At 39.3% G+C, this 144179-nt stretch overlaps 2 protein-coding genes across 4 annotated transcripts; both read right to left on the bottom strand.

Annotated features, from left to right (window-relative positions):
* Nucleotides 1-35047: 35047 nt before the first annotated feature.
* On the bottom strand, nucleotides 35048-40833 carry panx3 (pannexin 3). 2 transcript variants are annotated; one of them, XM_053331455.1, is made up of 5 exons: nucleotides 40650-40833; nucleotides 37375-37517; nucleotides 36797-37011; nucleotides 35516-36267; nucleotides 35048-35106 (listed from the first exon to the last, which is right to left on the bottom strand). In XM_053331455.1, exons 1-5 carry the CDS (start codon nucleotides 40831-40833, stop codon nucleotides 35048-35050), a joined length of 1353 nt encoding a protein of 450 aa, XP_053187430.1. The 2 variants fall into 2 exon arrangements, with proteins under 2 accessions (XP_053187430.1, XP_053187429.1); XM_053331454.1 differs by lacking the exon at nucleotides 35048-35106 and having other exon boundaries at nucleotides 35424-36267.
* A 9974-nt stretch (nucleotides 40834-50807) lies between these two features.
* pknox2 (pbx/knotted 1 homeobox 2) lies at nucleotides 50808-124730 on the bottom strand. Of its 2 annotated transcripts, XM_053331453.1 has the most exons (13): nucleotides 124680-124730; nucleotides 120049-120129; nucleotides 88586-88695; nucleotides 85581-85717; nucleotides 83463-83474; nucleotides 65321-65492; nucleotides 61637-61822; nucleotides 61302-61437; nucleotides 58774-58871; nucleotides 53922-54041; nucleotides 53565-53641; nucleotides 51804-51982; nucleotides 50808-51070 (listed from the first exon to the last, which is right to left on the bottom strand). In XM_053331453.1, exons 3-13 carry the CDS (start codon nucleotides 88673-88675, stop codon nucleotides 50808-50810), a joined length of 1470 nt encoding a protein of 489 aa, XP_053187428.1. In that variant the 5' UTR covers nucleotides 88676-88695; nucleotides 120049-120129; nucleotides 124680-124730. The 2 variants fall into 2 exon arrangements, with proteins under 2 accessions (XP_053187428.1, XP_053187427.1); XM_053331452.1 differs by lacking the exons at nucleotides 83463-83474; nucleotides 88586-88695; nucleotides 120049-120129; nucleotides 124680-124730.
* Between the last annotated feature and the right edge of the window lie 19449 nt (nucleotides 124731-144179).

The following is a 144179-nucleotide window of genomic DNA, read 5'->3' as shown; positions in this document are numbered from 1 at the left end:
AGCAGCAGGATGGGTGACACTCCACACAGCCCTCTATATGAGGGCAATATATGGGCAATTCATCGAAAAATAATCGAAACCAACATTTAGAAACTCTAATCGACTTAATCTTGCTCATGTTAATTAACGGTGGTGTTCACTGTTGCCATGACAGTAAAGGTTGCATATCTTTAAGGAATTTGAAAACTTGTCTGCAGTGATCATTTTAACCCAAACCATGATCTTTACATAGTTCTAATCAAGTAAACTAGACATTAACCACAGCTTCACACCTTAAAACATCTTTATTTTCAATCCCTAAAGATCCTCATGTGTGAGGGCAGCAGTGGAAAATACTAAACTAAAGAAACTGTGAAAATACATCATTGTTCATCAAGGGCGGAGATAACCGTTCATTAATCCTAATCCAGGTTAAAAGTTCAATTAATCATGATTTTGATTTTGATGAGCCCTACTCTATAGTAAATCGGGAACGATATAGCGCTTTCCAATGTTTCCATGGCACCCATTCCATTGCCATCGGGAGCAATTTGTAGTATTCAGTATCTAGGTTCTTTCTAGGTTCAGTATCTTGCTTTAGGACACCTCAACATGCAGACTGAAGAAACCTAGGATCAAACCAAAGACCTCCTGATTGGGGCTGTACCTCCTGAGCCACAGTCACCCAAGGGTACATCAACACACCAAAAAACATACCACTGAAAAATGTGATAGCCCACAGGTGCATCAAATAAAAGGTAATCTAAACTGAGATATCAAAGTCCCACGCCTCGCTATCAGCAGTGGTTACAGTTCCGAATTAACACAGCAGCGCACTGACAAAACATGCTAATAAGATCTATTTGCTTTGAAGAGGGAAAATAATGACCAACCTAGCCCATCAGATAAATAAAAGCCTACAAACCCAATTAGAGCTGGCTTTTATGATGGATGAAAGGCACTCACTGTAATGGTTTGTTAATAGTAAAGCGTAACTGCCCTTTTTGCACAACAATGGTCTAATTAGGGGAGACTGTTGGGATGTGACCCATTTGTATAAAACATGTGCAGCCACTCACAATCAGCGTGATTCACTGGTGTTTGAAGCGTCCAAATTGTGACAGATGAGAGGAAATAATGGTAGGTAGAGAAGCAACCCTGTGACTGAGTGCTTGGCATTGTGGGTAGGCAGTCATGCGTGTGTTGTGGGCGGACAAAGTGCCAACATGCCAGAGGTACAATCAAGAGTATGGAGAGCTTTGTGACAAATAACCGAACTTTCCAGTGTCATCTGTCACAGTCTTATCAACACTAGTGTCTAATCAGTGGCAGTGTGGAATCACTGGCAATTATCTGTCAGATTGTGATGCATGGACTTAATGGACTGATAGCAGCAGTGCAAAGCTACATTATGGAACTTTTGTGCTATTTATGTTAGGAAAATATATCAGATCACATGCTTCAAAGTGTAGGGCAGGCCCTCAGTGTGTTGAGGTAGGCGAGATTTTAGATTGAAGGCTCCAAAACAGTGCAAAAGTAGGATTGTAGGGAACATTGCTACTAATTATTTCATTACATAAAAGAACAAGAATATGCACTGACCCTCCCTAAACTGGCCTCCCTGCTAAGTGGGGTTCTGCCAAAAGTTAAAAACTGACCAAATGGAGACTGATTAGACTTCTACGGGGCAAACGACAACCACAAAAAGAAAAACACAACGACATTAACTCCTAACAGAAAGGGTAGGTACCTGCTATGTGAATGTGTTTTCCTTTTTGTCGTTGTGTCTTATAGGCATTGATATTTTAGTATTAAGTAACTATTATTCATATTTTAATAGTTACATAAGGTAAGTCTCTTCCTTAATAACATGGATACATTTCAAACTGACCTCTTTGCCATGTGTGTGTCTGTCAGCAGGGCATCAGCTAAAACTTAAACACTGTGACGGAATGGAGATTAAAACAGGTTTACTGAGGACCTACTTTAGACCAATTGACTGAATTATGGTCTGAACTGAAAGCACTAATGATCTCTGGGGTCAGAGGATCAGTAACTCATCAGAAAACTCTCTTTTGGTTTTAGTTTACTTAGCGTTCCACGTTGCAATACGTTTGCCAGGAACTAACAGGTCAGAGGTCAGAGGATTGCCAATGTCAGTAGGATTCTTCAAAATTCCATGATAATCAATGATAGCTGTTGAAATATTTAAGTCTGAGTAAAAGTGGTGGACTGACTGGTCGACACTGCCATCCATTGAGCCATACTGTTATTTGGCAGCAGAAACTACCCAAGAAAAGCCGTCATTTACAGTATAAATCAAGTAAATGTACTGTAAATTCTTGACTATTGAGCGCACCTGAATATAAACTGCACCAACTAAATTTAAAAAGAAAAAAAAAAATTGTACATATATAGGCCGCACTTGTCTATAAGCTGCAGGTGTCCACGTTGTAACATGAGTGAACCTTACCTCTGAAAGCTTTTGTCGTCTTTTTGCATTGAGTCAGTTCTTCACGCTGCCGACTCCAAACGTCTCACCATCGATTCAATGATGCCAAGCTTACGTGCAGCAGCTCTATTTCCTTCTTCAACAGCCAGATCGATTGCCTTTAACTTAAAAGCTGCATCATATGTTATGATGATTATATACGTTTGTGTGTTTTCCATGATGAGGGTGTGTGCATGATGCGCAAAATGACTGTTCAAAACACAATCAAACTAGCGTCTTCCTCGGCGTATTACCTCTTCCACCTGTCTGTCTCGCTCTTGCGCTACCTGCTAGAGCGCCCCCCTGGAGGCCGTTACCCCGTAAAACTCTATAGATTAGCTGCATCATTGTTTAGGCTGCAGAGTTCAAAGTGTGTGAAAAAGTAGCGGTTTATAGTCCGGAATTTACGGTAATCAAAATCCTTTGTTCAACAGGGTAATGTCACTGATTTCTTCAATAAAATCAATCGTTTTACTTTACACACATGGTTATCAATAATAGATAACATTTTCACACATAAATTTTTTCAATGTTATTTTTGTAATTATGTGAACATTTACCTTAAGAGTAGTGTTAGTAGTAAGAGCATCCACAAGGCCACACACACACACACACACACACACACACACACACACACACACACACACACACACACACACACTTCCAAATACAAAAGTGGGTTGCAGCAAAGTTCCTCCACTCCCCTGTGCATATGCTGCTGCCATGTTCACTGATCCCGGTCTTTGAAACAGCTGCTAGTATTAACTACACAGGCAGATCACAAGGACATCTAAGTTTGCGTATCACACTGGTTGACGTACAGGTAATGAGGCCTTTACTTTGAATAACTCTCCTACACAAGGGTATGTACCTGGAAGTCACATTTGTTGCTCGAAACCAGTCTGAAGTGTTTTCGGTAGTCAGATTTGCCCTCAACAACCTTCACACTGCAAGTAAGCAGAGTAGATTGCATAGGCACAAACTTGACTGGCTATTCAAGGCTGATAATAAGGAATTTGAATGTGTTAATTAGCAGTTCTGTTCTCTAATACCCTGCTAGTTGAACTCTCTAAGAGGGTCCATCAAAAGTATACCACATTCTTTTTTTCCCCCAAAGGAAGAATCCTAATGACTCTAGTAATCGCCTGACTTTTACTTGGTGTTATTCATTGAAATATTGCAGCAACTATGAGCACTGAGCTCAAAGCACTGCTGTGGGAATGTTAACATCAATTCTAAACTTTAAAAACATCAAACACAGCGGATGTATAAGGCTACATACTGCATATTTCAATTAATTGTCCAAGCAATGAATGAGGAGCTTACCCAAGGTGAACATCAATATAGGAGTTAGGCTCACTACCAAAGTGATGCTGCAAAATGAATAAGCTTTAAGTGGATTAGGTTTTTCAGCAAGGACAAAGGTTCAACAACAAGGAGACTATTTCTGGCACATACCCCTCTTCTGACTTTACCATGTACACCATCTGTATTGTTCTCCTATCCAAGTGTTTTGAATTCAACATGCAATTTTGCTGTATGAAAATAATCTACTGTGGTCCACACTGCTATCTCTTATGCCATGCTAATGGGATATTGTGCTCAAAAAAACAGATTCACCTCGATAAGCTAAGGTTGGATGCATGAATAAATGAAAACCTTGGTTGGTCCCAAATGGAAAAGATGAATATGTTTTGTTTTTTTCTGACCTTTGTCTTTGTGAGATGAAATGCTTGCTGGGCAATACCTTACTTGAACTTTAATTATAATGTGCTTTGTTGCAGCTGAACATGAGTCACATAACACCTACATGATGCATCTCTGAGTATGTTCTGTTAGCTTTCAATATCAATAGAGTAATATGAATGTGAATTTATTAACTGTGCGTTAGAGAATAACTCATGATCGTTGGTGTTAGAGGTTACTACAGGTTCACATACAGTACATGTTGGTTGGGAAACAGGTTTTCTTACAGCAAAATGTAAAGAGTTGTTCAATGAGAAAATAAGACCTAACTTAAAGTGGAAAGGCAAACCCTAATTACAAACAGAACAGCGACAACAAATCATTTAAATCTAATCTTGAAGTTAAATTATTTAATTAGATATGCTGATATGAATATTGCATTTAGCAGATTTAATGATATGCTTGATAGGATCTTCGGAGCAGCAAATCATATTTCACATCTCCAGACTAATAAAGCATAACAGGGTAAGAGTATGAGAAGCTACTGTTCTAGGCCATGTAAGAATAAGTCTATAACTACATTATTTAGTGTCTTGGTAGGATGGTAATTGTGCTGGGATATAGCACTGAAATATTTTGAAGTAAATATTAAGGCTGGGTTTCATTTTAAAAAATGATGATACCAGTACAAATCCAAGTACCCTTAAAGTGATACTGATACCAACTGAATACTTCATTTGATACCCAATACACATTTTGTGCACTTGCCTGTATCCGGTACACACACTAACTCAAATTCACCACGACTTCACCACCACAGACAGGTTGTAGCTGCTGTGGCAGTGGGCCAATCACATGTCACATTAAATCGAAGAATGCTTGATTGGCTGTACATAATAGTCATATTTTCTAGCTCTGGGTGTGGATTGATTGCAGGTATTGTTTTAAGGGAGATGTTTCGATGCTACTTGGTATCCATTTATTGTGGTCGCTATCTTAAAGGTATTCAGCACTTGATACTAAGCCCTAGTCAATATTGAAGGAACTTTGGCTGTGTTGCCGAACTGCTATAAAAACTATAAAACTAAACACAGATATATTAAAAACTTCTCTTTGTCTTGACTAAATTTGATCTTCTCTCAATGTGAACCGCGTATCAAAGATTCTGCCATTGTGAATATTTGAAAATAGGTTTTTTATTGATGGAAAAACTTTTTTAAGGCTTGAATCTAGTCCAAGAAGATTGCCAAACACAGTATTTTTTACGAAAGCTTTCAAAGCAGATGAGAAGCCACCAATTAAACAGACAAAAGAAGACGTGAGTGCCACTTGTTTGGTTAGGATGTCTCTGCAAATCAAAGTGCCCAGTGTTCTCACACTTTCTGTCTACAACAGCACAAAGTCTGACAGAGAAAAGCTATAATTTGTTCTCTCTCCAAAGTTCCCAAATGACAAATCAGCATCGCTAATAGATTTCTCACCAGGCAGTTCAAGGCAACCTCCTGCTGGACCTAACGTAGCATGGTCAATAGTCCCTGCTGTCTGTCTGCCACGTTCCCTCCTCGGAGAAGCAAATCTCCTTCCACTGCATCACGCCGGTGTTTTCTGGAAGAAAGAGTCTCCTACTTTCTGTTCTTTTTATAATTAGGGGGTTTCATGCAGACATAAGTAGACTGTAATCCCTCTAAACAGACAAACAAGGTTGAACCAAATGATTCACGGCAGGGTTCTGGTTGCAGGGAGCCAGGAGATTGAAGAAGGAATTTGTGAGGAAAGTAGAGGTGTTGTCTTTACCTGCTGCGTGATAATAACATCATTAGCATCATCTACCACTTAATCATAGAAATAGATGTCCATATTGCTGCTCAGTTTGAAGGCATGCAGTAACAATTTAAGCTTTGAGCAGTAAAAATTAAATTGAAATTGCCATTAAATTGAAACATGTTTGAGGTGTGTTTGGTCCAGCATTGTTATTCTGAATGTCATCTTATAGATATCAGCCTCACTGCTTACTGTTCTCTCTCCTACAGGCCTTCCCAACCCTCATTCCCCAACATTACCCATTCCTGCTGATGTCATTGTGAACTCCTGAAACAGAGGTAAGGAATTTTCAGGTGTTTTTTGTTCTTTTTTTTGTCAATGGATCAGTTTAAAGTTCCTCCGTAAAGGTCAGCATTAAAGACTGTGTGAAGTGAATTCAGACATTTTCTTCTAAACACATTAAATAGATCATAAATGTATTTCTAAAAAAAGGTGTAAAAAGCATTTCAACCATTTAGATTTGAATTGTGGAGCTAGGCTTCACAAACTGTGTTTCAACATTTCTGTGTTCAGGATTTAGTGGGCGGGTCTGAAAATCACCACCGCGTTACCCGCCCCTGCTGCTGTAGAGGTATAAATACATTCAGCACAGACTACTACTACTACAGTCTACAGTTAGCCAGTTAGCTGAATTAGCCGCCGAGCTAGCAGTAGAAAGCTCTCAGACGTAGCGTCCATGTTTCTGGTAGAGGTGGTGACTTTGATTGACAGGTGACACTTGGTAGGGGGCGGGGTTTCAGCGGACTCAGTGGGCACTCCCACAGCGTTTGGTAGCAGAGAAAGAGGCTGAGTTTTACACAACTTTGAAGCCTAATTTCATATATTTGGCGATTTTTTTAATTATTCAAATTTGGGAGAGTGGTTAACAACACACTTTTCTGTGGTATGTCAAACTCAGAACACTTATTTATTCTTACTTTCACGGACTTTAATGTGTGCAGCATGAAATCAGCGTTGCCGTTATTAATGGCTGACTTTTTATTGAAATAATGTGAATTTGTTTGGCTGCACTGTAAACACACACACACAGCAGTTGCTCTTCTGTTGTATTTCTGATCATGTAGTTGTTCAACCAGTGTTTGCTGATGTATTTAACAATGCTTGCCGTTACACATGGTAAGCAAATCAACCAGGACTGAAAAACAAGTGATTTTTGTGCCTCAACCCTACAAAATCTTACCTATAGAGGCATCAGATCACAAAACAGGGTCTGGTGTCATTTTACACTTGTCTGTATAAGGTGATCTTAATTTTGCACTTAGTCTAACTTTCATTACAATAATCTATGTCACAAATATACAGCATAAGAGTCATCTTTCTATAGTTACAGTGACATACCCCATAATTTGGGTTTTGTAACAATTGTAGAGTGAGTAATGAGAAGGGAGTGCTTTATTTTAGAGATTGCAGTAACCTGTTGGAAATATATAGCAGTGAAGACACCAGCAGTCATTTGAATTATTAAAACTCTCCTAGTCCTGAGTGACAAGTTAGTAGAAGTACTGAGCCCTGCTGCACATAGGCAGTGCTAATAAGACGCTGAGGGAAACTAAACCAAATGACTTGGCTTGCTGTTATTTGGATGCAACAACTATTTTGGTGAGAGAGAGAGAGAGACTTTATTTATATAGCACATTTCATTCCAGTTGGAAGAACAACGTGCTTCACAGAGTGGGAGCTATCACAGAAGTTGCAGCCACAAAAACTATGTGGATAGTGTACAAGATAAAACATTACACATAAGTAAACACAATTAAAACAAACACATAAATAATTCATGTGAGTTAAAAACCATGAAGTAAGAATATGATAAAATGAAATAATTAAGAGCAGCAACCAACCAGTAAAAAATAATAGGACGTGAATTAAAACCATATAACAAATGTGAATGAGATAAAATAAAATAATAATTAAGCATAAAAGCTAAAAGCAGTTTCACCGACCTCAACACGTGTTATTTTGTCATATTACCTCTTCCTAGTTAAAATGCTAGCAGCTGCATTCAGTCTATCAAAATGCTTTTTAGGTATTACCTTAGAACAGAGTATCATTCAAAAATGTTCAATACCAATACAGTTTTTTTCAGTATCAATTTTATGAAATCTATTTTAACAAAAAGAAAATTACATTACACATTACGGTTCAAATCTTTACCTTTATTTTGCAGCTCCGTGGCATTTTTACACACTCAAAGCAGTTTCATAACATACAAAATATGAACCTATTTATACACTGGTATTTTTCCACTTAAACCAGTTTTACAACATACATACATCATATTTACCGTAACAGGAAGTTGTGTGGTAACATAATATCACATGGGTTGTGTTTGCTTAGCTTCTCAGTCAGGTGGATGAATACAGTTACTCTTTTGCCAATTATTCAGTTTTATCTCACCATTCTTTCACTGTATTTATCCTAAATGTGTCCAATTACACCTATACAATACACACTGTAGTCAACACTCAACTTGAGATTTTCCAATCATCATCATTATTAGATATTGCACGCTGCATGCTTATTGGCTCACTGACATTGATGTAATGTATTCCTTAGATATCTGAATTCAGTACTGAAGAACAAGGCATTTATTAAGTACGCTATAAGCAGGATTTCCCACTTTTCACTGATTAACTGTAAAAATGATACTAGACATGCAGTTATCATTTTCCTTGCTATGTTCTGAGGGGACATTAGGGGACAGGAAGTTGTGTATCATCAGCATAATTATGGAGACACACATTGTTTTCTTCCTAAGTTGGCCCTGAGGCAACAAGTACAAATGAAACAATAATGGGCCTAAAATTGACCCGTGGGAAATACCACAAGATCATTTTCTTCAGAGCTAAAGTTCCCAACACAAACCCAGACAGAGGAAGCCAGAGAGACGCTGAGCGCTCCGACTGTTTCCTGAGTATCTTTTGTCTGTCTGTGTATTTTGGTGCCAAACGTAGCATACATGGTACACAGGTGGGAGAAGAGGAACAAACAGATGGGGGGAGGTGGGAATATTCAGATGAAGCAGTGCAAAGTGTTGCTGGTGTTGTTGTGCTGAGAATAGATGTCTAACAATCATGTCTGTTTCTGAAGTAATGTTACTCTGCTGGTGCTTGAGTGGTTTTATAAACAAACTCAATTCTAGCAGTAAACGCATGAAAATCATAGTATAATGCCTGCCATCCATCCATCCATCCATCCATCCATCCATCCATCCATCCATCCATCCATTTTTGACTGCTTATCCTTACTGGATTGCGGTGGCATCAGACTGAGTAAGGAAACCCTATCCATCCCAGCTCCTCCTTGGGAATTCCAATGCGTCCCTAGGCCAAAGGAGATATGTAGTCCCTAAGCACAAGCAGCTCAGACCGAATCATGCTTAAAATATAAAGTATATTTAGTATATTTCCCAGAAAATTGATTTAAACTGTAAAGTTTAATGTGGTTAAAACAGTAAAGTAGTCTGCATTTATTGACAGTGTCTGTTGTCCACAGCTGCTGCTTTATACTGCATGAAAAGATTCTCCTTCAGCCATCTGAAGGCAGCAGGACACATTTATTAATCTGCAGCATCTACACTCTTCAGACTGGTCAGTTAGAACTCATCCTGCCTGTTGTGTTATGCCACAATAATGATCAACTTATCGTACAATAGCGTAACTATCAACATCATGGATACATGAACATGAACTTGATCATTATTTGACCTCAGTATTTCCACACTTCACATTAGCAGCTAAGAGGCTATTCATGTCACATTAGCTAAACAAGTAGTGTCCTCCATTCCTCACTGTGTACGTCCTGAGTGGAGACTGTAAAAGAATCTGTCCTCAACCATAATGAGCCACTCTCCAATCCCACCCCTCCCTCGCCCCCCCTTGCATTATTATTCTATTATATTATCATTAATGAGTGGTATAAAATGATCTTCAAATGACAATAATATCGTTTATCACAATTATTTCTGAGACGATATATCATCCAGCATAAGTAGTTATCATGACAGGACTAGCAAGCTGTCCCTGCATCATGAAACTTCTTTTCTGCTTTCTATGTTGTTTTATTAACGGTTTATGTTTTATTGTTGAAATGTCTCACAACGCCAATACTTTTGCATCACATTCTTTGATATGATGTGACAATGAAACAGAGGGGAATTAAGACTAAAAAAACATATAAATGGCTTCATCAAAGTATATTTTATTTAATTATTTCTTGAATGAATTGGTAAACCCACCCACCTATGTGAGCTGTGCTGAAGGCTGGCGCTGTAATAGTGTCCTTCTGTTGAATTCTTCCAAAAGAGAAACATTTTGTGCTGGAGTGAAGGGAGCTCAGTGGTAGGACAGTGTCTCTTTGTTTAATCATTCATTTACACAGAATTCAAGTTAAATTTGTCCTTCATAAAATCCTCAAGAACTAGACAGCTTTCTTGCAATGGGTGAATGTAGTCATGTATCTGAAGCCCATGTGCATCAGATCACATGTGCTCAAATGTGTCATTTTGGACAGCAAATGGTAACTGACCCATTTAGTCATTTTGGTTCAAGGACCTGCTGGGATTTGCAGTATGTGTTATATCTTTACTGGAGGGAAATCAGACGGCAAACATAAATTGATAGTTTTTATATGTCCCACAGGAGAAATGGTGGTTTGTGTGGAACATATATATAAAAAGGATAAAGCATAACTGTTGTCACCTTGGCCAAGTAGACAAAAAATTGAATGCCACCCACAAGAAACTCCTCAGAAAAAAAGACATTGATAAAGATGGATTTATCTTGTAAAAAAGGGACCATATCTGAGCCAAAAGCAAACACCTGCACTGCTGTCCCAAAGATAAAAACCTCTTCAAGTTGGGAAGGGATTCAGGTGGACAAATATAGCTGCTTTTACCCCTTCTGACATTTCACATTTCCACTCTATGTGTTAATACATACATTTTATAATTACTGTATAATGGACTTAATGTGTCTCGATTGTGGATTTTTTTATTATCTCATAAAACCCAAAAAGCATTAAATAAACTACCACTCTGCACAGGGGTACCTCGGAGAGAAACTCTCTAATGACGTCACGCCACAAAAGATTAATGATTTTGCATTCATTTGAATATGAATGAGTGCATGAGTCATATGTCACTGCTTCTGTTGCAGAACAGAAACAGTGAGCACAACAGAACAATATGGAATACTATACTAAAATGGATACATTTCATAAATGCAGCCTTACTGAGTGTTAGAGACAGATGTGGAATCACTTTAAAGACATTTTTCACCCTAATGTAGAATGTTTTCAGATTTAATTAGACGGAAATCAAAAATCTGTGTTTGTTTAATTGTTTGAAATTTTTATGACATCTCATCAAAATGATGGAACTATTAGATCACTTTTTTTCCCATTCTTAAACCCATTGAAACTCCTTGGTGAAATCTAAGCAAATGATCATCAAAACAAGGCATTATCAGGATTTCTGATATAGAGGTGTAGTGATGCATATATGCAGGTAAATGCTGCATACCTGCCAGCATCAGTGCACACTTTCCCACTATACAGTTCTAGCACTACTTGGCTCGACTCTACTCTACTTGATACTCCGTACCTGGTACCTGGTACCTGGTACTTTTTTAGTACCTGCTCTGCTGAGGTTCCAAGCGAGTCGAGCCGATACTAAATGTGAGGTCAACAGACTGCCGGCCACTGATTGGTCAGAGAGTCTTCATTGGAAGAGTCATGAGCCGTCCCATTCCGGGAGATTGTAGCTCATTTGCGGGCGTCAGGGAGCTAGAGGGAGTGTACAATGAGACCCAAATGAAGTTAATAACACAGCAGATACTGAAAGCAGCATTATTAAAAGACTCCATTACAAGTACAAGATGTGTATTGAAAATGTTGAAAAATCAAAGGCTACTTATTGTTTAGAAAATGGAATTTAAAATATATATATATATATAAAATGGGAGGGAAATCACAGTAAATGCCCACCTATCAGGAACAGCTACAGCCCCACATTAGTCTTTCAGTTTAACATATTCATATGCACAAAGCCACACAATCAATGACATCAAGTTCATAAAAGCCTCTGTCATTTCCCTGTCAGCTGCTGTGGATTTACAAAGACCACACAAAGGAAAACATAGTCAATTAGCTTTCTAGTGAATTAATATGTGCAATCATCCCGGCTTACACTGTGTTTACCTAACGTGATATGCCACTTACCATGCTATTTACAAGAAAAAAGAAAAAAGTGATTGTGTATGTGGACCAGAAGGATGATGACAGCAGAGTCTTTGTCTCTGGACTCTTTGAGTAGGCAGTCATCTTGGATGCATATTGAAATATTGACATGAGGAACAGCCTGAAAATGACAACGCAAGTGATTCTGCAATCTGTGATACTCACATTAGGAATGGAACTGCCTTCACCCGGCTGGAGATACAATACAATTACAATACAAATAACTTTATTTATCCCACTAGTGGCAATTTGTTTGGAGCAGCTTGTACACAAAACACAATCACAAACAAATAAATACCACAATATACAACACAATAGAAATATATAAAAACACCTGGGAGCTAAATTATGGAATAAAATCTATAAATCATATTGATGAATAAACCTACAGTATGGAGCATTTAGGTGTCACATTGCAGAGCAAATTAATGATTCAGATTAGTGATTAGTTTCACAAGTAAATAAACTTTTTTTTTTGCATCAAATTTTTCATTTACATTAAGTCCAACAGAAATGTATCAGGGGATACAATATTATCAGAATGGATTCTCAAAGAAAGACAGTTGGCCCAACGTGTCATGGGAAAGAACACAGTGAAAGTATTGACGATAATAATAGCAACAATAATAGTACTAATAACAAAATAAAAATAATAATAATAATAATAAATGATGATAATAATAATAAAATAAATAAATAATAATAAAATATAAGAGTAAAAATAAAATTACATACATAACCTACAAAAAATACATACATCCACACAGACATATATTGACAAGACAGAAGGGACCTGACAACTAGAAGCACTAGATGAGAGGAGAGAGAGCCACTGGGAAAATCAACTTACAGCATGTTTTTCAAAGAGTCAGCGGTGCTACACCAGAGGCCTGTACTACGAAGCTGGATTAACCTATCCAGGATCTCTCTCCGTTACCTGGGTTGACTTAACCAGATCTTCGCAGTCCAGGATAAGCGCTACTACGAAGCTGGATATCAACTCGGTAAATCAACCCAGGGTTTTCCAATCTGGATCTCTGCGCGTTCACATAAAGGGAGGTGTTTGCAGCGTCTGACCAATCACAAACATGCAGAAACCCTGCAGAGCAGCCTACTTTACCATGGAGGAGCAGACAATTATTATTCAACAATATGAAGAATTCAAACATCATCCAGGCCAAAAGCAACACTGTTGATGCAGCAAAAGCCAGGAAGGAATGCTGGCAGAAAATAGCCGACTCTGTTAATGTGTAAATTCATGACATTATAGCTATAATATTAATTTATCAGACAATATAAACGGACAGCACTCTGATCACACAATGCCACTTTATTACAGCACAGACGTTTGGGGCAGATCGCTTCCTCAGTGCCCTTCCTTTCATAAGAGACATTAAGTTAGTTTAATATTCAACATTCAAAATACAAACCTATTATGCTTCAACCATTTGAGTGAATGATGTCAAACCAACTGTATAACATACAGAATAATATCCCTCATGTGCCTCAATGCTTATTTTACAAATATATGTTTTCGTCAATTTTTTACAATTACAATAAATAAATACAGTTATTATGCTCCCTGATCCTTTGATCTCAGGATGTCAAACCTACAGAATAATATCCCCCACGTGCCTCAATGATTATTTTTTAAATATATATTTTGGCCAATTAAAAAATTGCCTCTATCCCTAAAAACTATTTCTCTCCTAAGCGCTCCTGTCACCAATGTTGACAGGATCTTATAAGAATGGGCAGGTCATTTTCTAAGAGATCTGATTGGTCAGGAGGTGGTGCATTTGTACTCATTGATCTCTTATCCAGAACATAACCTGCTCCGGAGCAGGTTAGCCGTTCAGCATAAGTTACCATGGTGATTTACCCCGGTAAGAAGTGAACCAGCTTCGTAGTACGGAAAACCCAGGGTTAACCCTGAAGTTACCTCGATAAGAGAAAATCCAGCTTCGTAGTACAGGCCTCAGGTGTTAAGGGTGCTTTCATTAGCACCGTTAATCCGAGCTGTTGAAACTTCCATGTACTGTATATGACGTCCAAAAGAGAGACAATCCAAGACTGAGTAGTCAGAGAATGAGGTGGCTTCCAGTGAGTTGCAATCATTTTCTTAGCTGCTGTCAGTCCAGCAAAGATGACTCACTTTTTGAGTTTAGAAATATTGAGGATTGACAGATTATTTAGAATCAACAGGTACTGTATTATCTATCAAATCAGATCATTTGGATGCAACATTGCCCCAAAATTGACTGACAGGGGAGCAGTCCCAGAACATGTGAATAAATGTGCCCTGGGTTTTCAATGAGCACAGATTACAACATGGCTCATTAATAATTTTCATGTGATGGAGTTTAAACAAGTAAATAAACATAAAGATGCCCTGATGGCAACAGAGACAATTCACTTGCAGGAACATAGTAGTCCAGGAGAAGCTAGAACTTGTTGCTTGCTGTAGGATTTGTTGCTTGCATAAAGAATTCAGAGTAGGAGAAAAACTCAACAGATACAAAAAGACTGATACAAATGACAGAGGATGGCGGGACTGACAGAGAAGGAGTTTAGTTTGTGGAGAAGGTGGATTCACTGTTGGCCCTGCTTCACAATAGTCCTAAAGACACAATAAAAACTATCTTACAGAGGTATATGGATAGCTGTGTGAATGGGTTGGTTTGATTTAAAAGCGGGTGAATACCAGTGAATCAGAGAGAGCATTCCTGGGTCTGATTCTGAACCTCGGAGAAGGTTGTTAGAATGTATTGTTGTCAGAAAATGTGACCAATTTGACATAATGTTGAGTCATGGTGAAAGGAAAGACTTGTGAATGTAGCAGAGTGTGAGATACAACCATTTACACAAACCCACTGCTCTCTGTCAGTCAAGAAGTTCAAGATCTATAATACGAGCCGCTGAGGTAAATTAAAGTCATTTACCCTTTCTATTAAAAGATGCATCGTATTGGATGCTGATGAAAAGTCCACAAACAAACACCTGTTGTTTAAATAAGTCACTGAGTATTAAAAGCTTTGCATCCTCCATACCTCCATGCCTGGTAAGCAAACTACGGCGGATTAAAATTTCAATCCACAGTTAAAAGAAGAAGGTTTTTGACAGTTTTCTTTATTAAAGATATGAAGGCGACTGGTCTAACGTCATTAGGTTGAATAGGATTGGTTTTATTTTGGGACAAGTATGACAGAAGATTTCCACATAGCAGGGATTTAGTTATGATCAAGTGACATGTGGAAGATATGGTGAAGGACACCACTGAGCTGGTTCAGCTTCCTGGTGTTTTAAAAGACCTCAAACACATGTGTGACTGAGAACACATACAGAAGAGAGAGACTCTAAGGAGACAGATATTTCCAGAAAAGTAATGGGAATAAAAGTTCTAAATATTTGGGAGTTGTGCATCATTTGTTCCTGCCACTGCCATTGTTTCTCTAAATGATTGAGGACATAGATTTGATTCCCCGCCAAGCTTTTAGTTCTTCAGTAACATATGGTTTGTTATTAGGGAAGAGTGTAATGTTTTCACAGTGAATGCTAGTGTCAACACAGGAAGAAACCGTTTGTGCCAGTTCATTTAAGTCAGTGCATGAGCTATAGAAGACATTCTAATCTGTACAATTAAAGCAAGCTGGTGAGCTGACAATGGGTTTTTTTTCATCCTGGATGTATCTGTTTTTACTGTTTGCTCTCATCGCTTACAGATGAACAGAAGTACACTAATGTGATAGGAAGCTCTAAAAAGTGACATCTGAAAGCACCAGAACTAGTAGTGGAGCTCTTCTTATTGGTGGATGTGATTAAAATCTCCTAAAAATTAGTAGCTGAAGAGAAGTTCTGATGCTGATGTAGCCTAAACAAGGGTGAAGAAGATCTGGGGAAACTCCTCCAGCAGGTAGAAGAGGTGAAGTGAGACAGATAGCAGCTCATGGTCGGAGGTACATATTCTCTCCTGGACCACTGCAGTGTTACAGTACCTCTCATTAATGTAGAAGCGTACGTACTCCGCCTTCGGTGGATTTGTTTGTTATGAAAGACGACTGCTCCATTTAAGCAGAATACCCAAAGCAGCTTATGTTCAGATATTGGCAAAGAGAGATTTGCATATTCTCCGGGTAGAAAGAAGCACATAAATTGTGTAAGTCATGCTTATAGACTATTGATTGAGATTAATGTCCAAGCTCAGGGGAATGAGCTCTAAACAATAACCCATTACATTGGGTAATTGATCATTTGAAAAATCTATAGCAATTCAGGCAAGAATTAATGTCTCGCAGGACAATAATTCATTAAACTACTCTGCCTTTTTTTTCCAAGCGCTAGAAGTTAAAATGCAAAAGGAGGAAAATCAGCTGCTGAACTGTTCCACAAAGTCATTGAACTTCTGTTTTACACTATCATGCTGAACGGCTGCTTTAGTCCCATGTAATAGACAATACTGTGTGGGTGAAAGGTTGCCCTGTTATACTCTAGGTCTAGTGTTCTTCAGTGTCAAGTCATGAATAGCAGATGCACTGCATATCATTTTAGTGATAGCCATATATTAGTATTATTCTTCCCAATTCAACTCTGCCGGAAATGCATTTCCAGACACTGTGACCCTTATTCAAAGGGTAATGTACCCTGTAATTAAAGTATGATGATGATGATGATGACATGCACAGTTTCAACCAAGTCTCAGTGGAAAAAATCTAAAATCACAGCTGGTCAACAGTCAGTTCAAACCATTTCATCATGAACTCTAGTGTGTAGCAAAAGAACAGAATAGAATAGAATAGAACAGAATAGGGTATATTAGGGTAGACTAGTGTAAAATAGAATAGGATATGATAGGACAGAATGGATTAAAATAGAATAGAATAGGAGAGCATAGATTAGGATAGAATAGATTAGGATATAATTGAATATATTATAATAGGACAGATTAGAATAGAATAGGTTAGAAAAGGAAAGAATATATTAGAATAGAATACGACAGGATAGAATACAATACAATACAATAATCAGAATAGAATAGAATAGGGAATATAATAGATTAGAATATAATAGAATAGGGAATATAATAGATCAGAATAGAATAGGATAGGGAATATAATAGATTAGAATATAATAGTGTATTGTCATTGTATAGGTGTATATATATAATGAGATTTCTGCTGCATTGTAGTACCTATGTGTCAACAACTACAAGACAGACAAACACTCCTACAACAGGGGAGGGAAAGGGGGAACAAAGGAAAAAACACAGGGATCCTGACACTATAGATGATGCTTCTATTGCACTTGTGTAGAAGTGGCACATGTATAGTAAAAAAATGGATGGATGGATGGATGGATGGATAGACTTCAATGTAACAACAGTAGTGCAGGTGAACATAACTGGCCCATCTTGTGTTTCTAGAGGCAGTGATCAAATTTCACATGTGGGGCACATCCTTCAAGGATGCTGCAAAACATCCTGATGGCCCAGAGAGTGATATTAAACTGCCATAAATAAATAAAAAAACCCAAACAACAAACAACTCAATCATGTCACACCTCATGTGTTGACAGAAGTTCGTGTTGTATGTTTTATTGCTCCTGATTTGTATTCTCACTCTTACAAAGGGGAGTCAAGGATAGGCAGGCAGTGTGAAGATGGCTGAGTTAAGTGGCCTGATTTGGCAGGAGTTGGCTGGGATTTCACAGACTTCTGCAGGCAACATCATCAGTACATCCAGGGTGTCAACACACACCGCAGGCACAAAGGCCTTTTTAAAATCCGCAAGCCAGCCAGACACTTTAATCATCAAAGGAGGGAGATAAACAAACACAGGCTCAATATCAAATATGGACACTAATAACTGGCTGTCAAAGGTTGGGTAAGAAAATATGATTGATAAATATGATTATAATTAACCCAAGATTCAAATTGCACATCATGGTTTGGCTGATGGATATTGTAAGCTGAGATGGGGGGGGAGTTATTGGATTGCAGAGAAGAAATTGCTGCTGTCGTGTGCTCGTGTGTGTCCGTGTGGGCAAGCAGGTTCTGTCAGTCTCCTTCTGAAGCAAAGAGCGAAGGGAGACTGACGTGAAGGATGGAGCAGACTGAGCAGCAGAGAAAAACTAGTCTTGCCAGTAGCACTTGACAGCAACACTAACACCATCACCATCATCACCACCAGACTGCAGAGCATTTAGGGAACCATGTGCTGGTACTTTATGTTGCGCCCAAGCAACTGTCATCCAAACTGATTTTCTGGCCCAAGTCTGAGGTACTGAATTGCAGATCATCTCAACTCAAGCAATCTTCTTTACAAGAGGAAATTATTTAGATGAGTTTGACCAGAACGAGGGAGCAGATGAGTCTAACTTTGAGTATACAACACTTCCCCTTCAAGTTTGGTTTCTATATTACAGTATGGTTGAAATTCATCATTCCTTTATGTTGATGTGGAAACTTTTTTTTTCTTATATTACTGTTATATTGCACATATCAAACCGTCTATCCTGTGTAATATCAGGGGTCAATTACAACTAAAACAATGGGACAGTTTTATAGACATGAAGACAATATGACAGATCACATTATATATGCTTTTATACATATTCCAACATATGTAGTATAACAATGAGACAATGATTACAGATAGAGTATTTGGACACTTGCAGGCTCTGTGCTCATTTTCAGCATATTCATTTTGAAATGAAGTTAAGGATACTACGTTAAAGTGCCAAGTACCAGCTTTCATTTCAGTAGGTTTACATCAATATAGAAACAAATTTTACCCAGATGTAATTGGACAGATAAGAATCATTTACAGTTAATGAATGTATCTTCTCTGGTGATGATGCTCTCCCAGCCCTTCACTGCAGACTCTTTGAGCTCTTCTCTATCATCTGGTCTTCAGTAAGACAAACACAGCTCAATCAGATTGAGATCAGATCAGATTGCCCACAAACAAATTACCAAGAAGCTATAATGTGGTCAGTGTAAAGTATCTATATTGTTTATGTTTCAAAAATTTAATTGAAGGTGTATTTGTGTCCTTAGGTGGGTTGTCACTGTGGCTGTCAGTATGGGTCTTTTGACCTTTGAATATTCTCTGGCTGTAGGTGTTTCTTGGTGTAAAGCAGCGACATGGATGATATTTTAAATTAAAGTAATGGGTTTGAAACATCTTCTTGAGCACTAACATTGACTGAAAATGGCCTCATTCAGTAATAACAGCAGATTATCTAAAGTGAATCCCAGTTGTCTCTGATGACAGTTCTAGTGTTTATATATTTATATAATGGGGGAGGTGATGGTAACCCCTCTACTTCAACTTCAACTTCAACTTCAACTTTATTTATAAAGCACTTTAAAACAACCACAGCTGAAACAAAGTGCTGTACATAAATAGATAAAACAACACAGGAACATAAAAAATAAAATACTAAAATAATTGTTTATTGTTTTTAAAACAAATTAAAAACAATAAAACAATAATTAAAAAACAAAACAAACCATAAAACAGTAAAACAGGAGCAGAGGCTCATGCACGGTTGAAAGCCAAGGAATAAAAATGGGTTTTAAGACGAGTTTTAAAAATGGACAGTGAGGAGGCTTGTCTAATATTTAAAGGAAGCTTGTTCCATAGTTTAGGAGCAGCAACAGAAAATGCTCTATCCCCTCTGAGCTTCCGCTTTGACCTCGGTACCTCCAGGAGCAGCAGATCAGCTGACCTGAGGCACCGAGCAGGAGCGTGGGGGTGAAGGAGCTCAGAGAGGTAGAGCGGGGCCAGACCATTTAAAGATTTAAAAACAAATGAAAGAATCTTAAAATGGATTCTAAAGTGTACAGGTAGCCAGTGGAGAGAGACCAGGATGGGAGTTATGTGATCCCTCTTACGTACTCCAGTTAAGAGGCGAGCGGCTGCATTTTACACCAACTGGAGACGTGCGATGGAGGACTGACTGACTCCAAAATAAAGTGCATTACAGTAATCCAGCCGGGATGTGATGAAGGCATGGATTACTGTTTCAAAGTGCTGTAGTGTGAGGAAAGGCTTCACCTTTGCCAGCTGTCTAATATGAAAAAAGCTGGACTTCACCACAGCACTAATTTGCCAATTTAAAATCCATCTTAAAACCCAAGTTTGAGACTGTTGGCTTAAAATAATCTGCCAAAGGACCCAAGTCAAAAGGAGGGGCTTCACAAGGGCCACTGGGACCAAACCCATCAACATCACTTCTGGGTTTTTTTTCCGTTGAAGTTAAGAAGCCATCCAGGCTTTGATGTCTTCAAGACATGCCAAAAGTGGTGTTAGGGAGAAAGCATTTTTCTTTTTCAGCGGCACATATATCTGACTGGTACCAGCATAAAAGTGGAAAGAGCCATTAAGCCATTATTTCAGGCCTGCCCAAAAACTCAGAACACAGAAATGGTGAATAACAGTTTAAAGCTCTAAATCCACAGTTCAGCACTACTGTACATAGTTAATAGTCTTTTCAAATGTTTTCAACAATTTTCTCACAAGTATAATGTGTTTAAAAAGAAATCTGTCCTGTCCTTTACATGGACTTTAAGATAACTGTCTCCTCACTGTAGCTCCAAAGTTCACATACAAATAAAAGAGAAGTATCCATCTTCTCATCAAACTCTTAGCAAAAAAGCACTAACAAGTCACAAGTGCAAGTTGCTTCTCATTTTAAAATTGAATTTGAGTTAATGGAAAATGCTGCACTCAGTTTCACTGCCATATACACTGTAGGCACCTTATCCTGGATCCTTATCCATAGTTTTGGCATTACTTTACAGCAGAAACTCATTAGTACAGGAGTGCATTCTCTTCATAGATTTGTATGGTACATCCACTATTTAGAGAAACACCAACACAGATTGTTGGTAGAAAAGACAGACGCTTGAAGGAAATATTCAAAGTCAAACGTGGCAAAGGATGACCCAGATGTGGACCTGTATCTACAGAAACAGAAGCTGCATTTGAGAAAGTGCCACATGGTGTCACTTTGAGGTTTCAGTCAAGGAAAAACACCAGGCCTGTTGTCAGCAGAGCCAGTCTTTTTCTGTTCAAAGTGACTTGATAAATAGCTGGATTGACTAGAGGCCAAGAGGCATGTTATCAACAGAGGAGAACATGCTAAAGAACACGACAGAGGCAATAAGCATCACCTATAACATATCCAAGTATGCTTAATTCCACAAACCTAAATGCTGCCTGATATGAAAAAGAAGACTACACCAGGGATTCTACACTAGCAGGATTTCTCCTGCTCGGCTGTTGTTGGCAGCAGCAGACTAAATCCCCCTGGCCTTGAATAATGTCACATAATCAGTAAAAGTCTGAGAACAGATGCACAAACTGGATGAGGCTCTTGGTTATTCGGAGAGGCGGTGTTACAGGGAGGGAAAACGCAGGTTCACCTTGAGCACCTAGAAATCGTGAAACCTTTTTATGTAGCTGATATATTCTTCTTAAAAGTAATCAGTTTGAAGTCAGTCATGCTTAGAAAAAAAAGCAGCTAGTGACATTTACTCAAATAAAAACTTGTGATTTAGATTCACCTTCTATTAAGTCGTACTGTACGTTCCAAAGTGTTCTTGAACATCTTTCACAGGCTCAACATGAAGCTTCACTGAAGCCTTTAATAGCCATTTATCCCATTGATGCACTATTATATGTGCTTTGAATACAAGGACATCAATCAGAGCACACAAAGGCATACTTCAGGCCAGCTGCCCATCCACCAACTTCCAGTATACACATATACACACCTACATGAGCACACAAACACACACACCTCTCTGGCATGTGATGCATGAGGACTGTTGACGGATAAAATAGATGCAGATGGGCCAACACTCACATTTATATCAGTCTTCCCTTCTCTCCCCTCTCTCCATTTCTCTTTCTTTTAAGCAAGTCATCAGTCAACGCATAGCTTTCACTCAGGTAGCCTGCCACGATATTTATTGTGAGGAGGAGACATGAAACCAGCACCATATCTTCCCCCCACCACAGTCAGCTCAGGAGCCAAACTGATTTCTGCAGCCGACTTCATTTAAGCCACAACAGCGGAACCCGGCGTGCCAATAAAATCCACACCACCTGCACCCGCTAGAGAAAATGAACAAGCCTGAGACGTTCCTCTTCAGAAGTAGAGGTAGAGAATGAAAAATAAACTGCAGAGCACATGAAAATCCAAACTGGTAGATGCCTGTATATTTGATTAAAAAAAAAGAAGAATCCCAGACTTTAGGCGTTCCTATTCTTGCAGTCATTTTCAGTCACAAAGAATACAATTTGAACTTCCAGCACAACAAAAAACCCATGAAGCTAAATATAGCAAGCACCATTTGGGCTTCTGTTATGTGCACATATGCCAATGGATTTTGCCATTGTGTGTTTGTGAAAGACAGAAAAGCGATGGGTGATCTGTAGGCAAGAGCCAGGAGAATTCTACGAAGTGGGAATTGGGAAACGGCAACACTTGCAGTAATGAGTGCAAATATTTATTAGTGGTGCAACCTGTTTCAAGAAGCGGTCTCCATCGGGGTTTTGAAACAATTAATAGAAAAAGCAGTCATAAGTTGCCTTAATGTCCACCAGAGTATTGAAATAAGAGTGGTGCAGAAAAAGAAGATTTGATCATGTAGCAGACTAATAGGAAGATGGATTGTGATAATGAGTTTATTTATCCAGTGTAACTATAGACAAAGAAGTCCCAGTGACAGAGACATTCAGAAACTCAACATGTCTTAAAGCCTTTACTCAGTAATCTGGTTAGAAGGATATAATGCAAGAGACTCAAGTCAAAAATAATAAGCAACAAAAGTAACTAGGAACTGAAAAACTGACTATTTACAATTGAAATATAGGCTGTGTCTTAAATTCACTAATACTGCCTCTCAAGCAGGGTTTCCAGATGCTTAGCAGTCTGCAGACAGCACAGAGGTCATATAGAGTGAACAGGTTGTTAACATAAGTCAGTCACGTTAGCCTTCAGTCGAACAATGTTTCTTGTCAGGGGCTAACCCCAAAAAATAAGAGGCTAAATTCTTTCAGAACTCTGACCTCAAGGCATAAAGGTGTCAAGGAAACACTGAGCAGAACTAAAAAGGGCACACTCCCACAAGAGGAAATGGACTGTTTTGAAATAAACAATTTTATGTTCTTCCAAATAAAAAAAAAGGATGCACCAAGCCTGGGTTCCTCTCCAATAGATGAGAGGATGGATTGTCTTCCCTTCTTATGCTTACTCACACTATATGTAGAGTTACACATTTATGACGGCGCCCCACATTCCTTTCTGAATCTGAAATGGTCAAAATTGTCTAGTAAGATATATAAACAGTGTATCTCAAAATCAGTTTATTAATTTGGAATTATAAGAAATTCAAAATCTGTTTCCAAATCTATGAATGTACATGGTACCACATTGCCACCTAGTGACCATTTTGGGAACAGCTTTTTTAAGATGATACAAGAACAGACCAGTTTTTATTTAGCATTAACCGTGTATTTTTAGCTAGGATCGTGTAGAGCTTTCTTAATAGTTCTATGCTACAGATTAGAAAATGAAGGTATTCTATAATGATCTGGTTAATCAGTATTTTATTTTCTAACCGTTTTCCCACTGGTTTTCATGATATGTTAACATTAACGACAGAAATGAGTGAGTAACCAACTGCAAATGTGCACAAGATAGGAATAAAAGTTCCACTTTTAAGTTGAAGGCCAGTTTCTTTTCTCCACACGAAGAAAATAATTAGTAATCAAGATCCTCCTTCAAAAGAGGATCCTCTTTCTTCCAAAACATGCCCACTGGAGTGTAAAAAAACGTACAATTCTTTGTCTGCTGCTTCTTCCTTTTTCTCTCAGCCTTGCCAGCCATTATGGCATAATTCTTTGCATTTTTGGCATCTTTTCCAAACTTTCCAGAAGGCTGAATGCCTCTAAAAGAGACTCTGAATTATGAGGAAAGACTTTAAGACACCTTAAACCACAAGCCATGGATCAGTTTAGCCTTTGCACACAGTTTGAATATCTATTATTTTTGTATTGTTAACCTTAGGAAAATAACCATCTATGGTGTGTTCTGTCTGAGATGTGATGCAAAAGAGCAACATTTTTTCTAGGCTTTAGTTAAAGTCTTGGCACCCTTTTGACTCTTTATGACAGCCCTCATCTCCATTCATTCTTTTAATCTATCAGTAATGTTTAATATTCTCTTTCATTCATTCTAGTTGTATATGTGTGTGTATATGCTTAGTTTCTTCATATTCATCCCTAATCTCTAGGTAGTTTCCTTCTCAATACAGATGGATGTCTCTGTATTCATATAAGACTTATTTAATGTATCTCTCTTCAAATTAAGACTGGTGGCCCTTATCGTTTTACGGGTACGTAGTGCCTACTCTTAATTTAAGTCTAGTACACTGTATGAGAACACTGTGTAGTCTACTGTCTGTACTGTTGTTCAATATAAGCTCAACCACCATAACTTCTCTATTCAAAAAGACAAGATGCATCAAGACAGCACTGTTTCTACTGGCTGACAGCTGTCAGTCAGTGAAGCTGAACAAGTGTGAACTATGACCTTCAAGTCTGAGACAGAGCCAGCTGGAATTCACTGAAACAGAAAATGTATTCAGGCTGCAATAGAAGCGAATGGGAGACAGAGACAGAGACTGATGCTAGTGTGGGGGAACCTTTATAATGCAGAATACATTATGAAATGGGTTTTATTGTATCAGTATGCACAGTAGGGCCACCACCATGGACAGAGCTTGTCTCATATGAGGTCCTCTTCATGATGAAGGCGCAGCCTGAGTGTCCTCCATTACGCCTTATAGACTTTGACACATGCTCCCCAGTGTCTGAGTGTTTTAAGGCTTGCTGGTTAATGTTTTCCAGCACTTTATGTATTTATCTTTCTGTTTATAAGTCCACAACCTTGAAGACTTTGGATAAGAGAATTAACAACAGTGTAGAACACTGTGAAGATAAAACAATGATGACCAAGGGTCCTCTTTTATACACCAATACAAGAAAAAGTAAAGTAAAACACACACACACACACACAGACACACACACACACACACACACACACACACAGATGTCTGTGTTTTCAGTGGGTTCTCTGATAAATTGGTAATGCTCTTTCCTACTGATACTACTGGACACCACAGCTAATTGAATTTGCAGCTACATGGCAGAGGTCAAACTGTTTCCAACTGTTCCACTCATGCTAATGAGTTTTGGCCTTTGAAAATCATATGTCATCCAACTGAACACATCTGACACATTCTCCTGCTCGTGAAGAGCTGCACAACCATGTACCTGATTCAGCACCAGCAGTGACACAAACTGAACTGAACTGCAGCATGTTCTGTTGTGTCTGTGATTGTGTGTGTGATTGTGTGTTTAAAGCTTTGCACATGCTGTCCAAATCAACACACACATAAAGAGTGTGTGTGTGTGTGTGTGTGTGTGTGTGTGTGTGTGTGTGTGTGTGTGTGTGTGTACAGAATTTCTGGTATGTTTTTGACTTCCCCGGAAGGGATTTGATTGCATTTTTTTATCTTCCAAAACCAACTTTGTACACAGACTTAGGAGTCCACACATACTGAAATATAACATATAGACACACACCGAAAGTAAGTTAAGGCAAGGTGGTGAGGAGGGGTGTTTACTGCTTTACTGTAGTAACTGCAGACTGACACAAAGGACTGAGCAGTGTTTGTGTGTGGTGTATGGAATGGGACTTGCTGCCATTTTTAAGTGTAGGGATCAAATTAAATGCATGACTGCCGCCTGCCAAGAAGGTTATGTTTTCAACCATCCGTTAATGTGTTGTTCCGTCTGTTTGGCAGGAAACAGTAAGCGCCGAAAAACAGACTTCCAATTAAATCTGGTGTACAGATTGGGCTGATTGATTTGATTTTGGTAGTCATCTGCATGTAGGATAACCACCATTTTAGACAATTACTGTCTTATCTGCATGATTATGAAACTAGCAGAAGTAAATCTAAAGAATATGTTTGTGGAGTCGCTCTTAACAAACACTAAGAATGCAAAGTAAATTACTAAATGCTTAAATAATAATAATGATGGTGTAGCATTCGCTCGGTTCTGTGCAGAAGTGGAGTGAAAGGCTATATCTCCACCTTTCAAGAGATTATCAGTGTCAGGAGTTGACAGCGCTGACTGAAATACAATGTCAGCCCTCCTTTTCTGTGTCATCCCACATCCTACCTGCTGACAGCTGTACTTGACTCTGACACCTGAGGTAAGCAGGTTGCCAGCGCGAGTCAGGAGTTAATGGTGGACTGAAGTCACACTGGAGGTCAAACATGGCCCACTGCTCTATAAACGCATTTTCAACTGAATAAAAGGTTGAGGTGAGCAAGTATTCTGCAGCTCTCTTATAAGAGTGCTTTGTTTGTAGTCTGTGTTGTACTTATTTCTTTGTAATACTGAATAGTATTATTTAGTGATATTACATTTCAATATGTACCAAACAGGGTGCAGGATAATGTCACTTGTATCATGATTAGTGTCACTTTAAAATAACAAATTCACAGATAGAAGAAAGCTGCAAAGTAGACAAACAAGCATACATATCATGAGAAGAAGACAGTATGATACAATACCATACATACAGTATATTACAATATACACCGATCATCAGCCATAACAAAACCACCTGCCTATTATAGTGTAGGTCCCCCTTGTGAGACAAGACCTCTTAAAGATCGTGAAGTGAATTCAGACATTAAATGTAAAGGTCATAAATGTAAAAAACGTAAAAATCATTTCAACTATTTAGATTTGAATTGTGGAGCTAGGCACACACCGTTTCAAGATTTCTGTGTTCAGGATTTTGTGGGCGGGTCTGAACGCAGCAGTGATTAGCATAAACCCGCCCCTGCTGCTGTAGAGGTATAAATACATTCAGTACACACTACTACTACTACAGTCTACAGTTAGCCGCCGAGCTAGCGGTAGAAAGCTCTCAGACGTAGCATCCATGTTTCTGGTAGAGGTGGTGACTTTGATTGACAGGTGACACTTGGTAGGGGGCGGGTTTTCAGCGGACTCGGTGGGCACTCCCACAGCGTTTGGTATCAGAGAAAGAGACTGATTTTTACACAACTTTGAAGCCTAATTTCATATATTTGGCGATTCTTTTAATCATTCAAATTTGGCAGGGTGGTTAACAACACACTTTTCGGTGGTATGTCAAACTCAGAACACATATTTATTCTTACTTTACAAGGACTTTAAGGTGTCCTCTAGTATCTGGTACCAATACTTTTAAGTCCTGTAAGCTGCGAGGTAGGGGCTCCAAGGATTGGACTTGTTTTTCCAGCACATTCCACAGATGCTCAATCACATTGAGAACTGGGGAATTTGGAGGCAAAGGCAACACCTTGAACTCCTTGTCTTTTTCCGTAAACCATTACTGAACAGTTTTTGCAGTGTGACAGGATGCATCATCCCAAGACTACTGCCATTAGAGAATACTGATGCCATGCAGGAGTGTACTTGGTCTGCAACAATGTTTAGGTCAAAGTAACATCCACACAAATGTCAGGACTCAAGGTTTCTCACACTACTCACACTGCCTCTGTCGGCTTGCTTTAGTGCATCCTGGTGCCATCTCTTCCCCAGGTAAACGATGCACATGCACCCAACCACCCACATGATGTAAAACAAAATGATTCAATCAATCAATCTTTATTTGTATAGCGCCAAATCACAACAAAGTTATCTCAAGGCACTTTACACATAGAGCAGGTTCTAAACCGAACTCTTCAGGTTTAACTTTAAAGAGACCCAACATTCCCACATGAGCAACAGTGGCGAGAAAAAACTCTCTTTTAACAGGAAGAAACCTCAGGCAGAACCAGACTCAGAAGTGGACGGCCATCTGCCTCGACCGGTTGGGGTTGAGAGGAGAGAAAGGAAGGACAGAGGAGAGACCAGGACACTTCTTCCATTGCTACATGGACGAGTTTTGATGCTCACATGTCCATTGTAGGTGCTTGCGGCGGTCAGCATGTGCACTCTGACCGACCTTGCAGTTACGCAGCCCTACACACTGTGTGTTCTGACACTTGTCTGTCATAGCCAGCATTAACTTTTTCAGCATTTAACGCTACAGTAGCTCTTCTGAGGGATCAGACCAGATGGGCTAGCTTTTGTTTCCCATGTGCATCAGTGAGCCTAGGGAGCCTATGACCCTATTGCAGGTTCATCAGTTGTCATTTCTTGGACCACTGTTGGCAGGCCCTGAACACTCCATACCAGGTAGACTCCAAAAGACCTGCTGTTGTGGAAGTTCTCTGACCCGGTCATAGCCATCACAATTTGTCCCTTGTCACAGTCACTCAGATCCTCACGCTTGCCAATTTTTCCTGCTTCCAGCACATCAACTTCAATCACAGACTGCTCACTTGCTGCCTAATATATCTCACTCCTTGCCATTTTAACGAGATAATCAGTGTAATTCACTTAACCTGTCAGTGGTTGAAATGTTTTGGATGATCAGTGTATAGTTAATAGTAAAGCGGCGTTGACTTTTGGTTGTCAGCAAGCAGAAAAACATCAAAACATCAAAACAAACACACAGGTAATATTTATTCTATATCATCGTTTTTCTCTCTATAATAAGGATGATAAGGTTCCAATAACAAGTACTAAAGTAGATACTCATTTATTTTATGGGTAGCGCACCCTGAATCATCTTTAGAAAGGCAGATGAAAGACAGTCTCAGGATTTCAGTTCTCAGTTATGAGGTTATGGCTGATATGTTAGAAAGCACATGCGTGGACCTCTTGCTCATTTATTCCTTGGTAATTATGCATTTATTTAGATTTAAAGATGATACAAAATGTTTTATGTTTATAGCCACATATTGGAAGGTGTATAAGGGGAACAAATAGTGATATATTACATATTTTTTATGTAAGTTTGGATACTTATTTGAGCTGTGTGCACATATTCTAATAGTCAGTTAGGACAGTATTTGACAGGTGTGTGTATCAGTGGTTGTTTGAATTGAGGACCAAAAGTGTCCTTTAGGGTCCAGAGATATATGAGCAGACATTCAGGTGACCAAGGAGTGTTCTTTTGACACACACCTGCTGCTGGTCCATCTGTCTGCTTATGAGTCCCTGTCCAACTACCGTGTCCTTTGTAGCCTAATGGATAAAGTTTATACTCGTGGGCAATTTATTTAATTTGTTCAGCCTCACTTGGTTTTAAAGGGAACAAGTCTCGTTTAATCCATTTCATTTTCCAATGTGGGTTTTACTAGCTTTTCTTTTCTAAAACAAACTCAGCCTTGTGGACATAGGCTGATAATAAAATCCTGGATTGTATCAGTGCTCACGCTACACGAGATTCATAAAGCACAGAGTAATCAAGTTTATTCATATTGTACTTTATGGGGTTGTGTTAATTTATTCAACCTTAGATGATTTCAGGTTATTACATTGTTGAGTATTTCTGCCTATGTTTTCATACAAGAGTACACATAGGTAATTCAAGCTATGACCAGTTCATCAAAGCCACACAATAGTCCTTTCAGTACCTTGATACAAATTCCCTCCAGTAGCAACAGTGTTTCATGTGTGAATAAGGCCAATCAATTCAACTTGATAAACAGAAAATCTCAGTAAGAAAAAAATAAAAATAAAAAGACACAGATTAGTCATAGTTACTGAGAGCAAACGAAGCCTGTGAGTCTAATGTAGAGTGAAAGTTTACACACTGCCCTTTGAAGATGAAGAGCTCTCGAAGCTGAGAGGGGTCAATGAGGACCGCTGCAGATGTGCTTCTACTGCGAGTTTATCTTATTAGCACCTACAGTAAGTCACTTCATTAGAAATATGAAAGCACTGAAGCAACAGCTGCTTAGATTGTTAAAGATGTCCAAATCTGCAAGAGAACAGGTTGGGATGTTTTTAAGGTAGATTTATCTTAAAAGACAGGTCCACAATGTTTAAAGTATACCTTAAAACAGCAGTCAGATGTCCAAATGGACAGGGAAAGAGGTTGTCCTCATTGTAATCATTCCTCTTGTTCATACTGACTATTAAAAGATCTCCTTCAAATGTGCTTTCAGTGTAAGTGATATTAGATCATATCAAGTGATATCTGACACATTTACAGTCTTTTTAGCATCTAATTCCCTCTTAGTGTTTCTCTGTTGAGCTGTGGTGGAAGTATAGTAACAAAAAGACTTTGGTACTAAAAACACTGAAATGCAGATATGGAACAAAAGAATTTAAAGCTTTTAAAAAAACGAAAAACATTCTGTAAGTGTGTTTAAGTATGTAAAGCTTGGAATATCAATAAACACATTGGTTCAAAAAAAAAAGAAAAAAACACTGAAACATATTAGATGAAGATTTGACTCATTTGGACAACTGAACCTTCATATTAGCTTCACATCAACTTTTAAATACATTGTTACACATCACTTCCATTGTAAGTGTATTATGAAGGGATGTTCTAATGGTCAGTATGAACAGGAGGAATTATTACAGCAAGAAAAAACTCTTTCAGTGTTCATGTGGACACCTGACTGTTGTTTGAAAAATTGTGAAGCGGTTCTTGATGTAATATCATATATCCCCTCTCTGATAAGTCTTCTCAAATCTCTACAGCAACTACACAAAACTGTGTGTGTGTGTGTGTGTGTGTGTGTGTGTGTGTGTGCGTGTGCGTGTGCGTGTGCGTGTGTGTGTGTGTGTGTGTGTGTGTGTGTGTGTGTGTGCGTGTGTTGCTTTTAAGCGTGGCCATCACCTTTAATTTAAGGCTTTGTCTTCATTACATGGCCATGAGCTACGGTGGATCAATTGTGTCGTGAACTGGAGGTCACCTCAGCTGTGCTTAACGGTTTACCATCAGCTCCTGTTTTGCATGCTGTCACCACTTTAGACTCACTTTAAATTCCTTCAGAATGTGATCTGTAGACATCTGACCTTGACTCCTTTCACAGCCGGCAATCTGAATGGTATAAAAGGCTGTTTGTAAAACATAACCCAATTTCCAGAATAGAATGTTGGACTTGTACATTTCTGCAAACCATGGATATGTTGAATGTCTACTTTTTGATGTTGAGCATTTTGCATGTCATTTAATGGCACATAACTGTCCATTATCAGTTGAATAATGATGTTTTATGGTGTAGCAATACTGTGGTTGAGGTCCTATTAGATTTAGGCACAAAAAACACTTTAGGGTTAGGGTTGAACTATGTCTTTTCCCCTATGCTACATTGCAATGTATTAAACATATTGAAGAGTAGAGATTCAATGTATACGTGATTTGTAGAAAATACATTACCCCAGCTGGGCTAGTGAAGCCACAGCATGGAAGAGGCTGTCTGTATTTGAGATAGCTATTACTGGACATGAACACAGCACAGAATCATCATTTTCCTTTTCACTCCTCTAAAAAAAGAAATCGGTCTTAATTAGTTGATGGTGTGGTCAGTCTCGAAACAACTCAATCCCATACACCCACAGTCCTCTCCTCTCAGCAGCCTCTAACACATAGATCATTGCCATACACAGTGGAAACAAACAGGATGAGTGCAAAGTAATTGGATGTTTCTATCTGTTCCCATCAGTAGATTTTTCACGCAGAGTTGGGGGAAAAGCTTAGGGCACCAGCAACTTGTCAAGCTGTATAACAGCACAAATTCAATCACTTGGATCCAGCACAGAGCCTGCTACTGTGCTGCAAGCTGCAGTAGAGTATTATGTAAACCTTGTGATGATATCGCCTAAACATAGTTGGGATGTAACAGACACATCACCATTATCCAGGCAGGCAGGAATGACAGTGTAAAGCAAACTAAGGACGCCTCTGATCTCTCATTTCATTCAATCAAATCCTGCTTTAAAGAGTGAGCATTATGCCCAACATTTTGGGAAACACTGAGCGCAAACAGTGGTCGTCTGCGTCCAGCCTGCTGACATAGCTGAAATCAATGAAGATTGCCAGCAATTTCTTGTTTCCAAAAAGGCACGGGTCCAAATCGCAGCAACGCCAGCCTGCTCACATACACTGACTCTGAGAAATTGGCTGCGGCACAGAAGCTTTTAACAGACTCTGGCAGAGGAGTCTGGACCTGGTGAACGCCTGATAAAGCTGATTTGAATGAGACTGCATTCTCTTTTGTTTTGATTACAGAAATTATAAATATCAGCAGTGACCCCACTTGTGATGCAGCCCTAAATTAATATATTGCAGCTTTCAAAACAATGTGGGTTGTCTGGCTTTAGCGTGACTCAATGATGCCCTCAAGTGGCCTGAACTGGTCATTTGCAGCCAATACAGAATAAAATACAGACAGCAGACAGTTATGCTTCTGCTGTTGTGTTAAGCGTTGTGTTAGGACTGCGCTTATTAAAAAATGTGCAATGATTCCTTTTTGCTGTTTGCCATACGGATGAATTAGGGCAGGTTGATGAAGAAAAATCATCAGCTATATATTTTTTAAGTTTGAGAGAAGACCAGCATGAAAGTATAAACATTAATTTATACCCAAGGGTGAAAATGCATTGATTATCAAATGTTCCATCGCTAGAGACTTCCTGTTTCAATAATAAAACACAACACAACGATGTTGCAGTGATGAAATTCTAAAAAACACATAACCATCCTTTGTAATTGGACTTCCAAAGCAGGCACTTGTTCATTATAAGTCTTGAATCTGCATTGTATTCCTCCTGTGGCTCCTATTACCCATCAAGCAACTTGCCTTGCCTTTGTGTCTTTGAGTACATCAAAATAATTGCAGGGTTTACTCTGTGGATAATTCAGTGTTGCAGCACAGCAGTAATTCTGGGCTCATTCAGCAGTAAAACATGGTGACACTAGCAGAGAAGTTTGCTATGTATATTTTTTGCCAGGGAAGCAGCGGGTATCTAATTTGTGTTCAGCGAGGCCTCCCTTCAGATGGCTTTTGGTCTCTGTGGAGTGCACACTTGGTGGTAGATGCCACATGTTTACTACCTAACTACATAACTTGTTTTCTACATAATCTGTGTTTTTAAACTGTTTAATATGAAAGCACTTTGACTGACCAGAAATAGCACATATTTGTGTCAAAATGTTGATATTTATACAATTGCTTTTTCCACAGACTCCGCGACTCCTTATGTGATAACTTAACCCTTACATACTGTTCAGGGTCAAATATGACCCATTTTTTTTAAATGAGAGCTGTAAAAACACCATATACACATTTCTTTTAGCTGGATTTTTCATAATGTGATCCACAGTAAACATCTGTATATGTAAATGCATAAAATAAAAAAAACACCATTCAAACATGTTGTATTCTTCATATTCTATAAAATGTCATAAAATAGGGATTGTGAATGTCTTTTTTTAAAATAAATAAATAATAAATAAATTGAATACACTCTCTGACAGCTTCATTATGATTAATTAAACATGCATTAATGACTGATGGGTAATACATAAATGTGAATTGGTGTACAGACTAATTATGAGTCAGAATAAGAACGGTATGTAAGGGTTAAAATGTTCATTATGTACATATAAAAGTCAAAAGCTGCATTAGTACCCCCAGGGGCCCCTGGGCAGTGAAGCTCATGTCCCCCAAACAACTTTTATTTTATTGTGGTTGGATAACGCTGCTGTCAAGTGGAAACCTTGTTATTCCATATTTTGTTTTGGACATACTAGGTTTTGGTCAGAGACTATATAATTATCAACATCAGGAGAATGGGTCAAGGCTTGTGTCATATTTCTGTAGAGCCCAATAAAAAAAAATTTAAAAAGATGGGGCCCCATGATTGAGGGCCCCTTTCTGCTCAAGGGCACTTGGATACTTGCCCAGATTGCCCGTATGGTAGATCCGGCATAAAGTATAAGCACAGTATAAGCAAGTGTCAACATTGTGTAGACAAGTATGTGACATTTGTGCATAGAGACAGCTAAGTCCTCCCATCTTTTAAATTACATGTACTAAAAATAAAAGCTGTATAAAGACAAGTAGCTCTCTGCTGTCCTAAACAGAAGGTTGAATTTGAATTTGTGATGCATTACTTCAGAAAACTGTTAGTCAAGAACACTGCTTTATATCATATAAACTTCTGGGATTTCATTTCATGATAGATGATTGAAGACAGTGATGAGGGGAACACAAGTAATTACACAAACTTTGTTTTATTAAGAATGACATAGAATACACTTTTCCATAATTCACAGAAGGATAAAACATGATCTGCTGATATGAAGTAAATAACAATAGAATGAGGCAAACAAGAAAGCAACAAAGTACAGCAATTAAAATATTCAATCAGCTTACCCTCATCTACATTACTGACCCTGGTGTCCATACTGTAGTTGCCACTGACTGTATTTTCTGTCTCTCCATTTACACACTTTCATATTTTCAGAACTCTTATTTTTCACAAATGCACAAGTCAAATCCATGTTCACTTGCTTTCCTGCGACTACTTTCCATCACCGACTTCTTCAAAAGGATACGGCACGAAGCCAAGAGACAGAAAGAAAGTCTGTGGCAAATACAGATGCACAGAGGCTGAAAACTGAACATCAAATCCATTGACATTTCCAGCCAGAACGATTTGCCCTGTAATTCTAAAAGAGGCTTTTTCTTTCTTTTTTTTCTTTTTTTTTGGGCATCAGACGACAGAAACCCTTGATTGGCCTCCACAGTCTTTGTGGATACAGTACTCTTGAAAAACTACTCTGCAGAGTCCCCTAACCCCCCACCCCATTGTTATCACATTGATTCAGTCCATAGGAGGCCTAGTAATGACTAAATGGTGCAGACTCCTTCAACTCATGGTACCCCTGGTGGTTTGGCTCTGTGAACAGACAGAGAGGGCAGTTAGGGCTGGGCAGTACCACAGATCCATCTCTTCTACATTTAGGTAAAGAGTTAAAAAAAGACTCTTTTAGAAATATAGGCAGTTCAGTTTTCATACAGAAATACAATACAATACAGTTATGAACAATACACAAAGCACATTTAGTAAACAATGTTATTTGGATTCATTGCAAATGTTACTCTACAAGCTGCTACCTTAAGTCCATTCAAATGTAACCTTATTCTGTGTTAACTGCTTCCTTATATTTAAAATGCTCCCTATTCACTTTAGAGCCTGTATCTGTAGTCTGGAGGTCACTTAATAATTTTCTGAACATCCCAAATGATGTAGATGAAAATAACCACAAGCAGAATGCGTTTGAGTGTGTAGATAAGTGTTACAGTACCGAGACTCATATTCTCCTCGACCAGAGGCCTCTGCTCGCTGCAGTTTACAACTCTTCCCTGTGCTGCTCCCAGAATAGTCATGATATCCACCAGGTTTAGCTTCCCCTCCTCTTTGGCTTCCTCCACCTCCTCTGCCAGCTCCATAGCAGCCTCCTCACGTTCTTCCATCTCCTCCTGGCTCAGCATTGCACCTAAGCCTTGCCCTGGCGTAGCGTTGCCAACCTGCGGAGGTGCCAGCGAGCACAATGCCCTCACCTTCCCGTAGGACTTCAGGTGGGCTACGTTGGCACGCAGGAAGAGCAGGAGGACGTTGAGATCATTCAGGGGGCATCCCAACCGACCGCGTTTGAGGAGATCCAGGGCTGGGAGAACCTCATAGATGGAGATAAAGGTGGTGTCCCACACAAAGAGTCGTATCAGGCTGAAGAGGACGATGGGCGCCAGCAGGACATAGATGGCGCCATTGGCAACGCTTATCACCTGAAAGACTAACTGGCCAATCATTTTACACTGGACCAGTTCAGGAACCCAGTTCTGATCACGCAGCATGCCTGTGCGGACAAAGCAGCTGAACTCATCCTGGAGGAAGGCAGAGAGGTGGAAGTAGGCGAGGTAGAGACAGGCAGCTGTCATGAAAGTCAGCAGGAGGAAGCCACGCAAGAAAAGCATGCTAACAAGGAAGTAGGAGTTTTGTTTGCACTTCATGTATCTCTCCAGTAGGGGGTACTCAAAGTAGCGCTTCTTCTTGGCCCTGCAATCGGACAAAGGAGAAGAAACTTGAGAACATGTTCCTCCTGCTTCATGTTCATACAGCTACACACAGTCCCAGTTGGGAGCCTCCCAGTGCAACCACTACACTTTGACTTTTAGCTATAGCTCACCACAACTACCACAACGGGCCTCCACTGAGACTGCTAGAGGTTAAGGCATTGCTTAAGGGTTTGTCAGTGGTAGCTGCTATGGGAGAGGAAAGCATTACTCTTTATACTCCCAGACCACTTTTCCAAGTTTATCAAGAGATTCACACTGATCTGGAAGCTCCAGGCAATATTTCTAACTGGCAGATCATCTTTATTTGTTGCTATATTGACACGATTTCTTTACGGGAATCATTAATTTTCATTTAATAAGGCTCATTCGGCTGTAGTTTGAGAGCAAAAGAGCACTTATAAGATCAGATTACTTAAAACATAAACATAAATACAGTAAACGCTTTTTAGACACATATATAAGGAGCGATGAATATTCATTTTAGTTGTCAACAGTCACTGGTTTCTTACCTCTGCAGCTCAGCTTGAAATGTGAGCGGGTTCTTAGTGAGTTGGCGCATATCCAGAATGCTCTGGGCCATTCGGATGGAGCGGTTGTACGAATTGTCTAGTTCGTCAATTATGAAGAGCAGATCGGAGCTCAGCGTGGGCATGACGAGCTGGCGCCAGATCAGCGCAGGCAGGTACATTAGCACCGCCATGGCCAGAAGCGAGTAAGGGAACATCTGGAAGGGCAAGGGGCAGAAAAGGGAGACGGGGGTTGGAGATTTAGATGGAGGGAAAGAAAGGAAAAAGTGGCAGGGAAGAATTGGGAGTAGCAGGTGAGTCACAGTGAAATGGTATCTCAATACAGTATTACAAATAAACACCCACAATGTCTGATTTAGGATTACTTCCCACCTGTACTGTAAATGTCAAACCCACTGGGTCCAAATTGTTTGCAAATGTTTTTTGAAGGAAAAATAGACACTTTGCTTCCTATTTAACACTGACATTGGCATTTTAACTGTTTTGCAAGTTACAGTGAGGTAAAAAAAGAAAGAAAAGGTTTTAGCATTTTTCTGCCAGCAGTTAGCCACTCAACTTACTTTGTGTACCCAGAGAGAGCGCTCCTCAAAGTTCCCATCGCTGTCAAACTCGTGATGCATGAGAGAGTCCCAGCAGTATGTGTCTACATAGCTGGCCTGCTTGATGGTGAAATTGCTGGGAGGGAAACAGCTGATCTGAGGCCCTGCAGAATAAACAAATGTTGATATTGTAACAATATCTGTTAATATGGGGAGTTGCTTTATCAATTCACTTCTAAGCAACACCCAGCCACTTGATATCACACACACACACACACATGCACTTGCACACATGGTGCTCAGTACTGGAGGTCCACCGCCACACTCATATACATGTAAACTTCCACATGCCCTTTTCCAGTCAGTGCTACACAGTTTCACTGGAGAAATCATATGTTTCCAAATGGCAACCTGGCATTTAAAAACCATGGGTGACTCCTTTCCAAAATTGGACTCCTCCACCTTATATTTAGTTCACCTTGATATAACCACATATAAAGTCCAACCACTTGAAACCGTGTTCCGCACCCATCCGTCATTTCCCAAGGGGTGCTCCACCCATAAACAGAGAGCTCGGGAGGGAACGCACCAAGGGTGTGCCCCACCCACTTCAGAGCTTACAAGAGAAACATGGAGCTTCTATTTTTACAAGCAGCCTCCGCATCTGCCGGGCCTTCTGTAAGTAGAAACATACTGCCACTAATTTACTGTCAGGATGTGATTTCTGCTGCCAGTCCACCTTATTACAGGCCTATACATACACATACACATACATTACATGCTCCAATTATATTATAGGTGTGTATGAGTGTGTGTAATTAATCAGACACATTATATCATATTAAAGTGACATCCCAGATATAATTATGGTAGCTGACTGTTATGATAGAGTATATTCAATTTAAAACAGACCTTATGTAGATTGTGTAGACAGAAGTTCCAGCATGTATTTATAGAGTGACACTGAACTCAAACTAAACATTTATTGTCTGTGTTAGATATTATCTTAAATGGTAAGGATGTTAATTTCATTTCAATTTAAAATATTCCCTCCAATCATGTCAAAACATAAAAATACACTGCTTGGACATATAATTTGTGACTAACATTGCCACAAAAAATATGATTAACTTTAATTGCTGGAAAGTCAGTTTTCTGTATAAGTGCACTGGAAGCTTTAATTTCCCACATCACACTTGTGTAAGTTTTATACTCGACCACAATTGGCTACAAACTAGCTGTGATGTCACAAATCATGCTCATAGGAACAAGTGTTAAACTGAGATTAAAGGTACGCACAGAAAACCTTGTTTCAGTAGATGAATATGATGACAGCAAACATATTTGAGTGGAGGCAGACTTTAAAAATGTACATACTTAACATAAAGCAGAATGGTATCAACACCTGCCACACCATCCTTCACATTTCACTACTCATGAATACACAAACAGGAAAGAGCTATTTAAAAAAAATATGTATTACAATGTTCTTTTTTATTTGAATGATGTATTAAAAACATAAATTAAAGTAGATTTTATTGGAGGCTGCGGTGGTGAAGCTAATGTTAAAGCATTTGGTATACAGAGTGGGCAAGCATTGTCAATCATTATAGGCAGTCGCTAATGCAGGAGTGTCACAGTATATGATTTCTAAAGCAGTTTGCCACCTTTTCTGCAACCGAAACTGTCACCTCACAAATCCCTAAAGGCATAATGGAGAAGCAATGAATATCATTTGCTGGAATAAAATTGTGCAAAAATGTAGATTAGCCAAATGAGCCAAGAGAAAAATAATGTTATTGAAGGAGATGCAGAGCGCTGGAGTTCCAATACCAGCTGACACCACTGTATGTTTTCATGCAGCTTACTGTGAGAATCTATTTTTCCAGTTTGCTAGCAGTGCATGTGTGGGTGCAGGCGTTTGACAAGTCACCCTAAATAAAAAACGACATTGCATGTCTTCTCCACTGAATCTGGTGAAAATGTTCTCCCCCTCAACTCCCCACCACTGTGAGCCATTTGGCAAAGAAAAAGGAGCCTAAATTTCTGTCACTTCTCCTATCTCCTACTCCCACTCCCCAATTAACACTGGCAGATCAGCACCACGTTTATGCTTCGTACAAGAATTCTTGGCTGAGAGTCCAGGTGTGAGTAAACCAAACTCCAGACAGCAGTGCAATCAAGCTCTTGTTGTGAAACTGACAAGTCGGCAGATAGGCAGCCAAGATCCATCAGTTGAGCCGCGTGCCCCGTCACCACGTCATGTTCTAAGCCCCCCCACACCCCAAACCCCCCACCCTCTCTGGTTAATCAACATATCCTCTCATTTGACTCAAATAGAGGAGAGCTGCCACAGAAGAACTTGGCTTGTAATTACATGGTGCCAGCGTTAGTGAACGCTGCTCTCAATCATCACAACCTCCCCCCACCCCCACCCCCTGTGGCAATTAGCATCAGGAGCATCAGGCTGATTGCAGACCAGCTCTGGAGAGACAACGCTTAGTTCAAAGTCAAGGGAGTCAGTCTCCTCAGCAACAGACTCGTGCCACGTATACTTTGGATTGTCAGCTGTGCTATTGTCTGTTCTATGAATGAGCAGACAGGCTGTGGGCTTGTTTCATGTGAACAACCATCAAACTGTTCAGACTGTAAAAATACACAGCAGACCAGTCAATCCACTGCTGAATAGATCTGGAAGGCTATTGTAAGTTTGTGTTGTTAATGTCTTTTTAAATGTCTGTCTATGATAGGCCTTGTTTAAGTGTTTTCGCTCTCGGGTTTCACAGCACTCCAACATTTTTTTAAAGAAAGCGCCGTGTAATTACAGCTCTCGTTATTGCGTCGTTATATTTAGTTACCTCAAGTATGAAATGTGAAAGATGAGGAGATGCAAAGAGGTATGCTCTGTTTGTCATGGTTCAAGAACAACTGAGCTTTGGTACATAGATGTGTTTTGTGTTAACTTTGAATTAACCACAATGGGCCACAAGAGTAACAATGTTTATATTATGTTTAATATATGCATAATATTCCTCCTCATCTCAAGTTCTACTAGATGTAGTTTAGCAAGCAAATTATAAGCCATTCAAGGACAAAACAGCACATGATTACTTTACAGAGGACACTGCACAACAGTGAAATAGAAACACAGAAAAACCACAGAGTCAAAACACAAGCATGGAATAAAAAATAAGCACTCATAAATATAGGGTATAATTAGGGGCCAAATGGAATAAAAAAAACCAAATGTCCTAACATGGTTTAAAAAAAGGGCCAGCGGCAGAGAGTTTGCTCACCCAGGGAGATCTCGCGGGCGAAGGCCATGCAGACCAGAACCAGCGGAAGACCCACAGACACAAATTTGATGACCTTGTCCAGAGGAAGCTCCAGCTCCAGGTGGTTGATCCGGTTTATCCCAGGGCTGTCCTGCAGCAGGGCATCAGATAGCATGGCCTTGGCCGCCGCCTGGGCGATGGACATTTTGAACACCTACCCAGAGATAAGAAAAAGTGGACAAAGTCAAGTAGAAAACAGAGATATTATGTGCTTTCTTTGCTGTAAGTACAAACCAGACGCATGGCCTTGTCACACATCACCGCTTGCTTTTCACTATCTTATCTTCCCTGTCACTCCTAACTATATGTTATATGATAAAGCAGGAATGCCTATAAATCTACAATAATACAATTAAACCCATAGAGAAGTGCATTGCTCTCCTAATGAGGTATAAATGACATCAAAAATGCAATTAACGTAACTTAAGTACATTTGATCTGAGACAGCATACAGTGAGAGCTACTGCCATCTTACCTGAAGTCTTCCAGCTTTCTCTGGTAATACTATTAGAAAATATGTTTGCAGAGCCAAAGGGTTCCTCTAAAGGCCTGCACGGTGCCGGGAAGCTCCTTATGTATTCAGGGAGGGCCTCCATAAATGAGAGGTTGGATCTGGGCTGGACCAGGCCGAGCCGGGTCTGGCTCTAATTACAGAGGGGACATCTGGGAGCATGTAGGCGCCCAGATGGCACTGACTGCAGCAGACCTCCAGCACTGAACACTAAGGCCATGTAGTTATATGTGTGTGAATGTGTGAGTGTGTATATGTGTTGTGTGTTGCTCTGCTCTGTCCATGCTGTTGAAGCACGATGGCTCTGGCCCACTTCAAACAAGTGAACCATTGCTTACAGTGGCTTTTTCAGCGTCTGTCATTCTGAGACTATTTTTACTGCGCTTCAACCTCAGAGCTGCTGCTGCTGCACACGGTAGCATACAGCAGTAATGGTCTTGTTTCTGACCTTTACAGCACATGTGTTTCAGAGAGAGAAACTAACAATGTGTGAAAATGTGTTTGATTTGAGTGGATGCGACATACAGAGGAGAACAACACACTGAAACTGACAGAAGCAACAATACATTACATCTTAGGTTTACATTTTCTTAACAAGTGACCTCAAGTGGTCGGATCCAGAATCGATCCATGAACTTGACCACATGGTTTTAGTTGCCTTAAAAAAAGAAGAAGAAAAAGAAAAGGAAAACAACAACAACAAAAAACCTTAAACCAGAATTAAGTGATTTTTTGCCACTAGGGGGCAGTGGAAAGAAACTAAAACAACATCAAAGTAATTTCTCAATTAAAGATGATATGGCTAACATGTTAGCATAGCACACAGTTGCTATCTACACTTCCAGCAGATACAAAGCAGCATTAAGATTTATTGAGAGTCATGTTTGTGTCCTTTTGTAAGTCCAATATTCACTCTCCTTTTAGCTCTGTTTTTGCTCTCTACCAACTCCTGAGTGGAACATCTGGCTCTTCATCAGCAAAATCAGTTTTCTGGCTTACAGCTGTTCTGTTTTAGTGCTCTCTCATCAACATTATTTCTAGCCAAAACTCACTGTGCACTACCAGCTCAGCACCAAAGAGCAAACAGACACAGTTGGTGATTACTTATATCATATATGAGGGGAACAACATGTGATAATTCACATACAAGTGTCATCCATTATTAATAGAAAAATGTTGAAAATGAATATGTATATAGTAGTGGTCAAGTCAAGTCAAAGCAAGTATTGTCATTTGCAGAGTTAAACATGTATCTCCTTTGTGTTTACCTCTAAATGCAGTTTATCAAAGAAACAAAAAGTACAGAAAGTGAAAAATGTCAAAATAAAATAAATAAAAGATTAGGAGAGATAAAATAAATAATCTGAAGAACACTATGTGCAATATACAATATACTGAGTAGTATTAAGTGATGAAATATCTGTGTAAAATTCCGTACAGACAGTGGTTTAATGTGGAGTGTGTATGTGCATCTGCCTGTGTATTTGTGTGTGTATGTGTGTGTGTGTGTTTGTGTGTGTGTGTGTGTGTGTGTGTGTGTGTGTGTGTGTGTGTGTGTGTGTGTGGACGAGGGGGGGTGGCAGAGTGAAGGCTCTTGTATGGTGAGATGGGTTAGGGTGGGGCCGGGGGCAGTGGATTGAATCTGTTGATCAATGTGATGCCCTGAGGATAGAAGCAGCCCCTCAGCCTTGAGGTCCTGCATTTCACACTTCTGTACCTCCTGCCAGAGGGTATAAGTGTGAAAAACCTGTGCTGGCAGTTGGTGGAATCTTTGATGATGCTACAGGCACTTCTATGGACTGTGTGGTGCCCTGACTATCCTCTCAGAAGTCTTTACCACTCGCTGTGGGTATTTGTGATCCATGGTGCTGCTCCTCCCATACCACACAGTGATACAGCTGGTCAAGATACGTGTATAATGCAACTGTAGAAGCTGCTGAGAATCTTCGGTGACATTCCATATTTCCTCAGTCTCCTTAGTATGTACAGACATGGTTGTGCTTTCTTGACCAGCTGGGTGAGGTCATCACTGTTGTGGACGCCAAGGAGTTTGAATCTGGTGACCCTTTCTACCTCAGACCCATGGATTATCAATGATTCATCTCAAACTGGCAATCATATAGGCCAGCCCTGCTAGTATGCTGCAAGGCCACCAACAATGTGGGGAAAAATTTAACCACTTGATATAGGAACAGCCCATCTGATGGGGGGTTTACACGCTCCCAATTGTCAATAGGATAGGCTACCTATACTGTAAGGCAGGTGAAGGAAGTGCTACTATTGTCCTCCCCCCACCTGTTCAAGTGGATGCGTCCAACCATGTCAGAGGCAGACAGAATGGAGCTTAAATTGAAAATAACACTGGTCTACACTGATGGATAAAGGTCTCCAAAAGTAAAAATGTAGAGCAGAAAAGTTCAGAGAGGAAAAAGAAAAAGTATATATTTTGGCTGTCCTGCAAAATGTTTTAAGTTAATACATTTATTCAAAAATATCGATGCCACTGTCCATAAAAAATCCTGTTAGTGTTAGCGTATGCCTAGCTACAGTGAGAACATGAACAGTCCACCGTCAAGAAGAAAGAGTCTGGACAGATTAGCGTGATGAATCCAGTGAAGAGGACGAGCAAGAAGCGGAGGCCACTGCTGATGATGATGCAAAAGGTGCATGACAACCTCCAGTAGGTGATTTTGCTAAGAGATCTAGACCTGAGCACAACATGTGGCATCAAGAATGAGTGACAGGCACTACATCTTCAGCAGTGTTTGAGCTCATGGCTGCCGAAAAAGACATTGTCATGGCTTTGGACACTGATGGAATAATGTAATTGACAGGATAGCTGAGAATAGTGCACTAAAGGTCGGGCATGCTATTTTATTCTATTTGCTGCTTGAAGCCACTACTGTTTTTTCTTCAAAATGATGTCAGCTGATAAGTCACTCTGGGTCTGATCCAATAGGGTGCAGGCATGCTGTTTGTCACAGCCTGACAATACCAATGAATGAACATTCAAATAGTGTCAGTAGCGTGAAATCCTGACTGTTAAGCCTGATGTGTGAATTGCATCAGATCAGCTGCGAGCACATTGTCAGATGATTGACTATATATAGCTCTCACATTTCCAGATCATAGTAGGAAGGCTTTTGTCCAGTGTGAGAATCAATTACGAAGAACGCCTGTTGGAGTGACTTTGCCTATAGGCCATTTTTGGCTTTTTATTTATTACATTATTTTATGTCACCTTGTAAGTACACCTGTTGTTAGGGTGCCAACTTGATATCTATATTGCTTAGCCTATGTATTTTATAAGTAGGCTGATATTGCTTTATGTGTATGTTGGAGAAAAATGGGGCCCATCCAGACGCACTGCTAGGGCCGAATTTGGTCCTTAATGCGACTGCATCTCCTTGGTCTTATCTGTGTTATAGTTGTCACACTATGTCAGACTTGTAACCCCCCCCCCCCCACACACACACACACACACACACACTGATCAGATTGATGATTGTGATGCTGTTAGCAAATTTCAGGATTTCACAGGTGAGGGACTGAAGATGTATCCTTGTGGGGAGCCAGTGTTCATTATCACATTGTTTGATGTTAGATTTCCAGTTGTGACATAATGCAGACCGAGGAAATCTTTTCTCAGCCAGTCACAAGGTGAAGGGTTCAGGCCAAGGTTTACAGTTTGTTTGTGAGTTTGTGGTGGAGGACTGAACTGAGAACTGAGCATTCTGATGTAAGCATCTTTGTTTTCCAGGTGGGAGAGAGCATTGTGCAGAGATACTGTCCTCAGTGAATTACTGGTTTAATCATAGTGGCATGTCAGAAGATGATTGTATCATTATTATTATTATTACAGAGTTGGAAGGAAATGACTCATTCAGTCATTAAGGTATATATTAGGGGTGTCATGATTTCAAATGTAGATTGAAAATCAATTGAAACTAGTGGCAGAGTCAGAGAGACAAATAAGACAACAAGGGAAACAAACAAGAGAAGGAAAAAATCAGACTTGAACGCTGGACTTGTGGCAGAAACTGATGATAAAAAACAAAAGCTTGGAAAGAGCATGCTTAAATTAGGTCATATGAATTGTAGCTGTGTATCACTATATATGAATGTGTGAAAACATTTTCTATGAATATATTCAAATGTGTGAATGTGTGAAATGAACATTTATCTGTAAGGAGTTTTTTAAATTGAAAAAGATTTGAACAAACTGTTTCCAGTGTGTGAGTGCATAAAAAAGCTTTACAATTCTACTCAATTGTGTTTGTGAATTCCAAGTTTACAGCTATGAATCAAACTTATGAGTACAACTATCTTGTCCCAAATTTGACACTTTGCCTCTAAACTTAACAACACAATTATATAAAAATAAAAAAGAGGCCTTGTTTTTAAGTGTAAGACAAGCAACATGATAACTATGGAATGTCCTGTTTAATTACTTCCTAATTACTATTTGTAGGTAAATATGGACTTATTTCAGCAAAAATGTAACTTAAATGACTAGTTAAGAAGCAACCCTTCACCAGTCATTGTTATGTTAAATTGTAGTTTTCAGTGGAGTGGAGCAGGACTGCTGCTGCTCGAACCTTCCATCTTGAATCAACATTCATTTTTATCATGCAAGGCCGCCACAAAGTGGAGCAGTTGTCTAAAAAAACCCTTATGTCAGACGTGCTTTTCACATTACAGTGGCAGACGAGGGCAACTGTGGTAGCACTTAAGAAAACACATGCATATACACAAAGAGCATGGGAAATATACAAGCAAATCAAGAAAACATTTTCATTGATTCGTGAACACGCGCAGCATTTAGAAAACATGCTGCAAATGTGATGGACACATGGACTGTATGGACTGTACTTATATAGCGCCTTTCTAGTCTTTGCGACCACTCAAAGCGCTTTACATGACATGTCATTCACCCATTCACACACATTCATACACTGATGGCAGGATGCTCATCAGGAGGAATTTAACCATTCATTCACATTCATACACTGTTGGCACAGCAACGGAAGCAATTGGAGGACGACCGCTCTACCTCCTGAGCCACAGCCGCCACATCAATAACTCATAAGAGATGTTGTTAAACTGAGAACAAGGCCTCCTCCCTAACGTAGTAAAGTAGACAATGAGCTAAAGCTATCTTCCAAGCTGGACTGAGATTGGTCGCTATGTACAGCTGGCTGTGAGAGGAGTGAGCAGGGGTCTTCTAAAACAGTATAACACCAAAAAGAGATACTTGAAACCATAGTCAATAACTCCATATACATCACCACAATGTATGTACAAGATCTACAGTTGATCATGAGCATTTTGAAGTGGATTTTATTTGTATTTTCAGTTATTTTAGAAGTAATAGGATAAAAAGAGTGGTAGGCAAAGTGTATCTTGTTTGCATAAAAGCTAATATTTGGAGCTTTTTGTGATAATTTGCTATTGGATCAAGGGCGATGAGCTGAAGAGTAATCTGTACTTGCCTGTGCAAAGATTCAAGGTAGACACACAAATCAGATTGTTGCTGCTAAGACACATGAAACTCACACTGCTTACAATATTGAAAATAAAATCCCATGCACCTACTGTCACTGATAATGGGAGCAATTTTATAAAAGCTGTCAAAGACTTTTCAACAGCAAGTGATGACCATGATGAGGCGGATGACCAAGGTGAACTCTGGGATGTGGAGTCTATTCCTGCTGAAGAGACAGATGAATACCTATATCTCTTTCTACCCCCCCACCTCCACCCCCACCACCACAGATGTGCATTACACACAATGATTCTCCAAAGATATTTTAAAAGCTTTGACACAGGGGCCAATCACACAGTGTTCTACAGTGAGATGGCCAAATGCTCAGTCTTATAGAACAAAGCCCGCTGATCACCATAAACTGCTGAAGACATAAGGAAAATGAAACTCATTGTTCCGTATATTACTCGCTGTAACTATAATGCAGTGTAAAAAGTTCTTTCAGTGAGGCACCAGTAGGATAACTTTGTGACCACCTGGAGATCACCAGGATGCTTCTCTATGAGATTGCCCTCTTGAAAGAATATGCTGAGGTCTTGAAGCCACTCATCGTCACTTTTGACCTTCTGTAAGGAGAAAAAGAATTGCTCCTTTGGACCACTGATACTTACTCTGAAGAAGAGAGCAGCAACATGCTTTTTCTCTCATTGGCACCATCCTGGCAGCGATAGACAAACACTTTGCACAGTTGTTCCAACAGTCAAAATTCAGAAATGACAGCAGCAACTATAGCACAGTTCTGTTTGTGGTTACTGACAGAAGCTGAAAGAGAGGACATGAGTGTAATGTTGGTGTCAGAATTATCCCCACTGGATCCAGGCGATGATGCTGAGTCCAACGATAGCAGTGTTGGATCTGGAAGTTATGGAATTGGAAACTCTAATGTCAAAGGTGATGTTGCTGTTGAAGTCCTGAAGTATCTAGAGGGGACAAGTAAGACTCTGGACTGCTGTAATGACTTTCTAAGGCTGAAGAGGCTCATCCTTCAATCTCACACCATCTCACCCTGTCAAACTGCTCTTCAGCCATGATGGTAACATCTTTACCCAGCAGAGGAACATTTTAAACAAGTGCTTCCCTTGTGTTACAATAGCAAACTAAAAAACATCAGCAACAAAAACTTCAACAACAGAAACAATACAAAACACCTGTAGATGATAATAGCAGCATGTTTTTGTGGGGTTCATTTGATTTGACCAATTCTAAATGACAGATATGTTCTCCTGTATATCAAAGTAAGTTTAGATTTCCAGGTTGCCATATTTGTTACTGGTGACTTAACTAATATTTGTTCTTTAAAATGTTTTAATGACGATTTATGGATAATGGAGTTTTTATTCCTTTTTTATTTCTGTGGAAAATGGAAGATGAACATTTCGAGTAGTAGAGCCAAGTCCTCAACACTTTACACAGAAGAAACATCTTCCCACATGTTGTAGAAAACACACAGTCCACCTATAGTTAGTGCCAGTACTGTTTCTGTGAGTTTATGTTGATTTGCAAATATTTTGAAAAAAGAATATTAGTGGAACTCAAATGTTTGGGGCTGCACCCATTTCTTAGTATAAGGTGCAAAATTGTCAACATTTAATTTTGAAATAATCCAATCCACTGAATGATCCTAATCCAATGAATTATGTTATTCATTACATAAATAACCATGTCATTTGTTCCAGTCACTGCCTACCTTTCAAAGTAATCTGACCCAACCCTGAAGCCATGTATCGTTGCACAACAACAATACAATATGACTTGTGCAGCAAACACCCACAGCAGTGATTAGCATTTACTGCGAGGGAGCACAATCCACATTTTTCAAACGTCGAAAAACCCTGTGGTCGAAAAAAAAAGCTCTAGCTGGGTTTCTTTTTCTCGTAGCCGGCTGAAAAAGGTGGGAGAGCATTTGGGTGGGCGTCTTCCACAGGCTTGTGGAAGTTAAATCACAGGCTTGAGCAATAACCAGTGGGTGGGAGACTACACATGTGTGACAAGATAATGAGGGAAGTTAAACCAATATTTAGACTTACTATTTACACCAGCTCTGTAATCTGGGAATATGTCACAATAAAGCGGGGCCTGAGAGAATTTTAAAATGTCACATGTATGTACTGTAAGTCCTTCTCTATTGTGATACCAGCTTACATATTCATGTCTTTGTGTTTTATTCTTTTTGTTTAGTGCTTTTATTTTCTAAATATGTTCATGAATCAAACTTCCTTCTCCTGTGTGAGGATCTATTTCCCAGCATTCAGTTTAAACATATGCAGCAGTCAAAAATCAGTACCTTTACATGTTTTAATTATTAAAATTGGTCTATTGAAACACAATAGATTATGACAACAAAGTGTACAAATGAAATAGAAATATTTCCTATTGTCTGTCACTTGCTCTGGAAGATCCATTTAAAAAAAGCAATCGAGAAAAGAATAATTAATGAGCAACATACTTCACAATGAACAGTCAGAACATTCAATATAACATGAGTTTCTTTTTCTAGACATCTTCACATTAGAAACGAGTGACTCCAGTTTGTGTTTTAGTACAAAACAGAGAGCTGAAATAGTTTCACAGTTTCTTCAAAAGCCTTCACATGAAAATTGAAAGAGATGTACAGTTTTTTTCTTCTTTTCTCTCTCTCTTTCTCTTTCTCTCGCTCTTTCTCCTCAAAATTGTCCTCCTCCTTTGAAAAAAGTTTGTCGGTAAGTGACGTTGGCTCTGTCGGATTCCGAAGTCACCGGCCGTCTTGTGTGTGATTTCTCTCAACGTTGAGATGCAGGTGAGAAAAGTTTGTAGTGACTAGCAGTGCTCGCCATGCTCTTTTTCTGTTTTTTCTTTTTTTTTTTTTTGTGACAGATTCACCCAAGGTCACAAAAAATATACAAGCAATCTTCTAAGAATTGATGGTTTGAAGTCAGAGTGTGTGCATGTGCATGGCCACTGTGTCAGACTTTTGCAACACCTTCAAGATATGCAGAAGCAACCATCATTGTCGAGTTGTTGAGCTACCAGAAAAAAAAACGGAATAAATATGCAAACCTTCAACACTAGAATGCAAACATATGAAAAAAAATCCAATATACATACTATATGTTCAGTCAGTATACACTGGTTTACTACAGTTTTTTTTTTATTTTGTTTTTTTTTGCTCATGGGAGAAAGAAAAAAAAGTTTTAAAAGTCATGCTCAAAAAGGTTTGCTGCAGCGATGAGTCGAGTGTTTCGCTCGTGAGGAAGAAACACGCACATGAGTGTCGTTCAACCTGAGAACCTATGAGTCATTTAATAGGTATGATGGATGATGAAGTCTCAGCAGTGGAAGCCAACATATACAGTCACTTTTGCAGATATTTGGACAGCATCACACCTTTTTGCCCCCCCCCCCCTTTTTCTTTTTCGGCTCCACACGGAAGCAACATGACACAAAGTGTAGACTGTCAGCTAAAAATCGAGACTGCCTTTCAATGTTCAAAAAGCTGCAGCCCTTATCTTATCTCATTTACTAAAATATCTGGACGGATTACATTCAGAAAATATCTGTTTCACACATACTGTCAAAAAAAAAATCTAACTGTGCAAAGATTTTTTTAGATTTCTAACTCCTTCCACTCTCCTGTCCAGCATTTTTAAGTCTCTGTATCCTGTGTGAGAATTTATAACAGCCTCAAAATGTCATCACTTCCATTTTTAACCTGACAAATCTGCTCTACCTTTTTGCTTCCTGTGCCTTTTTCCATTTTATAAAAAAAAGTGCTACTATCCAAATATTTGTGGCGCTCACTGCATGGAGACGTACTATATTAAAATGAAACAACACATAATCATTGTTAAACTAATATTCGTCCTCTATAATCATGATCGTGATGGTCATTGTGTCTGATTAGACTCCATCGCCGCTCTGCAGAAGAGTCTCTGTCACCCTCAAATGCTCTCAAGAGTCACTTAGCGTCAGAGCGTCCTAGTTGAGTTTGACTGAGGCAGCGTTTGCCGTGTTAAGGGGACAAGTGAGGTTAAAGTTCATACAGTCTTCCCCCCTTCCTCCCTCGCTCCCTCCCTCCTCTTTCTAACTACTCCAGTTCCTCTCTGTGCTCCATGCTCAGATCTCTCCTTCCTCCTCCTCCTCCAGACATCTGCCTCCCCCTGTCGTTTTCCTCCTCGCCGTCCTCCTCTTCCTCCTCCTCCATTCCCTCCTCTTCTTCCTCCTCCTCCTCCTCTTCGTCCTCCTCTTCGGTGCCGTCCATGGAGTCGTCGGCTCCCAGCATGGCCTGCTGCATGGCCAGGGTGGCCGAGTCTGACGACAGAGACTGGAGGCTGTCCATGCTCAGCGGGTCTGGAGGAAGCGGGATGGAAAGAAAGAGAAGGGGGTGAAGGTGAAGAACACATTTATAAACCCAAAAACAGCACAAATCCATTCCAAGATAAACCAGACAGATTGATTTATCTTTGTTACTCTTCCACAGTATTTATCTAAATGTGCATTCAGGCAGCAAAAAGTATAAATAAGCTTCTAGTTTATGTGCAGAATGAGGAATATCCTTATATTATGATTGGTTCAGATAAATGTACACATTGAAGAAATGTAATTTTGATCACACATTTCCATCTTCACATCTGTCTTTGCCTACAACAGCTGCAGTGCAGAGATAGTAGGAAACAGAACCAATAAATTACTCCCACCGACTAAAATGTAAGACCTAAAATGAGACTTATGATGCTTTTTTAAATTTATATAACTAATCTCAAGAAAGTTGGACTATGTGTTATTTAAATAGTCAGATCCAACTTCTGATTCCTGTAGAAAAAGTACAGATTCTATTCAGGAATATGTTGCTATGTGTTCTTGACTTCATCTTCACATTTCCTCACATAAAAGGAAAGAGTCAACAGTGGCACCTAGTGGTGAAGATTTAAACACACACAAGATTTAATGTCACTTCTTAACCTTTCATGCATGTGTTTTTTATATTTAAAGAAAAATTACAAGTGCAATTAAGAAACTTGGAAGAAGGGAAAACTTGGAGTGAGTGTGTGTTTTTTTTATTTCTTGGAAACAGTTGCCGTACTGTCTGAGTTGTTTCCTGTTTGAGATCTGTGCGTCTGCAGGACTCCAGCCACAATGGAGTCGGGCCAGAAGCGCTGTGTGGGACGGTGCTGGGACTTCATCTTCTTTGCTTTGGGAGCTGGGTCAGGGTTACTGGCATCCAGCATAGGCTGGAGGATACGCCGACGAGCATTGATGAACCTGCAAGGAAGAGACAGGGATGAGGAAAGAGGGGACGGGGTTGATTTAGAGTAAGCAAGCAAGCACAGCGTTATTTATATAGCTCGTTTCATCCCAGGTGGAAACACAATGTGCTTCACAGAGCATGATCTAACACAGAAAGTACAGCCACAAAAACCATGTGGATAGAGTACAAGATGAATAAGTTAACATAGTTAAAATAAACACATGAGTTAGTCACAAATTAAAAATCAATAAGAAAGTATGAATAAAATGAAATAAAATATAATAATAAGTCCAACAACTGACAATTAATAAATAAAAGAAATGTGAATTAAAATAATTTAAAAAATAAGAATTAAAATTAAATAAAATAATAATTAAATTCAGTAAAACATGTGAATGTGTATATAAAACCATTATATATGTATAAGGAATAAAATAAAGAAAAATAAAATTGAATTCAATTAAATTCAGTAAGAATGTGAGTTTAAATGTGGGTTTAATCAAATAATAGTGAAAAAAAAAGTAAAATAAAATAAAATAATAATTAAGACCAGCAAACCAGACTACTGAAATGGCAACAGTAAAAAGTAAAAAGGAATGTTTCCATTTCAGTTTTAAAAGACGTTCTCATTGGAGCGCACCTAACATGAGTAACCAGACAGCCTGTTCCAGCTGACCTGAGGGGTCGAGCTGGTTCATATCTGACAAGCATGTCAGAGAGATATTGGGGTGACTGACCAGGTAGAGCTTTAAAAATAATCTTTAAAATGTTTTAATCAATACTAAAATTCAGTGTGACGACCTCAGCTCAGGTGGTCATTTTTGCTTTTTCTACTTAAAACTCTAGCAGCTGCATTCTGGAGGTATTACTGTTACCACTGTGATGAATTAGTCTAACCGAGTGGAAAATAACAGTATGATATTTCTTAAATGATAAAATCCAGTTTTATTATTTTACAGCAATTATGCTGCTAATGTGGCTGTGGGAAATGATCAGCATCAAAGATGTTTCTTGGGTTTGTGTCGTGTGTGACACTTTCTGGAGACAGATGTGCCAATTTAAAGAAACTAAACAATAATGGACCTAATATTGACTGCTGATGAACACCACATGAGATTTGTATTTTTTTATAGCTAAAATTCCAGAGACAAACACTAAAATCACATCCTTTGAGGTAAAACAGTTTAGTGTTAACCTCACTTCTCAAGACTTTGATCAACACTATTTCTGTACATTCAATACATACATTCAGAGCTATATACATTCAAAGCTTGTTCAAATCAAGAAACTGAGTATGAATGTCATGATAGACATATGTAACATATTTTGGAGTAGGAGAGAACACAGAGAAACACACAGGGAAAGAGGCTTAGTTTGGTCTCTAGTGTATTTGATGCATATGACCAGGAGATGGCACCACAGTGCCAGCAATACACTGAGGAGCCCCAGTACACACAGGCTCAATTTAAGGAAAGCCTCCTCATGTATTTTTGCTGCAATTACATGAAGTAATGTCTTCCTTCTCTACATGTGAAGATAATGGCTTTATGGCTCTGATGAGACTGTTATTCTCCTTACAGGAACACAGCATCTTACCAGTTGTTGACTTGCAAAAGGGTTAGATTTGTTTGTGCTGCAATCTGCCTTTTCTCATCTTCTGTTGGGTATGGGTGCTAAGAAAAAAGAAGGGATATTTGTCAGTGTTTGCTCTCATTCATTGCATTTGACTTAATATTGACATCTCATGTTAAAAACCAATAAATTAAACCTCCAAAAACTGACATTTCTTACTCTCTGAAAATACAGTAAACAAGCATTTGATCTTTAATTCCAATATCTAATAGATCATCATTTTCTTCTTCTGCATTCATAGCTACTGCTTCAAAACACCTGACCATTTCAGATGAATGCACATGCAGCCTTTCACCCATCTAGCTTCCTTGTCTGCCTCACCATGAGATGCTGAAAGAGCCAGGAGCGCATGATGTTGGTGGCTTGTTTGGGCAGGACCCCCCTCTTATTCTTGGACTTCTTGTCTTCACTGTCCAACAGGGACGACAGGTCCATGTTAAGCTTTAGAAAGGACACCAGCAAGAGAAAAGAAAGGAAGTGAAATAAGAAAAAAAAGAAGAACAAAAAGGAGCGCATGGTACGGTTTAGTTATTGTTGCCACGGTAACAAAGGGAGGCTACCAATTACCTATCCTTTTTTTTCTGTGGCAAGGGCAGAAACACCTCCTCAAGTGTCACCATGGTAACTGAATTTGAGTAATGATACTTAAATATATAATAAAAAAGCAGCACCCTTGATCAGTAGTCTGTTTAGTGCTTCCAGGAGGAGTTTCAAGAGGCGAGGATCGGGCCAAGCTTGGGTCAGAAGTTTGGACGTTTGGTGCAAAATTAGTGAGGAGCTGTTACAAACTGTGACTGTGTGTGGTTTAGTTTTTTTTCTTTTCTTTTGTGTTGACTTAATGCCTGTCTTTGTGCTCAGTGAGAAATCATTATTCAGATCTTATTGTTCCGAGTGCGACGGCTGAAGGACAAGACGCTCTCTGACAGCCTACAGTGTACTTATGGATGTGTGTGTGTGTGTGTGTGTGTGTTTGGTCTGGCTAAGCTGTAGTTGTGAGGACTGTGTCTTGATAGTCCACTATTTATGTGGTTATGAAATGCTTCTAGTTCAGCGTACATATAGGTAAGTAAAGTCTGAGTCTGGTGATATTTTACATTTTTCTTACTTTCAACAAATACCATAAAAAGACTCCAATGAAATGACCTACTGACTTGTGTGTGTATGTCATGTCCCTTCATTATCATCAATACACACTACACTATATCATCGCTCATACACCATCCTGCTGCCAAAAATACCCACTAGAGCACCAAATTTGGATTAATTCACCATTAAAAATAATCTCATTATTACCTCCCATTTGAGAAATGTTTGCTAAAAACTACAGTGACCAGTCTTTTAGGAAATTGTTGAGCTGTTCTTAAATATTTGGGTGGGTCTTCAGAAGTGCAGACAAGGTAGATAAGTCAGAAAGTAGCGAGAGATGGTCAAACATATTGTTGGTCTGTTCATGGGATTTCTTGCCAATTAGAAACAAATGAAATATCATGTCCTTTAATGCCAGTTCATGTGATGTCTTGTAGTAAAATCTATTCACACAGTCAAATGTTGACACTTGCTAATTTAGGGACAAATGCTTCAGAGCAAACTGGTTAACCCATGTTGGTAAATGATAGGTTAGGGTTAGGATTGTATTGTAATGGTTCTGTTAGAGTACCAAGAGAGGATTTAAGTCAGTACAATGTTTTCCTAGTGTAAGTGAAAAAAACACTACACTACAGTGTGTCTGTGTGTGTTTTCATTTCATTGTGGAGATAAATGTGCATGTGTGCTCTGAGGCAGATAATATAAAACACAATGGGCCCTCAATAGCAGCCATTACCAAGCCCTCTTTGACACTATCAGCAAAGAGCTACACTTTATATTCTGGATAAAAAACATGCAATGTATCAGGAGGTACACACATACACATCTTTTATCTGTCTGCATATTCATAAATATGTAATATGTAATAAATGAAGCTCATCTTTTTCTAATTTGTCACTGTTATTGTACCAGACAGTAGCAGTAGTGAGTAACAGTGAGGAGCCTTTAGTGACTTTGAGTTCCTTTTTATGATTTATTTGAATGAGGTGGCCATTCATGAAGACTAAATAAAACACTTCAGAGAGGAGCGTACTGTATGAACATTTCATATGCATAAGCATGCAGGACAAAATGCATGAATAAATAAAGAAAAGGCAAGTCTTCTAAAGAATATAAAATTGATTAATTTTATGTGGAGCGTAGTAGTGGAAACAACCTTGGCTGTGTTGGAGATAAGTAACACACAAACCTATATGCACTCACACAAATGTAGAACCCCCTTTAGCCCACACAATGCCCATAAATACACATTTGCACACGCTCAGATCCCCCCTCAGACCCCGCATACAAAAACATGACTCATTAGAGTTGCAGCTGGGTGTCACGTGGATAACCCTCCTCCTTCCTCCTCCTCTTCCTCCCCCCCGCCCCTCAGCCCTGGGAGCAGTGTGTGTTCCGGGGGAGAGCGAGGTCGAATTAATTGGCGGCACCGAGCTCGAGAGTGTGATTACTCCGGGCTTGTCTGCAAAGTAGCGACGGGGGCTGTGTTCAATTCCCAGCCTACATGTAGCACTCTGCCTCGGCTGGGTCACGGCTATTCACCCAGGCCTCGTCTGACTGTCAAGCACAGAATTACCTGCCTGAAACTGAGCTGCTCTTCAGGCCACCACAGCACTGTTACACTCCCATGCTCACAGCTTTTATTTATATCTATAGGCAAGTGTTGAGACTATCAAGGCCAGACAAAGACTGGCCTCACCACTGATACACTAAATCTACCCAGCCTGCTGCTTTTCTGAGTCGCGTGTGTGGTGGAAATATCTTGAAAAGTGATTATAAAATTGAATCCTAAAAATAGGTTTGAATCCCAACTAAATTTTAATGTACTGTATAATACAGTGTTCTAATTATCTACCCACTCTCACTTAAATCACAGTTTGTGGGTCAAAAAATAGTTACGAGTTCATTGCCTGCCTCCAAAATGAACACTAGCATCTCATAGACTCCCCCACCTAAAGAGCAGAATTATATTTAAAACAAATACATGCTTGAACTATCCCATTATCCTGCATATTTTAATAGTATACTGCCAGTGCAACTCAATAGAAACCTGTTCTCTTATAGTATATTTGAATAATAGTGATTAGTCTTTATGAACACTTCAATTTTTCAACTTTTCTCATAAATGACTTATTCTAATGTTTGCATGAAAGAAACGTATACTAGTGTGATTCACTATTATGACACTAACAATGATAACTATTTTAAAGACCTTTCACTTAAAAATGTTATGTTCAGCTAACAGTATATTTTGTCTACCCTTCTTTTGTTGCTCTGTTATTTTGGCTTCGCTCTGGTGTTGTGACTGTCCTTTAATGAGTCAGCACCAATTATCCAGGTCAGATTCCTCTTGCTTCCGTTATACGGAGCAAAACAAAGACATTCTGACTCTGAAAAGATCCTGCTCGTTACGAGCGTCCTGTTAGCAGACCTAACAAGGGCTCAAGTGCCTGATGGTCTCTACTTGGAGAGTAGGGTTTCTACTCTTTAATACTCTGGGACCTCCTTCCCAACAGAGGAGGGTCTGTGCTTGCTATAGCTCCATATAACAAAAGGAAAGTCATAAAGGTTTTGGATGCTCTCCTACCTAGATACAGTTAGACTTTATAGACTTTAATATAACAAGTGCACTTTCTAAAGAATTAAAATGGCTTTGTGGTTGCTGAATGCTTGCCTGGAAAACCTCAAGGCAACACACGCTGTATATTAGTCAATTATGGAATGACAAATTATATATTATAAGGTTGTCTTTTTGTTTTATGATATTAACAAGAATATAATGTCCTATAACAAAAGTTTGAATATGTTATTGTTAGATTCTGTTTTGACGTGGGAGGACTACAGGCGTTGACTCAAAAATTAGGTATAGTTTAATTTAAATGAGGCCTATTGACCATAATTTCCAAAAAAATATGTGTAAAACCTGTGGTAACAAGTTGGAGTGAAGTTAAAAGATCTGATACATAATTGGTTGATAATTTATAGCTTATGCTTTATAAACAGTCAGACCAAACTGGGTCAATTTTGACCTGGGAGGACAAAAGTTGCACGGTTGACTGGAAGACTAGATTGGAGCTAGACTAAATGAATGTCAAATCAATAAACCAGAGTGAATGACTTCTGTATTCAGATATGAGAATAATGACAGTATATAACAGTGCTTCTATAACTCTGCAGTTTGTCTTACAGTAGAGGTAGAAATATACATTAACTCTCAATAGCACTGCTTTTGGCCTTCAACCATGCAGCTCAGCTATAATAACTAATGTGATCAATTTACCCTCACCAGCTTTACCAAGCTACAGATAGAACAGCCTTCAATACTCCCAGTTACATTTTACATTTGAATGTCTCTTTTCATAACTATTGTAAGAAATCATACTCCATGGAACTAGAGACGCTCTATGAATGTTGTTTTTGAGTTGACTAAAAGTGTAACAGTCTATTCTTTTGAAAGATTCAGTTGATTAGTAGGAAAAGGTATGAGGTTCATTCAACTCCACAACAACTGAACAAAGCTAGATAGAGGATACAGTGAGTGTCTCAGAGGAACTATAGATGCCTGTTGAGGCCGAGATTTAATTGGAAATGAAGGAAATATTAAAACCACAGATGTGCCCTTGTGTCATAAAACAATGCAGTTCCAAGCATTCGTGTGGGCTTGACTGTTATAAAGCCTTTCATGGAAAGGAGATAAAAGATTTGTGGTCATCATATATCCTGTCCAATATTACACCACAAAGCTCCCCTCTCTTTGTTTTCACATCGCTAAGTCTACAGCACGTTGACATGTGAAAGACAAAGACTTGGTTAGTGTACAGTGCAAGTCTTTATATGACTTTCATTGGCAGTGGAACCTGACAGGAACATGTAGGCACCCAAAACATCACAGGAATAAACAATTTCCATTTTGTCTGTCAGCGGGGGTTTGTGTTCAGACAGAGACAATGAAAATGCACCCAGGGGGGCTTCTGTGAGATGTAAAGAGGCCCTTTTAATAATAACAAATTGAGACGGTGGGTGGTGAGAGAGGAGCAGGATGGGAGCGAACGTGTCGGCCAAAGCATCATTGGTCAGGCGGTATTACCTGTGAGTTCTGGATCTGTATGGTTCCCGGCGGCAGCGCCTGCGTTAACACTTGCCCTTGCGATGTCACCATGGCAACCGGCTGGTACAGGGTCCCACCTGAGGGGATAATTTGCCGTCATGAGTATCAAGTGGCTTCGGCAGCTAGTAACAGCCACATCCTGCGCCGCTGCCAGAGCCTTATTAACTTCTTGTCAGCACAGAAAACAAAAGTATGGAAAATAGGAGACAGAATGATTAAATTCAAGGTGCGTTAATGTCCTTTAACCCAGAAGAAGAAGAAAAAAAAGAAGAAGAAGGGAGACTGTTTTTGCTGCTGGCTTAATTAGCCTTGATCAAGACACTCTTATCACAGTCTGTTTGAGCTTCTCAATGTGTAGTGATCAAAGGCAGAGACATTGATTTATTTTGGGTTAAAAGGGATTTCCAGAGGGCAGGATTAACATTTCACTGTACAGGCTTGACATTATGAGAATCTATCAGGCAAGCCTCTGAAGGATACTTACCATGCTGTCTGATCACATGTACACAAAAACACCCTCATAAACAGCAGTGTAATGAACAGTAACATCTTTATAAATAACACTTTAATGTTACAGTTAAGAATGCTGCGTACAGTATGTGCTAGAGCAAGGTGATATGATTGAAATTAACAGGCTAAGCATACAGATTATTGATATTAAATTGAATTAAAATCATGATTAAAACTCAAAGTGATTTTCACCACATTCATTGATGTTACATGAAAACTATTTTTAATGCCAGTTTGTATGGACAATATGCTTGTTATAATGTATTTTGCATTTTGTGGGCCAAGTGTCATTTCAACACTAGTCCCCTGAAGAATAATTCTATGTATTCTGATAATAAATTGTATTTACATAGTACTGAACACAGTTACAAAGTGCTTAGCAGGAAAAGCAACAAAACAAAACTGTAAGATTTGCTAAAATAATGAGAAAAACATACATACATAATAAAATGGTACATATTAAAAGTTAAAAACAGGGTTAAAATGAACACAGTAAAAAGAACTGATCAATTTATCAGATCAGATGCTACAGATTTGGGCTGAGATACTCTGGTAGATAGATTCACAGCTTGACATGCACTAAAATGGCCCATTCACACGTGGTAATATTGTGAGTACTAGAAATAACCAGGAAACCCCCCCTGGTTTCGGATCTCAGGGTGTGTTGCAGCTCTCTCTCTCTCACACACACACACACACATACACACACACAGACAAACACCAGCATAAATATACAGTAAAGTGGAGTTTGGTCAAGGCCCACCTAAAACACAGTTCTGCTCAAGGTTTCTTCTCATTAAAGGGGAGTTTTTCCTTGCCGCTGTCGCCAAGTGCTTACTCATGGGGGAATGTTGGGTCTGTGCACATTTAAGAGTACGGTCTATGTGAAAAGTGCCCTAAGATAACTTCTGTTGTGATTTGGTGCTATACAGAAAAATTGAGCTGATTTGACTCTTAAGGGATCAACATATCTAATAGTAAAATATGGTGGACAGAATATATGTTGTAAAAAGCTTAAGACATCCAATTCTTCAATTTCCAGAAGACATGACAAAGTTAAGGTTATACTAGCAGTGTCACCAGGTCTTAGGGGGGCATACAGCATCATCAGCATAAAGGTGAAGTCATTCACCTCAGAGCTCCATAAAATGTGATCTGTTACTAGCACATGTATAGAAAATAATAATGATCCCAAAATGAATCCTTGAAGAACACAACAGGCAAGATGGGCAGGTGTGAAAGATACCCCTTAAATGATGGCAGTATGGTAACAAAACCAGAGTCAAAAGAAGAATGTTGCTTCAAAGTAGTAAAGAAGTCTTTTGGGCAATAAACACCCCCCCCCCCCCAAATGGATAAGATCTTTAGCAATGATTGGTATTGCGATATAAAGTGCACTTCCTTCACACCATGTCAATGGGTTCAGATTAGTTTCTTTTGTAAAATGGACCAAAACAATAAATTAGAACTCAAAGTTCAGCAAATGATCAGAATAAACCATAAAGCATAAGAGTAGGTCATCCTCACCATTGTTCTTATGGTTCTTCTAGTAACAAATATGCAAATCACTGCATATCTAAGTATATATTCTTCTCTACATTCTTATTTGGTGTTTTTTCCCCCTAATATTGACAGTATCAATCTCAAATATTCAGTTTAGGTTTTGAATATTAGAATATCACAATATTTCCACCATGCAGTCAGAGAAGGAAGATTCTGCCGTACATCTACATGTGGATTATTTGAAAAACGACAGTTCAGTGCTGGAAAAATGGAAAAGATTAAGGGTTCTGAAGCTATGTATTCCTATTTACTGACTGATAATACCAGAATTGTGTAAAACATAGATGTATTGTCAAAGTAAATATTACCATGGGAACTTGATAATATAATATAATATAATATAATAAGTCTTTTAATATGAAAGCTTCACAGTCTTCCAAGATGAACACTGTTTGTGTATGATTTAGTGTGGTTTAACATGCAATTACGCTTACCTGATACCACTTGAGAGTTGATGGTAGTCATGGCGACATTGCCCTGTTGCAGACCCCCGGCGGGCACCACAATCCCTGAAGGGTTAACAGAGCTGGAGACAGAGGTCATGGATGGAGAGGAGGTCTGAATTAGTTCCTGGGGGGATCACAGAGAGACACTAGTGAGCAAATGTTAAAGAAGTAGCTAGACTATGTGTCATCCTCATGTGACTGAAAACTCCCAACAGCAAAATCTACCTGTTGTTAAAGAAAGAACAGGGTGTATCTTAGGGAGTGCTACTCAGAGAGGGGTACCATCAAAGAGCTATGAAATCCACAAAGAGTCCAAGACTGACCTGCTGCATGCTGAGACCGGTGTGTGTTGGAGAATAGGGTCCTCCGAGGTCGTTACGGAGGAGGTTGTCGCTGTGCATCTTGGTCTTGAGGCAGGTGATGTAACGGTTGCAGAAATCCTTACAGAGCTCATTGACTTTCTCTAACTCCAGTAGGTGGATCCGCAACACCTGAATTGCCTTTACCATCTGAAAGAAAGGGAAGCAGAAATCACCATTATTATATAATATGAAACTGAAAGACCTCATAATGTTGATTTTCCCCTTGATAATGGTGTTATGAAGACATTTTAATGGGATTTAATGGGATCATGGATTAATTCATGCATTTTGTATAGATTTTCTGATTGTCTGTACAAAATGAATTAAATGGTATTGCATCCAATCGTTGCAATATTCCAGCCTGGATCACAATAATGGACCCAAATTGTCATCTCCTGCTGCTGGCATGACTACAAAAACCCCATCTTAATAGTGAATATTTTAAGCCTTTAATTAACAGCAAATCTAAGATGAGTCCCTTAAAATCTGTCAGCGAACAAAGGCAATTATGAATTTGCACTTAGATTTGAAAAGTCATGGTCATTTTTAAGCAATCCAGTGATTACTCGTATCAAGTTGGTACTTATATCAAGTCAAATCCCATAAACACTGGATCCTACATTTCCCACAATATAATAAATGAGCATCTTTTATTAGAATCCTTGACATTTGGTTAAGAGGCTGGAGTAATGAGTCGTGCTTATTGGAAACAAAGGGGGGAGTACAGTGATGTTGGATGAATGGGTCAACATAATGGCCAGCATGAAAGAGCTCCGTTCATTTCCTGTTTTGCTTTCTTTTAACCATGACTACGACTCATACCTAACTGTGACTAAATGGTTTGTATAGTAACCATGACGACAAAAGGTCCCCTAACCTTGATGAAGCAGTATTTTTTAAGCAAACCCCAATCTTTAGTCACCCTAAACAAGTTGTTTTTGTAGCTTATCCTAATCAAACCTTAACCACATCTGTGTCAATCTGGAGGGCATGGTACAGCAACATATTGTCATAACATAAATAAGTATTGTTATACTTGTTGTAAATCTGTGAAAACCCACCAAAAACTTTGGATCTGAGAGACTTGATGACTTTTGTTGACTTTGAATGAATTCACATAGAGGAGGTGATCACCCACATAAGCGTTTGGACATACTCAAATACACATTTGGCCACATTTAGTAAAACAAAGCAAAAACCAGATTGTATGGACACTATGTGCAATAATAGAGATGAGGTTTGAATAGTCCATTTTAAAGGGTGAGATGTTACAAGAGGAAGTGACATGCTGCAGTTTCTTTAATTGATGAGCAGGGAGTGACATTCAGTTTTAATGTTTATGGGTCAGTGACAAATAAGAGTTGGCAAGATGAGCAATACAAAACATGTTATAGTTTTAAAAGCAGCATCAGGTTTGCTAAAATGTACATTTAGTATTTTTGTTGGTTTTATATAATTTGAAATGACATCTGCACCATTTTTTTTACCAAAAGTAAGACTGAATACTCCTGAAAATGTCAAATGGTGTAACCACAAAATAATGATAAATATTAAATATAATATAAATGGTTTGTGATCTCCATGATTCTCCAGATGAAATGTAATATTTAGAACAATAGTATTCCATTACCTGTATTTAATATAAAAGTTATAATGTAAGATCATGCCAAACTAGTTGATATGATGTTTTATTGACTATTTAGTGTTTTTAAGCAAGTTGAATTATTTGGTACAAAGTTTTTATGGTTACACCACTTAGACATTTTTGCCATAATCCTCTAATATATTCTCTCTAAATGGATTAAAAGCAGAAATTTGATGCTGGGTCTGCAAAAAAAGAATGTGTTCAAGTTATTCAAGTTATTTTCACATTTTTAACCCTTTAAATTTAAACTAAACCACATGGACATAAATAAACCACATTGACCCTTATAGTATACATAATGCATATAGTACAAGTATACAGGAGGGCATTAATCCTTTCTTCCTTTCCTCTCCCAAAGCCAAGAGGCAAAAGACAGAGCTTCTTATATGCAGGAAGGTAGACACTTGTCTACTGAATAAAGCTAACTTTCAAACAAAATAATAAGAATGTTCGTCATAATTTGCATTCTAACATCTTGAATAAAACCGTGTTATTCTCAAATAAGTTTTTTACTTATTTGTGGTTAACCTGAAAAACAAATGAAAGGAGAGAAAACCTATAATTAGTGTTCACTATTTATGGTACACCTCCTTTTTTGTTGTAGCTTAAAGTCATTATTAAGCTTTTGGAGAAAAAAAAAGAAAAGACTGTCAGACAAGAGTGATTGGATATACTAATATTTTGTGCTTGTAATCAGTTATAATGTCACTGTTGTCATGCCAAATAATCCCCCCTAATTGCATGCATTCTGTATTTTTCTCAAAACAGTGTTCCTGGCAGCCAAATAAAGACACCAGACAGCATTTAGCCCATCAAAGGACATTAAAAATCTCCTGTGAATCATGTCCTAAAGGAATTCTTTTAGTAGCTGCTTAAGGCTGACGAGGCAGGTTTTACAGACCAAAGCTGTTGAGGAAAATCATGCCCTGCTGCAATGCTCTTATTGCTCTGGTCAGACATATTCAGGTAATTCAAATAAATGCAATAGCTGGGGTCAGAGAGGAACTCCTATTATAATGGAGGTAAATGACACAGACGGCCAAATGTCTGCTATTTAACAGACCGTTTCATTGGAGCGTTGCTAGGAAACAACTTGGGTCCAGGTTTATTTCTTGATAGCTATAGCTAGTGTCAAATACAACTGAAAAAAAATGTTTGAAACTATGAAATGGTTGAAAGGCCTATATTGAGTCATATTTTTCTATATCTATAAATGAATCTTGTTTGTTACAGGCTCCTTAACAGGAATCAGTCAGTCAGTTAATGTACAATATATGAGTATTTTCTTCTATTCAGCAGTTATCTGATCAGCAGCTTGGCTTTTCTCCTTTCTATGCTGCACACTGTAGTGCACTCCTTCAAAGTCACCACTCAAGGTGAACAGAATGGACAGAAAAGTGCTTGGCCAAGGAGGAGATAAATCAGCTAATTAAACTGCGCTGGCTTAATCAAGGGACCAGTAACTCTTGTGCCCATGGTAGCTAGTCAGGCCCAGTGTAACATTACCGCCCTGTGGAAGAGTTAGTGCCCTCTGGGAGGGATGCCCGCACATAGTGCCTCATAAAACACACAGATGCAGGGTTAATTGACTGTTCAGCACTTCCCAAGTACTGGAATGGCAAAAGTGCACTTTTTTTTCTTGTCTCTTTCTTTGTCTCTGCCTGGCTTCAACTCCTCCCCATCTTTTCTCAGTGAATATGATCTGCATCCTCTTTCTCTTCCATTGTAATTACTGCTAGCTGTTGTGCAAGAGGAAGTGCAAGGGGGAGGATGGGGAAGATTGCACAAAAAAGGAGGGAATGATCAGGAGTAGAAACGAAGGGATGCACTTGAGAACATGCATTTCTACAGCTTCGCTATCTTTATTATCGTGTTCCTAAAACACTAATATTACAGTGCTGGTTAAAACCTTTAATTGAAGAGGTGACACAATCAAATGAATTGATGCCTATATTGCGTTAATGATTATTATCTATTATTTGTCCCAACAGTTGGCTTACCAAGTTGTCCAGCTCCGGATCTTCACTGAAGAAGGGCTTGTGCTCTCGCTCCTGCTGGTGCACAAAGTTTTCGATGTCCACATCAAAGCTGGCCGAAGTGATGCATTCGGATCCCTGCGTGGCCTGCTCACATTTCTCAAACAATAACGCAAGCAGAGGGAACAACGGATGTCTGAAGAGAAAGAGAAGAGGGGGAAAGGTACAGTATGTGTCAGTTCATATTAGTGTTAGACTATGTTATTGATTGTGTATTAGTAGTAAATGTAGAAACAAGTCCCATCAGAAGATAATCAGTTTGGAGGATTTTTCATTCTCCTGGTGTAACCACAGTTAGTCCAATATTGCACTCTCAATTAAATACTGAATGAGTTTGTCCCATAGTAGTGGAGCTAAAACAGTAAAAGTATAATTCCATTTGTCTTAATCTGTGAAACTTTTAACAATGGTTGGTTGGTATGGTAGGAGTGTTGGTGCAGAATAAGTCATAAAAGCACATGAAATATAAAGCAGAGACAGACTGTGTGAATTTTTCATACAATCTTAAACTGATTTGAAACAAATGAAGACATTCAGCAGGACTGGATAGATATGTTTGACATCTAGTGTTAGTTTGATGTCTTGCTGCTGCATTCTGCTCCAATTAATAAGGCAACTAAATAATAAATTACATTATTCTAGATGAGAGAAAACAAACGTAAGTAAGTTGTTCAACTATTAATTTAATATTTTGGATTGTATTAGTTTACCTCTGGCAATATTTCTCATTTGTAAATATCAAGAATGAACAACACTCTTGTCTATGAGTGCAAGGAATAGAGTTTGCTATGATTTCCATGACTGAATGAGACATATAACCAGCATTACAATGATAGGACACAGCATTGAAGTGGCACAGCAAGCAATTTGTGCCCTTTTGTATATAACCATCCATATAAGATAATAACTACATAACATTTTATTTATAGGTGTGTCTGTCCTCATATAAGGAGAGTCTTTTTACACATATTTCTAATCACTTAATGCCAATGCCAATGACTCCAGGGCCTTGAGCTCATCTGTCTACACTCCTTTCACCGTACATTTAAGACACATTAATGGAGAGAGAAGAATTCAAGACATAATATGAGCTCCACTCCAAAGCACTTCTCCCTCCCTCGCTGTACTTTTAATAGCGTGGCAGCTCCATGACATTCCCTAAAGGACATGCTGAACATACGGACAAGGTTCAGCTAGAGATCAGAAAAAAAGATCTTTAAGTGGATAGGATATGGTCCAGTGACAGTGCTAGGCTTCAGAGTGTCACCTACATTGTTACCATCTGCCTTTTATAGGGAATGTCACTCACATAAGATCCCCCAGATACACTGTGCAATGATCCATATTGAGCTGCTGTATGTAGTACATGCCAGATTATCGAGCATTTCCACTTGGAAAAAAACTGCTACCCCTAATCGCCAGTGTGACAGAATACTAGCAGGAATATCACATGAGAGGGAGTAATGTTGTACTGCACAGTTGTGATTCAATTGTAGGTATGAGGCTGAAGAAAATCACAACTGTGCTGATATACATTACAGCAGCATGACCTCGAGTGTGATATTGCTTTTATACAACAATTCTTCAAGTGCTATTTATTAGTATAATGGCTATAGGTGACAAGAGATTATGATTTGTTTGTTATCATTTATTTGGCCCTGACTGTTGCCAAGCAACACAAACATGTGCCTGCACACTAGCTTGTGTAGGTCTTCACGTTACTCTAGGCCAGCAACTTTACTGTATGTCATGTATATGTATCTGTATGTTTCCATTTATTTTGCAACCAGTGACATAAGAGTGTGTTGACAGTCACTTTGGTGGCATGTGTGATTCAGATGTGCTAACAGTTTGATCAGACAGTACGTTCCAGCTCGCCATGGATGGTCTCTAGAAACTTTTTAGCAAGCTTGCAGACCTCCAAGATGGACAGGTTTTTTGTTTACCATTGCATTTTTTATGTTTCGAATAATATTGTAATTTCGAATGTGTATCGTATTCTCTGTACACACATGCCTGCACAATGTCATGATCTACCTCGCCTCAAGTTCCACATCAGACAGTTTGTGCATGTCATAAGCTCTCAGACTGTGGTTGGTGTAAGACGTGTGTGTCCCTGCCTCTTTACACAACCTGGGTAACATCTGTGACAGCTGCTTTACTCCCAGGGGAACAGTACTATACCAGAAGCTGTCTGTCGGGGCTGTTACCCTCCTGGGTTACAGATAGAGAGATTTGGCACTAGGCGGAATTTTGCTCAGGAATTTTTTGAGAGATGCTCCTCGTTCCTCTGATGAAGCACTCCTCCTATTCTTCTCTGTCTCTCTCCAGTGGGTCATTAAGATTTTCTGTTTCTTTGTTGAATGTCATGGTGAAATACTTTGCTTCATTCTTGCCATGTTTTATGTTAAATTAGTCAGGTTTGATTCCCCTCTTTGTCCCAGAATATCATACCAGACCTTGCAGTGAACCTTTTGGATTGCTTGGTCTTAGAGTTGGAGAATGTTTTAAGAGGCACTGGTGTTCAGGTGGGTGGGGTGTTGTTTTGTATTTTTTCTGCCCTTCTAATCTATTTTATAACACGTTGATATGACAATGCCGAAGCTGTAGAACTCACCTTTAGTTGCCCAAATGGATCCATAAAACTGCCTCAAGACTGTATTTTCGGTAGTCTTTATGGACTGAATGTCAATGTTTATATTTTTGAGACTTAGCTAAGTATGAAAGCAGTTCAAAGCCCATGTTTGCCTCATTTTACTCTTCTCTAACTTATGTAGGTCAGCTGATGCTGATGTGAGCACACCTGGAGGTTTGCATTGAGGTATCCAGACTTCTCTCCTGCTCTTCAGCCTCTTCTGATAACCACTCACAATTTAACTCAAATGTTCTGTGTTCATCTTTGTGGTGCAAACGTGAACAATCCACGCTGGATATCAACTGTTAATGTAATTAATGGTTATTAGAACCTGTAAAGCAGAGTGATACAGTATAATATTAGTATAGTTAAAAGTCTCAGTGTTGTTGTACTGTACTGTATATAGGCACTCATGGAATGCCTCTTTTCCAATCAAATGACTCAGTTAGAACTAACTGTTGTATAAAGTATGAGAAGAACTTGGATAGGAGATTGACTAATAATAAAAAGTTTTGGTAGATTTGAATATTTGTGCCCAAGAAGAGAAGTATTTGATAGTCATGAACTCCTCTCTCCCTTCCAATTGTTTTTCTTAACTCTGCCTCTCCACACTCTCACTCACTGTCCTTTGTGTCACCTTTGACTTGGAGGAAACCCCGTGGAACTTCTCAAAATATGTCCCAGTCAAATTAATTATGATGGGGATTCGGGACTCTTGGCAGTATGTTATATAACGCTTGTAAGCTGCTTACTGGCGGCACATATTTCATTATTTTTTACATCCAGTGGCTTTAGATGTACTGCATATTAGGAAGGCATCTCTAACATTTAAAACAGCAACAAGCAATGATGGAGGATGAATTCATGTTAGGCATATAGTAATTTTAAGATGTGAAATAAAAGATACAGTCATGCAAACGCTGCTCAGAGCTAAATGGCACATATAGTCCTGCCGTCTTCATAAAATGTAAAAAACATTATTTCCTAATCTGATTCTGGGTGAAATGAAAGCCCCTGTGTGTGGAATTTCAATGTGATTATAACATCTTTCATTAGCATCTTGTATTCTGATTGCACAAGTTTTGTATTTGTAGAGAAAAAAAATTACACAATCACAGTGAAGATTGGTGCAGTCTACAGTGTGTCTGGCTTTCATCTCGTTTAAGTGTCCCTGGGTCAGATCAGTGGAGGGAGGGAGGGAGGGGAGGGGAGGGGAGGGGGTGCATCGCTGTCAGCCACACTGTGTGTATTTTGATACCAGGACTACAGGGGTGCCAATGTCGCTCCACTTGTTGTTTTCTCACCTATCATAGAGCGCAGGAGTCATTTTATGTTCTGCACACCCTCTGTGTGATGGCTTATGGGCAGTCTGAGGTCACTCTCCCACCTGTGGTTCGGTTCATTTGATCCACATTGTTTCTAGTGCGGTTCATGTTCAGACTGACTTATTATAAATGTTTCATGATGATTATATATACGGTGATATGGACTGACTGGTAACTCATTCAAAGTGTTGGTGATGTTATCTCTATCATGAACACTACATGCACACTTAGAGAAATTAAATTCCATTAACTAACAGCCATGTAGTGGTTTTCTGTCTGTATGTTTTTATGAAGCTCATGAAGAAATAACTGATCATCAACTGGTCATCTTTATCCTGATTAACACACTCATTTGGTAGAGCCAGTCCTTCTTCAATATTAGGTGGCAAAATGTTCATAGTCTGAGGTGGCAGGTTATGTGGATATATCGATATAGAATTTACCTGAAAAAGGCTGCTGTTTGCTTCCTATTTCCAACTATGAGTGTGATGTTTTCAACAATCAGTTGGGGCAATTAAAAAACAAAACAACTTAACTATGATTGTTGTGGTGTTAACTATTGTCAAGATGATGAACATTGCCTAAGTTAAAGGAAGTAGTAAGTTTTTTATACCACATTTCAAATAACCTTATTTTAACCCAAACCATGATCTTTCCCTAACACTGACCAAGTAGTTTCTGTGTCTAATTCTAACTGCGCTGTCACACCATAAATGGTAAATAGGAGGAAATTGATATTCATACACTGTTGGCACAGCCATCAGGAGCTATTTCAGGTTAAGTACCTTTCCCAAAAACACATCAACATGTGGATTGGAGGAGCCAGGAATCAAACCGCCGATCTTCCGATTAGTGGACGCTCTACCTCCCACAGCCACCACCATAAAACATCACTATTGTTTAACAGTGATTTGTAACGGTTTTGGAAAGCTGCCGATAGAGGTGAACATTTTAAAAAACACTCCTATGATTCATTCTGGAGTCCATGAGGATGTGTTGGGTGAAGCAGATGTCACTAAATTATTTTATATAAGCATATATACTGTACACTGTTTATATAGCTTGTTCATATAATCTTTCCTGATCAGCAAATGGATTTAATATTAAGTATTAAATTCATGTTAAAAACCCCTACAGTATATCATAAAGATCTGTTGTTGTTCAATTTTGCTTTCACACCACACGCACACCACACCAAATGAAATGGGCACAAACAGTAGCGCTGAACTGAACCTGAACCAAAGAGATTAGGTGTGAAAACCACCTTAAATACTCGTTTGAGAGCTTCAGTTCACTATTCTTCACCACTTTGTGTTTCTTTGATAGTAGTAACACAGCAGGTAATGATTCCAAAAGGCTTCTGACTGAACCAAGACCAGCACGATTAAATATGTGATTGCCCTCTCTCTCCTTACTGTTGAGGTGCCATTGAGCAAAGTGCTTAACTACCCCCAAAAAAGGGAATTCACTCTCATTCTCAATCAATGTTGGATAATACAGATAAAATACAATAAGTTACATTCATTTTTGTAAGTACAGGTACTATTTTTCTCATGTTTTTATTTCACACTGTCATTGTCGTGGCAGTGCATGTGCTTGTGTGTGTATGTGTGTGTATGTGTGTGTGTGTGTGTGTGTGTGTGTGTGTGCGTGGTGCATACACATGTATTGCAGGGGACTGCACTGGCATGGAGGCAGGCTGGGCCTCTGCTCAGGCTCTAACCCATGACTCTCATTTGCAGCCTTTAATAGTCATCTATATTATACTCTAATCTGCCTGATCCCAATTTAATGCTGCTCTCTCAGCCAGACGTGGCAGGAATACTAAACGGGGGGGGGGGGGGGGGGGGGGGGTCACGTGCACAGTGGAGAGCCTCTGCCTTTTCTGTTTAATGTCTGCTTGTGGCGAGGTGGGGAGGAATCTGGGTGGGGGTGAAGGAGAGGGAGAAGGGGGGTTTAACTGAGAGCAAACAGGGGACTCACAGCACTGCAGATGGTGTCTTAACTTATTTACTCTTACATTCACTCTGTTATTTTTATTTCAGAAAATGATTAATTCAACCAATAGGGTGTGCTAATTCAACCTCTTTTTTCCAAGTGTGTTAATATCCATAAAAAAGAGGAAGAATAAGACACATCAGTCTACTGGTGTTAACAAAATACCTCTTTGTTTAACTGTTGACTTGCTTTATAAGCATCACAAAGGAATAGAAAGACATAGCCTAACTAACACATCTATTAACAGACATCTGCTGCCAAGGAGATGTGGCACTGCAGGGCCTAAGGACCCAGGGGCATTGTGGGTAGGCATACAGAGTACACAACACCTTTAATGCCTGTTAAATACATAGACATCTGTGTGTTTGGAAGAACAAACACAAATAGCCAAGCTATAAACAAAACAAATGCTGCAATTAAAGGTGATAATCCACATGATGGTAAAATGCTTTATGTGTGTCGAAGAAAAGAAAAACTGTTTCATGAATCATACAACCCTTAAAAAGACTATCAAACTATGTCTAGGATTCATTATACACACATGTGATGTTTAAATGTAGAAAACATTATAATGCTACTCTCATGTACAGTATAACTGTTACCCATGAGCAAAATGATTTTTGTTTTCTTTTTATTATAATGGCATATTTTTCATCATTCGGTTATAGCAACATGTCACTCTATTCACTGTAATACAACACCTTCTCATTATTTCACAAAATGAACGTAGTTGATTAAAACAAGAAAACCTTTCCTGTTATAGCAGGAAGTCTACTTCAACTCATAAACCAACAGTCAAGGAGCCCAAATGAACACTAAAGTATGTTTATCTTTTATTCCTCCTGTTCATACTGACCATTGGAACATCCTTTCATAATACACTTACAATGGAAGTGATGGAGGACTAAATCCACAGTCCTCCTTCTGTATAAACATGGATTTAAAAGTAGATCTGAAGCTAATATGAAGCTTCAGCGTCCAAATGAGTCAAATCTTCATCTTCTATGTTTCAACGTTACAGTGTTTTTAGTGGCAAAGTCTTTTTGTTACTATACTTCCACCACAGCTCAACAGAGAAACACTAAGAGGGAATTAGATGCTAAAAAGACTGTAAATGTGTCAGATATCACTTGATATGACTAACTCACACTGCTGAAGCTCAATAGAAGCTTCACATATTAAATGAGTGTGTGGACACACTGTGGATTTTGTCCTCCATCACTTCCATTGAAAGCACATTTTAAGGAGATATTGTACAGTATGAACAGGAGGAATGATTACAGAGAGGAAAACCTCTTTACTGTTCACTGTTACTTTAAGACAGTCTTAGTGTTAACCTATCATTTCATATGGTTTGATTAATCATCCATTATTTATCTACACCATATTGTCCTGTGCAGAATGAGAGTGGACGACAGGCTGGACACATCTAGACAGGTCACCAGTTAGTGCTTTTAGTTCACACTATCGGGAGGGGGCAGTGAGAGTCTTTACTATTGCACATCATTACTGCAGTATTTGAACACTGCACTAGCTGACACTGAATTGACAATTAGATATCTAATCTGACACCGAATCCATTGACAACAATGACACATGGGAGCACATAAGGATACAAAAGCAGCTCACAGCCATAAAAACATAAAAACATCCTGCCACATAACTACATGTATCATGTTTTGTGATTGATTTATGCTACAGTGTCTCTTCAGGCATTGACTGATCTTAACTTTTCTTTTGTTAACATAGAACATTAAAATGTTTCTTATAAAAGTTGAATAACTTGGTACAGTATGTGCAGTAGAAATAACAGGAAATATGTCATTACATTTTTTTCATAAAGCGTTTTTCATAGGCAACACACTGGCATATTATCTTTGGAATAACTCAGTAAACTATATCAGATGACAGTCATTCAGTAATGGCTCTGCCTCTCATGTCTTTGCCACTCTACTGTATAACTGAATGAAAATGGAAATGACCATTATAAGTAAAGCTTATAGAGGCAACCAGCTGTATGAAAGCTCTTTGTTTTCAGCCCATCATTCCGTTCTGATGTTATTTATTGTAATTTCATGTGACATTTACATCTGAGATCTGAGAGTAAAACAGATACTAGTCTGTGTTTGACTATAATTGCAGATTGTGGTGCAAACACGACTCTTTTCAGTGAATCCAAACTGGTAAATCTGTTGCTACATTTCTCAGTACAGTATGTCTCTATAATTCGTTTATACATTTACTGTAAGTCAAATTCTTAAATCCAACAGAAATGATTATTCACTGAACAGTTACAGCTAACAATACAGCTTCTGTAAGTGACAATCTCATTAGTCAGATACATTCTTTACATTCTGTCTCTCTCTCTTACTTAAGCAGAAACAATAAAGTGTGTGTTGTGTAATGACACTGAGTCTATTTCACATTCAGATACAGTAAACTGAAACTACATTTGTTCAGCAGACTTGACTTGATCTGACGTGTAATTTTATCTAGACAGCAACAGCTTTTTATACTGTAGCTTGATGTGGATCAATTTGCATGTAATATATTTGCATTTCTTTATTTCTGCTGCAGTTTATTTCATTGCTTTCCTCATTTATAGATGTGTCAACAAAACTTTCATGAGCTCTTCATGAAAATGGCATGAAGAGCCATGAAAACAAAAATTCTTTTGGTTTGGTGTTTTTGGCAAAACTGGTGATGTTAAGCTTTGATTGAGTTATTATACTCCAAAAAAACTAAAAAGGAGGATCATTATGTTGTGTTCTCTCTCGATAGTGAATGTTCAGCAGTTATGTTCAAGATCATTATTGTTTTCTGAGATTAGAGTCTGTGTTAGGAATTGGAAGCTTTGTTGTCACTTGTGCTCTGTGGCTAAAAGGCTAAAGCTATCAAGGCAATCAGCGTTTGCATGTAGAAACATCTATCCTTGATGACGTACCATTGCGCACAGTTGGACCTTGCCAACTTAGAGCGGGGTAAAATCACCACCCTTTGGCTTTTTCTATGACCTTTACACAGGAAGTTAGGATTAAGGTAGATGGGGTGTGAAGAGGCATGCATTTTTATGAAAGTGAACATAGCTGCATGTGTCTGCTTGTGTGTGTGTGAGTCCATGGTCACGTGATGTGTGTTTTCCAGTCTCCCACTATACCTCCTCCAACCATCCAAAGCACCCCCCACCCCCACCATGTTGGCTGCCAGAAGCGGCAGGTTCTGCAGTGCAACGGAGTGGAGATTGCCGGCTGGGGGATCATTACAAGCGCCATAAAAGAGCGATTTACAGGACGGCCAGTGAGTGGAGTCAGCACGGTCCCCCACCCTCTAGCACTGCACCGTGCTGGGTCACCAGTGAAAAGCCCAAAACGGAGAATCAGAGGCCTGCGGGGTACTTGATGACTTAAACATGAAGGTGAGAGACGTGGCAGCTCTACTGGCATCTGGTTTAGAGTAGGAGAGTCAGACACTGGGGAAGGAAACAAGGTGCTACTTGATTTCTCATGTTTGATCAGTGCACCTGTAAAGATAAAACATGGCAACAATTACCAAAATTCTGCATCTGAATTAATAGCTGAATGGATCTTCTGCTCAGATATGTTTTCAGCCAAATATTGATTCTGAGGTCAGAAATGAACATTCAATCTTCACTTTTGGTCCCAGCTGTTGAAATGAGGCTTGAACATGGCCTATCTCACTGTCAATCAACATATTAATAGCCCTGGTTGTTACAAGTAAATAAGTGCATGGATGTAACAAAGGTTATGATATTGTAACTATAGTTCTATAAGCACACACAGAGCCCTCTGCTGGTCTTTGTGGGTAATACTCTCCTCCGATCACACGCATGCAACTCCACTTCCTCTCTCCTGAACTGTTTCCAAATCTGCCGAACCACCTTGGGGTACAACACCCACTCATCTGCCAGAGGGCCACCTCTCAACATGAGGTTGGCGCCCCTGTTTCCTGGACCAGGAATGTAAAGGGCTCTCAGACACAGGAGGCCCACAACCGCCTGGAGTTTGAGGAGGTTGATGTGTTGGTTTTGACCTGAAGGCCACACACCACCACCTATTGCCCTCTCTAGACAGGTTCACAATGACAGGTGATGCTCTGGGTAATGCAGGTTGTCTTGCACTGACTGAGGTGTGCTTGTGCTCCTTGCATCCAAGCACAGGCTGGCAAATTATGTGTAGGAGCTCTAGTGGAACAACTGGATTGCCCACCACCATGAGCCTGAACACCTGCATGACAGTAAAAGCTATCATTGCTGCTTCCCGATGCAGGCCATCTGTCTGGGTTCCAACCGAATGGTCCGCAGACTGACTGAGTCTAACACGACTCCAAGATAAATGGAGTGGCTGGTGGGTGCTCTTCTTCCAGTCAATGGCAAAACCTAACCACACTAGGTGCAGTTCCAACTTGGCTGAGAAGCAAATGACCCATTCTGTAGACTTGGCCATGTCTTTTAAGTAAAAGAAGACTCTCATGTCCCGGTCACACGGCGTCTGCTGTGCTGCATCCGCATGCTGAGTATGTATAGGATATGCCAGGGAGTAGCTAAACAATAGCCTATTGTAGTTGTACTATCCCTTGAAAGGTGAAACGCAGGAACATCCTGTGTAGTGCTCATATATGGGCTCAGTGCTGAGCTTTTTTCAGCTAGCACAGCCTGCAGCTGAATGAGGCTGCACACCATCTATTACCCTTACTTTCTGCACTATACAGGAAATCATTGAGAACTTAAGTTGGAGATGGATTGCTGAAAGTTGGTGATATTGCAGACACAGATGAGATGTTGGTGGTGGTGGTGGCTGCGTCTCTGCGTGGTCTCATTCAAGACACTTGAAGCAGAATAGAAACACGTCCATTGCGGTAATGAGATTGGGGCACAATGAGCAGGAATGAGTGACTATGATCAGAGCTGAAGCTTTTGTACTGTGTCAATCACATTTAATCAGTAGGCATGTCCTGATTAGCCATCTACAACCACATTTCAATGGGTGGAGCCTGTGTGAGATAGAACTGCTTTCGTATGGCAACCAAGCAAAATGGGTGCATCAAAGTTGTGTGATTTCAGAAGATGCAGGGAAGAATTCACATATTGGTTCTGATGTTTTAGTAAGCTATTCTCATTGAAGGTGTTGATTCTTGAGGGACTTGGTTTGACTTGAGTCATGCCGGAAATTAGTTTGTTGTACTTTATCAATACCTTCCTGCTATTAATTGTTCATAAGGCTGTAGTAAGGGTATGGTTGGTCAGATTCACCTCACAGATTTTACTTTTCACAGGCTGCAACAGTCTTTAGAATGCATATAACAACATTTTCTCTCCTAAATCCTACTGTATATATAGTCCATGATAAATCTTGAACACAGATTTTCATATGAGATATATCTTCATTCTCAAATAGTCTTAGTGCTATGAAAAACACAACGTACAACACATCCATATTTGAAGCTAAATAAGAGGCTTTCAGAGGATGATAAAAAAGAAGTAGTGCTCAGATTCAGGAGTGAGAGCTCAGAAATATTTGAGCATCTGAAGTACAGTTTCATCCCATGTGTGAGAACAGCAACTGAACAGACCTCGTGGGGAGATCTTTTTTGTCAACTGCTGTTTCCAAGGTCAAGAATTAACTTTCAATCTTAGCTGGAAATATCTTTCAAATTTGAGTTTCACCCCCACCCCCCCCCCCCAAAAAAACCCCCCAAAAAACTGGAGTTTCCTCCTGACAATGAGGAATGTTAAACCTGTGCGAACAGAGCTATGCATGAAAACAAGCTCAAATCAAAGCAGCGCAGTCATCTAAGGAACAAGTCATGTTTGCCTGCTTTCACGAATAATCTGGCAGGCCACCAAGGGGGTACAGAAAGGTGGGGGTGGGGTTTAAAGGGATGTGTTTATGTGAATGTGTGTGTGAGCTCGAGAGAGAGAGAGAGAGACATGGAGGACTCTCTCTCTCTCAGCTCCCCACTGTTTGCCAGCCTAATCAGGCCTGCTGTACCCCCGTATATTAGAAGCCAGTTTGCAGTGGAGTCCTGCTGCGTTTGCTCCCGACAAGGCCCCTGTTTCCCCAGGCTACATGTCTGAAGCACACTCTGTGTAACTGTGTGTGTGCGGGATTGGGGAACCCACACAAACACACACACATACTGTACACATTTGCACACACACTCTTGACAAAAAGAACCCCCGGCACTATCTGAATAAACCCTGTCTCCTTTTTCTCTACTTTTCAAACTCCCCTTTTCATCCTCATGTCTGGTCCTGAACTTCACTTGGGGTTTTGTGTTTCTCTCAGGCTTCCTGAACCAAAACCTCTCTCCCATCACCAACCACAACCCAAAATACAGACTGAGTCCACAGCTGCCTCTGTGGATTTCTGGCTGAAATCCACAGCAGATGTATACAGATGGGAGTATGAAATGCTGTTTTTTCTCTTGCCAGAGAGAACACCATCCTCACTTTAACTCACGCTCTTGGCCTGGTGTTAAATGAGTGCATGATGTTATGAAAGAAGTTATAAAAAATACACAGACACTACATTCTGCATCTAGCAATACTTCTTAAAATAACAATGAAATAAAGAAGCTCAGCCTATGTGGATGACTGTTGTTGTCTATCCAGAGGGCATTACTTGACAGCTGTGAAGCACCAATCATGTTCTATTCTCCTCTACGCTCGCTGTAGGCCACTCTTGTGCCAGGAAAGAAAAGATAACACGGATTGTGAAGTTGAGTAAAAAACAAAAAAAGAAAATTGTGGACTTCCTTTCTCATCCAAAGTCAAGCGGTGAGGAAACCCATAAAAACGGGTATCTGAAAGAAACAGCCAATAAAACCACTTGAGCTTTGACACAGTTTCCTGCATTCAGCGGCGGCTGAACACCAACACACGCTGACCCGCTAAATGGAGGAGGCACGGCCTGTTTTAAGCCCGTCAGACAGCGATAGTCTCCGCGCCGCTGGAAAAGCCGCACAGTGGTCGAGGATGCATTGATGCATTGTGGCAGTGAGGATAAACAGACTTTATGGTGCATTACAGAGGCAGACAAACACACGGGCGGGCACAGACGTTGCCGTCGGATGTGTCAAATTAAAAACACCCCCTCCCGTCGAGTGCGACACGAGAGGTGTTCAAGTCTTCATTTCTTTCATGCCATTAACGACAAGTGCATATAGGACCATAAAATTCCTGTATCTCACGGTGTTGGGCAGCTGTCAGCATGACGGCATGTTAACCTCCCCACAAACACACACACAAACCCTTAAATCCAGTCTCAATGCAAAATACCCAGGCTGACCAGCATGAGAGAGGCTTTCAGCAAAGACCCACTATGGAGGGGAGGGAATGATAATATGCACCATACAGGGCTTTGCACTGCAACACTGGCATCTTTGTAAAAGGATCCTACCACTGTCAAAACACAGAATAAATCCAATTGAAAATGTTTTCTTACTTTCTCTTCCTACAAGTGTTAAAATGTAGTGAATGTGGCTCTTACTGTGTGCAGCATATGTGTAATAGTGCCTGTGAGGACTTCTGGGAAACACAGTGTTCTTACTCCTTATCATGTATTCCCTAAGTTCTCTACAGTACATGTAAAGCAAGAGCGCAGTTAACTCAAGCAAAACTCATAAAAGTGTGACCTTAAAGCAGCGTGTTCCATAAACACACAACTCATCTACCCGACTTGTTTCCATGCATAACAAGGACATTTCTGTTTTAAAAAAGAAAAGAAAGGACAATTATGATGTCTCTTTCAATTAAGTGCATGTCTCCATCTCTAAGTCGAATCAGCGGTGGCGCGCTACATCCGCAACCTGAAAAACAAAAGCCTTACCGGCTTTTTAATAAGATGCAGAGAATCCAGAAGGATCTTTATAGTAAATGCCACAACTCATTAGGCTAATTACCCTATCACACATTTACTCCGCTGCTAATAACAAAGTAGGCAGAGAGAGACAGAGAGAGGCAGAGAGGAAACCACACATCTCCTCATAAAGTTGGCATTCTAGCAATTAGTGAAAAGAAACATTAAAGCCCACACAGACTTCCTGAGCAAAATAATTAAAGAAAAATGGCGGAGATGCTGATTCTCGTCACTTTTCTCTCTTTTTTTTCTAAGTACACTCCCCCCCCCCCATGAGCACTGTGCAGAGGCAGGAACGCTGTCGGATCAGACTTCTATTAAAATAAGAGTGCTATTTGTGTCTTTTTGCATAATTTGACTCACTGTGGGAGATGGTGACTTGTGAAGTCAAATTTAATTGCATTTATAACAAGGTATCAAGGTACGTTTAGTCATTAGCTCTTTGCATGGGTAAAATCATTCCAAAAAAAAATTCAAATGTGCTTTTTCGTCCTCTGCATACAGAAGCAGCGAGCATTTCACTTAAGAGTTACAAATAATCATATTTTAACAGCACAGGCTGGTGAATCCTCAGCTCTTGGTGCTCCCTGAGCTCCAAACAACCTTTGACCACAACATTTTAATTGGCCATCATTCGCATTTACACACTCAGTTAGCTCTATATTCTCTGTAGCACTATTTAACCAGCAAAGTTTCCATCACACTTTATTCTCTTCCTTTGTGCCTCTGTTTGGTTACATAAAGACATGCTGTTTCATGTGATGATGCACAGCTATACTTGCCTGTAAAACTAAATGATAGGAACCTTGATCCTCTTTAAAGGACAACAGATAGATAATTGGTGCTTTTACAACTGTCCCCCACTTAATGATAATAAAACTGCAGTTACATCTGAATGATCTGAAATAAAGTAACACTTATTTTACTGTAAAGGATATGTGCAAATATACACAGTCACTGCTTAGCATTAAAGAGCAATGAGAGCACAGTGTTGTTTGACCTGAGAGAATCTCTTATTTAAAGGAGGAAATAGTAGCAAGTACATTGTAGTAAATAGAATCTGTGTGTTAGTTTGCTTATCTTAGGTTAGACTGGGAGCAGGTCAAACAGCTAGCTTGGTTCAGTCTAAAGTGAAGTTTAGCTGTGTAAACATAGTTGAATCTACCATACGGGCAATCTGTGCCCAGGGGCCCTTGAGTGAAAAGCGGCCCTCAATGGCCCCGGCTCTGTTTTTTTTCCTTTGTGTGCTCTCTTTTTTTCCCTTTTTACTTCTTTTTGTCAGGCTCCATAGAAATATGACACAAGGATTGACCCATTCTTTTGATATTCATAATTATTGTCGCCGTTGGAGATGTATGTCTGAAAAAAAATATGAAGTGACAAGGTTTCCAACTGGCAGCAATGTTATCCAATTGGAAAAAAAAAGACTTAATTTTCAAGACAATGAAGTCACACGATTTACTGTTTTATATGTCGATTTGATGGCTGGGCGAGTGATGATTGGTTAGCAGGCCACATCACACTCTGGTTAGGTCATATTAATGAGTGTGTAAAGCGGACAGCGCCAGTAGTAACCCAGTCTCCAGGGGCTCCAAGGGGTCCTAATCCAGCCCTGGATAATAGAAATATATGTGTGCACCCACCAAGATGAAACTCCCTAAAACCACAAATTGTTATTTCAACATTTTTGTAGTAAAAATCTATTATTTAGTTAGTTTAAAGGAGCAGTGTGTAGGAAATAGTTGCATCTAGTGAATACACCTCCCCCTCCCCTTCCAGGTATGTAGGAGAGCCTATAGTGGCTGTTAAACTTGAGAAAAACGTGAAAAGCCTTCTATAGAGCCAGAGTGTTTTGTTTTTTTCCCCATTGTGGGCTTCTGTAGAAACATGGTGGTACAACATGTTCGGCTATGTGGAAGAGGATCCACTTTTTGTGTAGATATAAAGAGCTCATTCTAATGTAACACAAACACATTCATCATTACTTTCAGGTTTTCAAGTTCATTCTGCTAAAGTAGATGCCACTAAATTGTACACACTGTACCTTTAAGAGGTGATTGATTTTTTTTACCCCACTCTGGAAACAAACCACGCCCATAACTGCAGCTCCATACTTTAAAGATAAGACAAGATGAGAAAAATCTTACCATATATTTGTCCATCTCTCAATACTCTGTGACATTATTCCTACTGAGGGTGTAAACTTTAAGATATATCAGACTCTAGATACACACACAATGCTCATCAGTATAGGATTAATTCATAATTGACTGCTAGATTATTGTTTTTCATGGAATTTGCAAACAATTATTCTTTAACAGAGAAGACATGATTCATGTGACTCTGAGAAATAGAAAAGAGAAGAAAAAAAACAAAAAAAAAACAAATCCTGACCTACTCCTTTAATCTATGCATTGACTGAGCCACTACAGTTAGTAAGTCACTTATACTACATTGCTTTTAGCACCTGGTTCCACACTAACAATAAAAGCTGCTGCAATAGCTCTTCCACTGTGCATGTTACAAACTGTTTTACATTAATTAACGTAGGAATGCACTCAAGAACACAGATCCCAGCTCTTATAGAGGCACTCCAATCAAGAAACTAATGAAGTACATTAGGGTTATTAACATTAATGTATTCTCTATAGAATACAGCTTTCAAAATAAACTCATCAGTCAGTATACTGCATGTCATCACTACAGAGATTCTGGTTGTGTTTGGCTCATACTGTACGCTCCTTTTGTTTCCTGTGTATGTGGTTTAAGGGGAGGAAGAGGAGTAAAGTAGAAACCTATGTGAAAGTAGAAGAAGGGCTGATAAGAACTAAACCCCCCCCCAACCACCACCACCACCACTAACACCCAGAGCTGCTCCAAACATGGCTGCTCACATCAAAGGCAGCCTTGTATCTCAGAGGAGATGCTGAGGACTTTACAGCAGCACGCCTCAGGCCTGAGCACGGGGGCTCACACCTACTCAGACAGCGGTGGCGGATACCCGCCGGTGGGACCCGAGGAGCCGGGACAGAAGGCTCAACGCAGTCTGCAGTGTCATCATTACAGGACAGACGTTGTGGGCTCGTCTCTCCTTTTGGCTCAACAATTCTAGTGAGTTGTTGGTGCGCTCGCCTACATCAGTAGATCACCCAGCTCGATTAAAAATGTCTGTATTTTGAATAATTTACTTCATAAATAGATAATACAAGCTCATTATAAGGGTGCATCAATATTCTAGTGATAAGCTGTGAGAGGAGTGAGGTGGGGTTTCTTTTTTTCCTATAACTGGTGTTTTGGGTTTCACCCAGCAGTGATTTTGCTTCTTGTTTTCTACACCTAACAAGGTGGTGCCTCTGAGGGGCTTCTACATGGTAAATAAAAGCAGAAAATTTGGAACAAATGTCTTTGGGGTGATCTGTAAACATCCTAAAACAAGAGTGGCAAAAAAAAGGCAAAAAGCTTATCTACAGTTCAGTGTGGAAATTGTGTTTTTGACAGTGCTTTTTTTCTGAGAGCTTACTGCAAATTAATTTGAAAGTCTTAATGAAATGTGGTGCAAATGATAATACATTTGTTATCTGTGTTATTTTGACCAGTAACTTAAGAAGAAAAGAGGTGAGAAGAAACATTCAAATAACAGACATGATTGAGAAGATATAGAAGAGTTAAAAGTGACAAATCACAGAAAGACCACTCAGTGCAAGTTGGTAAAAGTGAGTTTTTTGTAGCGATTTAAAGGAAAGCTGTTCCAGAGTTTTGCTTTAACAGCAAATACACAGTTTGTTCAGGACTGCTAGCAGAGTTGTTCCAGGCATGTCCAAACTGTTCCATTAAGGTTCGTGTGCCTGCAGGTATTTGAGAGCACACGATTCGACATATCAACCGTCTGAAGACTGAGATCAGCTGATTTAATGAGCCTGGTGTGCTCCTGCTTGGTTGGAATAAAAACCTGCAGCCACATGAACTCTTTATGGAATAGTTTGGACATGTCTGTGTTAGTGGATCTGAGATTGCGTACATATGAGCTAAGAGCTCATAAATGTACATGGTGTGCTTTAAAAGTAAAGAGTAAAGAAATGAGGATTATTTGAAATCTTCTACACCCCTTTCCATATCTGATGGTTTCAATATGTTCATTTTGACCCCCTACTCCCCTCCCACACTAGTTCATTTCTATATTGTGTTATTACCTACACCAAGAAGGATACTTGCAGCAAACTAGTAGTTTCATTCCAAAATTAGGTTTCTACCTTTTGAAGAGTGATGCTTACCTTTGAAAATGACTGTTGGCGTGAAAGAGAAATAAATTACGTTTTACAATTAAAGTTAGGAGTCATGCTGAGACTTTACACAGAACAACTATTGCCTGATTAATTTCAAGAAGCATTTTTACAACATTGCGTGGTTTAAATGTACTTTGTGTTTTGTTTTTTTTGTCTACAGCTCCATGGTGCAATGACTGAAAAACATTTGAAAGTCATTCAATCATCCATTCATTCCGTTTACGCATTCACAGATTCACTCATTGTCTCATCTTAATAATCAAAGCCAAAAGGGGCAAGAGCCTATCATAGTGTACACCGCAGTCAGAGAAACAGCCTGTCTATTGCCCGTATATCAAATGCTTATTTTAAAGTCAATTTATTAAAGTCAAAGACGAGGAAATGGAGGGTGCTTCTGCTCGGCTTTGATGAGTGAAAGCATTTACTGAAGGTGCTCTCCGGTTTATGAGCGATACTAAGTGAAAAGTGAAGGAGGCACCTTTCAAGTACAATTTTCAAACGCTTTATGTCATAGCTGGTTTAAGGGAGCGCATTAAAAACAACACAAGTGCTTTTGGCCTTCATCTGGAAGCAGCACATCAAGTCAATTTAGTACAATTTCTTCCAGCCAGCAGGGTGCAAGAGAGAACATGCAGTAATTATTTCACAGGAAGAAAAAGTGAAGGGAAGAGTGGTGCACACTGCTGGAGCTACTTTTAACAAAGTTTGAGCCGAATAATGATATTATTTACCAAAAGGCAAAGTAATTATATAATATAATTATATATAAATAGTTGTAAAAGTAAACTGCTGTTTCATTTAGTCAGTGCTCTGTGCTCTATGAGAACTATTTTGGAGTACAGACTTTTGTATCTTTCATTTAAGACAGACATGTAACTCCTTTTATACAAGCCTGTCTCCTTGAAATTACTACTAAATAGATTATCTTAAAACATTTTCAGAAGAAAAAAGAAAAGATTGTCATTGAACATTTAACTCATAAATTCAGTATCAACGTTTATGCAACTTGCCAGATGCACTGTAATAAAATGTTCTCATTATGTGGACAGAAAATGTCATTCAGTCTGCATTATGTTTCCTTCTAAATGAATTTGCTGTTAGTGGTTTATATAAATGTAACTTGTAGGAGACAGATGGGATTACATTTGGGTCATAATAGCTGAACAAAATCTCACAAGAATAAAAAAGAAATAAGAAAACAAAGTACGATTGAAGTAGATTGAAAGTAAGAAAATAAGTTGAAGTCAGAAAAATACATCAAAACTATACAAGAGTGACTCTAAATTGCCTGTAGGTGTGAATGTGAGTGTCTACTATATCATTGGCTCCAGCTCACCCACCCATGACCCTCTGGATAAACAGTATACAAAATGAATGAATGAATGAATGAATGAATGAATGAATGATGTGATCAGGATTTCTTGAATGTTTCACTTCAGTTCTGACATTAAGCTTTCATGTGGGCAGGTGTTACAGGGCTGCACCTCCATTAGCTAATTACTTTTGGAAGGTACTTAAGTTGTTACTTACAGTCACTGCATTTAACCCATCCTGAGTATTAGGAGCAGTGGGCAGCTAATATGCAGCACAGGAGAATGACAGGAGAATGAACCTAACATACATGCTGACCATTGAACCACCATGCTGCCCCAGGTGGCATAGGTCAGTGGTATAAAAGTGCAAGAAGTACCATGCATTGAATTATTTCCCCCCTCCAACTTCTTCTGTTTCTTGTAACTTGCACTCCAAGTAGAAAGTAAGAGCAATTTAAATTTCATATTAATACTGTAGGTTAGTACTAGTAATTATAAATAATGTATTTAAATGAATTTAAAGAATATGGCAGGACTGGACCTTTGAAATTGAAAAATTCTGAACTGAAAATGAAAAAAATAACCACTAAAGAGAGAAAAGTGAGACTATTATAATAAAATGTAGCACTCTAACTTTTGCCTTTCGAGGTATTTTTCCTTTTTTTGTTTCAATTTTATTTTTATTTACCCTAAATTCATTTTTTGTGTTTGATTCTTGTGAGATTTTTTTTCAATCATGATGAAACAAATGAAGTCCCACAGATACATTATTGCTGTAAGACACTGAACTTACCTGTAAACAGCCCTCTTGTCAGACTCAAGCTGGGCCTGGGGGTCAAGGGTCACACTGACAGAGGTATTTCCTGCTGCAGAGGCTGCTGGGATATGGACCTGTGGGGTCTTAGTGTTCTGCTGAGTGGTGCCCGTCATCTGAGGGTACAAAAGATTACAAACCAAATGAATTCAACTAAAGCTGCTCTCAGCTGTAAACAACTGTAAACCAGGCTGAATATGAATCGCCTATCACATGAAAACAACCGGCTTCTCAATCATGCACATTCCTCACATTCTACTTGTCATGAGCTTGCAGCTGTTTGTGAGGACTAAGTCAATTTTTAATCACTTTTCTAAAGCAATAAGGTGCAACATGCATCTGATGCTGACAGACTACAAATGAGGATGTAGCTGGAATGAATCATTGTTGCTTGACAGGTCAGCAGCCTTGTAATGAAGCTGTTAAGCAAAATGAATGAGATCGGAAAGATTCAGTAATTGAACAAGGAACGCTCAGGTCATATATAGATTCCTGTTAACGGATAAATATTCAATTAGTTTTTAGCAATTGAACAGTGCCACTTGAGTGAGTGTGTTCACACCTGAGTTATCAGTGGCCAGCCTGTACTGAGATTACCTTCCTGCTGGCAGAATACATATTCCATTCATCTGCTGTGAATACCAGCGAGGAAATGGAATCATTAGAGAATGTTGCTTGTTTCTTTTTGGTGTTATTTATCCTGTGGTGTGGGGCAAGAGAATGACATGCTTTATGAACACGATCCGTTGTCTTCTTCATCCTTTTTACCCCACTTTCCTTTCTCTCTGAGGAAATGAGTGTAACAACCCCCAACCCGCTGCCCCCCCTGCTTTTTTTTTTTTTTAAGTGAGGGTGGGGTGGAAGGAAGCTTCAAGTCTTAATCCCAGCACCAAATGGGAAATAAATTAGCTTCTTCACACTTAACTAGCTCTCATTTGCATTTGCCGAGCACGCAGACTGCTGCAGCTCGGGAGCTCTCCCCTGGCACTAATCCTCTGGGCGAAAGCAGACAGAGGTGGTGTGGACGAAGGAGGAGGTGGAAGGACGGTCGGTTCAACCTGCTCTGTCCTACCCTAACCCCCCCCCCCCCCATGCCCTCCTCAGCGGGGTGGCCTGTAGCGTTAGACAAAGCCCGGGTCTGCAGTAGGGCTCCATTAATTACACTGACCCGTTGGTGGCATCACGTGTTGTGTTGAACACTGCAGGCAGGAGCACGACCTTTATTCCTCCACTTTGTTCAGTTAAACTCTCTGACATACGGTGTGTATCACTCCTGCACTCAATGTCTTAATTATGAAGTGCAAGTCAACCTGATAAATAATCATTTAAATATTCCTACAGACATTAAGACTTTATGTTTTACATTATAATATTACTGTACCATGTGATATTTGATTCTATTGTTACTCTCTCAGTCTCACTGGTGGTTTATAGTGACGTGAAGATGTTTATCTCATACTATTACAATAATATTCCTGTATACACTAAGATATAATGTTTGATATCACTGTACCTTATGTTGTGTCACTGTACCATTCCTACAATATTACTAAAATATTCTCAATGGCTTCATTTGCATTAGTTGTGGTTACTGGTTGTTTATGGTGAAAGTATGTTAATCTAATGCTATTATAGTAATATTCCTACAGACATTAAGACATTGTGTTTTATATTATAATATTACTGTACCTTATGATATTTTAATAATAATAATAATAATGATAATGAAGCATTTATTTAAAGGCACCTTTCAAAGCACTCAAGGACACTTTACAAGGCACATATAACGCACATTTTACTCTATTTTCTCTCATTCTCAGTAGCTGTTTAAAGTAACAAGATGTTCATCTCATGCTAGAAGACACTAAGATGTTATGTTTGATGTTATGTTGTTACTCTTAAAGTATCACTCTCTTAAGGTATTACTATGATATTCTCATTGAGTTCATTTGCATTACGGTAAAGGGTAATTTTTATTGAATTACTGAATTAATTTTATTCAAAATTGACACAACAGTATTCTTGTACTAATAATAATATACAGAGTAATAAAATTAATTAAAATAAACAATCTCTAAATACTGTATACAATAAACTCTTTAACCATACGTTGTGATTAATGATAGTTTATGGTGAAAAAATGTTTATCTCTTGCTATTACAGTAATATTCCTCTAGCCACTTTTAGTGTGTTGTTGTTTATAATGACTTCATTGTAACGAGTTTCACAGTGTATAAGTCCTTTATTATCTCCTATATATACATTCCTAGACTCCACAGTGCTATGTGTAAATAGAATTATGATTATCATGAGATTACTGATTTAAAGCACACTTCAAATTTGAGGTGTTTTCTTCTAACGATAAATAATCATGACGAAATAAGCAACGATCAAAGATTGAGATTTGAGGACGAAGCTAATCTGCTTCTAATAAACAGCTGTGACGTTGTTAAGATTGCTGAATTCTGATTGGTGCACAGAAATAGATCACATCCCCTACTATATCTCCAGCTGAGCCTTGCCCACTTCACAGCAGTAGAGCAGAGATACCATTAATACAGAAATCTGTCTGATTTGGTTGCTTATAGTCAGGATCTCTGCACATTTTTTAAGAACTAATTTAATGACTTTTAAGACCTTTTTAAAACATCTTAAAGGAAATAATAAAACTATTGCAGAGACATAATAATGCAAAAGCAGGATTTTACTGTTGTAGTGGGTTGAGCTCATTTGGATTAATTTATATAGGACTGTAACTAATGACTAGTTTCATTATAGTTCCACCTACTGATTACTTTTACTTTAATGAGATGATCGGTTATGTAAAACAAATTAGAAAGTAATGATAATAATGATAAATAACATGAACTGAACAAATATAATTATGCTCATTCATTCTGCCCCAGCTAACATCAAATGTAATACCTTAACTCCAGACATTTCTACACATGTCAAAAACCAAATGTAAGACATTTAACCCTAACCTGTTGGCTCTCCTGGTACGATGGTGGAGGAACGCTCTGGGTGGTGGCCATCATTGTCACTGCAGGTGCTGGGGACACATGTTGCATCATGGGATTGCTTCACATTGAGACTGGGGGAGGGGGGTGGGGGGGGGGGGGACAGAAAGAAGAAAAAAAAGAGGAAATGAATCAAGTGAAAGTAGTGATTGTAAATTCTATTACAGCAGCAGCCACCAGGTGCTGCTATGATTAAATAATAGATGTAATTTTCATGCAGCATCTCGCTCTCTTCTACTCTCTAACAATTCTTTTCCCTCTTCGTCATTAACTAATTCATTTCTTTGCCTCTGCATGTGTTGCGTGGAGCTGATGTGTTAATATTGAGTGATCTCACAATGCCTTTAAGAAAATAAAAGAGTCATGAAGCTTTTCACAGAAATACTTTACATACCAGCAGCTTCATAAAAACATTCCAAAACAAACCCGACTACTTGTTTACCAATTACAGACTACCATGCCTGTTTGCTAATTACAGTTGGCTTTAAAGCAACGCATGGTAGCGGAGTCACCTTGGTCGTCTCTATGTGTCTGCTGCTGGTGTTGTTGTTGCGCTGTTACCAAGCCAATCAAGAGGTCTAATTAGGGCTCTTGTCACTGGGCTAATTGCTATTGGCCGGGACCCCACAGGGCTGAGAGCTGTACCCTGTGGAACACCGCCGTAACCATCGCCCCCACCCCCACTGAAAGAGCTAATTGGTTCAGGGCGCACACACACACACACACACACACACACACACACACACACACACACACACACACACACACACACACACACACACACATACACATACACAAACACACCCACACACATATACCCCCTACCATCAACTTACTATAGGCAACACAGCAGGTGCTCCATCCTGCAGCTACATATAACCTATGTGTTTACACTGCATGAAAATGTCCTGTAAATTACTCATTTGACTGGAGGGGAAAGGTGGTTTTAATAAATGTGAGGGTAAACCTTTTATTCATCATACAGTGTTTTATATATGACATTAATTTAAAGTCTGGATCTCTTTCATCGACTGATACAGACGCTGCAAAGTTCAAGCCGGTGCTTAAAAACGCTGGTGCGGACCGTCAAATCAACATTTATTCAAAGTCCAAGCGTTCGGCGGATACCTTGAGCTGCTGAACTTATTGGAAAAACGCCTTATAACTCCACATAATAATGCCTTGTGTGGTCATGAAAGGCAGGCAGCAATTATAATGGACTGGTGCACTTGGACTGACTGGTATTGACCTGGAGGAAAACGCTTGATTATGAGCTAGTGAAATGGAACTGGAACATCTGAGCAAAATCTCTGCACTGGGTTGCAACATCCGTTCAGAGCTACCGCCTCAGGAAATAAAAATGTGCAGTAAATCCGCCTGACCGCTAAAGCCAAGGATTTGCAGTATGCGACTCTGAGCCGTGAGGTTACGGCCTGATGAAAAAGAACTGTAATAATCATATAATACGTTTTACAAGAATGCCATGCAAGGAAATGTTATAAAAGGAATATCATCCATTGACATCATAGAAAATGAAAACATACCATTAAGAACAATGACCACACTATTAATGCATAACTGAATATTAGAGACATACTAAGTGGGAATATTACAAGAACATTACTGTGATTGTACGTTCAGCTGTGTGGTTAATTCTGCAGACAATTAACACTTTTACAACACTATTACTCAGAACTCCTGCTTTCAGTGTTATAAACCGCCTGCTGCATGCATGTCTCACACATCTGTGTGTTGAACGCCCGTGCTCCACGAATAAAAAGACACTCTTTGGGTAGTTTTCAAATTCCCGATGCCAGACAGGAAGTGATGCGAACATCTCATCCCCCCTCTTCAGAATCAGGACAATACATGACAGACGTTCCCCGCCAGTGAGCTCATCCCCCACTGAGACCCAGACCCTGGCAATATCTCTGACTGGAAAAGTCAGAGACAAGAGAACTGGCTGAGACCCCTTCTCGATTAGAGTGCCATCCCAATTCAGAGCCGCTGCCAAGAATCTGATGTTAAATGGCGGTTTAGTTTCATTGACGAGTTCTAATTTGGGGTTATAGCTAAAAATCTGCATGTTTTATCATGTCATACTGTGCTTGTGTGAGCTGTGTATGCGTATGTGTGTGTGTGTGTGTGTGTGTGTACCGGTGCAGCATTGTATGAGCATGACTGTTTGCTCTATGGGTGTTCACACGTTTGTGTGCCATGTGCATGTCTCTGCAACTCATTTTGTGTACTGATTGCGTCTTCTGGTTTCTGTTCTCATTCCAACTATCAGCTGAAAGGCATCTTTTCTGTTATCAGTCCCTCATTTTAATTGCAAATGCAGCGAGCGTGTTAGTGATTAAATGGAAAATTGCACATTAATTGATGAGACTGAAGATAAAGCAATTCCAATTACTGCACAGTATTTTAGGCGGCCTCTCAAGTTTCGCCATCCCTCGAAGGAACCAGCCACCAAACGCCAAATTTAAGCAGGCAATCGTGCATCCACAAATATACACACACATACACAAACAGACACACAGGTAATACACACATAAACACATGCCATACCATGACTGCTGAAGCGTGAATGTACATACAAGAACAGACAAGAACACTGAAAAAAACAACAAACGAGTTTTAATTTCAATAGTGTAATTAAATACATCCAAAAAACTTCCCTCATAAAACTCAAAGTATAAATCTCTCCCCTAGCATCATCAAAAAGGAGACAATAACCATCTGGCAGCCACTCTCTGAACTCACCAAAGGTGTACAGTTACACAATAAGTGGTGAAATTCATTTTGAAGACAAATGACATGTTTGTTCCTCAACAAAGGCCTTTGAATTATTACAGAGTTCATAATGCATATCAATTGAAAAGTGCCTGTAGTCGCAATCAAAATTCAAAAGCAAGCATAAAATGGAAAATGAGAAGTAGGCATAAAATTATTCCAAGAAACATCAAAGGGTTCCGTGAATTTGGATTGGAGGCACTCGTACTCTTTCATCGGATTCTGTGCAGTAAGAAACGCTTCTATTCAGCATTCAATTTTCCAACAATTCCCAGGCATAGAATGGGCCTCTGCTGTATTGATGTAAGGTTAGTCAGTGGCATAGCTGCAGTTTCACCCTGTTTACTACCAGCATTGAAATGAAAATCCATATCTGGTCACATATGATGTGATCACTGCCTCTGGCCTCCACATTTCAACCATGTCCCAAGTTCTTTTTTCTTGTTTGCTTTGGTTGGAAGTTGAATTTATTGTACAATGCCGTTCTCCTATTAAATTTAGAATTGGAATGCTTTCTCTGACAAATTCAAGGTGATAAAAAAAAGATCCTTCTTGTGATTGAAACACATAAAGCAGCATCACCTCTTGCACTCCAGATCGTGATCTGTCAGGGGTTTCACACCGGTTTATTCTAAGCAAAGATGTGTCCCTCTCTCATGTTGAATTATCAACACTTCACCCTCCGCAGTATGAGACTCATGAAGCAGTGAACGCAGGTGTTACAGGTGTAAGTTGTAGAGGACATTTAATAGATTCATTCCTCACATGTAAAACTGAAAATAACCATGTTGGAGTCTGCTGTTTGACAGGACTGAAACTGTGATATTCTGAGCTCCTCTACACATCTCAACACTCCCACTGGAGTGAAGAGGAACAGCAAGATGAGTGTTTGCAACCCTGAATACTAACATACAAAGAGAACAACCATGCTACTAGCCGTGTGAGGCTGTACTTAGGCATGGTTAATGTTAACATGCTTTCAATGACAATGACAATATGCTGATGCTAAGAACAGATAACGTGTACTATTTTTTACCATCTTAATTTAGTATCTTAGCATATAGCTTTAGCAGAATGTAGTATTCAGTTGTAAACCAATGTCTCAGGCAAAGTCACTGCTTCACCTGATGATGGTGCTAGATGAAAAGTTAATAAAAGTAGTCCTGAGGAGATATGTTTAGGGCAGTTTCAACTATAGAACCTTTGGGGTAATTTTACAGGGCCGTGACCATTGGCTCCATAGCAGGAACCGCGCCCAGAAAGAACTTTTACGGGGGCAAAACAACTCCCTGCCTCGGGATATGTACTCCGTGCAACCCCCGAAAAATTCCTGGGTGGGGCTTGAGGTTGACTCGGTGCTGAAAACTGGATGTGACGTCAGCAGAAAATGCCAAAATAAGCGCGAAGCAAAAGAACGCGACGATGGAAGAAAGTTCCCACCTCCTAAATTTTACCTGGAACTTCCTTAATGTCTGTACCAAATTTAATAGTAACACATTAAATAGTTGTGGAGAAACGTCACTCAAAACCACAAATACAAAATGACTCATGGTGGTGCTAGAGAAAAGGTCTGGGGGTTACTGAAGTCAGTAGGTTGCATCCTCTGGAAACTATGAATGTCTGGACAAAATTTTGCAACATTTCCTGTTATAGTTGAGAAATTTCCATGTGAACCATTGCGGTGGACTGACCCAATGACGTCCATCGTTGATTTGCGACATGTCTTTGTGTTTGAGGTACTTTAGGTGGTTTTTAAATGTTGGATTTTGACCTTTTTTGATTTCACCTACTTTCATTCATTCTCATTGAATCTGACTCTAATTAAAGCATAGATCCAAATGACTACACAGAATAAATCATGCTGACATTTAGGTTTATACTCATGTATTTTATGTCGTATTGATTCACTTCCAAGCTCTTCTCGGAGCATTCAAATTACTTCATGTTGCTGTTTTCACCAAACTAGTAAAAATCCTCTCAGAAACCACATGCGTCCATTTGCTCCCATTTACCCAAAGAAACGGTTTGAAAAAAAATAATGAAATAATCTCACAAGGGCAGAGAGAAAATCAGCCCAATCCTCATGATGCCAATTTCTTAAAAAACAAAAACAACAAACAGTGCAACAGCTTTTCTGACTTTACTATGATCAATTGGATCCGCTTCTCAGAATCCAGAAGCTTTCCATAAATAATATCTCGCTCATGAAAACAGAGACGGCGTATCGCAGTTGTACACTCAAGACTGGATTTGAATCCACTCTCCAAATGTTGAACTGGTGACAGATTGCGGCACTTTAACCCACTCTGATACCTGATCCCATCTTACATGTATGCATGCATGAAGGAGAGAAGCAGCTGAATGGCTTTTCTGCAGAGTGGAAGGGAGCGGACGAGCTGTCATTTGCATTTCCTCCCATCAAAACCTCATTTAACGTGTTCCTGTTTGAGTTTGTCGGTTAGGAGGTTGACCTGCAAAATGCAATGAATAACATTTGGAAGTGGGTATGTCACCTTGGTCAGATATTATGCATCTTGATGCCCCCTGCAAGAGAGGAAAATGAATAAATAAATCAGGTGTTTTTGAATATGAGTAGGATCTAATCATCGCCTTATTGTCAGGCCTGATTTACATTGCAAACACCAGGAGGCGAGGCCTTGATGGCGTTGAGTAAAATGGTGGAGGGAAGGGTAGAATGGTAATGAGAGTGGGGCAAGGGGGGGAGGGAGGGGGAGAGTGGGGAGAAGCGGGAGGGGGGGGGCTGTGTACACATTTGTGGACGGACTCAACACAGAAATCGGAAAAAACACACAGATCAGAGCGCAAACAACCTCACACACACATGGGAAGGGGGCAGGCATGCAAACTCAGACATGTATATTAATGCACGAATGCCAACACTAAACACAGAGATAGCAAAGCTTCAACCAGTGTCATCCTGAGGGCAATATCACACACACACACACACACACACACACACACACACACACACACACTTACATAGAGTCTCTCACCATAACGTCCAAGCAGCACACACATACATTCATACACACACTTAAAGGCGCAAGTGCATTCACAGCCGGAGGCGAAGATAGTCTTACCAGGGCTACAAATCCCCCCCAGGCTAAAGCGAGCTCTGCACACATTGCAGCCAGGACGCGGACCACACTCCCAGACCACCTCATTAACCTGAGCCAGCAAGCCCTCCCTCCCACCCCAAGCCTCGCAACACCCGGCTCCACGCCAGCCTACACTTACAATTCATGCTAGTATCATTTATTCATCTGCTCTTGTTGATTGGACTCATCCTCAGCCCAGAAGGTAGATGAGGCATGGATTTGAAGCAGGGTGAAGGACGTTTCAAACATTGTTGCGGACATTGTTAACTCCGAGGTTTTCAGCCGAGATCAAAAGAAGTGGCAGATTTGATGTAGCCTGTTGTTTGAAAGGTTTTATCTCAGGGGTCAAAAGACAGGAAGTTTTATGTGTAATTTTTTATGTTTCCGGCAAGTGTTCTGCAAGCCGCTCGGTTTGTTACTTTATGTATGGAGAATAAGGCGATACAGAGCAAGGTGTTCAGCTGTTGAAATAAAATGATCGAGCATGTTCAGATTTAGATGTGAGGCGAGTCACAAAAAGCAGGAAGCCAGAACTCACCCAGAAGAGATTTTTTTTACATAAGAATCAACGCGCTGTTGTGTTGCTGCTCATGAACTTCCATCACTGACTAAGCTATTTAAAAGAGACAGTTAATGAAATGGTTACAAACTGGAACCAGCAAAGGCAAATGTGTATATTCAGAATTTGTTAAGGTTAAATCTCCACAAGGCCTCAGCAGCTGAAAGGAAACTAATAATATTTTTACTCTCACTTATTTAACACCCATCATCCTTCAACATGATGCTAATTTCATGAAGGACACTTTTATCGTCCTTTATCGTTCTCTTCGTCTCACTCACAGAGGAATGATTGCACTCAAAAAAAAAAGGTTCTCACTCGTCCTTATCCATTTCCAATGACATTTTATGCTTGTATTTTAAATCTATAACCTTTCCAGTGTATTCTTTCACACTGAACTTCTTAATGAACATCCTTCACATATTCAAATATGTCCCACAGCCTTAATGAAGACATGAGGATTTCCCCCGGGGTATGACGGAGTTTGCAAGATTCATTGCTTTCTTTCGAACTGCTGACAATGGCGTTGGTGGGTTCCAATCAGACCGCAGTTCTTGTTTTTCTTTGTATTTATGTTAATGTTTGTTTGGATATTACAGATTCCAGTTTGATTGTGTTCCTTCCTGCTTTTAAAAATTAGATTAAAGTCTCAAGTAAAATGGATAGTGGTAAAATTATGGTACAGTGGAACATTTTTGTAATTCTCAGAGGACAGGTGGTTTGCATGCAAATAACCTTATTAGCATAGCTAAAAGCCCTTATTATAATGAGGCAAGTTTATTTTCTGAGGAGGCTAAACATATAAGACAAAGATGAAAAGAATATTCAGACTGCAGGTAAATGATAGGACCATTTTTAATCATCTGTATCAAGGGGTACCTGAGGTTTAGCCTTTTTTCTAAAACCTTTGCTGCTTTAATTCATTTATTTATTCTACTACTTAGGGCTGGGTCATGATTCCAATTCTTGAATTGTTTTGATTCTGATCCACAAGATCCTGATTCAGTTCAGTTAGAGAAATTTCAGTACCTATTTTTTGGAATATGAAAGAGATTTTTAGAGAACTAATCCTGTAAATTGTACAAGGAACATTCTGACTTCTTCTTTATTAAACATATTAATGTTTACACACAGTAGTTACATTAATGTTTTTTATTTAACATGAACACAGTATAGCAGTCAACACAATATAGTGCAACTCACTTTCTTTAGTGCGGTGTATAAACAACAACTTAGATTTGAAATTGAATTAGCAGTCAGTGTTAATAAGGTGATAGCAAACATACCTACAGTACTGTAATGTAAACATCACTAATACCTCAGGAAAACATATCACTTTGCTGTGATTGTCTCACAAAGCCTTCAGTGGAGCAGCTCCTGCCACGTTCAACCATATAATACCACGAGATCTCACACACCATAATGTTTTGTGGGATCTGGTGCACAGGAAGATCTCACACAAGATCCTTCTCAACAAAATCTTGTGAGAGATCTTGTTGAACACAGATGAAGGACATGAACAAGGGTCTATCTCAAGTCCTCCAAATGATTTGATCATATTTTTGTTAGGTGCACTCCAAAATAATGATGTTTTATGATGTGACAATGCTGCTGTTGTTAAGGAAAGATCATCTTGGTGATAAATTGTTCAATTGAAACGTTGTTGCTCTTCCTTAAAGTTAGGCAACCGTTGTTGTCATGGAAACAGTGAACACAATGTTTCAGTTTTTACTCAACTTGTGGTTGACAATGGGAAGCAAACAGTGGTCTCCTGGAGTTACATCCACTTTTCTGCCTCTTTTTGCCATTTAACTAACTATCTAGCCATCAACCCAACCTGCCACCTCATAATAAGGAAGTCATCTGAACTACATCACTTCTCCAGGTCATATTTACTATGGCTGCTAGATGGTGTCACCCAGGTGGGTGTATCATATGGTAAAGTGGGTGCATCTTATAGCTACTGCACATTCATGCTGCGGCTGGATTGACTGAAGGCACCACCAATGTCTCAATTCATTTTGGATTTAAAATCCACAGGAAAAGGCATATATTAAAATATTGCTCTTACATATAATATATGTATATATATGTATGTACATATAATACATATTGGAAAATTGGAATGAGGATCGATTTGAATTAAAAAAATGTAACCTAGCCCTACTAGTGCATTTTCAATCTAATTGATTAATTCAATTTGACACCTTGTTTCTGTGAGAATACTGCTTAATGTTGATGTTGTTCCTTTATTACATACATTTAAATACTGATTTATACAATTTAAACCAAGAGTTGACTTTCAGACTAAATGTGTTTTATTCTTATTATGGCATGAAGGATTTGAGTGATCTTAAAAATATTTAACAATGCATACGTAATAAAATACTGAAGATATATTCTCTGATTGATTACTGTGTCATGTAATAATAATCAATAATCTTCTTAATTAGTACAGACATCTTCATGACTGTTGGCTCTTCCCTTGTGCAAAGAAAAAAAAAAGCCAAGATTGAGTGAGCACTCATTAATGGGAAAACCAGCTTCCCATTGGCTACAGCACAAATATGCCAGCATGGAGGTTTGTTTCCTCCCAGTAGGCTGCAGCACACTCCTCAATCCTCCTACATCAAAAATTTATATTAATAACAACACGGACACGCTCCGCTACCTGTACAACGCACACATGGCAAACATAGCGTGTGGCGACCAAATGGTTGTCAGACCTGCTTCACTGAACTTATTTTTGTTTCAGCTCTGTCGCGGATAAATTTACACAAACTGGTGCTGCATCATTTCCTAAAACAAACACACACACACTCTCTCCTACAGGCACATGTACACACACACACACACACACACACACACACACACACTCCTGGGAAGGGGGTGGGTGGAGAGTGCCAACATTGCGCTCCCCTCCACCAACAAAAATAGCACTGCAACAGCGTCTGTATGGTGCAAAAGGCTGAGAGAAGCAGGGATGAGATGGCATCTAGCAGAACGTTGATCTGAAGCCATGTTCATTAAAGGAGAAATCTGCTGATATTCTGTTTCTCCTTTTGTCAACAAATCCAATAAAATACCATGTGATATATCTTATTTCTATGTGCCACAGAGCTCTACTGTTATCCAAAAACTTGAAAACACATCAATGAGCCTCACCATTACACTGGGCTACATGTTTCTTTATAATAATGATCATGGGCACTGTAGTTTATTTTAAGCCAATTCAACATCAGTGTCCAATGTAACATTTTTTCCCCACTGGCCCACTTGGCCAGTAGATCAGAATTTTACTGGCCCCTTGTATATTTTTACTGGCCCGACAGCCAAGAAATGAAAATAACCTTTTTTTCCCATAATTATGGTGGTTTATTCATTATATACACAATACGTGCAACAGTTCTCTTTAGATTTGGTTGTTTTCATTTTGTTATGGATATCTAATTATACAAATATGCTAAATATAAAATGAGGCACATATTGGATTAGTTAATGAATGGTGTATAAATGTAGGTTTCTCCATGTTTTGTTTAAAGCCAGAGAGTATGGTATACATTTGGAGAGGAGAAGAGAATGTAGGATAATAACATGTCAGCGAGTATGCCAAGATAAAAAACTCTTGTGTCAAGAAGTGAGAAAGTGCTGAGAGATCGGCAGAGATCTGCTCCTTAAGATACAAGAGTGAGAGGAAGAACATAGTAGCGTCTGGTTGTGTGTGTATGTCCAATCCAAGTTTATTCTGACTGCATTAAGTTAAACTGTATATGAATAAAAAGGGAAAGTGCAGAGGAGGAAATGTGACAGAAACTAAAGCCAGGTTTTTAGTACTGCGTCAACTGGACTCCAGAGGTACATCGTTGCCTCGACGCCATCGTGAACATTTTGAAGTTCTGTATCAGGGTTGAATGACACTGTGCAATTCACAGCCAAAACACTAGGGGGTGTGAGGTTTCTGAAGGGGCTGAAGGGTCTATTGTGAAGAAGTGTGAAGAAGTCAAAATGCTGGAAATGATGTAGTGTGGACCAATCACAGCCCTTGTCGTCTGCGTTGCCTTGACGCATAGTTACAAGGCACAGCGTTGAGTTGACACAGTACTATAAACCTAGTTTAAGTGTCTATCTGCACAGAAAATCATCTTTTGAGTGGTTGAGACTTATTTAATGCTTTAGAACATAACTGCTATGAACCAATGAGAAAATAATGTTTTAATTTTTATCATTCACAGGCTTTGTTTTCACTTCCACCACTCCCTCTCTTCGCTTGACTACCACCATGCTCTTTCTCTCACTTGCTCGTACTCTATCATTTTCTCACATTTTCTTTTTTAAATGAGTCTGGAAGTTGCCATTTCAAGTAAATAAGGAGGAAAAGAAGTGAAATCATACTACCATTGTTTGTGTTCAGAGCCTCTGTCAGGATGCTGACTAATCAGAGAAGAGTAATCTGGAGGACGGCCTTAAAGAGACAGGAGCTAAAACAGCCTGTGTCAAGCAGAGGCTGAACTGAGGGACCAGATAAAAAAGATCATTTCTTTTTTTCCCCTTTAAATCATGCAAAGACATCCCAGTAGAGACCCAGAATATAAATATAGTGTGAAGAATTTTGGTCACTTCGGAGGAAACAAGGTGTGAACACAACTCTGATACATTATCACTTTTTAGGTTGATATGGCAAACTTAACAAACAGAAACCTGGCAAATATGAGTTGAATATACACTTTCCTGATATATTTATTGATCTCCACTACAGTGAAGTTGGCTGATAATTCTCTGTGTTCTTTACAGACGACTCCTGTCACCTACAAATACTCATGTGGTCCATGGTTAATGTAAAGGTTAATATTAAGGTTGGAGTGAGTGGTGTGTGTAGTGTTCCTATGAGATCTGGCAGGTCTCCTTCACATCCCCATCCACATGATTAGAGAGATAGTCATTGGTGCTTTTGAAGTTTTAATAATTATTTCTTGATTAAGTATGATAAGTAAGTAAGATTAAGAACACAGAAGACGTGAACTGTTCAATTATCTCTACCAAATATTCACTGAGGTTATAGTTTAGAATAAAGAGGCAACTACACACATGTCCACTTACACGTACATTATTATCTATTCAGCTGTGTTCAGCCAACTCCAGGAATAGCAGCTAAAGCATTTTGATGTTGAAAGGTGGTGAGCCGAGTGTCTACGTCCTGCAAGTTAACACACACACACACACACACACACATGCAGGAGGAGCATTTCCTCTACTAAGCTGATAACCATCAGAACAGTGAAGGTAGAAAAATTCAAGCTGAAATTGGAACGGCCAAGCTCATGGAGAGGAAATGTAATCTACAAGAGTTTCCCTGCTGAATCCTTTCCAGGCGCTTTGCTTTGCTCCTCTCCCCCCCCCCCCCCCCCCAAACCCTCTCCACCACTTCAGTCCTCCTCGTCCTCCGCTGTCATGTTTGCTGGCACATACATTGTGCAGCTTATCTGCCGTTGCATCTTCGAGGCTCTCTTTTTTTTTTAAATGGATACCTCCTTATCACAGTGAGCGAGTGCCATCCGTGTCACTCTGGAACAACTTTAGCTACTGGTGGAGCGATGTGACTGACAAGTGAATGATACAGGCAGGATGCAGGGTGGCTTGTTTGTTTCAACATTTAACTCTACACATGATGAATTATATAGTCCAGTGTGGTGCATGCTTTAATATATGAAGTTGACAACTCAAATTTCTGTAGTTGAGTTTTCCTGAAGTGATTTCTGAGGCATGCTAAACATATTTACAGTATGCATTTAACAAAGTGGTTTATCTAACCATGTGGTATTACTTGTGTATCGCTTTATTCAAAGTCTTCAGTATTCTGACTATTGCCAGAGGGTTTAAAACACACAGAGCAGTGCACAGAGTTCAATAAAAGCAAGGCATCACCTGTGCTTCTGAAGCTAGAGGCTATTTTATATTTACTATAGAGACAAATAGGCTAGAGAGCAGTGGAGTGTCTATACAACATAGGAATGATACAGTAGATGAACTTTGACATTAGCCGATGGAATCAAAAGAGTTTTGAAACTAAAAAAATAAAGACCTATACAAAATATTAATGCAATAGCCCTGGAATAAATGTTACCTTTATGAAACCTGAACTATACAACTTTCTGTTGCTGTGTCAGACTGCTGTTGATTCAACTCTATGGTCATTTTTCATGGTATTTCATAGAGCTTAGAGCATGGTGTCTAGCTTGTTTAGTTTAAAGGACAGGATCACATATGAACAGTAAAGAGGTTTTCCTCTCTGTAAACATTCCTCCTGTTCATGTTGACTGTTAAAAGATCTCCTTCAAATGATGGGAAGTGATGGAGGACTAAATCCACAGTGAGTCCACACAGTCATTTAAAAGTAGATGATCAGCTTCTATTGAGCTTCATCAGTGTGAGTTAGTCATATCAAGTAATATCTGACACATTTACAGTCTTTTTACCATCAAATTTCCTCTCGCTGTTTCTCTGTTGAGCTGTGGTGGAAGTAAAAGACTTTGGTACTAAAAACACTGTAATGTTGAAACATATTAGATGAAGATTTGACTCATTTGGACGCTTCATATTAGCTTCACATCAACTTTTAAATACATTATTACACATCACTTCCATTGTAAGTGTATTATGAAAGGATCTTCTAATGACCAGTATGAACAGGAGGAATGATTACAGCTAGAAAAACAGGTTTAATGTTCATTTGGGCTCCTGACACGCTTGAGAAATTGTGAACCCATCCTTTAAAAAAGTCCCCACCCTAACAAAGTATTTCTCTCTCTAACTCTACTTCAATTTTTCCCACATCACCATGAAAATTCCCAACCAGCTCATGTTTTCACTGGTAACTCTTCTGAAAGCCTTATTACTTTCTGGGAATTAATTGTATTATCTGTCAAGAGTATGCCACCAGAGAGTTTATCCCGTGAAGTTTTAGACTCAACGTTGTACCCTGTCTCCAGGAAATTATGTTGCTAATTTGTTTTGCCAAAATATGTTTCGAAGGAAATGTTATTGCTGGCTGGATTGTCTTCTGCAGCGATGTTTCTTTGAGTAAAGGAAATACTTCTTTTTTGCACAGTGTACAAAGCGCAGGACACTGGAGACCGGTGTTAACATCTCGCGTGTGGTAACTTACAGGCAACAAAAACAATTAGTTTGTTGTTTGCTGTTTTTAGATCCTTCCTCCAGCCTGAAGGGGGCACCAGGGAGTTTAATCTCTGATATCTCTGACTCAGCTCATCAGACTTTCCTCAACTTCCTCAAAGTTTTTCTTATTTAAACCGAGCTGTGCTTGGAGACAAAACAATGTTTATACTCCGTCTGTTGCCATGTCAACTTGTTAGCACTCGGTATGTTAAGTTTATCATGTCTGTTTATTAGCATGCTAACAATAGCGATCCAATATCCCCGTATCATTTCACATTGGAAGATCTTAATATCCAAATTATGAATAGACTGGCATACATAAGTAGAGTGGATGTTACCATGGAAACACAGCTAATGTACACTGTGGAAATCAACACGACATGTTGGTTCAGGTGTGCACATGCCTCAGGAAGAGAAGCTTCAGATCACATTAGGAAATGACACATTAAGGTGTTTCTAGTACATAGAATGAGCTTATTCAGTTACTGTGTGATGTGTTCTGATGAATGTATGTATAGGGAACAGTATACTACAGACTTTGTGGACATTAACACATTACTCTGAGCTATTGAAATGGACATTTACACTCCATGTCCAGAGATGGTGCAACATGCTAAACCCAGAAGTGAGAAATTCAGGTGAAATTTGATGTTTAAAATGTACGTGCTTCTGCAGGAGTTCACAGGTTTTAATCATCTAAAACTGGCTGCTATTTGCTCCCATGTTCAGCTCCAATTTCTTTACTTCACTCTTGGAAATGTGTATGTCCAACACATTCGCAAAACAACGGGAAATGACTCCCCGGGTAATAATATGTTCTGTTTATCCTGGATCTGCCTTTTTAAACAAGTAGTTGAACACATGTGTGATTATCTATAGCCCATTTAAAGCTGGGGAGAAAGTCCTGAACCGTGTTAGTGGCAGCAGATCCCTCATCTGAATTGCCTAGACTCCTGTGAAGGTGTGCACATGCTGAAAAGTGCAAATGTTCTACCTAACTAAAAGTGAAAAAATCACTTGAAATGGACCAAGGCATGTGCAGGAGAGGAGACCCTGTTGCACTGTTCTCCCCCCCCCCCCCCCACACCCACACCCAACACATCCAACACACACATACACACACACACACACACACACCCTCACAATGAGATCAGCAGAAGGGAATATTTGAGGAGAGTGGTGGGGGATTAATGAGAAGGGGATTAGCAGGTGGGTGGCTCTCTCGCTCCCTCTCTCTATATATATGTGTGTGTGTGTGTGTGTGTGTGTTGGTAGTGTTAGCCACTTGAGTGTCAGCAGAGCTCTAGTTGTGGAAGGGAGGGAAGTGAGTTTGTCTTGGCGGGACAAGGCAGGCGGGTAAGACGTCTGCTAGACAGAAGCAGAGAATGACTGAGCAGACTGGTATGTATGACGGTTCTGAAGTGAAGAGCCCAGCCAGGGTAATGACAGGTCACAGTCTATGAGTATGCAGAGCAGTGACTAGACAGGCGACATCTGGCAACTTGGTTTGGTAGAAGATACTGGCAGGTAATGGGGGCGTATGAAAAAGCTGCTGTTCGTATCTGTTTATTTCTCAAACATATATATATATATTTATATTCTTTCTGCATTCAGATTGATAGTGAAAATAGACAGGGCCTATATCAGAAGAATCAGAAGAATCATCTAGACATTCATTTTCTGTATTCCCGCATTATATATAGGTTTAGCTGCTCACTATACTACACTAATATAATACCATGAGCCTAAATTCCTCTAATAATTTAGCTTTCAGAAAGAAAACTGAATTTCAAGTCAGTCAGTCAAAGCTGTTTAAGTGTTAATGGTCCATGTGGAGATTAATAGTGATGATAGAATAGGAGGGAGAAAAGAGGGGAAATACAAGTCAGAGTTTCACTGGACCATAACACATGATTGAATGATTCTTCTTTAAAAACTAAAAGATGAGGAAAGCTCAGGTAGTCGAGTGGTACCAGCGTATACCATATAATCACAATGTCCCTGGTTGGACTCTAGTTAGGGTTAGGGTTAGGTTACTCCCTGTTTTCTGTCATGCCAGCTACTTTTAAATAAAGGAAAAAATGCTCAAAAACATACTATTTAAAAAGGAGGTTGTTTACATAATAGAAGGAGGTGATAATGAAGCATCTTTGAAGTTTATACACAAAAAAAATGAATGTACTTTAGAGACGTTCCCTAACTGTAGTTGATCAGTTTCCGTCTAGGCTGTGTAAGAAAATATGATTTAATATTCAGTCATCTTTATCTTGCACTGACTAATTAGTGTAAACTGATGGGAAAAAAATGAAATTAAACTTTCTTTCTATATTTTATAGCATATTTGCTCACATTTTGGAAAATCAGCCACATGGAAAGTCATGTTGCTTTGGCTACTAACAGAACAGACATCAGTCACCTGGCTCCACACATGAGTGCCTAGAGTTTGTTTTTCTTTGCAGTCACCTGGATTACTTTGACACTTTTAATGAAGAACAAGTCACAGGGGCAAGATCTGAAGTTATAAGGAACACCTTTTATATATGATTTCTAAAGAGACATTTATCCACAATGATCCTGTCATCACAATAATGAATGGGTTCCACCGGTTGTAGCAGTGTGATGTCTGTTTCCCAATTTCACTGAGTTATTACTCTGAGAAGAAGCAATGTGATATTAGTTGCATTTAGGTGGACACATTTTGGATGATGTGTTCAGAGAGCATTATCTGCTCATATCCAAATAATGCTTTTGTATCTAGGCAACATAAGGAGCTGTCAAATGCTCCCTAATGGTAATGCTTTTTAGATATAAACTGTATACAACTATATAGATGACTTTCTTATGGATGAGCTCACATATTTCTGTACATTGTAAGTGCAGTCGACCCAAACCTGAAGCTATCTAGAAAAGAAATCAGGCAGAAGGGAACAAACAGAGAATGAAGTGGAGCTGGAGTCGTCTAAAAATGCGAAGACCAAATAATGAGGCCAACACCGGTGGTGTTTGCTGCTCTTGGCTGGACGGCCTCTGTTTGTCTTAGTGTCGGGGGGCAAAGAGAGTCGGCAGCCGAATGGAATTCTTGGAAACACCAAACAAACCCATATTAAATTTCCTCTGAAATGTCATGGGGAGAGGCGTGGAGCATGTGTCGCAGGGGGAGGACGGACAGAGAGGTGGACGGCAGAGGAAAAAAAGGGGGAGGTTGGTGGAGAGAGCTCAGAATCAAAGGGGGAGAGAGAGAGAAGACGGGGACGTTTGCAGGCGGTCGGGTGGACACGGGGAAAGACGAAGGGGGAAAGCAGAGAGAGCGCAGGGTCATGCTGGAGGTAGAGGAGAAGCAGAGAGAGGGGAGAAAAAGAGAGTAAGAGTGGCAGCGATAAAAAAAAGGAACCTATTAACCAAGCATGAGAAAAAATGGTTTACAGGAGCAGAGGGTAAACACAGGCACAAGAGACACAGCCACAAAGACGTACACACGCTTATTCAAGAGGATAGAATGAATGAATGAATTGAAATGGGGGGGGGGGATAACTCTCTTCAGCAGTCACCAAACACAAAACTGCAGGTGCATCAACAGCGAGCCCCCACCCCCCCACCCCCCCCCGACGTTTGACGACGTGGTCCGTGAGCCAGTTCGAGGTCTGCTTCGAGCCTCGCATTCTCCCTCTGTGCCCCCCCCCCCCTCCTCTCTCTCTCTCTCTCTCTCTGTACTGAAGGGACATCTGGAGCGCATTAAAGCACTAAGGACATTGGATCTCCCCAGAGCGGCTGACTGGATGGGTGGCCCACTGTAGCCCCCTTTCAGCAGCAGGGCCGGGCCCTACCTGATTGATAGAGGGAGCCCCACACGCACACTTAACACTCACACACACTGACAAATCCCACACGGTTAGCACGCGGCGTACACCACAGAAACATCGGTGGTACTGCTAACATGGATTAGTATGGACATGTGTACTTCCACCTTTCACTGCGTATAGCTCAGCCTATCAATCATGTATTCCCACAATGTTACCCCATATTAAACACAGGAGTTTAGAGCTAGCATTGTAATACAAGCAAAGTAATCAATAAACACAAATTGTGCACCTTGTGTCGCTGTAGGTTTTAATGGAAGTAACAACTCCTGACATATGGAAGTAATACAAGAGGAGCAAGAGTGCAACGCTGAACTTCATTGACAACATGCGATTTCTTTGATGCCTAAAGAATTTCAAAGCATTCCTCAACACCCTATTCACAGAAATAAAGACTTTTTCCATTAAAACACAGCATCGATGCTTCTATAAGATTTTTTTTCTCTCTTATTTTCTGCAGATGCTCCCCAATGCAATAAGAAAACACAAACTTTTTTCAAAGGAGGAAAGTTCAAAGCACCTCCTCATTTCCAGTAAATTGCTTCGCCTGATTTGCCATTTCAAATAAATTGCAGCGTTGGCCAAAATTTGCAATTCACAAGGAAAGTCGTCCCCTCAGCCACACAGAAGAGGTTAATCCATATTTCACGTTTGAATATAAGATGGAAGCGGAGAAAAAGGGAAAAAGGGGAAAGATAGGTAACTCCTTGCCAGGAGATGAGGAGCGGGAAGGGAGGAGGAGGGGGGGGGGGGTGGCAGGGAGAAGCTGTGGGAGTGGAGAGAAAGGCGAGAGAATGGGAAGAAACAGGCGTCATTTAGAGTAAATGGCATCCAAAAACCCTCTCCAATTATCTTTGCCTACCATGCCAGTGAGACTGACTTAATTAAAATGACTTGAGAGGGAGGGGAGAGAGAGAGAGAGAGAGGAAGGAGCTGCCAGTGATTGAGGGGGCAGGCAGGCGACATATCTGCACCGAAACACAAAGCTCAGGCATCGCGCGGGCTGTCGACCACTCTCCCTTTTCAATTCCCGACTTCAAAAGAGAATAAAGAAATAATAATAAAAAAAGAGAGGGGGCTCTCACCATTCGCAGCCATGTAATTGCACTATTTAAATCCTACATTTTTATCATTGTTAGAATATTCGTTGGGGGGAAAGAAGGATGTATAAAAATGGATACTAAAACTGCTTTTTTTTTTGTTCTTGTCTAACCCCCCCGCCGCCACCACCACCACCACCACCACCACCACCACCACTCTCTCCTATAATCCTTTTGCCTTTTTTCTGAGAAAAACCTCTGACAGTGACCTTTTCACATGAGGTCTGTTTCTATGGAAACAACGTCCAGCCCTTCTGTGTTTGGTGTTTTCCTGTCATCGTGTGGCCAAAAAAACTGGCCCACTTGTGACTAAGAATGCATCACGTTTAAAGATTTGGCTGCCTGTCCTTTATTTCATCTTTTCTACCCGTGTGCATCTAAAAAGGCCAGGGAGAAGGCAGGGAGCCATCTACAGCTGTAAAGACACGATGGAGGCTAATGTTTCAACATCATGTGGGTGTGAAATCATGTAGGCCATTTACTTTCTCTTTTTTTAACATGATTCCTGTTTGCAAATTGCAGCAAAAAGAAGCTTCAAAGCATCATGCATAAAATATGTTAGGAGCATGTTCCTGAAATGAACATGGATTTTAGAGAAGATCCAGAGCCACAAATTAGAAGAATATACAAGATTTGGTCTGCCAGCATTAAATGATCAACTAACAGCTGATGTTATACAAAGTATTCAAGATTTAAAAAGAGGGAGCACATTCTTCCCATTCTTGCCTCTCTACACCGGCTGTCTGTTAGCTGAAAGAATAGATTTTTAAAATACGGATGTTTTTTTATAAGTCACCATATCACACTGTCAGAGAAGCGAGAGCATGTGACCAGAGACTTGTGTCTGCCCACAGATCCAGGACTAAATGTTGTAGGGACAGGGGTCTTCTCTTCTCTCTCTTCTTTTGCTGCCCCCAAAACTGTGGAATTCTCATCCTCCCCCCATCCAACTCTCCCTGACTATTGAGACTTTCAAGAATCACCTAAAAACATACTTGTACTCCCTAGCTTTTTAACTGTGCCTAACAAACAAGTCTGCTCTAACCATGTGCTCTATGACCATGTATTTTTTATTATTGATGTTATTGTGGTCATTTTTATCATTATTCTGATTTCTTTTTTTATTGTTTTTATTATGTTTATATCAACACTTTCATAGTTTATAGAAATATTAAACTGAATTTTCACATTGCACCAGAGCTCAGCCATCTAATATAATGGTGTTGATTTGTTTATTCTGTTTAGGTGCTTTATTTTGTTTTCTACCAGTATCTGCAAATCATTTAAATGTGGTAAAAAGAAATATATATTCATATTCAGTATCTTTGTCAATAAAAATGACTCTTTGTCTCTCGTGACAAATTACAACTATAATTGTATAAAAACAGGAGGATTACAAATATCACAGCGCTATGAGAATTACCCTAAAACATTACACCACAGCAGATTATACAACACCATTAGTCACAATAAGGTTCAGGTGGTGTTAATGAATGTTTCAAATAAGTTTCTCATAGCTGCTGCATAAATTTGCATCTAAATATGAGCGTAGAGTCCATTTAGATCTAAAAATGTGTTGCTTTCCAAATAGTTGTGTAACTTACTGTCTTTAAAACCACACACTCACACACACACACACACACACACACACACACACACACACACACACACACACACACACACACACACACACACACACACACACACACACACAGAGTACATTTAAATTAAGTTTTCACCAAACTATATGCTGATGTCAATTTTTTTTAAAAAGCTCACATTCCCACTCACACACACACACACTCTCTCCCTTCTCACACCTTAATCAGCCAACACACAGTAACTGCTCATGTGTCACAGCTAACACCTGTTACTGTGCTTTTGTCTTGTGAGCTTATTGTAATGGACTGTACAGTACATTCCTCGCTGAGCGCAACACAAAAACTTGCACTTGTTCGCACAGAAGGTTGGTGGGCGCTCTCATTTGAAGTTTAAGTGTGAGAAGACATTGTATACAGTAACTGCCAGGATTGAGAAACCACTGTATCGACACGCACCGGGTTGGGAAAGCAGTTTGGATATGAATCAAAGTTTTTTTGTTTTTTTTTAAACTAAACAAACTGTGAGAATTCTAACTTTGAAATGAATTGTTGGTGCATTTGAGTCCATGTATTTTTAAGTTATTGCAAAACATGACATTATAAGAAGTAGAAGAAGTCATTTTGCTCCTCCTCTGCTTTTTTAACACTTTGTTTTTAACATTAGTACAGACAGCTTTTTAATAAGTACTGCATTTGATTAGCGCTGTCGAAGAGGTTTGAGGTCTGAAGGTGAAAGAGAGTCTATTTGCGTGTGTGTGTGTGTGTGTGTGTGTGTGTGTGTGTGTGTGTGTGTGTGAGACAGAGTGAGGAGGGTTGAGTTAGCATGACAACCGCTATTTTGATGGGGCCAAAGCCAAGTATCTCCACATATCCACTTTCCCTCCCCTATTCATCCCCTGTCCTCCCTTCTTTTCCATCTCCAGAGCCCACCCTCTCCTCTCTTCTTCTCCTCTCCTCTCTTCTCCATCCCCCCATCTTCTTTCTCATTCTCTCACTCTCTCTTCTTTTTTCCTAAACTCACGTTCTCCTCTTTTCACTGATCTCCCCCCGACCCCCCTCCCTTTCCTCTCTTTTTTCCCCCCTTTCTCAACGTCTTGCCCTGATCGGGGAGCTTCACATTCCCTAGTGCTGAGCTTACAGAGTAGTTAGAGAAAATAGAGAGAGAGACAGAATATTAATCATCTCAATGTGGTTTGAATGTGGTTGTTTGTTGGCTTTGGGGAGGAAAAAAAGAGACTTTGTGCACTGTTTGGCCATGTCCTGTATTATCTTGGGGAAACAGTCGATGCCAATAGTGGCTGAATTGAAAGAGATACAGATAAAGTGAGGATCGACTCTTTACCCTTAACCCCTAGTATTCTGCCTCTCACTGGCCAGACTGTTCTCCCCTGCTCACACACACACACACACACACACACACACACACACACACACACACACACACACACACACACACACACACACAGAGATACTGTACACACATACACAGACAGACACACACCACAGTCTCAGCTCTAGTTGCCAGGGAGACCGCCATACCAGGGCTCTGACCCAGGAGGTTTGGGACTGTTTTTCAAACCCCACCTCCACACCAACCCCCCAAAAGCAGGAGAGATGGCAGCTGTAGGACAGCTGTTCCTACCAGGCCCAAGCCTTAAACCACAACCATCATCCCACCATCAGCGCAGCCTTGACGGCATTTTAAGGGACAAAAACACCCTGCAGCCCAAATGATTAGACACATCTGCCTTACTTACTAGATTCTTCAGGAAAAGTCTGTGGAAAAGAACAGACAGATTCTGGCAGAGTATAATAGAGACATGACTGAGTTGACTGTATGTTTCAGTCTGATTTCAGCTTCCGAACTGGCCTCAAAACTTAAAGTTATCATGTACTTGTAATTCTGTTACTCAGTTGAATGGCATTTAACAATTCCTGTATTTTATCATCCATACTACATTGTGAAGTGGTATTTTGATGAAGTAATGTCAGACATACATTAGTTTAAGTCTCACTGTTTTTAGTAGTATTCTTACACATATTTTAACCTATTTTATGCATTATTTGAACCCTCACATACTGTTTTTCTGACTCATAAATAGTGTCTATAATGATTCACATTTATACATTCCCCATCACTCATTAATAAATGTTTCATTCATATTTATTGAAGCTGTCAAAAAGTGAATTCTATTTATTTATAATTAAAGAAAGACATTCACAATCACTATTTTATGGTCAAGGAGAACATTTTATAGAAGACAACATGTTTGAATGCTGTTTTTTGCACTTACTTTTACAGTTCCCAAATGTAAAAAGTGGTCATATTTGACCCGGAACAGTATGTAAGGGTTCAAATCTGTGCTGGCTCAGTTGAGCCTAATGAGCAGCACTATGAAGGTTAATGGGTCAGCTGGGTTTTAAGTGCTAACCCTAGCAACTGGGATACAGATGATGTCAAAATATTTACTTTTGAATCAATACCAATCTCTCTTGTTTGTCAAGCTATGGCTTTTAAGGTCAAGAAGGAAAGTTTACTCTAAATACTTTTTATTAGGCTACAAATGTGCTAACTAAAAGCAGAATTCTTGCTTTGCACTGTATTTTAAGTTTGTACCTAATTGATTTATATCATATAATCATCTGTTAGTACAGTACGGGGTCAACTTATATAACATCAGTGAGTGTATATGCATTTTTATGACAAGGTCATTCAATGACATTTTAATGGTGCAACATTCAAACAACCATAGTAGAGGCCCCATTGTCTTTACAGTAGTTTGAACATGTTAGACTGCATCACCTTTCCATCCAATGAACATAGTTTCACCTCTACTTGCTGTCCACAACAGATCCAGCCTGGATAATTGGCCTAATTTCCACTGAGTGTCCAGACAGGCCGTAAGATGCTTCCTACTTGTTTGTATCACTGAATTTCCCTCGACACCGAAATCTGTGATTGCTATTTGCATGTTGTACCCAAAAGAGATAATTACCTCCCACATGGCCTCACTGTGGAGATATAGCCCTGCAGAACCCTAAACTTTAGTACCAACTGAGGACTAGTTAAATTAAAGGAGAATTCCGCCTGTGAGATGTGATATTCAGATAGATATTTGGTTTGCAGAAGATTCGTGTTGAACTTCTAGCGTGTCGTATGTAGGTCACGCAAACATCAGCTTCATGTAGTCTTTGCCAATGGTGCAAGAAGTCAAGAAATGTTTCTCAGTTATGTTATAGGAATAGTTGACATGCATACAGCTGTAACCGAATGATTTCCCTCTTTACTCCCATAAACAAACCAGCAGATACTTAACAGCCAGAGAATGAACTTGAGTTGAAGTTGTGGTAGTAGTAGTACACCCTCTTTACAGTATCCATTACCCCACTGACTCCAAAATGCTTTCCGCTCACAGGTGAACACATTGGTTTATTCAGCATGTAATAGAATTTGGCAGGCCCCTCATCTACAGGAGCCAAAAAGGCCATTGAGCTGAAACCAGCGGCAGACAAACCGTGTCAGCTTTAAGATGGCGCGGCAAATTAAAGTATAGGGCAATTGATCTCGCCACTGCAAAAGCGCAACAATGTAACTATATTCCGACCGAGGGAAGAGAACGATTTCACCAAGATGGATGGTTGCCTCTCGATGCTTTTCAAGGGCAGACGGATCAGTAAAGGGATCATTAGTTCTCTGAGGGGTTCGGTTTGGTGGTCCGAGTGGAGAACTTTGTCTATGTTGAGCATCTTGCGGAAAGTGGCAATGAACAGTATTTTAACCACACACACACACACACACACACACACACACACACACACACACACACACACACACACACACACACACTGAAATTCTACGCAGCAAAATTCAAGAATTACACCAAATACATTAATTATAATCCTTCAGGCATCTTGTCTCACATTCTTTCTTTATGTTCCTGTTTGGTTGGAAGCACATTATGAAAAACAACATATATTTTCATAGCAATTAAAGCACAATTTATCACCAGGCAATATAACAGATTTAACTGCTCAAGATGATTTCATTACATTTGACCCAGTGGGCTTCTAATGGCGTTGGTTGGCCTTCAACCCATATGCAGATTTGCAGTATGTATTATTGCCTTGATCTCATAACACCCTGTTGTGTACACGCCACATATTCATATCCCTCCATCCACCACCCATGTTTGCACTCATCTACGTCTCTCTCTGTCTAAATGAAGTGTGAAAAATGTGGGAGGACTTGGACGGGTACTGTCCACTCACTTCTAAAATATATAATTTATACATATCTATTGCTGTTCCGTTGCCAAAAATGAAATAGTTGCTTTGAGAAAGCTACCGAGAGGCTGAGATGTAAAAATAGCTGCATTTCATGTTGAACTGGACAGCCACGGGAATTATGCACAAAACGCTCATCAATGTGTATTTTTCACAGTAAATCACTGTTCGGTCTTTCAGTAGTATTGTCTTTCCCTATAATTAGGTAGCAGTCTTCTAGAGGAAGAGTAACCTGTTCTTTTTTTTTTTTTTTTCATCAGAGTGCCAGGAAAAGGAGCAGGCTAAGTTAGAATAGTGGTGATTTGGCTCTCCCCCTCCATCTGTTTTGTTTTCCTTCCATCTCCCTCTTTTTGATGAGCTGGGTCTTCAGTCCCCCTTATAAAATCCCATTAGCTCTTAATGAAGTCGGGCTCCTAGCCTCTCGGCCTCACCTCATTTAGCACGATTGTCTGGCGGCCATTAGCATGGAGGCAATTACAGCCGCACGACAAGAGTAATTGGAAATGCCGACAGGGACCCTGAGAAATGGGAATAAATAAATATAAAAATAAAAAAAAATATTCAAACTAATAAGCTTCCATTCAGATGGCGGGGAGGGAGCCGCATGTGTCTAAGTTAAATCAACATAATTACAATTAGGGTTGGTAGGGTAAAGAGCCTGGGTGAGGGAGAAATGGATATGGATGGATTGGAGGATGATGGTTAAGCATAGAGGTAGTAAGTGTGATGCAGGGAAAATGTGGGATCACACGGTGAAGCTAATAATGAAGAGCATAAGCGTGACCCCAAAATCGCGTAACAGGGAGGTCAAAAAGAGTGTGCTGGTGCGTGCCCGTTTATCTTCCGATCCTTTCAGATTAAAGGTGGATTTCCCATTCTGTAGCTGAAACACAGAGCCTAAAATGACTCCATTACCTCAGAGAATGCTTCTAACCCAAGGCCACATTTCAGGCTTTATAATTTGACAAATGATTTGATATTTACTCAGGCGAGATTGAAGGAGAAAGGGTTTCTGACATTTAAAGCTAGAATTCAAGCTAAAATAAGCATGATACACCTTTAATAGACGCTGCATTTTTCAACATTAAGTTTACAAATAACAACCACATCAAGCTCAATTCCCAAACTTATAAAGTTCTTTACGATTAATATGCACTTCCAGGCGTCTTGATTTAACTAAAATCTCACAAAATGAGCACATAAGCCCGGCAGGACTAAAATCACAAGCAATGAAACCTGCTTCTCTAACTCAGGAGGAAAGGCAAATGAATTTCTCTCCATGAGCAAGGCTAAATGAGGCCCTAAACACTTTACTGCCAGCCTTCCACCAGCATCTAATTTGTAATAACATGCTGTGTTGGTGAGATGAATTCCTGGGATGAATTACAGCAGGTTATATTGTTTGGTTGCCCTCACCAAGGAGAGGTGATGTGTTTATTCCAGATTGTTTGTGTGTTAGTTGGTGGGATGTCGCAAAAAGTTTTGTCGACAGAATTTAGTTAGATATGGTGGAACTTTATAACATTTTGATGATAACTCCGAAAACTGGCAGGAGTCCAGGAGTCTTTGGTCCATCGTGTCTATCCATCCATCATTCCAAATTCTACTAGATTACAAAGACCTTTTTCAACACCATCCCTGCCCTGCCTTCACCAAAATAAAGTTTATTATTTACCAACTTTGTTACCAGATTTGGGATGAGCACCCCTTTTTTATGTGACACCATTTTCTTGTAGCTGGTAGCAAAATGTCTGGTGGACATGGACTATCTAACATTCTAACATAACTTACAGTAATATAACATTTAATGGCATTTACCAGACAAGTAGCACCACAGCACTGTTAAAATGAAATGGTCAATACTCACTTAGAATTTGTGCCATCCATCTCTAAAGTAGTAATTTTCTTACACAAATCTAGACTGGCAGTTTAAAAACTTTTATATTTCTATATTATTAAGATGTTGCAGCCTTGGCAGAGGTCTTTGCTCTCTAAGTACTTTCAAGTGTGAATACGAAACCATTAAATAAAGTAGTAAAATACGATCTGGATTGTAAAAATGTGACAAAGATGTAATGAGATCTGGTGTGCCTCAATAAAAATGTGGTTTAAGAAAACCAGAGACTTGGCCTTTTGAACATGATGTGTGGTATGTACATACTATGTAACATTTACAAATGTAAGCTGTGACCTACATCTACTTACTTTTAAAGGAATAATTATTGCTAAACATGCGTGGTTTGACCTGAGAGACCACAGAGTGTGCAGAATCACACTGAATGCAGTGTCTTTTGAACTATTCTTTATGTGCTATTCAACAAACAGCATGTGAAATCTGTGCTAGAACGTTTAGTGAATTTAGAAAAAATAAATCAGAGCTTTATTATCATTATTATTGTTTTTATAAATGGAGAACTCACCACTGCTAGAGCTAAAATGGACCACTTGAGAAGTCTGGGAAGCTATGAAATACTGACACAACAGCAGGCTGTGGGCTCCCTGCCAGATTGCCATGGCATCTCTCCTGTTCACCCCGCCCCTTCACCCCCACCACCCACAACCATGCTTGCCCCCTTTCCTGCCTCCTAAGCTGAATGACAGGTGGCAGAAACCCGATCAGCGCAGGCCTCCATCAAGGAAGCACTCCCATCTGAAACGGGCGCGCTGCCCACTCGCCCACCCGAGGGCCACAGCACAGGGGCTTCAGAGGCTGGATGTGATGTTTGTGTGTGTGTGTGTGTGTGTGTGTGTGTGTGTGTGTGTGTGTGTGTGTGCGTGCATAAATGAAGCAGGGGATGGGGGGAATTGGGCTACAATGGACACAGGGGCAGGAGAAGGAGGGGGAGGGGTGTTACAGGGGTATAATGGACTTTTTGGCTGAAGAATCGAGTGGCAGAGCTGGCACTGGGTGTCCAGGGCTCAAACGGGAAACGGGAGGGCTGGCTCCCACAATAGTCAGCGAGGGGCGTCCCAGAGGATCGTCCACAATAGCAGGGCAAGCGGCTGCTGTCAACAATAGCTTCCAAGGTCTCGCTGCTTGAACTGAGATGGTCGCACCCTTCAGCACTTCCCTTTTAGTGCTGCCACACAGCTAATGCAGGGATTACTATTAGGGATATGTATGTGGAGCATGCCTGCATTTTATCAGTGAAGTCCCGACACTTGGATTTGATTTTGAGCTTCAGCTACTGTGCAGCAATATATGACCATTAAGTGAAGGAATGTACACTAGAGGGCGCCAATTTCTTAAATTAACCCAATTTAATCATAAAATCTTCACTTCAATTCAAATAAAAACACAAATATTCCCAGTAAGATGAATACAATGTTACACAGAGCTCCTCTTTAACACTTCATCCTTATGATTCAAAGACAGAAGATGTACTTGACAGAGACTTCCTGCTCTCACAGACCACATCAGATTTGAAATCCTATTGGCTAACACAAGTGCAGCCGAACATCTGCGCGGAATTGGAAATCCAGAGTAACACAGGCCAGTCATTGTGCAATACACTGTCAGAGAAGTTTGTTTGTCTGAAATAGCTCTACAAGCAATTACTCCATGGGTTAGAGTGACTGTGTGGGGTGGGGACAATGTAAGGGGGGGTAAAGGAGGAGGGGGGTCTAACCAGGAGGAGATTTAATTAGCGAAATCTCATTAAGTCTAACAAAATTAAGTGTAAAACAATCCTTGGTGGGAAATGGCGGTAGAGGTTTTATGTTGGGAGAGGGGAGAGGGGAGAGGGGAGAGGGGAGAGGGGAGAGCAGCACTGGGGGAACACTTACAGGCTGATATAACCCAGTATCATGTTAGTTTGTGAAATAGTCGTGAAATTAAATCTATAGATACGTTTACATAAATGTTCCATTCTTTTCATGACACTCAGCTGGACTTTCAATATAATGTATTTCAGTTGGAGGTATCTTTTGTGCCTGCACCCTGTCAGTTGGGACTTGGGAGCACAGAAGCTGTATGGGTTTTTTTGTAATTTATTATTCATTTTTTTTAGCTATAACCACTACATTATTCAACATTTAAACACAAGATTTTATCCTTGTTTTTATTTCTGTATTTTAATGCTATCGGTATAGTCAAGGGTCAATGTCAGTCCAGTGTAGCTTCTTCACGATACAAAAGAATAAAAAAATTTTTAAGCGTCAGTTTACAACAAAGACTGACTCAGTTTTGGATTAATCATTTCAACAGTGAAACACTTAACATGAATTGGAATAGGGGAATGATAGACAATGGCAGGTTTGAATCGCAGAGGTAGGCCGGGGAAAAAGTTATTGAATTTGATGCTAAGTCATGCCAATCAGCAATAACAAACTTTTCTTAGACTGGGCAGCTGCCAGATGCAAATGAATGCAGAAGCACTATGTAGTCTTTAAGGGTTCAAAATGTTGGACTGGATCCCAAATGGAATTGTGAAAAACTATCCATCAGTTATTTATTTATTTATTAACTTTAAAAAGATCCAATCTGAATCGAACCACACGATAATTACATCCAAAATGAGGTCGACCCAAATAGAAAGAGAACGGGAGCATCATAGTGTTTTTTTCTCCTGTAATGATTATAAAGCACACATGGAGGTGAGTGTGCTGCGACCCATTGAAGTATTAGATATACTGACACACAGACCTGAGATCTGGTAAAACAAGTTGATGCTACCAGGATGACCAGACCTAGCCCTGCTTTAAGCCAAAAGAATGCAATAATGATTAAATGCTCCAATACAACAATTTCCACATCATTTCTATTATTACTGTCTCTGGAGTGGAGGTGGATACTGTCTCTTGGGTGAAGGTGGATATGGGCAACAGCAGAAAACAATATCACTATTATTATTAGTTGAACAAAATGTGACATGATCTAACTCAGGCGTGTCAAACTTATTTTAGTTCAAGAGCCACATATAGCCCAATTAGATCTTTAGTGAGCCGGACCAGTGCAACCATTGGATAATAACCTATAAATAATATATATTATAAGCCCACAGAGGCAAATTTGTCCTTCAAATCTAAATCACACTGGAAGTCAGTTATAGATCATAAGCCTTGACTGTGAGTATCGAGTGAAATAAGCAAGAATAGCAATTTTCATACTTTATCCATTATAAATTATCCAATGGGCCAGATTGGACCCCTTGGTAGGCCGTATGTTTGACACCCCTGATCTAACTATTAATCACCATATGACTGTATAGACATAACTGGGTAGAGTCCTTTAAACTAGTTTTTTGTCTCATATCTGTTTTTGTGCAATCACATATTATGCTAGCACTGTTAGCTGTTGTGTTAGCTTCAAAGTCAAAAGGGCATTCTGCACACTGGAAGTTATCACAGCTAAAACACAGAAATTTCTATTAGCAGCAATTCATTCTCTTAAATAGTAACATTTCATCTCAACTTATTTGACACTTTATACTAATTAGTACTGTACTAGCTTAATAATATAGATTGTTTTGCAAACCTACTTGGCTTACTATTTCTGTGAATCATCACTTATCAAGCTAGATGATCTAAACCTACACTAATAGACATCTTACTTAAAAGTGAAACACTATATAGTGACCTCATTGTTTAAGTGACTCAGCAGCAGCTTTAACCTCTCTGGGTGTTTTTTTGTGGGGAGTTTGTGGGAATTCTACTTCCAGTCACGGGCGTGCAAAAACATCTGGAGACTTTAATGGCCCTTTTTGTCATGGCGATACAATACAGAAACACTATCCACTCTAAACCAACACTGCATAGCCAGACAGTTGCTTGAGTCTATTGTTAGAAACCAATATACAGCCCTACTCTATATCTCCAGGTACCATTAGAAAGGAGTCATCTTTTGTTTAAGTATACACAATGTACAATCTTGTCAGATGGCTTTTGGTTGCCATTGTTTCACAATTTTCTTGCAAAGACAACATACAAGCCAACATGCAGAATGTTGAGTGTTTGAGGTCCCTGTTCTCATCACCTGGTCTTATTGGACTATTATTGTTCATGGATATGAAGTTCAGGAAAAAAAAGTGTTGCTAGAGAATAAATTGCAACTGTCAGAATCCAAATCAAATCACCCTCCTAGAGAAAATAGCACCCACATCCTCAAATCCCATCAGGTCACATTCATTCTCATTCTAGTGGAAGATGCAAATAGTGTGCTTGTTGGAGATTGAGTCATCAATCATTAAAAAGAAAAACAGGGGTATAGATTGAAGTTCCAGCAAGAGCTCAGCACAGAAATCAAAATCCTCATTGAGGGGGCTGAAGAAATGTTGAAAATATGTTTTAGGTGATTGAAATGATGGTTTGTTTGGAACCAGCTGAAGTGAATTGCAGCATGGTTATCATTTACCGTGTATTCTGGCATGCCGGCATGTTTATAGCATGACATTTGATTGTGTGCTTTTAAATGAAATCACTGACTGATGTTGGCCTCTGAAGAAACAAATCAGATCTGCAAGATATGTTGTTCTTGAGAATCTGTCTCAATAACAATAGGCTGGCTTTGGCTCAGTTGGTAGAGTGAGTTGTTCACTAATCAAAAGATCCACAGTTCGATCCTCGGATCCTCCAGATCGCATGTCAAAGCGTTCTTGAGAAGACACTCCAAATTACTCCTGACAACTGTGCCATCGGTGTGTGTATGTGAATGTCATAGTGAGCAGCCTCAACAATCAGTGTATGAATGTGTGTGTGAATTGTGACATATAGTGTAAAGGCGCTATGTGAATGCAGTCCATTTACCATTTATCGAGACAGGATGAATGTTCTATTTGCACTTAAAAGCAATCATTATACAAACACAACCTTTAGTAGACCCTCGGTATGATGCGCTGTATTGCTTCAGAAAGACCATTTAAAGAAATGTTGACTAGATAGGAGGTGACGTCATTACTTTAGCTCTCTATATCATAATGTGTATAAGAAGATGATCAACTTACAGTTAGCTTGCCCACAGCAATGCCGCAGCTTTCAGATTTGTGCTTGCTCCGTGGCCCAGTATCCAACTCTCCACACAAAGCCTGTGGACAGATGCAATTTAATCATTTAATAACGATTTAATAAAGTCTGAAAAGAACATTATCAAAATATATATTCACACAAGCAGGGATGTAGTATATTACTGGAACAACATGAAGGCATTTTTTTCTCTTCCAGATATAATTCCTTAACCACCAGTGCAGTGATACCATCTGGAGCTTCAGTATCAGTGCTGATACACTGGCAGAGGTTAATGAATCAGTCTGCGTCGCCTACTACAACAATGAATTCAATGTTATTCTACATTTTTCTTAGGTTTATATCTTTTTATAGGATTTGTTGAAACTAACTTTCCTTAAGTTCGTCCCTCAATATTTCCCAACTACCCTACTCCTGTCTGTGGCTCTCAGCTTTTTGGCTCTTTTTTTGGTTCTCACTTCAGTTGTTCATCTTAAAGAAACAGCTCACAAATATCTAGTTTCATCTTTATTAAAAAAAAATAATTTATTATAATAATTTCCTAAATCAGCTGGTCATTGTAGTTTTTAACACAAATGACTCAAACATAAAGAAATAGTGCATTTGTTGTGGACTATTTGTAGCGGTGTATTAATCCACATTTGGTGCTCTGGTGAGTGTTTTCCGGCTGCAGGACAGTGTATGTGGCTTTGAGTAAAAAATAAACTACAGTGTGTAGCCATGGTAATGAAGGAAGATGTCACCCATTGTAACAGTGTGACTCATTGAGGTGTTTTTAATCATTTTTGGACAACAGTAGAGTTCTATCTATGTGTAAGATATGCCAGGCTTTGGATACACACAAAATACTGTTAGCAGGATCAATCAATTGTTGGTTTGACTCTTTTTATGGAATGTGTTGCTGAAAAACACCAGATTAAATAAAATACCCTTAGAGCAGGACACAACCTCAAAATTTGATCCAGAAATCGATATTACATAAATTATACAAGTTACAGTCTGTTTTAGAACAATATTTTATTAAGTATAGCTCACTATATAACTAATTGTCACTGAGACAAAAGTTTCTGTTAGTGTTTCATTTAATTGTATCCTAATCACAACTGTGTCAATAAATATTTAAGTATACAACTTGAATCTTGTTTTTATACTGTTGGTCATTCCAATCCAATCCATAATAAAATTTTACTTTCCACTGTCACTGCATGGAGTAGCCCAAGCAAAACAACAGTTCAGACAACCAGACAACCCAATTTAGTTTGGACTTGCTTTAATGTAGTAAATTACCTTTTTTTGGTGAATTTCTTTTATTTGATACCAAACAGATGGACAGACAGAAATGAAGGAGATGACATACAAATGGAAATCGCCTGCAGGATTCAAACTGGAGACGCTCTGGTAAGGCAGTATGTGTCTGAGACCACCAAGCTACCAGGAATCCACATAAACCACTTTTGATGAAAGAAAATGTAACCACATTTCACAGACTTCCTCAGAAAAAAGCTCCTAAATGCTTGTAAATGGACCTTTGAATGTTTCTGTTACGCTACTGTTTCCAAGGTCAAGAATGAAACTGGCATGCTTTTTTTCAAGTTGAAATGAGACTCATGCAACCAAATCTGTAAATTACACTACAGATCAGAAGTCAGAGCTGAATCCGAAAGTAGCTGGAGGTATAAGTGATAATTATTAGAAATGTGATGTAAGATGTTATAGCTGGTAGTCAAATGTAATCATTACCTGTAGGAATAAACCATCATATACATATATATATATATATTCCTGTAACACTCAATTATTGCAAACAAAATGCATTTGATCATAATTTTCAATGACATAGATGAAAACAAAGAGTTCAGAAAGCCTCTGTGACTCAACCTCCTTTGGGCAATTGACTGGTTGGCCATGTCTGAGCCACACTGAGCATAGCGCCGGAGAGGAGTTATAGCGCACATGCAAAAGATTTAAGTTCAATCAAGCATTCAGGGCTGGACACCTGATCTTTCGCTTAAAGCTCCTCCAGAACAGTGGGAGTGTGGTTGGGCCTCACAGCAGGCCGCCTACCTCCAGCAATCTGCTAACACAGAGCCTCTGAAGGGATGGTATTTATCCAGTCCTGCACAGCTCAGTGGGGACTACTGTGTGGTAGGTAGGTACTACTGGAGGCCCAGAGTGGATGGGGGGTGGGGGTGGGGGGGGGGGGCAGCGAGGGGATTGGAATGAAAGCTGTGGAGATTTAGTGAGAAGAGTCCAGACTATTCTCTTTTTGAAAGTTTTATCAATCTCTCTACACATGGGGTGAGTGGAGAAAAAACAATTGTTGTCTTGAAAATCAAGAAAAAACTCAATTAGGGAGGATTACGTCATCAGAGATGTAATGAAATAAATGGTTCCATGAGAAACTTAATTTGATTGTTATTCAAGAATTAGTACTGGTCAAGTTCTTATTGCTTTTTTTGTTTGTCACCATGTTTTATGCTTTTAGCCAGAATGTGCTTGATGATCTAATACAATAATTCCTTATATATCAGAGCTACAGCACATATGAAATGTATTGATGTCATGGTGTGTTGACCAAAGACAGGCATTTACTGAACAAATAATCTAATGAAATGTATCTCAGTTTCAACAGCATCTACTTTCCTATATTGTCCATTAAATGACCTCAATCGTAATTCGAATGAATGGACTTTATTTGGATGGAAATCCACTGGTTAAACCTGGGTCTATTTCCACAAGGCTTACTTTACAATAAAAGATATGGAGATCGGAACTGTGAAAGAAAGTAGGGCATGTTCATGATAGTAAAGACAAGCTCAAAGCCCGAGAAAACGAAAAAGTCTTTAGGATGTAGCTTGAGTTTCCCTGCCAAACAGCCCCCTCAGACCATGGGAGATTTGGGTGAGAGCATTTCTAAGGTTTCTTTCAGCCACAAAGAAAACATTTTAGCCTCTCAGTAATCCTTCCCTAAGCTCCAAGGGCCCTTCCTCTCTTGGCCATCCCTCCGGCCCCGTCTGGGATCCTAGAGGAGCATCTCTGTAGCAAAGCCTGCCACACATACCATTCACCATCTCTCCATGACCCCTCTGGGACCCAGCTGACCTTCCTGTTGACGTCAAAGTAAATCAGAGCGGGAGCCGGTGCAGTGAGGGGCTCCACCCAGGGGGCTGGAGGTCTAATCACTGTGTTCCTCAGAAAAGCCACAGAGGAAACATTAGCATTCCTGAATCTGTCCACCATCGCTCACACTGCAGCCTCCACATATGTACTGCACACAGGTACACATATTCAGACAGTGGTGGAAAATAACAAAATCCATTTATTCAAGTACTGTACTCATGTATGGTTTGAAATATTTCTTTTTTCTGCTGCTCCAACGCATTTCAGGGGAATATGTTGTATTTTACCTGCTACGTATATTGGTGTGACAGCTACAGTTAAAATTTACTTTGGAGATTAAAATATTACACAAAACATATGACCATTTTGTAAAATGTGAAACATTATTACAGATCAGTTCAATTCAGATCTCAGCAATGCCACATAAAAAAACTTTTTTTAATATGTGTTAACACATTAAATTCATGATGAAACAAAATGACAACTGAAGGCATTAAAATGTCAGTGTGATGTAATACAGAATGCAATAAAGGTTGCATGTGAGCCTCTGCTACTGGTCTCTACAGGCACAGCACCCTGCTGATTAAACTACCCAACATTTTATAAAGTGATTAAAATTTGAGACTAACAACACAGTGAATTCTTACAGAGCGTCAACGATTAATAACTTAGTAAACAGACAGCAAACTATTTTGACAAATGTTTTTGCCGTCAGTATTGTCAGTATTTCAGCTCAGTTTTAATATCATTATGAATTGAGTATCTTTGGGCTTTTGATATTTTTCACTATTTTTTTACATCTTATAGACCAGTGAATTCAATGAGAAAATACTGATTTAAAACATTTGCTCCATCCCAAGCAGCTGCAACATTTACTGTAAATGCTGCTTGCGTGTTATGTTACTATAATAAACAGTAGGTTGGCGCCAAAATGTAGTTTTTTATTTATATTATTGTATCCTTATCTAAAGGAGAGAGCTGCAGAGAGAGCTGCACTTGTAGCTCGTGCTGCAGTCTTAAAAGGGAAGCACACTCTGGAGGACAGAGCAGAGTTGCTGAGAAAGAGAATGGAAAGACTGGAGCACGATACAGAAATGGCAGCTTCTGCTGCTAAATTAGCAGTATTAAATGCTTCCAGACTCCAAGCTTTCTCAAATGCACAATCAAATGGCATGAAATTGTACTTTAAAAAAGGAGCAATGTTACCACTACCATTCTCAGCCCACATGGTAAATAATATCAGCCATAACACCACTCACAACAACCCCCATATGCAAAAATGACAAAATCATGCATATAGGAATGCAACACAAGACAACAGTCAGTACTGTCACCTAAATAAAGCACTCATGCATGAAAAAAAACCTTGTGTATCTGACAAATCCAAATGTAATTAAATCTCAACTATCTCTTCAAGGAAATGATTAAACATCAGCTCTCTACAATTTACTGCAAATAACAACACTGCTAATACAACAATTGACTCACTTACTGCCACCAAGAGAAATTCCATTTTTGAGGGGGGTTCAGTACAGAACATTTTATCAGAGCCTTTGAACATTGTGTGGAGAGTAACACAAGCAACAGAGTGGACTGTTTGTATTGCTTGGATAAATACACAAGAGGTCAGCCAAGAGAGCTAGTGTGTAGCTGTCAGCATATGGCTCCAAACAGAGACTATGCTATGGCTAAAGATCTGCAACAAGAATACTTTGGGAATATATGGAGAAAGCCCTCGGCTGGCCAGTAGTGAAGGCTGAGGATGTTAAATCACTTCAAGCCTATGCTCTCTTTTTGCAAGTGTTGCAATGCATTGGAAGGCATATGAAAACAGTGATTCTGAAACGTCCATACCCGGTAAGAGATAAATGGAGAAACTCTAAATGTAAGATACTGAAAAGATTCAATCGCAGGACACGGTTCATTGATACTGTCACATTCATCGAGCATCAATTCAAAATAGTGTCTGGCCCAATCTCTAGGGACATTCAGTGTTCACAACTCTGTACAATTAGTAAAAATGTGAACATAATGAAATCACAAATGAAGACAATATGTAAAGGAACCACTGTTACTGCTACTGAAACCCCTTCATTCAAAGAATCAAGAAAGTCTAACCAGGTTCAAAGGTGAAGTAGCTCATCTGCAAACAATGCTAGCTTTTGTGTGTATTCTTTCGAGGTCACACACTGGAGCAGAGCCCATGATTGGAAGAGAAAACACACAAGATTAACTTTCTGAAGGAGAAAAGAATTGTTGCCTTTGCACTAGGCGCATGAGCATAGACTGCGATAGGCATCGGGTCTCCTATTGGAGTGGGTTATTAATGGTCCCCTTCAAGGATGCATTGACAAGCAGTGTGAGAGGGCTGCTACTATTAACTGGATCTCCATAGAAAATCTGGAGGCGTTGCTGTAATTAGTACAACCATGATTTGAATGAAAAGACATTAGAAGACAAAGAGATGTCAAGAGATGATATGAAGTTCATGGAAATTATGATCCAGTCAAGCATCAAGATGAACATTATAGCTTCATATCTTCCTTGATGGCTGATCATAATTTTCAATTGTCAAGGTAGCACAGAAGGATAGCCTTAAGAGCTTGCTGTCTGAGAAGGCTGTCGAAATGGTCAGGAATTTGACAGCTGTTTATCAAAGGGGAGTCTTCCATTTGACGAAATGGATTAGCAACAATGGTGGAGTATTTCTATCCATTCCAGAATAGCACAGATCAAAGAATCGGCATGAGTTGGATCTGGACAGAGACCAGCTGCCAGTTGAGAGAGCCCTTGGCCTGTCAAGACAAACACTTAAAAGTTCAAGATGGCCCCATACTAGATGTGAGACTCTATCTGTGGTTAGCTCAGTTTATGGTGCTTTGGGATTTCTGGCATCACTCACAATTACAGCTAAACTCATGCTACATAATCTGTGTAGGAAGAGTTATGGATGGGGTGATCACATTCCACTAACTATCCAATAGCAGTGGATCAAATTGTTGAACTCTGGACAGAGTGATAGCACTCAAGGCCGATATATTTTGGACAACCCCTTTTTTCAGATGAAAGTGGAAATGGCACTGTGGCATATCTCAATTACAGAATTACAGAGTGGAAGCAGAAACGAGGACAAGATATGTCAAACCTTAATGGTGAACAGGATATCTACCATCTGAAAAGCAACCATTGTCCAACAGTACAGGTATGTTTATACCACCTAGAATCCTGCAGACAAGCCTAAGGGGATTTAAGAAGCATCATTTCTTGACAGACAAAAGATGGATTGATAAGTTTCTGTGGAAAGCAGAGGAAGAGTGGCCAGCTAGCAGCTTAGATTCCAACATTGCTGCTGATGACCCAGAGGTTAAAACAGAAATCACAACCAATGCTGTGATTGATGCTGTTGAGGATACACCATAGATACCTTTCTGACTGAAAAGGGTGCAGATTTTGCATGGATCCCGAAAATAAGACTCAACGAGAGATGAGTCAAAAAAGAAAACAAATGAGTCATGAGTATGCATGAGTCATGAGGAGGATAGTTGGACTCCATACAATCTTTTGGAAACAGAAACATCCATCATTTTCTTCACTCGATTTGCTGAATTTGTTGTATTATCATGTGACAAATGTGAAGTGAAAAAAGATAGAACCATCTATAAACTGGATTCCTTTCTGGAAGATGGATTGCTCAGAGTTGGAAAGAGATTGAATAAGGCAGCCATGCCTGAGGAGGCAAAACATCCAGTCATCCTTTCCAAATACCAACATGTATCTGCTCTAATACTGAAGCACATTCAGACATGTAGATTGATGGAAAACTTCCAAATGTCAGATGGTTTCTTTCAAAATTGCAGATTGTGGAGGAAATATTGAAAAAACAAAAAAATCCTGTCCAACTGTGGCTTCTGTAGGCGGCATTAAGGGAAGTTGAATGAGCAAAAAATGTCACACTTGCCTGTAGGAAGAATCGTTCGTTGATTATTTTGGGCCAACTGAGCCCAAGAGAGGACATAACCTTGAAAAGTGCTATGGAGTCACTTTTACGAGTATGGCATGCAGTGCAATCCACCTAGAGGCTGCCTGCTGATTGGATACTGACTCATGTACAAATGGTCATAAATGTGCAGGTTTGTTTGTACTGTAGAAGAGGGTGAGTCTCTCATTTATAATCTGGATGGAACAATGGAACCAGAGAAAAAGACCACCTGCATTATTTTGAGAAGATCGACTTCTATATGAAAAGGAGATAGAAAAGGGGATGTACATCTCTGACCTTTTTTTGGAAATACTGACTAAGAGAATAATTGCCTTTACTACAGGAGTGCCAAGGGTGGAATAAATAGAGCAGATGCTATAGCTCCACATGGTTCCTGGTTACTGGGAAGAGTTCTAGAGACCTATCCACACAGGAAAGGACTGGTGTGCAAATCAAGATTGGCATTTTGGATAGGGCAGTGACAAAACTTTGTCTTCTTCAAGAAGCTGCAACATAAGTTGTGGACAAGCAATTAATTGACCCATAGAGGATTCTTTTTTTCATTTGTTTATTTGGGTTTCAATCTAATCTCTTGCCAATAACAATAAGAGGCCTGTGTGTTGGAGCCATAATGTAGTTTTGTTTGTTTTTATTTTATCCTATCCTATCCTAAAACACGACGTGACTATACACATTCAGTTATGACATTGAACATGTGGTGGAGCATTAATGTAGGAAGTACATAGCCTAGCTCTAGGTGATGAGAATCAAGTGCTGAAGAGGAAACAAGCAGTTTTTGATCATGTCAGTGCAGCAGCATGTGAGCGTGGCTGGCGTGCTTAAATCTGACTTTGCTTAATTGTGATTGAAGATGACACAATGCTGCTATGTACCTATGCTAAGGTGAGCATGTGCTAGCTGAACTGTGAGTAATTGAATCGCTGAATCCAAAGATATCAAACACACTGGACACTGGTTTATTTTTAGGCCAGAATACATGTCCAAAATTACTTCACCCCCTTTTGACCCTCGGCTTATTTTGGTATATTATTTTTGTTGAAAGTCACTACACAGAATAACAATGAAAGGCACCATTCTGCTTAATAAGCACTTTTATATTTCATATTGAAATACATTTTGCTGTAAATATTTCTCCACTCTTACCTATGTAAGATTTTGAATGGAGGATATTTTACATTGTGGTGTTGATACTTTTAGTTATGCAAAGGATCTGAATACTTCATTCAGCGCTACATACAGTACCCACAATACCAACAGTGCTGAGACACACTTACAAGTCAGTAGTTTCTCTATTAAATCAAACAGTGGGAGGATGAGGCCTTTCTCTTGGGTTACGTTTTAGCTTTATTAGGGCTGGAGGAATTAGATTCAGAGAGTGCTACTCCCTGGACAAGTTGTGCTTCTTGTGAAATGATTGTTTTACTGTTGCGCTGTGTACAACATTTGCTCATATCAATAATGGGATACGCTCCAATGCACCAGGCAAACCCTGGGAGAGAATCGAGCCTCATTTGACTCATTTGATTTCACCGTTCGCATTTGTGGCAAAGCAGGTTTGGAGGAGACAGAGGCACGATTGAATATTCACAACTTCCTGCCTAAACTTTCTCTGTGATCATATTGAGGCTCTGTACAGTAGAGAGCAAACTCCAGATGGACATCTTTAACATTCCCAAATCTTCCTCTTTTCACTAGCAGGAGTTTTGGAGTCAAGGTGTGAAGGGAGGACCAAAAGACCCTTTTCCCACAATCCCTCTGCAGCTATAGCCCCCCAGCTGTTCAAGGGCTTCCATAACAACAGCTGCGCAGAGGTTTAGTGGTTCATGTTGCTATGACAACAGCAGGATCAATTGGCATGCACAGACTCTCGGTGCTAATAGCGAAAGTGACATTATGCCATAATTTCATTTCAATAAAACACAGGCAGGTTTTTTACTGCACTAAGATTCAGGGGGACATAAAAAGGAGGAAAATAATTAATTTTGCATGATAATGCGAGTGGCTTGTGCACCAAAAAACTCGCAGGAATCTCCCACGCATATTGACAACCAACCAAGCAACCTCACACCTCAAACCCTTCTTCCCTGGCATTAGAAGATTAACTTAGTACAGAGTGCGATTGTTTCCAAGCTCATACAATAGAGGCTAAATAAGTCTTCATGCCCGGCAGCTGTATGTGCCACGGATCACTGACCGGCAGGATGTGCAACAATCAGAAATATTTCTGTTCTCCTGACAAACAGGATATCAGGTCACTTGGCCACCTTAACTGTGAGGAATCAGAGACTATGGCGAGGGGAGGGGTTAAACTATTGTACACGGCCACGAAGAACCAACCTCAGCTGTACTCTAGGTTGACACGTGTACAACAATAGAATCTCCGGTGGTGTACCGCAAGCAGAACCTTCAAATGTGACAGAAGAAAGGCAAAAGTGAATAACAAAACTCTTATAAATCTGCATTATGTTGCACTCACTATTCCTCCTTGTGTGTTTAACAATTAGTCAAAGCTCAGTTCTTGCAGCTTTTATGTGGCCAGCCAAACTTCAACCATTTGAGGCTAATTCCAGGGAATTATAAGGGGCTTACGATGACAATGGCAGGTATTCCCACAGGGGTAACCAGAGCCGGCACAGCGTCTACGGGTGTAAACCCTACATTTAACAAGCATACAGCTGATACAGGCAGCTGTGCCAGACAAAACACAGCAAAAACACACATATAGTCTACACACAGAGACATGAGCTTTATATCCAGCTGCAAAGCACATAATATCTAAATTTCAGCATGACACACGCTTCTCTAACTTTGTGTCTCTGCCATGATGACACTAATCAACTCTTGGCTGATATTTGACATTGATTATTCCTCCCTGTCTCACAGAATATGATAGTCCCTCGCGAACAGTGAGGGAAAGCCAAACAGGAATCCACTGCTAAAAATATCCACATCGTGATGAGTCAGGATGGATTGAGCAAACAAAAAGAGACCAGTCTAATTTCCTCCAGTCTAGGCTTTCGGTAAAGACTTGGAAAAGAAGTTCCAATCCTCAGTACCACTGGTGGATTCTTCTATTTAATGAATCAAGCTGCATCAAGAAGAGAAAAAAAGGAGTCTGCAGACTAGTGGGATAAAAGCAGATTATCCAAATGGAGGCTAATGATGTGAGAAAGAATCAGAGACTTAAAGAGTATAAAGGTGCAGGAAGATGAAATTGTTTTGTACTGTCATTGTCAAATACAGTATGTTACACCAGTTTCTTTTCCCCCTCTGGAAAAACTCAAAATGAACATATTACATGTTTACCTGCAAAAAATACAATTACCCAAAAAATTACCCAAACCACCTAAAATGATATGTTGCTCTGACTTAATAAAAGGCTGCATTGGTATACAGTTTGTCAGTGACATAGTTGAAAAACTCAGTGTGGAAAAAACATTCTTTGTTGCTAATGCTTAAGCTTGGCAACTAGTGGATATATGACACTGAAGGAATATATTAACTTGAACCACTGGTTATTTTATTGAAAAATAATATTATTTTTGTACCTTTTCATTCAATTGAAAAGTACCCCAAATTATAGAGTGCATAATGTGTATGGAGGCTCAAAACCAACTTAAATAAATAAAGGTTATGACTCTAAAATATCAATAAACAGTATTATTACATAAACCTAATTATAGGCTACTTTTATCTTAATGTTCACTTATGTAAAAAATTAAATTAAATCATTTTATTTTCTTTCCTTGACTCCAATCAGTTGATAAAATAAACTAAAACATAATCTGTTCAAAAAGAAGCCTGACTGTATAGAAGTCTATGAGGAAATTATTCTGACTTGATTCATTACCATGTTGACAATATTGCTATTTTAATGTGGTTCAGTTCAATTTTAGTCCCCTATAAAAGTTGTGTTTGCGTTTTGGTTGTATTAAAAGGAGTTAGCAGTTCAGTACAAGGACATTTTGTTTTAAGCCTGTTTCAGTCAAAATTATCATTATCATTATCACAGTTAACCAGAGACTGTAAATGCACCATGATAACCAAGCTAGCACCTAGCAGCTAACTTTAGGGTCAGCTCCACCCTTTTGCCTAAATAAGGTCACATACAGTTACGTGATTAAAGTTAGCTGTAGCTGAATAGCTAGCTAAAGCTTAGGCTCATTTTGTTTTGCTACCAGTGTACAGGGGGTTAGGGGGGATGTTGGCATAAGCTAGCTAGCTAGTCTTCTCATTGCACTTGTCTAATGTGATCAATCTGTGCCCTGGACAGACTTGGATATGTGGTGATAAAAATAAGAAATATTGCAGGGGGAAATTGGAGAAATGATTAATTATGTGCTAGGACCAACAAAATTATTTTACCACTCCATTTTAATTGTTTAACATAATTTATTGATGTATTCAGTTTTGACTCCTCTCATCTCATAACCTTTTACTAATTAATGTTGTCTTCTGGGCTCTATACATGTAGTTAATTGAAGTAGGTGCCTTTTAAGACCATTTGCTTGTGTTAACATCTATTTCTCAATATATCAAACTTTCACCAACGCTAGAACCCAGCATGATTTTTTTTTAATATTACATATTTCACACTCTCCAGTACAGTTATTATATTTCAGCCCAACTTCCCAAATGCAATAATAGTCAGGTGAGTAGCGAGATACTGCACATAGTGTCTATTATCTGAACCATGCTCTTCAAACCCCTTCAGGCTCTGGTGAGACTGGGCTCTTGCACTCATATGCTCTTTCACTTACACAAAGGCAAACACAAGGATCTGGTTTTCAGGTGGGCCTCAGGAAGTTTCAGAGTAGTTCTGTTTAGCTTTAAACTGCAGTACTATTTTTGTGAAATACTATTTTATACTTTTTTGAATATCCTTTCATTCTTATTGTGATTTATTTGTTTTCCAACCTTCATTAAGCAAAATACCTTCCTAGAAGTCAGTAGTATGTAGATCAGAGCATTGGAATACATAAAAAGGAAACAGGCTACATTTTATCACCCAGGTGTCAGGTATTGTTACTTGTTTTAAGAAACACAATACTGGATTGACTGAATGACATGTTCAGAAAGATATTTTTGTAGAGCAGCAAAATCCATTAACTGCACAGCAAGTGTATCCAAACCAAAGTAGTTTAAAATGAAGGAAGGAGGGAATAGTATCCTCCTGGAGGAAATACTATCCTTTCTCTGGCTCCAGAGTAAACAAGCTGTGTCGGACCAGGAGGGAGGCTGGCTGTCATGGTGCTGGACACAAGACCTGCTGGATTTTTGGCTTAAGAATAGAAGCTGTGGTTCTTACTGCCATGACTGACGTAACAGGCAGGATCCTGTTGAGGATGCTGTTGTGATATGTGGAGTGAATGTGAGAAAAAAGCTTGGAGGTGAATTTGTTTTTTGTTTTGTTTTTTATTTAAGTGTTCATTTAACACAGTTTCTATCATGATTGTGGGTAAAGAGTAGTATAGTAATGAAAATCCCCAAATATGTAGAAAAAGCTATCTATGTCTTCACACTATCTCTGGAATGTCAAATCTCACACACTGAGGAGAAATGGCACAGATATGTGGAATCCTCCCATGTTTGTAACAAAAAAAAGGCCAATTAGAAGAAGTTATTTGACTGTTATGCAATAGCCATCTCAGCTTTTTCAGGGTCCAAATCTTCCTTTAGTCAAATAAACAATCTGCCAGAGAGGGATTTTATTCCAGTGTAAATGCACCATAAATAACTCTCTTGAAAAAAACACCTCCATTATCAAGAAAATGACATGATTTGAAACAAACCTAAAACAAACCAATCTACATTGAAAGTAAATGAAATGATAAACTCTTTTGGCATATTTAGCTGCCATGATGAAAAGGTAGATGATGTTTGAGAGGAAAGACTAAACGTGTTCATTTATCTATTCTTTTGTCCTCAGATAAGACTGATTGGATGCAATATTGCACTGGTCATCCCACAGGAAGTGACAACAATTACAGTTCAAAACAATTCCAACCATTATAAATCATTACTACATTAATTGTTAAGATGCTTTATGATCATAAACTAAACCAGCAGTGATTTCATTTTCCATTTGACGTCTCTATTGGATTCTATGTTTCTTTTTATTTTTTTACATTGTATGCCGTCAGATCAGATATAGCAGAAAACTTCCTGTTTGCTTTATGGCACAGAACAGGAGGCTGTTCTTCAAATACAGACGATGCTTTCAGGTTCTTTCAGGAAGAATCATTTCTAACATGTATATGAAGTGACAGATGATGTTTCTGTCTGCAAACACAAAGCGAGAAGTTGAAGCAGCGGGATTCTCTTTGTGACAGGATTTTATAACAGCCGCTCGCTACCACTATCATTTCATTATTTGTATATAAATGTAACAGCTATGAGATGTGTAAAAATACACAGTGCTTTTGAGTCTTTTATATTCTGTGTGTAAAACAGACATCGGGTGAGCAGGGAAGATGGAAACACAAAAAGGCCGAGGCACAGAACAGACAGTGAGGAATTCCCCATCAGTGTCTAAACTGAGCTAACTCTTTTTTTTTTTTTTTTTCTGACTCTTCCCTCCTGGTGAGAGTGCAAAAGGAAAAAAGTTAACCCTTTCACTGACACGCTGGAGCTCTGCTGAAATTGTTTTTTTCACAATAATGCATAACATCCCTATGGACTGAGGCTGCAGAGTTTACTGGCAGTCAGGTATTCTCTGTGGTCCCCGCTATACGCCTTTCCACACATCATAATAAATGCACCACTTGTTTCACAGCCCCCCTCAGCTCTATATCCAGGTAGTTAAATACAAAGTACTTTCTGTCCATTTCCCGGGACAGAAAATAGTGTCTTTAAATTTAAGGTGCTCTGCCATCTGTATTAAATGTCTATGGCGGTTTATAAATACCTCTGACCGCAGGGGGAAACAGGGACAGCAGCCTGTTCAGTGAGACGCAGAGAGATTCACACAACACACACACACACACACACACACACACACACACACACACACACACACACACACACAGACACAGACACATACTGTTGGGGGAAAAACAGTAATACCGACAAAAATTCAGACAGCACATTCTCAATCAATTTTTCACTCTCTGTAGCTCTGTCTCAGTGTGTCTCAGTCCTAAACACACACACACACACACACGCACAAGAACACATACTGTAGAAGTAGGTCTGTTTTGAAGTGGGTGTCAAGAAGGCAGGTGCAAGTCATCCCTCATCTCTTGCCATGGTATGTCTCACCTTTATAGTCCGACTGACAGCTCTCTCCAAGCCACTACTCACAAATAATCATCTCCCTGCCTTCGCGTTGACCTTTACGCGTTTGAAGAAACTCACCCAAGTTTTCCTTGAGATCTACCCGAAGATACGAAAACACAAACGCTAAAAAATCATCCATATGTCCCCAATGGATCTTTTTTTCCACCGTGTTAAATCTTCAGCAAACTTTGTTACCTGATAGTAGCCAGCTGGCATGAGCCCTCATTCTAAAGTAAGAGGCTAAACTTGACTTATAATTCATTTGACTAAAGGGCAATGCACCCAGAAAGTTTTCACAGCTACTTTTTCCTGCATGGGCAGCATATGTGCCACTGTTATTAAGCTGTGAACATACTAACAGTATATAAAATGATTGATCAAGCTGTGGTGCAAGGTTTACGCTTACCACCACGGTGTATTCTAATCATCGCTTTTTGTTCAGTAAGTCTGAGATGTTACTCACAGGTCGGCGTTGCATTGGATTGATGCTTCGGTAGCGTTGCTGATGTCTCTCTAATGTGTCAGTTTAGAAGACGGAGGTTGGTAAAGCGACTGTGTGTGGAATTATGATGTGATTACTGTCTTTCACTTCATTTAGATGATGAAAGCTTTTGTTTGTAAAAAAGTTGAAGCAATCGTAGTGAAAACTCAACCATGTGTTACTTGCATTCAGTAACACTGGGTGGAATTTGTTGGGGGGTCGGGCGACATACTGTATATGTTCTTTATGACACTACTCCAGCATCACTCGTAGTATAGAAGAACTTTATTAATAGATCAATGTGTTTCAGTGTGCGGCTCTTAGGCCTGTCACAATAATTATCGACTTATCATACTTAATACATACATTATACATACATAATTATCATCATATCTATACAGTATATGTATCTTATGATACATGGACATGAACTTGATCATTTTTTGACCTCAGTATTTCCACACTTCACATTAGCAGCTAAGAGGCTATTCATGTTACATTAGCTAAACAAGTAATGTCCTCCATTCCTCACTGTGTACGTCCTGAGTGGAGACTGTAGAAGAATTAAAGGGAAATAACTCTGTCCTCAACCATAATGACAGTCTGTGTTTTTACACAAGTGTAGCACCCACTCTCCAATCCCACCCCCCACCCCTGTTGCATTATTATACTAGTATATTATCATTATATAAGTGGTGTAAAATAATCTCCAAATGACAACAATATTGTTTATCGAGATTATTTCTGAGACAATATATCATCCAACAAAAGTAGTTATATTGACAGGTCTAGCAGCCTTCATCATAAAACACATTAAAAGCAGTATTATTATACATTACTACTATACAGTATTAGTAATACTGCTTGCAATGTGTTTTATCATGACCCTGATAAAGACCACAAGCCGAAACGTGTTGGTCTATTACTGAAGTGTTTCTATACTACTATACTAGTGTTGCTGAAGCTTTGACTTTTTGGACTTTTTTCCCTTCTCCATGCATCTTGGAAGCAGGTGAAGTTGAAGCAGAAACATCCAGGCTGTTTAATCTTAAAATAAATCTGATGTGCAATGACAGCAACTGGAAAGACAAATATGAACACATGGGTGATGGGTCTAAATAATAATATGCAGAGTTAGCTTTATTTGTTGATCTATTTAATCATGTTTAATATAGAAGCATTACTTTGTATTACTTACATGTCATATTTGGAAAGCTAATCACATATTATAGCTGCAGTGCATGCTGACACATTAGCATGGACCCTCCTATCCTTCAACATACAGTAATTCACTCCTCAAGTATCAGCATGGAGCCTTGGAGCACACAGATGATTTCACTACGTAGACAATAGGTTGACCGACTAGCCTGACCCTTCGCCCCAAAAAACTTTCCCCTTTAAAGCTAAACAAACAAATTGGACCCGCAATCAGCACTATCACATTTCCAACTGCCATTTACACCACGCTGACACTGTAGCAATGCCAAAGCAGTGCCAGCAGGGAGACGGGCACATACATACCACAGAGGTATCGAGACCTTGACCGGAGGAAAGAGGCTGTGTGTGTGTGTGTGTGGGGAGGGGGGTGAATTGGAAGCCTTTCTCTCTTCTCTCCTCACCCAGTCCCTGTACCCCCTCCGAACTACCATATTTACCCAGTGTGCTGGCTTTGGCAGCTGTTTATAACTCACTTTTAGCACAGAATCATCATCATCATCATCATCATCATCACCCTTTGGAGATGAACCTTTATGAAGTTCCCGCAGGGTGTGGGAGGTGTGCGTGGGTGTGAGATTTCTTTTTTTTTTATTATTCTTTTATTCAATTTCTTTTTTTTTTGGTCTGTGATAATTAAAGTCCTCTAAACTTTATTATGAGATGCTCCGTCATCTCCTTATGCAAACTTTTGTATTTGGAAGGACCGCAATGGAGGTTTTGATCAATTTCAGATAGTTTTTTATTTCGAGTTGTGTGGGTTATATGAACAACAGCTGTATCAGTGGAGACTAATAATGTCATGCTGTGTCTGCTATTGAAACAGATATATTTGCTCAGAGGATCTTGTTTAAATCGGTTTCACTCAGCATTAAAAAAAAATTAAAAACATCTATTCTGCGGTCAATAGAGTTCAGTGCCAGCTCCATTTATTGGTAATGACAGGAATCACATTGAATTTAATTGAATAAATGAGGACAAAAAATGTCCTTTTAAATCATGGCTGTCATTACATTGTGAATATGATGATACGCATTGAATAATAGAATATCTCTGTGCTGAAAATAGCTCATTATGTCTGTGTTTTACAGGAATTTGGCACAGGTTAGCGAAAGGTGCCTCTGCCAAATATGCTGCAAGGACAAAAAAGCTGCAAGTGAAACATTTGGCATTAAAAGAAGTTGTTCTCGTTATATAGTGATGGAAAATAAACTAAAAAAAAGAAGCAAGCAGCAGAAATACTTAAGCGAATGAAGATGAGTGCTGTGCAGGATCACCAAAATGTGTATTTTGGACAGTGCTCATCTAGAATGTGACAGGTTGGTTTATGAACAGATGTTTAAGAAGCACTAAGACATTTAAATCAGTTTGGTTTTCTTTAAATCAAATCTGAAATTTTTTAAGGCCTTTTAAATGAAACTACAGACGTGGAAGATCATATAAGTCACTAACACCATGTTTAAGGTTCACATTTGCTTCTATTTTTATACATCACTTGTCAGTGATGGTTAATGAAGACAGTGTGAAAATGTGACTTTAATTGGGTAGTAAAATTTCAGGTTATTACATTTTGAAAAATCCTCATGTTTTTATAGGCACTTATAGACAAAAACTCCAGGCAAGCCATCACAACTTAGTCCTGATTGGCTCCCCTCATTAAATAACTACTGAAATGTTTCCAAGCAGGGCAGCGTTATAGTGGAAAAGCATCCAGCAGCAGGTTTACTTCATTTGAACTGGAAGAGCTGCTGCTGTTGATCTGTAACAGCCTTGTGAGGCCTTTCACCGCACTTTAAATCAACTTCATTTATTTGCAAAATATCATTAATGAAGTGTTTCTTATCTGGAGGTGTTGCATATTTGAAAGGTGACAACTTATGGAAGCTTTAACCTTCCTGTTGTCCTCCCGGGTCAATGTTGACTGTTAATAAAGAATAAAATATAAATCAACTTCATTCCAACTTTACACTTATTTTGGGAAATGATGATCATTTAAATGAGATTATAACACATGTTTGAGTTTAAAAAAACAGCAATTAAATTATTTTAACTAAATATGTAGATGGATTATCACAAACTGGTATGTCAAAGTTTAGTCAGGATACAGTTTTGAAACCATTTCAAATGTATGAATGGCAGCACATGATCACATCTGTTGTCCTTCTGGGTTAAAATTGAACCAGTCTGGTTTGACTGATTTATAGAACATAGAGTACAAATCATCACACAATTCTGTGTTAGACCTTTTAGCCAGCTTCATTCCAACTTCACACTTTTTTGGAAATGATGGTCAATATAAGCCTCATTTGAGTGAGATTACAGCTCATTTTTTAGTTAAAAAAGCAGGAATGATTTTAACTATATTTTTGATGGTTTATAACAACTAATATATGTCAAAGTTTAGTACAGATACAGTTTTGAAACCGTTATCTGTTGTTCTCTTGGGACAAAATGGACCCGGTCTGGTTTGACGGTTTTATAGAACATACAAAGTACAAGTACAAATTATCATCCAATTCAATGAAAGCAGTGATGATTATACTTGTAGTGTAGTATGGAACCATCCATGTGATTTTCAGGCAATTAGATGAAATACATTTCTGATACATATATATACACACCTGAGGACAACAGGAGGGTTAACTGGAGCTTTACGGTGGCTTAAAATTGCTTTAAAATAGTCCTTCAAATTGTGTCTATCTAGTCTCTAACATAATTTTCTCACAGATATACATATTTCTGAAATAAAAATATATTTTTAAAACCGTGTCAAATGTGACCCAAGGACAACAGGGACAGTGTTTGAGGACAAGTTATAAATAATGTTTGTACTTTTCAAAAAGGTTCCAGAGAAGTTTAAGGGGCTCTCAGATTATTATATACAATCCATATCTGCTTACTTATGACTGAAGACTTGACTGAAGTGATGCACATCTGTCAATTGGATTGGACAAGATGTCTGCAGCAGACAGCTGCCAAAGTCAAGTAGCATAATAGTCTGTCTTTCACAATAGTCTCCATTATGCTCCAAGTCTAGTTCTGTCTTCTGAATATAAACAACTGTCTGCTTTAGACATCCAATCCAAGCTAAATACATTACAAGGTACATTACTTTATATAAAAATGTCCTCAAAACAGACAGGGAGACACACGCATACACTTCAACATAAATTCAAATGAAGACTATTTCTTGATACTCGAGACACTAGAGAGATGTTACAATCTTCCACTTCTCTCTGCATTTCTCACTTTTCAGGAATGTCTTGAACAATGCAATCCTTGCTTTTATCACGGCACATATCCTAACATGCTAATTACCCCACACACAGTTTGAGTTCATTTATTATGCATGAAATAATCTAATATGATGACTGTGATAATTATGCGCACATAGATAAGATAAAAGAGTAGTAACCAATTATGGCGCGGGAGTTGGGAAAAGTAATTATTCTTTGTAGTGGAAAAGAAGTCTCAGTTTGAAAAAAAAGGGGGGGTTGTGTCTGTGTTTTTTTTTTTTCTTTTTACATTCAGTCTGCAATTAACATGTGGAATCATGTCTGCGCTCACAGATAATGTTTAAGGAATATTTTCTTGATTAAGCATAAGCATAAGCCTTGTTGTTTCACTTTTGGCAGCTTTTTCATTAACATTGAAGCTTTCCACAGTAGTGACCAAGTAGTTCAAATAAACCTGCATTGAGACAGTTTATAAAAGTATCAAGCAACACTAGTCTTACTCTCACAGTCGCTGAGGTAAACTGCATTCTGCATACATACATTTACAGCAATGTGTTTGTTATGATAATTGTGCACGCTGACTCCCCGAGTCTCCTCACACACACACACACACACAAAAACACACACATACACTCCAGAAATCTGACATGTTTACAATATGACATGAAAGGCAACATGACTAGCAGCCTCGGGTCCCGTCAGCCAGCAGCAAATCAGAAAAGACACTAAATCGAAGGAGTGGCTGCTTGAGAGTGTGGTGCTCGCAAATCAGACGCGTGTTGTAGAGTCATTAAAAATTACCACTTCTAAAATCAGAGCTGGCATGCGGTTAGCCTGCACCACTGTACAAACACACTTAACACAGCACAGTTTTCTTTGACAAATTACGTGCCTGCCACCGCAAATCACAGGAAACAGAGACTCCACACAGTAATTTCATTTTTTTTTTCTTCTTCTTCTACTTCTTTTTTTGTGTGACTGTTTTGGCTGGATTTTTTTTGTTATAAATCAAACTTTTATGTGATGGAACGTGGCAGCCTGGAAACAGAGTTTAACGGGGCATAATATGTCAGCATTGATTTCGCTCGCAGTCGAAAAAGGGAAGAAATGTTTCGTGGCTTGCGCTTTGGATACTTTGGATAAGACGCATAACTTGACGGCTGAGTCACTGCAACGGAAAACAGTGATAAGAACACAGGAGAGAGACAAAAAGTAGTATGGTTAATAAATAGATCAACCACATAAACGGGTGATGATGAAGGGTGAAGAAATAATTGCGGATGTGTAGAGTACAAACAGTAATAACCTCAATTCATTGTCTTACTGACCTCTAACTAAAAGCACATTTGACTGACTCAGGAGTACACACACACACACACACACGTCATCTTCACACTCATCCGGAAATCTCCGTCACCCTTTACCCAGTCCAGGCCTCCCTTGGTCTGCTTGTAGTTGACTCATGATTACTAGCAGAGTGTAAAGCTTCAGGCCAAACATACTACTCATATGTTCTGAGAGCAGTCAACAACTCCTACAGCTGTCCAGAAGACAACAAATCACTTTTAAAAAGCCATCGCTAGATTTTTACCCCCCCACATACACACACTCTCCTTCCATCAGCGCAATGGGGGGGACATTTCCTCAGAAGAAATGCCTTTATGTAGATGCCAATCCTGTAGGCTTTTTTTTATTCAGAAGAAGAAATAAAAGACAAGAACATTCACAAAGAGAATAAAGTAAATCCCCGGCTCCTCCCGCGCTCTGTAACTTTAAACTGGAGGTTAATGTCGGTGTCTGTCTTATGTTTCCTTACACTCTCAGCAGAGTCATAATGTTCTGAATGTAATGAAGTGAGGAGGAGGAGAAAGCAAGGACAATGAATACAGCCAACACTGGCAATCACTGCATTCCATGTGTGTGTGTATGTGTGTGTGTGTGTGTGTTTTTTTTTTTTTAATCCAGACAGCTGATGTTTAGAATAATCAAAGCTACTGTAAAACTGTGAAGAAATGACAATTCATGTTTATTTAACCTTGAAGGCATGTCATCATGCATGGTTACAAGATTCCCTCAGACTCAGATTCCCTCAGATTATCAGTGATTATCCAGGACTGCACACTGGGAACAAAAACCTACAAAAAAAGCACCTTTCTTCAGCCTCTGTGGGAAAATTGTGTTAGAGACTCGACAGATACAATTTGAAAGGACTCTTTTAAGGCTGTTTTAGCTACTGTAAAGCTTAGTAATGTGACTATCATTTGTCATTTATTAACCCTTCTGTTGTCCTCGAGTCAAATTTGATCTGTTTAAAAATATATATATCAGAAATGATATACCGGAAATGTGGATTTATTTCATCTAATTGTTTGAAAATCACATGGATGGTTCCATACTACATTCTTTGCAAGCATAATCATCACTACTGTCATTGAACTGGATGGATGATCATTTTTTTAACCAAACCAAGTCAATGTTGACCCAGAAGGACAACAGATGTGATTAAGTGTTGCCATTCAAACATTTGAGATGGTTTCAAAACTATATCATGACTAAACTTTGACATGTATTGGTTTGTGATAATCCATCAACAATTTAGTTAAACATAACATTCATAAGCATCATTTCCACAAATAAGTGTAAAGTTGGAATGAAGTTGGCTAAAATGGTCTAACACAGAATTAGGTGATGATTTATACTTTATGCTTTATTAACAGTCAGAACTGACTTGGGAGGACAACAGTTGCATGGTTGACAGGAAGACAACAGGAAGGTTAAGCATTGAAGTGAATTCAACATAATGCAATGGTTCTACTGCACATATGAAAATACTTACACACTAATATTTGCTTATAAGATGTCACATGTGCAGTATTTGACTTGTGGTGCAAGTATATTCTGATAATTGCACTGAAACAATAGACATTATATTATTATCATGATTTATAGTGGGTTCTGTGTCCAGCCATAGAAATGATATTTATATACTACTATGTTTAACCAGTTACGTTTTGAGGGATATGTGATGTCTGCCAGGATTCTGTTCAGGAAAGTTTTCTTGTTGTTGTTTTTTTCACAAGGAACAATGTGCTGTGCTCTTTTACCTCAAGGAAATCATAGCTAGTTGGACGTAGTGAGCACAGGATTCTGACACATACTGCTTGTGGTTAATACATGTAACAAAAACACTGGGAGAGATTGTGGTTTGGGGTTAAATGCTAATAATGTGAAATTGTCCTGTCTGCTGCTTAAAGTCAAAATAAACCTTTTTTTCCCAATTTTTAGCCAATACCACAATCACCACCCTCGTTCCCAAAGTGCTTTAGCTGCATAAATACAGAAATTATTAACCATATTTCATGTACTGCAAAATTTGATGTTTTAGGAAAATAAATGAAATATGTATGTTTTGCAGATGTATCCAGGAGGAACGTTTTCTGACTTAGCAGATATGTTTAAAGCTTCCTGCGTCAGAATGTGTATTTTGTTACTTTATATTATACCATGTTTAGTTTGTGACTCATTATGCCACACTGGCAGCACTTTAAGTTAAAAGCTACTGAGCCACTCAGAGTTAAACATCAAGGTAACATGGATCTTCCATAGGTCAGAAGCATTAAGATGCTTTGGGCATGAAAATCGACTGATATAAGCCAGAATGCCAGAAGCTGGAATGAAATATAATACAGGAGTAAAACAGTACACTCCTCCTTTAATATTTTAAGAGCTCAAGTCTTATGAAATACTGTAAAAGATGTAGTCTTCCCAAGGCAAATGAAATGCACTTCCACTGCAGCCTGTGCTGTCATAAAATCATAGCACTTTTATAGGAGAGGACAGGACTGCATAAAGGAAGTCATTTGCAGCTAATAAGAGCGATCACTAAAATGCATTAGGGCTAATTATTCTGTCCTTGCCACCGCTGTACTGTGCTTTTTACTAAAGTCTGTTGATAAGCTGCTGTTTCACCCAAAGAGCTTACACACACTAACAAGTGTTTCATCAGGCATCTGCAAAAGAGCACTCGGAGATTAACAGCAAGGTATACAAATGGATTTGAAGAGAAAGCCGCTTTTGTTCAAGTCTAATGTCAAAATAAAGGGAGCAGCTATAGACTGAGTGAAAATATTGTCCTTCAGATCAATGGTGTCCTGGAGTGCAATACTCTGAAACATTCAGATGAGATGTGAGTGGCAGAAAAGAGCGACACACTCGAATATCTTTGGAGAGGATTCTGAGAAATGGAACCGTGCTCAAGTTAAAAAGGCTTTTGGAGGTCACAACTTTAGTGCTGTTGCATTTTTATTTGAAGTGCGGCAGACTTCAATGAGCCGCTCCGCCGATAATCAAAAGTACGGCGGTCTGAAAAGGCTGTCTACCACCATTTCTTCAAAGAAGCTAATTTTTCTTCTTTATAGTACCCGTTTCCTTCCCCCCACCACCCTCTATCACCATATGACTGAAGCCCAAACTTTCTCTGCCTGCAGCTCCTTCTGTGTATCAATACAACTGTAAATACACCTAAAAAATGGTCAGCACTTCACAACGCTGATATGAGTTTGCTTATTGTTCACAAAAATAGCTTTGGTTGATGCGCGCTTGGCTGTAAAACTCTGTGTGTTTGTCTTTAACCTTGTAATAAAAGTTATTCTGTCTCACAGAGGAAGAACGACAGCTTTCCTGCTGGCAATGGTACCGCACTGCTGAAAAACAGCTGCTACTGTACCTGCAGTACAGAAATGCTTCAGCTTAAGCAACAAAAAAAAAAAAGAAGAAGAAGAA

This window comes from Scomber japonicus, chromosome 13 (assembly GCF_027409825.1).
Source record: "Scomber japonicus isolate fScoJap1 chromosome 13, fScoJap1.pri, whole genome shotgun sequence".
Taxonomy (NCBI): domain Eukaryota; kingdom Metazoa; phylum Chordata; class Actinopteri; order Scombriformes; family Scombridae; genus Scomber; species Scomber japonicus.
This window is presented reverse-complemented; position numbering and strand designations above follow the sequence as displayed.

What these genes read in the sequence shown, in the direction of transcription:
- pknox2 (XM_053331453.1), bottom strand. Translation starts at nt 88,675, where the DNA reads ATGATGCAACATGTGTCCCCAGCACCTGCAGTGACAATGATGGCCACC. An exon ending in ATCCGGAGCTGGACAACTTG is followed by an intron (nt 61,823 to 65,320) that starts GTAAGCCAACTG and finishes CCTTTCTTTCAG; the next exon opens with ATGGTAAAGGCAATTCAGGT. An exon ending in AACAGGAAACAACTCAGACA is followed by an intron (nt 51,071 to 51,803) that starts GTACGGCAACTG and finishes CGCTTCCTCCAG; the next exon opens with ACCCGCTGAGCATGGACAGC.
- panx3 (XM_053331454.1), bottom strand. Translation starts at nt 40,833, where the DNA reads ATGTCCATCGCCCAGGCGGCGGCCAAGGCCATGCTATCTGATGCCCTG. An exon ending in GCTCTCTCTGGGTACACAAA is followed by an intron (nt 37,012 to 37,374) that starts GTAAGTTGAGTG and finishes TTGCCCTTCCAG; the next exon opens with ATGTTCCCTTACTCGCTTCT. An exon ending in TTTCAAGCTGAGCTGCAGAG is followed by an intron (nt 36,268 to 36,796) that starts GTAAGAAACCAG and finishes GTCCGATTGCAG; the next exon opens with GGCCAAGAAGAAGCGCTACT.